Here is a 133926-nt window from a genome sequence, read left to right as displayed (position 1 = left end):
AAATACATGAATTAAAGGAAAGATCTGTAGTACCCAGGCTAGCAACAAAGAGGAGAGTCCACCACCTCAGACCTGAAGGGCAGCTTCAATGGGAGAAATAGACCCCTTTCAGAAACTGTGACCTTGGGAAGGGGACGCTGTGACCTGGCAGGGAGGTGCTGGGTGATATATAGTTCCTTGTGCTCTCTAGTGCTTCCCACTGGCTGAATCCAGGCCCAAGTTGGAGCTAAGGAAGCTGGACTGAAATTGTCTACAACCAGTTTCTGCTGTGGAGAGGAGGGTGGGTGATGGTGGTGTGTCAGGGCGCTGGGGCCAGCCGCAAGAATGTGTCCCGCAGCCGCTCTCAGGAGTAAATAAAATGTGCTACACGAGATGTGTTTCGTTCTGTGAGCGGTAGGTAGATGCAGCGTGGGTGGACCTCTGTGTCCTCAGGCAGCCTTGTGATGGATGGGCGGGACTGGGCTGAACTTTCTTCCCTATAAGAGACATCTTCTAAGTCACAAAGTGAGAAACCAGACGGAGGATGCAGCCGGGCGGTGGTGGCGCACGCCTTTAATCCCAGCACTCGGGAGGCAGAGGCAGGCGGATCTCTGCAAGTTCGAGCCAGCCTGGTCTACAGAGCAAGATCCAGGACAGCCTCCAAAGCTACAGGAAACCCTGTCTGGAAAAAAATAAAAATACATAAATAAGAGGATGGAGGATGGTGTTTAGGTAGACACCTGCCCTCCTAGAGGTGCCTGTTTTGTTAGGCACTTTCATATCTCTGTAGTGGGCTCAGGGCAACAGAGGGCCCTTAAGTCTCAGGGACTTGGATTCTGCTTATGGGGTTCTTTTCAAGGCCTGCCTTGCCAATCAGTACACACTGCACTTCACCTAGATGACTCTGAGGCCTGGAGCATTTATTAATTCGCCAAAGCTTTCAGGAGAAGTCTTCTATACACGATAGACTCAGTCCTGGGGAAGGAAAAAGGGCACAGTCCAGGCTTGGAGAAGTTTATGGTTCACTGCATGGCCATAGTCAAGTTCAGATGAAGGGATGCAGCCCCGGGAGGTCCAGAAAGCCCTCTCGCAGAATGAGGACAAGGGAAGGACGGATTTGGTGCTTGAGAGAGCTTTGAAAGACAATTCGGTGTTGGATAGTGGAGAAGGGATGACCCCAGGTGTCCCAAGAACGTGGTATCTGGTAGATGTGGTTGTGTGCCGTGGGCCTCTGACACACGGAAGTCAGGGGACACGGGCAGTAATCCCCTTCCATATGGTGGTACTAACAGGATTACTGGGTGGCTGCAAGGAGGATGTGCTGTGTGCAGTCCAGTGTTGCAATCGGCAATTACAGGCGCAGTGTGCATGCATAAGCTGTCGGTAGAGGCACGGGCTGCAGTCGGGAGGTCTTCGTGGCGTGTGAACTGAGCTAAGATAGCTTTCTTTTTCTTCCACATGCTGCTGGCCTCACCTGTCCCCAGTTGCTGTCCTATAGGCCTATAGTGCAACAGGCCGGCCCTCAGAGTCCTCAGCCTGTCTCCCCTCCCCCAGGCAGCCTTCCCGTGAGCAGGGGCAGCAGATACAGGACTGCTCTGTTTGCCAGCCCCAATTCTGCTGCTAAAAACTGCTGCTTGTGGGTCTGGAACCAACAGTGTTTGGTTCAGATCCAGCTGCTCCGAGCCCTAGGGCAGCCAGAGAATGAAACTTTGGGGGTGACATGGGCAGTCCCCTGGCAATGGTGCTGGGGTGCAGGTGCACCATCAGACCAGCCTTTGTGTGTGCTGTCTCCTTCCGTGTTTAGAGCATTTGGCTTCCGCTGGAGACTCTGGGCTCTATACCGCTATGCCCAGGTTGGGCTACTGTTCTCCAGGCATCCCCGGACCGTCTTCCCTACGGTCTCATCAGGAGGTGATGTCTGCTCTTCCTGGAACGCTGAGGTTGTGGGCACCAGATCAAAAGATCTGCCTCATAGTAAATTTAGGAATAATGGAGCGGTGGTGGCGCACGCCTTTAATCCCAGCACTCGGGACGCAGTGGCAGGCGGAGCTCTGTGAGTCTGAGGCCAGCCTGGTCTACAAGAGTTAGTTCCAGGACAGGCTCCAAAAACCTGTCTTGAAAAACAAAAAAATGAGGGCTGGAGGATGGCTCAGTGGTTAAGAGCATTGCCTGCTCTTCCAAAGGTCCTGAGTTCAATTCCCAGCAACCACATGGTGGCTCACAACCATCTGTAAAAGAGGTCTGGCGCCCTCTTCTGGCCTGCAAGCATACATGTAGACAGTATATTGTATACATAATAAATAAATAAAATTAAAAAAAAAAAAGAAAGAAAGTGTCTAGTCTGGGTCTGTGGTTGTTGCTGTGGCCCCTGGGGCTTTCTCTGTAGGGCTGGTCGTCTGTCCTACATGTACCGGGACGACAGTGTGTTCGCTGACTTCTAAGTGGATCCCGTGTCACTCAGGGCAGGGCGGTAGCTCTCCAGGAGTCTCTCACCCCTGCCAAACAGTCTCCCTGAAGAGAACTGGGAAGTGTGTGTGGGGGTCAATATTCCACTCTTTCCCCATATCTGAAACCAGAGTCAGATGCCCATGCCGGGCTGGGGCTGGGGCTGCTGCAGGAAGGCTTTGGTATCAACATGAACAGGGCAGCGCGGGAGGCTGCAAGGGGAGGTGGGCAGGGCTCTGGGTCTGTGGCCTGGGAGCTGAGGACAAATGGCGATGCCTTCTTGTGCCCAGACCTGTGGATGCTGGGGACACTGTACTGGACACCCAGGCAGGAGCTCTGCCATCATCTGGATGACAGTCCCGGGAAGGCAGCAGCCAAATAAACCCGCAATAATTACATAATTGCAGACTGGGGTGAGTGTTCCATGCTGTTAGAAGGCCTGACCCAGCAAGGACATCAAACTGTAGGAGATTGTGGCTCAGGGAGTCTAAGGGTCCCTCAGGGCTGCAGGGACCCTTAAAGGGCATCCCGGCAGAACGGGGTTGGGGGTCTTGTCCCAGAGAATTGAAGAGTGGAGTCATGGATGAGGAAGGGGGTAGGGGTTTTGTGATTGGAAAACCCTGAGATGCGGTGTGTGTCTGCTGCTCTCAAATATGGCTTCCTTCTCATAATAAAAAGGATGCTAACACGCCAGCCTTCCATCTACAGTCCAACCAGCAGGAAGAGAGAAAAGGCACAGCTCCATGTTTAAGATGCTCGTCACTACATGTTAGCCATCTTGGTCAAAACTCAGCTTCACACAGGGCATGGTGGTGCACACCTTTAATCCCAGCACTCGGGAGGCAGAGGCAGGCAGATCTGTGAGTTCAAGGCAAAGCGAGTTCCAGAACAACCAGGACTCTGTTACGGAGAAACCCTGTCTAAGAAAAACAAAACAAAGCAAAAAACCCCACTCAGTTCAACAGCTACATATAGCTGTAGAAAAAGATGGGAGATGTAGTTTTTACTCCGGAGGAAAAGGGGAGGGTGATGTTGGGGCTCTTCCTGGTTGAGAATGCTGACGTTTGAAAGCAGGAGATGGACAGCTGCCGCTGACTCTCTATAGCCATAGGCAGGACACAGCCATGTCTGCGTTGAGGCCGTCTGGCCAGTACCAGCCCTATCACAGACAACAAAATTAGCTCCCAGGGAACTGATTAGCCTGCCCAATCCAGCTGGGGACAGCCTGAAGCGAGTCCTGCTAAGAAGGCTCCAGAACTATGGACCACGAGGGGCTCCCTCCCTCTCTCTGTCTAACTGTGGAATGCTTTGTGAATGTGTACGTCATCTGTGTGCAAGGGACCTGCTCATCTCTGTATCACTCCAGTTTTAGTGTCTGTGCCACCGAAGTGGGCACAGGACCAGTCTCCTTCCTCACATTCTCCTTCTCTTTGGTGTCCTTGAGAAGTCGGTGAGACTTTGTTGTTGTTTGTTGGATTTGAGACAAGGTTCCGCTATATAGCCCTGGCTGTCCTGGAACTCACTCGGTAGACCAGGCTGGCTCACACTCACAGAGATCCTCCTGCCTCTGCTTCCTGAGTGCTGGGATTAAAGGTGTGCGCCCCCACTGCCTGTGTTGTCCTCTTTTTAGGTGAGCAGCTAGGAAGTTGCACACAGGCATCTTATTCCTCCTCCTTTTCCTTTCTTTCCTTGTCTCCCTCCTCTCTCTCTTCCCTGCCCCACACCCCTCCTCCTCCTTCTTTATTTATTAGTTAGTTAAAAAAATTTTAAGACAGGGTTTCTTTATGTAGTCCTAGCTGTGCTGGAACTCTCTCTGTAGACCAGGTTAGCTTTGAATTCACAGAAATCCACCTGCCTCTGCCTCCAGAGTGGTGGGATTAAAGGCGTGCGCCACCACCGCCCGGCTATGCTTTTTTTTTTTTTTCTTTTGAGACAGGGTTTTATAGTAACCTTGGTTTGGAATTTATTTTGTATCAGTCTGGTGTAACTTACAGGGACCTACGTGCCTCTGCTTCTCAAGTGCTGGCATTATTAATGTTGTATCCCTCCGTGCCGGCCTGAGCCTTAATCCTGGCCACAGTTATGATAGTTACCATGGCCACCCCATGGTCCAAGGCAAGCAGTGTTCTTCTTTCTTGGTACTGGGGCCTCACAAGGATTCTCTGTTTAATCTGAAGCTGCTTCAGGATATGAAAGAAAATGCATGTGGCCCCAGCCAAGAAACTACAAGTCAAGGTGACCTCCTTTCTTGAGGCGCCCCCGTTCTGAGTTTCCACGTGTGATGGGAGGGCCATGCCCTGGCGGAAGGACCAATCCTTTCCCCTGGGGTCAGCTCCTGTACCCTGTTCTGTCAGAGTTGCAGAGGTCCCTCATCACATCGGGACATCGCAGAGGAACAGTTTTGAGGTTCCCTGTTTAGAAGCAGGCCAGTGTGCTAGCCCGCATCCTATCCTCCATCTCCCTGGGGCCATGGTTCAGGGGTCTTGCTGAGGAGCCAGCTGGTGTTTTGCTGTAGATGGCAAGGCTCTGACACAGATTGGAGGCTGAGCCCTGGACACTGGTGTGGCCAGAAAAACCCCAACTTGTCACAGGATTTTGTACCACCAGATCACAACAGGAGGCTTAATATTAGTTGTGAATGCCTGGCCTTAGCCTAGCGTGTTTCCAACTGGTTCTTATAACTTAACCCATTTCTGTTTATCTTTGTGCTATCGTGTGGCTTGTGGTTTTTACCTCTCCTTCTGCGTGTCCTGCTTCCTCTGTGTCTGACTGGAGACTCTGCCTTTCTTCTTCCCCCACGACTTCTCTGTCCCCAGAAGTCCTGCCTAATCTTTTCTTGCCTAGCTATTGGTCATTCAGTCCTTTATTAAGCCAATCACAGTGACACATTTTCACAAGATGTAGGTCCCACGCCAGGCCACCAGGGCCCTGGGTACCCAGGTAGTGGTGAGGACAGGCCATGACTCAGTTCCTTGTGGGACTGTTCTCACACTCTGTTGCTGTGGGGATGGATGGGGGAGCTCTACAGAGAGCGTGGTCTGTCCGGGTCAGACAGTGTCCACTATGGCAAGAACAGGTTACTGCCTGCGCCATGATGGAAGCGCCCACAGAAGCCGGGCACTGCCAAGTAGTGTGGCATTGCATTTGGATCGGAAGTGTGAAGATTTTGTTTTATTTTTTTTCTCTTGTAGGCCAAGCTACCCTCATACTCTCTCTGTGGCCAAACTACTCTTGAATCCCAATCCTCCTGTCTCTACCTCCCAAGTCCTAGGATTACAGGCATATAGCTACCAAGCTGTGTTCTTTTCACGTGCCGGTGAGAATCCAGGGCCACTGTGCACATCACAGAGACTCATGATGAGGTAGTCTGTGCCCACAGCCCATCAAGCAGTCTTGGGCTGGTTGGAAGGTCATGTGCCCTCTTCATTTCTCCACGTGTGCCTTCAGTGACTTGCACAGTCTTCCACTTTCTATGCCACGAACATCCTTTAGCCTCAGATGCAGAGACAATCGCCCCATGATTCTTGTCAACTCTTGGAGGTTTGCTTTGTTTTGTTTTTGTGTGTTTTCCTGCATAGAATGCTATGCGGGCTCAGTTGTCTGCTTGAGGCGGGGCTGCCACCCTACAAATGTTTGCAAAGCTAGGCAGCCACATTTTTGGCTAGCAGGCCCTTCTCACTTGGGGTGAGGGAGGCCCAGCACAACCTCTTTTGTTTACATCCTTTCTGCCCCGTGCTGGACAGCTGGGAGCACCTGTTTATGGCAAAGGGGGTTGGGGAATACCCAGTTTGAATTGGACAGCTGGATTTCACAGTTGCTAGACTTAACCAACAAAACACAAATTATTAGGTTAAATTCATTTTTTTGTTTTTTGTTTTTTTGTTTTGCTTTTCGAGACAGGGTTTCTCTGTGGTTTTGGAGCCTGTCTTGGAACTAGCTCTTGTAGACCAGGCTAGTCTTGAACTCACAGAGATCCGCCTGCCTCGCCTCCCAAGTGCTGGGATTAAAGGCGTGCGCCACCACTGCCCGGCATAAATTCAAACTTCAGATAAAGAGTGAGTCATTTTTAGCATAAGCATATACCAAATATTTCATGCAAAATTTATGCTACAAAAATTTCCTCCTTCTCTAAATTCAAATTAAATCCAAAGTTCTGAAATTTATTCAGCAACTTATTTTACAGTCATGTTTCTGCTAGAGTGACCACAGAGGGTTTATAAGGTCCCTTCATGACCATTCCCAAGAAGCGCTAAGCGTGTTCTCTAGGAGAAAGCCCTGATTGGCTTGTCCTGGGTCAGATGCTCACCCTGAAGCCAATCACCACGACTGGGGGAGGTGGGAGTGCTGTAATTGGCCTATGCTGAGTCATGTGACTAGAGAGGCACATGGCAGTCTGCAGAACCAACGGAGAACAGGGAAGACTTCCCTGGAGTCTGTAGACATTGAGTAGGCTCCCCTCGCCCGGCAGGGCCTCTTCCACACCCACCTCCAGTTCTCTGCATTGGCTCTTTTGCGTGGGTTGTCCAGCTCTAGTCTTGCAGGCACCCCTAAATGGGAGACACTTCAGGCCTTTGGGGTGCTTTAGGCCCAAGTGCTTAGGGTCAGAGAGGGCAGCTGGGGACCTGGAAGGGGAAATGTTATTACCCAGCAATGTGGAGTCTCCTCACTTCCCTGTTCACCTCAGCCCCAAGACTGCTTCTCCTAAATGGAGACAGATTTCCTGACAAGGGGCAAGATCATAAACTCCTTTGGAGGCTCCCAAATAAAAGTGGCTGTTTTAACTTTCCCTCCGCAGCAAACCAATTGTGAGGAGGATCTCTAGGCCATGTCACAACTGAGGGGGGCGGGAGGGCTGCTTGAAAACGTGGGCTCCAAATGAGCCTAGGGAGGTTGGAAAGACAGACAGCTCAGAAGGAAACAGGCTGTGTTACACAGGTCTGGATCACAGCCCACAGGTAGAGGAGGAGCCTTGTGCTTGGAGCCCTCTCTGATGGCCCAGGACACCATCACAGGACTCTTTTGGTAGTATGGCTAGTCCTGAAATGTCGGAGCAGGCTGGAGGCGCAGACCACTTCTGGTTGCCATTGGGGCTGTGAATCCGCTAAGGGACTGAGTCGGAGGGCGGTGGTAAGGTGATTTCTCACGTTTACAATCTGTGGATGTGTGCTGCCTGCCTTGGGGTGCCCCAGCGAGCAGACAGGGGACACTACAGCCGGAATGGCATGCATGGAGGATCCCTGCTCACTCACAGGAGGCCACTTACAATAGGGCACGGGACCCACAGGGCGGCTTTCCCCTTCCTGCACCCTGCAAACCCTCCTTGGACTTGGCAGCGGCTGGGGTCTGCAGTTCCTCCAGCTTCAGGAAGGCCCTCCCCCAAGCCCTCAGGACTCCAGTGGCTTGTATGGAGGTCAAACGTGTCTGGAATGCAGAAACGACACAGTGTCCAGGGGATGATCCTTTAATACTGCCCCAAACACAGCGCTAGGATGGAGGCAAGACCCATTCCTCTGTCTGCACGGACTGGGTGCTCCTAGGATTCCTTTGGGTGGGGATGGGGGTCAGAGCCCCTGCAGAGGGACTGGGATCTGCAGAAAGCACTGTTCACACCCAGGGCAAAGCCCCTCCCCACAGCCCTGCCTGTAGCAGGAAGGCTTCCAGCGGCTTGATCCACTTCTCTATCTGAATCCCAAGCTGCGAGTCACCAATCTGGCTTCTGTTGTCATTGGAGTTGGTCCAGGCTCCTGGTGAAGGGGGCGTGGGTTCTCCAGAGCTGTCCAAGGGGACACAGCACCCCTCCATCCCTTCAGGGGTGTGGCCCTCAGGTAAATCTGTTGGATACTCTCCTGACACTAGGCTTGTGGGGCTAAGGAGATGCAGGTTGAATGACCCGGTTGGGACCCTCCTCACTCCTGGATGCCTCTCCCCGCTGTCAACAGCTCCTGCATGCCTCTGCCTCAGCCTGCCTGGCTGTGCGGCCCTCCATGCTCCTGCCAAGTTTTTCTATGGGATTCCCTACAAGTGCAGAGAGAGGCCCAGCTCAGATCTATCGGGGTGGGTACGGCAGGTGGACGGCACCTTTACATTCAGTACTGCTCTCTGAGCAAATGACTAGATATGGCGCCCTTGTGCCCTGCAGGAGCAACACAGGGTGACACCCCAAGATAACCCACTGCCCCCTGGTCCCCAAGGAGCTGCTGGGGAGAGAAAGGCTGGGATCACGTCTCTTGACAGCAGGTGGAAACCTATTTTGCCTGCGTTGTTGTCTGAGGACTTGTTAAGTCTCTGTGTCCGAGTCCCAGGAGGTGTTGAAGCTGGACCTGGGAGTGTGTTTTTCCTACACTGGAGCTGAGTTCTTGGGGAACCGCCCACATGCTGGTTCCAAGCCCCCCCTTTTTTTCTTTTTTGGTTTTACAAGACAGGGTTTCTCTAGCTTTGAAGCCTGTCCTGGAACTAGCTCTTGTAGACCAGGATAGCCTCAAACTCACAGAGATCCACCTGCCTCTGCCTCCTGAGTGCTGGGATTACAGGTGTGTGCCACCACCACGTGGCTCCCGCGACCCTCACCCTAGTCTGTGGAAACGGTGAAGATTCTTAGGCGATACAAGAGTGAAACCAGACAACAGATGCTGCAGGTCCTGGGCTCCCATCTCACTTGCTGGCCCTTTGCCTTGTCTGCCGCTCCCCAGAGGAGGCTGGAGGGCTGGGTTACAGCCTCTTGGTCCAGTCAGCCATAGCCTGGTGCTCGGGGGACAGAGGACTGGATGTATCTGCCTTGAGGGAAGTTCGTCGCTGCTTATGCTATTTTGAGCACGTGGCCTGTGGAGACCCAAGGGGTGTGTCCAGGAGTGGCTCAGAAAGTGCAAGGCTGGGTCTCAGGGAGGTGAGGGGACAGCAAAGAGGAGAGGCTAAGATCCTCCATGGGGTCCTGGTACAAGCTGGTTACTGCAGGAGCTTCCTTAGCCCACACGAGAGCCATGGCTGCCCCTCCTTACCTGTCACTTGCCCCTTGATGCTTCAGACACAGCTCAGGGCTGTGACCCCACGGACTCCGAGCACCTCTCAAAGTTCAGCGCTGGTGAGGGCTCCCCTTCGCCTGGCCTAAGTGGTTTCAATGCTCCACCAGCCCCCGGCAACCTTGCCAGGGCTGAGGCCCAGCAATTAAAGCCCCCTCGTCTCCAATCGGTTCGTAGTATTAAAAACGAATTGCGATCGGCCAGGTTGTCATTTCTACCTGATAAAACATCACTTTTATTGATCTCACCCACCCAGTGCCATCATTTATCTTGCTTCAGCATCTCACATAATGGCTCGTTTGTCTTGATCAAAGTGTGGTCGTGCATGTTTAACCCTCGGGGCGCCGCAGCCCGTGTCCTTCCCCTGTCCATCCTGCCCTTGCACTGGGCCCTGGCACTGGGCCCTTGCACTGGGCCCTGTTCTGAGAGCAGCAGGTTCTGGAAGGCCAGGACCACAATGTTTGAGGCAAGGTCGGAGGAGGGAGGAGAAGGGAGCAGAGAGAGCCCGGAGATGTAAAGCCACACTGGGAGCCTGCTCTGGCGCGCCCACGTCCCATCGTGTCGCCCATGTCCCTCTTGGAGCTCCTACGGGGAGGTCCTGAAACTGGGCACTGACTCAGTTATGACGCGGTCAGTAGCAGTCCGCCTGAAGCGTACCCCGCTTGTCATGGTTTGCGAGCAGCATGCCTTAGTCCTGCCTTGAGCTCCCCCACACTAGGGCCTTTGTCTTGGTGCAGAATTGCTCTTGGAGCCTGGACCAGCCTGGCCCCTTTAACCCTGACCCAAGGCCGCCAACGGAGACATGTCTGTGGACTCCCGGTGCCTTGCTTACCAGCAGGTCATTACAAGTTCCATCCTGCCATCCTCCTGCTCCAGGGCCCCACTTTCTGGCCACTGTCTTTCTTCCACTTGCTCAGCCCTACTTGGGACCCCCTTCTCCAGGAAGCTGCCTATATCAACTCAGGGACAACCAGAGGGTCTTGCTTCACCGGCCTTGACTATCCACATCGAGAGCTTTGTGCAAGCCCCGGCACTGTTCTGGGCTGGAAAGGACAGAACCCACCCTGTGGTGCTGTGAGCGAGTTAGCTTGGCCACCTGGCCCCAGTGCAGTTGTTGGGCAGCTGTCCCCAGTCTCTCCCGCCTGCCTGTCTGGGGTTCTGGAGACATGGTGTCTTGGTGGCTGGCTGCTCAGCTGCTCCATGCCATGCTTACTTACTGCTTAGCACTGCTGGCTGCAGTGAGCTGGCCAGAGGAGAGAGGCCCAAGGTCTGCTGGCGGGGGCTCTTGCAAGGCTTCATGGCAGATGTCACCGACACCCTCCAAGTTCTGGTCCCACCTATTTTCCTGCATCAGGGCTTCTGAGCAAAGCAAGCTTTTTATGCCCCTCCCCCAGCTTCTCTGGGGTCTGTGTGTTACTGGGATTAAACCCAAGGCCTTGCACATACCATGCAAACATCCTACCACCGAGCTACATTCCCTGTAAAATAGGCTCGAATGGGCAGAGGATGACATTGTTAAAATTTCTGTTGCTGGGACTCCGGGAGCCATGCCGAGGTCCAGCCCCGCTGTGCCCAGCAAGAAGTCAAGTTTCTGCAGCTGGACATCTCAACTCCACAGAGGGTTCCTGAGCCTGGAGCCCAGTGCAGTGCTCCTGCACCCCAGATTCCAACTTTCGCTTCGTCTCAGATTCCCCGTGGGTACTAGGCAGTGCCGGCTGAGCAGCTGGGAATGACAGGATACCTGTCCTAAAGGTGATGACCTCGGATAATCTCAGGGCTGAGTCTACAGCCCCACACACAGCTGACGGGTCTGCCAGCCCCGGGCACCTAGCTCTATGGCCTTTACCTACCAGCTCTGGGTGGGACTTGGAATGAGCTGAAGGGGAATCTGGTGGCACACAGCAGGTACCTGCTGACGCACACAGGCTTCCGTGAGAGGAGGGCCTCTAAGCAAAGTAGTTCAGTGGTGGGCAGGAAGGTGATAGCAGAGAGAGAGATTCATCGGTCAGGCAGGGCTGTGTGTGTGTATGTTTGCACAACCAAGCTCTTATACATAGAGGTGCAAAGCTAAGGACCCAGCCCCACTTCCAGAACCAACCTTGCTGTTTCTCATCTGCCTTGCCCTGAGGTCCCATCTCAGGGTGTCCATAGTGAGTTACCAACCAGGGCCATCTCGTCTTGCCAGTGTTGGGCTTTCTTTGGGTCTGCAGCTCCCTGATTAGGGGGTACCTGGTCCTCTCTCCTCCCACTCAATCAACCTTCTGCTTAACAACTAGAACTTTTACTCCCTCCCTGCCAAGAGACAGGGTCTTGCTACATAATCCTGGCTGGCTTGGAACTTGCTATGGAGGACCGAGCAGCCTTCACACTCAGAGGCCCATCTGCCTCTGCCTCCCGAGCACTGAGATTTAACGGTGTACAGTGTCAGGCCCATCAGGATCTTTATTTATTATTCTCTGCGTAGCTGTCTGGGAGAGATACTTTGGCAGAACAAATCCATAATCCATTCTGACCCTCGCTAAGGCAGGGTTCACAGTATGGAGCTGTGTTTGCAGCCACCCTTCCCCGTTGCCTTGTGTTTGTGGGCTCCACCATGGCTATCTGATCTGGTTCAAGTTGGACAGGTGACCAACCCGTCACTCATTCACACCCGACTAACAAGTCCAGGCCCAGGATCAAGGGCCTATGACTTGGGGTGGTGTAGGGTGGTGTCTCTAAGCCTAAGGTTCCCTAAACCCATTCTAGTCCCTCAGTCTTCTCCCAGCCCAGACAGGAATGACCACGTGACGCACATACAGGAGGCAGGCACAGTCACAATCTGGACTATCGAGCACCTGTACAATAGTTCATATATTTATTCTTAAGCAAGTTATCAATAAAAAATTTAATACTAAAATGCCTTTACATAGAGTTTGCTGTTCATAAAACCTTTGTGTTTTTTGTTTGTTTTGTATTTAGTGTTTACATTGAAAACAAAAATCCAACCAGTCTCTTAGTTTACACATTTACAAGAATCGTGCTTCCGTCACGGTTAGCCACGGTTGGGGAGGAGGGGGGGTCACGCCATTAGCGTGTACACGCAGAAAGGAAGGGGGGGATAAAGACAGAGAAGACAGCTCAGCAGAGGGAGAAAGAAACATCCAGAAGGCGGCCCACAGATCAGCCTTTCTGCGTGCTCTTGTGCCCCGGGTATGGGGTTCTGAGCAATGCCTTCCGAGTGCCAGCCCTGGTGTCTGTTTCTTCGCTCGCCGTCTTTCTGATTCCCTAACCGTGAGTAGGACCTTAGTGGCCATCTCTTCCGACGACCGCCAGGAATGAAATATTGCACTCATGTGGAGAACAGAAAGCCTCAGGGTGGTGGGACAGCTGGGAATAGGGTCCCCCGAGAGGGCCCTTTGAGCGACGACTGAGAGAAATGAAGTCCCTGGAACTGGGACAGACACCTGGTGGGGCCTGAGCAAAGGAAGGGAGGCTGAAGGGTCCCAGTTAGGGCAGGCACCCCTCAATACTCCTTGCTTCCTAGGAAGCATTGGCCTGGCGGGGCATTGGGAAACAGGTGTGCCACAAGGCATTTCTGAGGACAAAGGCCTTCGGTCCATAGGTCTAGCCTGCTCTTCCCATAAAGGGATAAGAAGGGCTGCTGGGGCCAGGGTGTGGGCACAAGGGGCCAGAAGGGACTCTTGAGAGATACTCCATGCATGTGTCTGCTATGCCGTCTGCCCTACTGAGTGACTATAGAAAAGGTGGAGGGGGGTAGACAGAGGGGCCCCAGGACCAGGGTCTGGGTTAGGAGAAAGGGAACCGGATGAACCTCTTCCCCTTGGGTGAGCAGCACCTGCCGATATACTGTTCCTTTTTACGCCATCACCTCTGGCCCGGCCTCACCACCATCCACACTTGAGGTTAGCCAGAAATGGGAGGGGGGGCAGGGAAAGTTCGGTGGGAAAAGGGGAGTCCCATTGGTGAAGAGGTACTCGAGAAAAACTGTGAACCAGCCCCAGGTGGGCCCCAAGTTCGGGCCCAGAAGGGACCTGGTCCAGCTGCACCATTGTGGAAGCCCTGCTGCTCTTGGGAGGAGGAGGCAATTGGGGCCCTGAAGGCTAAGGAAGGGGCTGAAAAGTGATAGGGGTGGAGGGGGGCGAGGGGCCAACTACACCCTGCTTGAGTGAGGCCAGGCTTCTCTCCCTGCAACATACTGGCTGTGGAAACGGAAACCAGAGATAACTTGGAATATTCAGGAAAGGAAGCCTAAACATCCATTTTTCTTATTGATACTTCAAAATATTTGTTCTTTTGTTTTGTTTCAAACAGAGGTAAGATATATATGGCTGCTGCCATACTCCTGGGCCGCAGAGCGGGGCAGGCCGATCCTGACTGTTTCCATCCTGTGGCTGAAACCCCTTTCCTTCCTGGGGACCACTATCACCACCCCACTCCAATACTTCTATGTATGGGATATACTGGAAGGAAATAACCGGAGTGTAATTTCCTTCACACAGTTGGCCCCCATGTCGAGAGACAAGGGAGTATGACTGGGTCTTGTGTGACCATCCCATGGCCTTTGGCCTTGCCCCATTCCAGCAGCCTCTGCAGTCACAGATGCCCCTGTTGGAATTCAACTAGGCTGAGAACAGTGCATTTCCAAAGAAAACCCCAGGACAAAACCCTACACACACACACACACACACACACACACACACACACACACACACGCACGCGCACACACACACGTACACACCCTGCATGCACCCTACGTGCACACACACACATACACCCTGCACGCCTGCGCACACACACACGCACACGTGTGCATGTGCACACACACACACATCCTTGTCACGCTCCCCACCCTTGTCACTAAGGTGGGAAAAAAATCCTTTTCCATTTTTCCCCCATAAAACTTCCCCACAGAAATACAATATTTACATAGAGAAATAAATAGACAACACACCTGATTTCTGCTTTCCCTGGTGGGAGACAGTCGGAGGTACTAGGGAAATATGGCTTGGATTCTAATCTCTCGAGAACTGCGGTGCAAGGGCAGCCAGCCCCGTGGGACCAGCCAGCCCTCCCTCTGGAGCAGCTAGGATGGGACCGGGGTCCAGCCTAGGAGCTTTCTCCAGAGAACCGCGAGGAGAAGCCTGATCCCGCCTTGGAGGATTGCATATTTGCTCAGACCAGCTCCTGGATAGCTGACCTCTTGGCCGCAGCCATGGATGAGGGTGGGCGGAGGCAGAGGCAGCTCAGCACAGGATGGGCACGCCGTCGGCTGTCACCAGGCGTCCAGTGGTAGGATCGTAGGTGCCCGCCAAGTAATAGAGGTCCTGCTGGTCCTGGTACTTGCGGCCCCGCATCATCTGCTCATACTGCTCCCGCCCGACCACCTGGCACTTGTGGGAGATGGTCTGTACATCGTTCTCATCCTCATGACAGGACTGGTACAGGGCGTTCTGCCGGGCAAGGGCACAGGGTTAGGGACGGTCCTAGAGGACACATCCCCACACCTGGGAAAGACTGTGAGCGTGGGGCGGTCACCAGGACGAGGCGATGCTGGCTGCTGATCTCACCGCTAACCCCCCTCTCTCCCAGAGGTCCTGTACAGGGGCTGGGCCCCAGTGCGCCTGCCCGCACCTCACCTTCCCATCGCACTGCCGCTTCCCCAGCTTGGTCTCCTCGGGATGGTAGAACCATTTGACCTTCACCACCATGTTGCTGCCCCACGACTCCCACAAGCTCTCGATGCGGCCGATATAGGGCAGGTTGGGTCGTCCAGCCGACAGGAAGACCGCACAGTCCCCGATGCGCAGCGTCTCCTTGCCTCTGACGATGGCCTTGTAGAAGAGTTTCCTGGCCTTCCCCTTCATGCCTCGCCTCTGCAGGGCAGACCAGCAGATGCACAGTGGTGAGGAGGGACCCTCAAGGGAAGGTGGTGGCCAGGGAAACTGAGAGCAAGCGGGAGGGACAGATGGTGTGTCTTTATCTGTGCTGGCAAGGGCAGAAAACAGCCACACAGTGGGTAGAAAAGGGACACTGCCATATAGTCCTTATGAGGAGGCTATGCTTGGATTCTCTTTGCATATTGGTCATGACAGAAAGACTAACAGACTCCAAAGACACACGGGATCTGAGGGCAGAGACACATATGAGATGCTCAATGTAGTTTGGTTTACAAGTGTAAAACAACAGCAGCAACGACCCATAGACAGCCGAGCAAGCTGATACACGGTGCCTTTAACTCCAGCACTCAGGAGGTGGAAGCAGGCGGATCTCTGAGAGTTCCAGGCCAGCCAGGGGGCTACCCCGAGAGACTCTGCCACAAACACACAACACTAACAGAAAGCCTACAACCAGCACAGCTCCACAGACAGACACTGGTAAAGAAAGCTGTCTGTGTGTCTGGGCGGTGGTGCGTTGCAGCCTTTCAAAGCTGGTTGTCTGAGCAGCAGCAAAGGCTCCTCAGGCAGCGCTGCCAAGTGGCAGAGAGCGCAGAGAGCAAGCATGCGGTACGCTCCGGCATCTGCGTCACCACACGGGCAAGGCGATGGCTCTACCATGCAAATCACGGCACTGGCTAGCGGGTTCATTGGGCTACCGGTGGGTTTTTGTTGTTGCCTGGGGGTTTCCAAATGGTTTGAGATTTAAAAAAGTATGTTTATGTATGGATCCCTCTGTGACTGGAGTTATGGGCAGTTGTGAGATGCCCCACGAGGATGCTGGGAACTGAACCCAGGTCCTCAGCAAGAGCAGTTTGTGCTCTTGGCCACTGAGTCACGCCTGGCCCCTGAATGGTTTATCTGAAAGGGAAAAATACCTATAGAAGAAGCATTTGGGGTCTGAGGGAGCAAGAGGAGCCCACTTCTCTGTTGACATCATACTCTCTGCCTCAGGGAGAAAGGCCACCTACCTGTGTGGGGTTCCCTGACCACTTCCAGAGCTGCCGGGCAGGCAGGAAGGCCGAGATCTTTGGCCGGTTTTCCACGGAGGGCAGCCGTTGCCTCCGAGAAAGCTCTTTGGCTTTGGAGAAGCTCAGGGCCTCCTTGCGCTTAAACTTGGATTTGACACCACTGGGGCCAGCGCCAGCGCCTGCACCAGTCACGCCGGCCCTGGACAGGAAGCAGCGCTGGGCATGGGCGTGGGGGCTGCTACCCTTGGAACGCAGGGCTTCAGGTGGGGCCAGCAGGGCAGGGACAGGGCGGGTGAGACAGGTCTGTAGCAGCAGGGCAGGGTCCTCATCGTCTGAGCTGTAGGAGGAGTCCTCGTTATCCGAGGAGCAGAGGCTAGAGGTGGACATGGAGCCTGAGGAGGAGGATGTGGATGATCCCGACGACGAGGAGGACATGGAGAGGCGGGTGAGGAAGCGGGAGGGCACACCGGTGGCCAGCCCCGGCCCATCCTCATCCTCATCCGAGTAGGAGCTGGGGCAGTCACTGTCACAGGGCAGCGGGTACTTGCGCAGAGCTAGTCCCATGGGCAGCGGGTGCACAGGCGCCCGCCCCTTCTTGTCCTTGCCCATGAGGGCTGGGTGTGCGTAACTGGGGCTGGCTAGCGGCCTCCCCAGCTTGGGGCCAAAGTCCTTGTCGCCCATGAGCAGAGCCTTGCAGTTTTTGTTCTTGGGAGAGGTCACACCCTCATGGTCCAGCTTAACCAGGAACTCACTGCCTGTCCGCCGTCTCCCTGTCTTATCTGCTTCTGCCCGCTCAGTCTTCTTAGCCCGAAGGAGCTTGTGGGCTCCCCCTGGCAGGCCTGCCGCAGCCCCCCCGACAAAGGGTGTGTAGGAATTGGCCAGGCTGCTGAAGGAGTCGGCGCGGAAGCTGTTACCAAACACGGGTGTTGCCATACTGTGCACGGGAAACAGCGTCTCCCGGGCGCGCAGCTTCTTGGTGCTTCCGTTGAGCTGGAAGAGGTTCTGCAGCACCCCCGGCCCTTTGCCACCTGCGGCTGCTGCGGCCACTGCTTTCCGCTTGGTCTGGGCCACTGCTGACCAGCTCAGCAGGGGGCTGCCCCTGCGGCCCAGGAAGTGATCTGAGGCCCCCGTGGGGGACTTGGCACCTGAGGTTAGGAGGTCAACTTTGCCTGGGTGGGAAGGGAAATGCCAGGTAGAGTCAGAGGTACCTCCTGGGCCCACCCCGCTGTCTCCACTCAGCCCTCCCTGACTGCCTCCCAGTGACCACACCCCCAGGGTCCCTCCCTTCCCAGCTCTGCAAATACCGGCTTTGTCTTTGCTGATGGATTTCTTCCCTGGGGTCTTGGAAGTTTCGGGGCCATCCTGCACTTTGGGGGACAGGCTGGGAGAAGGAGCTTCGCTGGGTTGGGGGGCCTCACTTGATGCTTTTTTGGTCCTCCGGCAGCTGCTGGACACCAGCAGGGCTGGAGAGGGTTCTGTACCTGTGGAGAGGACAGAGGGGCTTATCACAGGCCTGCTGTGGGTGACTGCCACCCTGTGTGGAACATCGGGAACTGTTCCTGAGGCAGGCAGGGAGAGCCCCGCTCTTGGGTAGATGCTCACACTGGATCTTGAAGTCTGGCGGCAACAACCTGATGTTAGAGACAGCTATGTGGCCTCTGTCTCCGTCGTCAAACTCTACCACTACCGAGTCCAGATCCTCCTCTTCGTCACTAGAAGCACCTGCAATAGCGCACGCCCTAAGCATGTGGCCAGCCTGTCTAGCCAGAAGGCAGGGGCCAACAAAGATGTCGGGATGCCTCTGCAACCCGACTACCCCGGCCATCTGATAAACCAGCACCATCCCGCTGGCCACCTGGCATCAGAGCCACTGATCCCACCCCAGGCACACACAGCCTGCTGACACACAGACATCTCTCTGTAAATCCTCCCAGGAGCATCCAGTGGACTCTTGCCCATTTGCAAATTCCCCTTTAGACCATGAGTCTTCCTGCCCTGAGTGCCCTACATGCCCTGTTTGCCCAGGTGTGATGGGAGATTTGGTGACCCAGGTCCTGGAATCCTGGGCCTGCTGGGCCTGCTCTGCTTAGCTGGACGTGGGAGTCCTCCCCCAGCCCTCACCTTCTCACGTTCTCAAGGCTACCGGTAAACTGGTGTCGGTGTGCACTTAGAACAGACCCACGTCTGCCTTGCTCCAACCCCCAGGAGAAGCCGGACTGTGTGTGTGTGTGTGGGGGGGGGGCTCTAAAGTTCTCAGAGGGGCCCTGGCCCTAGTCCTGGCCTCAGCTGTGCTTACCTCTAACCACGTTGCCCGGATACAGGCACCGAGACTTCTGACTCCAGTAGGCACAGACCCGGGTACCAGGCGGAAGGTACCGACTGGACTGTGGCCGGACATCGAGGACCTGCAGGGAGCCGAGGAACAGTAGTCTGTGAACAGTGGGCTCTTGCATAGGGCTCACTCTAAGGCCAGTCCAAGGTCCTCCTGGTGGCAGGAAAAGCCACCGGGCTTGATTCCCTGGCAGGGGCCGTCCTTACCGCCTCCTGCAGCAGCTGCTCCAGTGAGTAGATACGCTGCCGGTTGCCTCTCTCACCCTCGATGACGATGCTGTAGCTGCGGGCACAGCAGGGGCATGTGAGACCCTGCAGGAGTCTCCCTGCCCTAACAGGTCAGACCCAGCATGCATTCCTCCCACCCAGGCCCCGGCCTCACATATCGGGGGGCTGCAGAGTCCTGACGCTGCCCGCGTACAGCAGACTGTCCTCCTTAGGGATCAGTACAGGGAGTCCGTCCTGCAGGTCCTCCTTGTGGATGGTGCAAGACCGTGCTGCATGGGAGGACACCAGTGCTGGGCGTGGGGCCACCCACCACCCCTTCCCCAGGCACCCAGCACCTCGTTAGCCTGCTTACCAAGGGCGGCACTCTGCTCTGCACTTAGCTGGACCCCGGCCTCCTCCTCCTCCTCCTCCTCTTCCTCATCCGAGAAGCTGCTGTCATCGTCAAACTCGAAATCATCCTCCACAGCGAAGCTCTCCAGCAGTCTGCTCACCGCTCGGCCCTGGCCCTAGGTGGGACCACAGGGGTCAGGGGAGGAGGCTGGGAGGGGCTGAGCCCCCATTGTGCCCCCCCCCCGGGCCTGGGAGGGCTGCTACCTGCTTGCCGACCGTCTCTCTCTTCACCTTGGTCAGCTTCCTGCTCTTCCCCAGGATGGCCTTGGCATTGCGGGCTGACAGGGCAAGGGACAAGGCCCCATTCTTCCGCTGCTCAAGAAGGGTGGGCAGAGGGACAGCCGTGAGGATTTGGAATAGCTTCTCCAGGCAGCATGGGCTGGGACTCAGGGTTCAGGGTTGAGTGGGGAAGCGGGGAGGCTGCATTCACGTCCTCTGGATGCCCACTGACCGCCCTGATGTCTACTTGGCCCCACAGGCCTACCCTCAGTACTGGCTGCAACATGGCGCTCTTGCGTGTAGCTCTCTTGAGACGCTCACTGGCAAGTTTGCTGCCTTCCTCTCGGCAAGCAAAGGTCCGCGTGGGGCTGAAGAGGGCATCCCTGCTGGTGGCCGCCCCAGGCTCGGCACAAAGGCCACCTTTTGCCTTGCCCTTGGCTTTCTTCTTGCCAGGTGCACCTGGGGGCTGCCGACCTGGTGCCCGCTCCAGCTTGGGGCCCACCTTGCTTTTCACTGTCCGTCTCTTGATCTTGACCTCACTCTCGGGGCTGGATAGGCGGCAGGCCCCTGCGGGAGGGAGGGAAGTGGTCATTGGAACCCTAGAATATAGGACCCCATTTCCCATTCTGCTCTGGTTTCTTGGTTACCTAGCAAACCCTGCCTCTCCTTTTTCTTCTTGGCCTTTTGGTTGGCTTCCATCTTGACCACGGAGGAAGGTGAGGGCCCCAGCACTGCCACACTGGCCCCTGGGTGCAGCACCAACCCGGGCTCCCTGGGAGCCGCCTCTGTCCCCAGGAGTGCCTGGCAGTCCTCACTGTCATAGCCGCTGCCTGGGGGACAGCAGAGAGGTCTTGGTGACTGGGTGTGGAATTTGGCTATTTGGGGTGGACCTAGGGAGTATGGCAAACGAAGACACTATCATCCTCTGGGCTGCTCAGGGGTGGGGACAGGAACCTGGGGTACTGACCCCACCCTGGGAGTGTCTAGCAGGGCAAGGGAACAGGATTTTCTTTCTTGCAGCCCCACCTTGCAGAACTGGACTCCCCTCTGGGGAGTCCCCCTCTTTTTGTATCTGCTGGCCCAGCTGGCCCCTCGCTTCCTGCCCCCAAAGCGGTAGTATATTTCCCTTTGCCCTCCCTCAGTCTCCGACCCTGGAGGAGGAGCTGGGAGGGAGGAAGTGTCTATTTTTCCAGGCTGTTTCTGGACTTGTCTGCCGGGGAAGGAAGAGATACCCCACCACTCGCCGGATGCTGAGGGCAGAGGTGGTAAGGCTATTTTTAACGTGTTTCCAGGGCGTGTCCAGAGTTTCTTGCTGCCCTGAGCAGAGAATTTACGTCTTGGCCTGGAGACAAAGCCTCCTTCCTTCCCCAGCCTTTTCCAACAAGAAGTGGTCCCTGTGGTAGCCATGACCCCTGGGCACCCCGCCTTCAGCCCCCGGGTGACCGTGGCCCAGGCTTCTGTCACTCACAAGTCAACTTGCCTGTCTCCTGTGCCACAGCCACTGCTGGCTGGGCTGGGAACTTGGGCATCCCCCTGCCACTGTCCCCACCGGGGTGTGGATGCTGCGCTGTCCCTGACCCTTGGACACTCTTGGCTCTAGAGAGCTTCTTCCGGATGCGCCCACCTGGGGCAGCCTCTTTGCGCTGGAAAGCACCGAGGCCCGCGGGCAGCCCCTTGCTCTTGACCCGTGGCTTCAGCTGGGCCACCCTGTGGGCCACGGAGGACGACAGCTGGGCCTGGCCACCGCTCCTCTTGCACTGCACCTTCTCCTGTGGAGGGGAGGAGAAGGCTGTACGCTCAGGCAGGGTCCCAGCCACAGCCCCTGGCCTGCGGCTTCCTCTGTCATCTGGACATCTGGCCTGGGAAGTAGGGCTGCTTACCGGAGCAAACACCATACCCATCTACCAACCCTCCTCCCATTCTACTTTGAGTGGTAGAACAGGGGAGGCTGAGAGCCAGAAAATTCCTGTCTGTCATGGTATACGCTGTTTGCTTTCGTGAAAAGGAAGGATAGAAGAATTCCTTAGGCAGAATGGCCAGGCAGCATCCTGCCCATGCCTACAGCACTTAGGAGGCCGAGACCGGAATATAGTTACAAGTGAGGACAGCCTGATCTACAGAGCAAGTTCTATATAATCAAGTACGGAGACTAAAACCGCCATCGCCACCACCAAACCAAGCAAGCAAACAAAAATGAAAACAGCCTTCCGATGTGGGAAGTGACAGACGAGGTAACACTGGGCCTAGGACCTTGGAGGGAGAGAAAAGTAGAAGGACCCAGGATTCCACCCGCCACGGTAGACACTCTTGCTGTGGATTTCCATCCTCACTACACTCCTATATACTTTTCCTCTACTGGAGTTGGGGGTGGTGGCAGTGGTGGTTCAGGGAACCAGTGACAAGCCACAGTGGCAAAGTTGTCACCAGTGTGGTGGGGGCAATAGCCCCCGGTTACGACATCTGCGTATCCCTTTAATCAAGGATTCCGAAACTCGCCGAGCCCCGGCTGGTTCACCAGGGCTCATCACCCAACTTCTCACGCACGGTGCCCACCCGGGGTGAGGGTGGAGCCGGGAGACTCACGGAGGAGGCCGTCTGCAGGCCTGTGTAGGCCCTCTTTTCTAGTTTGCTTCGCTTCCTTGTTGGCTCGTCGCCTCGTAGCTCAGCACACAGCAGACTCAGGCTAGCGCGGACGGCTCTAGGGGACAGCAGTGGTGGGCACAGGGTGAGTCCAGCAGCAGGACCTGGGCATCAGCACCTCCATGCAGTCCCTGTGGTGTGTCCTGATCCCCCTGGCCAGTCCCTTCTGCCTGCTGACCACCAACTCCTGGAGGTGGGAATAGGGCATCTTTCCCGTCCCCCACTCATCTCCCTGCTGGGTTGGGATGCCCTTGCAGTGGCAATCATAAGCTGGTGACCCAAGGCCCAGGCAGAGGAATCTGGGGACTGGCAAAGTCACTGGGTTCCTGGGATCTGCCCCAGTTCTTGTGAGCCAGGGCTGTGTCACTATCTAACCTTGGTGTTTCAGGTCTGTGGAGCTGGGGCAGGGGATGGCTCAAGTCTGGGTCGGGCCCTCGGGATACGGCTAACTGCTGGTACACACCGATAATCCTGGCACTTAGGAGGCCGAAGCGAGATTGTTAGAGGCCAGCCAGGAATACCTTAGGCAGAACTTGTCTTTGAAAAGAGGTGGGGGAGGGAGAAAAGGATGTGGGGACACAAACAGGGTCCACTCCCATCAGGGGCAGGGTAAGGACAAGAGGCAGAGAAAGGTGGGCTTCCTACTCCTGACCCTCAGCGGCCTTTGCTGGGGAGCCAGGTCCCTGATTCAGGACCCTATGAAGGAAGCTTGTCATCTCATTTTCCAGATGGGACCAGGGGAATTGGCTCGACTTTTGGGGGGTGTCAGTTAGTGCTAAGCTGCTGAGTCAGTCCCTTCCGTGTGCGGAAGTTCCTGGTGGTCCTTGGTGCCCCTCCCAACTTATCTAGCTTTAATCTTCCCACGTCCCATGGTGAGCTATCTCCTCTAGGCTGGTAGGTCGCTCAGGGGCCACTATGGTCACCCAGCTACTGAGGAAAACAGCAAGAGAGGTCGATCTGGCCTGCTCTCTCCACACCCTTCTATCCTCAGTCACGTGGGCAGGCTTCTGTTTCCCCCACTTCCCAGTGTGCTCAGCGTGTGATTTCATTCCCTTCCTAGTACCCCCTTCCTATGAGGAAACCAGCTTGTCTGCCCGTGGCTGGGCAGGGGCTGGGGCTCGGCCTCCCCCACCTGTCAGCCCCTCAGCCCTCACAGCACAGAGGGAAACCGGTGGCAGATGGGGACTAGGGGCGCGGCCCGGCCCTGACCTCGCATGGCCAGACGCTGCTCTCCACCTTCCTGTCCGGCAAGGAGGTTGGACTTCTGAAGGCAGGGGAGGCCAGGCAGGAAGCCCCTGCAGCTCTGGGAGCCTCCTTGACCCCCAGCTTCCTGCCACCTTGCTTGGCCTCACACTTCCTGCATGGACGAGGCCTACCCTGGGGCCCAAGGCCTGCTACCCAACTGGATTCTGGGACACGGCTTTAGAGTCCAGACAGGAGCTGGAGGTGGAGAGACCGCCAGGAAACCCACTCTTTGGAAAGAGAGGGACCTGGCTACGGAGCCTTCTCAGCCTAAGGCTTCTGGAGTCTCTGGGTCATAGGAGAACTTGGTTGCAAGGTGGTCACAGGTTAAACCCACTTGCTGGATCTTAGGACAGAGTCCAGCATGGGCAATGTAGCCAGAGTGGGTTAGGGCCAGAGAGGACAAGTTTGGGGGTACATCACTGTCCTTCAGCAGTGGACAATGTCATCCACTGAACCTCAACCTCCAGTGGCCCTATCCTGACCAGCAGCCCCCAGGCGGTAGACTGATTCTCAAAGGAAGGCCCTCCAGGTCCCTGCCGGGTGACACCTGGGTAGGCCAACGGGAAATCTCAGCGAGGCCCCCAGCCATATGGTGAATCCTCTCCCACGCCTGCAGCCCACACAAACTCCCCCGCCCCATAACCTTCTCCGCATTTGCTAATGTTTTGTGACATAAAGCCCTGAGATTAATTTTTTGCCTCTGTCTTAATTGAAGGAACCATTTAGTGCCGATTTAACTATTATTACCAAATCATCAGGATTGATGCAGAGCACACGCGCGCCCGCCAATCGTGTTTGGAGGAGCTTGGAGGATTTATGCAAATGGGCCTGCCGGGAGAGGCAATTTGTAGCCGAGAAGGACAATTATACCCGGCCCGGGAGTGCGCCAACGACTGCACCGGGCGGGTAATGGATAATAACATCGCGCGGCAGCCGTGAGCAGCAGCGCAGCGTGACCAACGACTTTATACAGTGCAGATAAAGAGCCTTTTACGCAACGCCGCCTCGCACGCAAGGGGCCAGGGCTGGCTGGTGGCTTTGGTGGGGTGATGCCACAGCCTTAGCCACGGCCAGGTCCCCAAAGTTGGTGCAGCCAAGTCTAGGCTGTGGCTTCCCAGGAGGGGGCGCTGATGCCTACGGCCATGCCGGAAAGAGGATGTCTGTGCTGGACGGTGCCAGTGCCCAGCAGAGTTCTCTATCTCTTGGACATTTGTCAGGGCCTCAGGTTTTGGGGGGTGGGGCATACTAGGCCTTCAGACATTGAGTACAGGGAGCCAGCAATTCCTGCATCGTGACCCTCCATGGTGCCCAGGCTTGCCCCACGTACTCCCGGCCCATCCTCCATACTCACTTGGCTTTCTTGCCTTCGCTCCTGGCAAGCTGACCCCCAGGACGCAGAGTGGGCAGTGAGCTTGAATGTTTGCGTTTCCTTGGCCGGCCAGGCCCCCGTCGTGCAGGGCTCCGGGAGCTCTCCTCTCTCCTGGGGGGGTCACAGAGGGTAATGTTAGAGACTTCCAAACACTCCACCCCCAGGCCTATTGGAGGGCACTGCCCCGCAGAGGAATGTTGGGGGCGACAGTACTCTCCGTGTGGGTTTAAGGCAAGGCTCAACAGGGTCCCTGCTGCTCAGAACCTGCGTAAGTAGACAGCACGCTCTCCTGCTCGACTCTGGGATCTAACTGCCTTGTGCACGTTGGTCAGGAGGTTCTCACTGCCCCTCATGCAGCTGAGCATGACCTACTCCAGCTCTGGAGTCGGCCCCAGCTACCCCCCCCTTCCTAGTCTTCCCTCACACCCAGTCACTTTAGCCACCATGGCCCTTGCGCTGCCATCTTGTGGTTAAGCCTCTCTATGCTGCCCTCCGCTGAACAACTGGTTCTTCCCCCCTCTGCCAGGCTGCTTAGGTCTCAGGGGCACCATGCAGACTGCAGTCTCCAGGATGTCTCAGCTGGGCCACTGCCCACAAGGTGGTCAACAAGGCCAGAACTGGCCTGCAGGGACTCCCCACATGCTGCGCTAGGGATCAAGGGTCCCATCCCTGCCTGAGCGTCTTACTCCTGGTCATGCCTGCGCTGCAGGCGCGCCAGCTCCCGCTGCTTCTCCTTGTAGCGCCTCTGCAGCTCTGCCAGTTGCATGCGCACCTCTACTTCCTGTGTATCCAGCCGGTCGATGGCAGCCTTCAGGGGACATACCTGTGTGCAAGCGTTCACGAACCTCAGTGTGGGGTGGGAGGCAGCCTAGGCATGCAGAGGAATTCCCACCTGTCGCAGCACTGGGCAGTGCGTGTCAGCGTTCTCACTTACGGGCTTGGTTTTAGGGGTCCAGGTGTCCTTGCGTTGTAGGATCTGCATTCTAGGGGTGAGCCTGGGGCCTCTGTCTTGGTCAGCAGCTGGGGCCTGCAGTGAAGTGACCGAGCTGTCCAGACTAGCAGCCTCCACTAGGGACCACACTGTGGCCAGGGTGGCGAGGTACTGCAGGTTGAAGGCCAGTACATCCTCATCTGAAGGGAGAGGGGCGGGTCACACACTGTTCCTCAGGAGTCAAACCACAGGGAATGGTCAGCCTGCCAGGCTACAGCTGGGGAGATCCACCCTAGGCCACGGCGCAGGGCAAGCAGGTTCACACAGGCCTGCAAGTGTCTACGAGCCTGCAAGTGTGCCCCTACTCTTTTGGACACTAGGAACTGAGCAAACCGAGGATGCAGAGGGTTCTACCATAAACCAAGCACAAAATCAGGCAGACCAAAGGTTCTTGAATCCCATGCAGCTGAGCTGTGTTCTAGAGCCCGCATGGCAGTCACAAGTAGCTACCCACTACTACAGGTTCATCCTACGGTCCATCCACCTCCTACCAGCATGTACACTGGGCAGCAGTGGTGGCTAACCACAGGAGGGTTGGCTCGGTACTGGGTCGGTCAAGGGCTAAGCCAGCAGAGGGTAGCATGGATTCAGGGAAGACACTTGAGACACAGATGCCATGAAGGACTGGGGATGACTGAGCCGATTCTACAAGGACATCTATGAAGGGTCGGAGAAACAATCCAGAAGGAGCCCAGTGGGGCCTGAGTGGAAGACATGGAAACCTAGACACCCGGAAGAGCAACACCCCAGCCACCAGCCCCGTGGTAGCAGCATCCTGTTACTATGGTGACAACTGAGGCTGGATGACTTCAGGTTGACTCTGAAAGTAGGGAAGTGGTTTTCTTTCTTTCTTTTTTTTTTTTTTTTTTTGGATTTTCGAGACAGGATGTCTTCGTAGCTTTTGGTTCCTGTCCTGGAACTAGCTCTTGTAGACCAGGCTGGCCTCGAACTCACAGAGATCCGCCTGCCTCTGCCTCCCGAGTGCTGGGATTAAAGGCGTGTGCCACCACCGCCCGACGGGAAGTGTTTCAAGAGTGACAGGGGAATGTCAGATACACACAGGGCTGGCCCAATGGCTCCACCATCCAAATCAAAGCAATCTGGCCACCAGAATAGTGACTGCAATGGGCCACTGTAGCTGGAGAGACTTTACACCAGGGAAGGGTACTGAGGTCAGAATATCAGTGCAGGGTGGAGGTGTGCAGAGAGGAAGCTTCATGGGGCTTCTGTACCAAGGTTCGGAACAACTGAGGGGCAGGAGAGAGGGCTGTGAACCATTTACACCAAGGGGAACACAGATGACCAATGACAACACACAGCTTGGTGAGGCGCCCTATCAAAAACACCCTGCTGGGATCTAGTCGGCAGAAAAATCAGTAAAGCCTAGCCGAGGTGCCCCAGAGAGTGATGGGTGGGTGCATCAGGTACATGCACCACACAGGGCAGGACCAGAAGACCAAGGAATAGCCTCCCTGAAAGGCTGCCTCTGGCTGGGCGGTGGTGGCGCATATCTTTACGCCCAGCACTCAGGAGGAAGAGGCAGGCGGATCTCTGTGAGTTCAAGGACAGCCAGGACTACACAAACAAAAAGGGTGTGTTTCTGTGATGCCAGGGGGGACCCGGAGGGGCAACTGGCAAATGCTCAAATCTTTGGGCATAATTTTCTTTCTGGCCCACATCTCTACCACAGGGTTTCCTCCCAGCCTACAGATAGGCTGTAGGTCCCTAGCAACAAGAGGGAAGAAGCAGGGCTGGCTTTCTCTTTAGGAAGAGGGCAGATTCCATCACCACCTGCACGGCCTAGGTCAGATATGAACCCTACACTCCTTCCTTTCCTCTGGGTGCCCTTGAGGCCAGGGCTTGGCACTCCCTTTTATCCTAGTGATGGCAGCCTGGCTCAGCACCTGCATTCCTCATTTGTCTCTTCTCAGACTGTTTGATGGAGGAAGCTGATCTGATTGATTCCCACCACAGCAGCTACCATACTCTGTAAGGCTCCTGTTGCAGCAATGGCTTAGGATCTGGCCATTACAGGGCCGGGAGAAAGGGAGGGTACGGCGGTCTAGGAGGACCAGGTGGGCATGGGATCAGACCCTGCATGGCATAGCTGGGCAGTTTCTAGGACTCTGTTTCTTGGGATCACATCCGGGGACTACCAGCATACTTTGGCAGCTACAACACTAGATGTACACACACACACACACACACACACACACACACACACACACACACACACACGCCAATGAGCTCTAAAGGTATTTATTTACTCAATGGGCAGACTCCAGTCTCGTCAGCATTCACAGGCCGTGTGACAAGGTCCCCCTCACACTATGGTACAACCTTCATATGGGAGGCCCTGGCAGCCTGGCCTTGACACAGGGCCTCAGCAGGGGTCCCGTCAGGGTTCCCGCTACACCGTCCAGTAGGAGTTTCTCCAGGGCCTATACTTCCTGGAACTGCCCATCCCCACTCTTGCTAGGGTAGGTCTGAGTTTAGGCTGCCCTGTAGCGCGCGCGGACGCACACATGCACACACGCACACACACACACACACACACACACACACACACACACACACGCACGCAGGCACCCCAGTGAGAGCAGGGCCTTCAGGGAAATCGGTTTTACAAGAACATCCAGTCTGCCTCCTCAGAGCGCAAAGGCACAGGGGCCTTGGGAGGGGATTTATGTATCAGGGAGCCGAGGCTGAACCCGAAGACTCTACATTCTGCTGTAAATACCATGTTGCATGATGGCTGGTAGGGTGCCCCTTAGTGAGGGGCTTCCCTTGCAGCCCCAAGGCAAGGTGCTGTTTCTCTGGCCCTGAGGAGGGGGCTTCAAGTACAGGGGCGGCTGGGGCTTGTGTGATGGCTCTCTGCTGAGGAGAGGCCGTGCAGGCTCCAGGTCTCATCCTATTGTACTTATTTGAGGATCTTTAAGTGATTGGCTGGATAAGCATAGGAGCCCCTCGTCCCAGCCTGAAGCAGGAAACCCTGCAGCCTCAGTCCTGGGATGTACTGAGATTTAGAAATTCAGCAATCCCAGTCTGGGGCCACCTGCCCTGACAAAGCAGCAGACTGAGCATCCTGGTCCCTCTCCTGCTCCCAGGCCTGCATCTAAAACTCTGCCTTAGGTCTCAACATCTTTTGCTTGAGCCTGCCAAAGGGGTGGTCCTGATTCCAAAGGTCCCGCCCAGAGCCAGTTGGCTCCTCCAGGCTAGAACGGATCCTGTGGCGGCTAGCACACCTACATCTGACTTCCATGCAGGAGGACCCATGGGCGCAGGAAGATCCCCTCCCTGGGGTCTTCCTTTCTCCAGGGACGACTGCACCAGGCCAAAGGCTACTATCTATCTGTCTGACCCTGAGGGCCGAGCTCCCAGGTTGTCAGGGAAAGATGCTGCAGCTGGGGCTCACCTTGTAGGGCCAGCTCACTCTTCTGCCGCTGGATCTCCAGGTCAGCCAGCTCACTGAGCAGGGCAATCCCATGAATCCCTGAGGTGTGGGGCAGAGGGGCCGTGCTGAGGGGCACCGAGGCTGCTGGGGTCTGAGGATCTGGCAGGCTGATGTCAAGCAGGTCCCCTAAGTCCACAGTGGCAGCCACCAAGGCATCCAAGCCCGGTAGCGCTTTGGGTGGTTGGCCGTGGCTGGGAGTCCCCCAGTCCACCTCTGAGTCCCCCTCATTCTCCTCCAGCTGGGCTTCCTCCTCCTGCAGCTGGGTCGCATCAGGGACCGTCTGTGAACCTTCTTCTTTGTCCAGGGCAACTGGGCTCCCTGTTATCTGTTCCAGTGCTTGAGGGGAAGCCCCCAAAGGGGGCCGTGGTACCCCCTGATCCACAGTCCTCTCATTTTGCAACCCTCCCTGAGAAGAATTATTCTGGCCAGTAGCCTCAGTGCCCCCTCCCTCAAGGAGGTCTCCAAATCTCAGTGCTTGCAACCCCTCAAGAGGACTGGGGTCCTCTGTCTTTCCTGGTGGGAGTCCCTGCTCGACAGGGTGGGGTATGATGGCAAGGTCCTGGGTGGCTTCCCTGGCCCTTGAGAGCAGCCCAGGCTCCTCCAGGCTCCTGGGACTGCAGGGGGGTGGCTCCCCAGGCAGGAACGTCCTTGTGGGCTCGGGGCGAGTTCCTGGGGTAGTGGTTTGCATAGTTTTGGGGTCTGGGAGGTCAGAGGAGTGCATTTCTGCAGGGAGGGAGAAGTCCACAGCAGCTGTGGGGTTCAGTCCCGGAGGCAGGTCTGTAAGAGAAGGCGCACATGAGGGGCCCGTGGGAACAGCAGGAGCAGCATGGTCCCATTCCAAGAGGGGCAGAAAGGCTTCCTGGCCTGAAGGATGGAAGACCCACAAGCGGGGCCGTGCTATTCTGAGAGAGCAACAAGAAGTGAGACTTCAGCACCAACACCAACCAGGGACCCACAGGGATGGACCCTCAGGAGCATCTCTGGTGTGGCTGTCCGGAAAAGAGGGCTAGACCAGGCTGGCCTTAAATTCAGAGATCCGCTTGCCTCTGCCTCCCGAGTACTAGGCTTAGAGGCATGCGCCACCACTGCCCAGCTGGAAAAGAGGATTTTTTTTTCTTTTTTTCTTTTTTTTCGAGACAGGGTTTCTCTGTGGCTTTGGAGCCTGTCCTGGAACTCGCTCTGGTAGAGCAGGCTGGCCTTGAACTCACAGAGATCCACCTACCTCTGCCTCCCGAGTGCTGGGATTAAAGGCGTGCGCCACCACTGCCCGGCTTGGAAAAGAGGATTTTTAAGCCATGGTATCTGAATTGGGGTTTTCTCTGAACTAGATCAAGCTGGCGGTATGTGAGAGGCATTATGCCCTATTAATTTAATGCAAAACAACAAAATACTCAAACGGAAAACCTCTGCTAGTTTGGTCTCCTTACTGTGGAATCGGGACAGGCTTTATGTTCATCAGATGGAGTTCTCAGTGCTCAGCCTGATTCAGAGAAAATCACAGGCTACTAGGAAGCTGGGGGGTGGCAGGCACAAGAGACCCTATATAGTCACTTCTCCATGCCTCCAGCAGGGCAGGTTGTATTTCTGGCCCCAGATGGTGACACTGTCCCTTTGCTCAGCTTTGTTTAAAAAAGAATCTCGGTTCACCGGCTGGGGGACAGGTCCTGAGTCTGATGCCACCACCTTTGGCAAGCCAGGCACGTCACCACTCACAGGCTCCCGACATTGGCCAGAAGAAGGAGTGGATCTTGTTCTTATTTTGCCCCCCCTCTTCTCAGAGTAAGGGGACCTAGATCTGGGCCATGAGACTAACCCACAGCTTATAGGCGGACCGTCAAGAGGCAAGAGAAAGGAGATGAAGGACTTCGTGGCCTCAGTACAGTGATACCTAACCCACCCACCCAGCAGGGGTAGGACTTGTCCTGCCCTCACCTGGTTCCAGTGTGGTGAGGTCGGTTCCAGCCCGCTGGCCCTCCCCACTCTTGTCCTTGGTGCCAAGCATCTTGGAGCCAGGCCCTGGGCTGCCAGTAGGGCAGACGGATAAAGTGCAGGGGGCGCTGGGCCGAGGTGGTGGTGAGGTGGCGCAGCCAGTGGGGGTCTTCAGAGTGGGTGAGTGGCAGCAGGGCGAGAGCTTGACCGGGCCTGTAGTGGCAGATGAGGGGGTGCCCTTGGCCATGGGGGTTAAGGCAACTGGCTTGTGGGTGGACTTTGGGGCCTTCTCCTGGGCAGGTTCCTCCAGTTCCATGTGGCGATCCTCAGGCTTGCGCTGTTGGGGGAGGGGGGAAAAGGCTCAGACGGCCACACCCTCAGTACCCCCGTGGCCTACTGCTTGGTGGGAAACATGCAAGCATGCAAGAGTGTCTGTCCTGGGGCCATCTGCATGGGGCCTGGACGGGTAGAACTGTCTTGGGTCTCAGGTTGGGTGGCTGTTGGGAGCATGGTACCTGGAACTGGGCAGCTCGCTGTAGCTCCAGAGCCTGGGTGGCCCTCTGCTGCTGCTGCTGCTGCTGCTGCTGCTGTTGTTGCTGCTGTTGTTGTTGTTGTTGCTGCTGCTGCTGCTGCTGTTGCTGCTGCAGTGCATACAGCTCTTGCTGCCGAAGCAGCTGGGACCGAGAGTACACTGGGAGCTGGCCAGGGTGTTGCATGTGTGAGGCAGGGCCCCGGGCCCCATACATGGGGGGCCACAGTGAAGCCTGATCCATAACTTCCGCTGTGGCACAGGACCAGAGAGAGGACTATCAGTAAGCTCCAGCCAGAGGTGAAGGGCCCAGGTGCTTCCTAGTTCTCTCCTGAGTCCCGTCTAGGCACCCCCCCCCAACACTGCTGTCCTCAGATCCACTGCCCACAGCCCCCATGCAGACAGTCAGGGTCCTTACCAAGTGTGTGAGGGGTAGTGTGGGCTGTGGGTTCTGAGGGCAAGATGACCAGCTGCGTGGGTGCATCTTGGGGAAGAGGGAACACTGAGGGCATGGATCCGGGCACAGAAGCTGGGAAGCCAGGGGGTAGGTTCTGGTGCAGGGCAGGGTGTCCGAGGCCTGAGGAGCAACAGTGTAGCAGTGTTCAGGCCAGAGAGTCCATAGGGAAGGGACGCTCAGGCTTCCCATTCCCCAGTGGCCAGGAGAAGATGACCTGGAACCCCAAGACAGCCTCCCAGTGCTCTGGGAACACTGACCATAAGAATGTCCCCCCATCCACAAGGAGGGACTTCGGGTGCGGGGCAGCCAGTGCGGGTGGGCGGGGTGGGGGTGGGGGGCTGGGTCCCCGCCCAGCTGGCCGCCTTGCATCATGAGGTGGGGGGGCAGGTCTCCAGGGCAGCTGCTTGACGGGTGGATCCGGGCAAATTCCACGAGGTCTTTGTTGTCTCTGTAAGATCATTAGAGTCAGCTTGCCCCCCCCCCACCCCATCCAACCCCAACCCCTCAACAGACTGTCAATCTGCCAAGGGGAAATGGAGGCGGAGGCTCCTAGGAGACCCCAATTCTGGGCCTTGGTTCCCAGCAGTGTTGCGGCTGGCAGAGGGTAAGTGAGCAGAGCCCTCCGGGAATGCTGGAATGCAGTGTATGCCGGGCACATGACAGGAGAGTGCCTGGTGTCGTGCTTGTGACACTTCCCTTCCTCCCACGAGGACTCCGAGGACTCCGAGAGGGCGAACCCACCAAGGGCCTCCACTCGGCTCTTACTGTAAGAGCAGTTCACGGCCAGGCAGCCCCAGGCGCTCGTCACACATCCTGGTCCTTTCCTCCTCACCCTCTAGGTCTAGCGCGTGGTTAGCACGGGATCCTGCAGCAGCTTGACAGGGTGAAGACAGAAGAAAGATCAGGCTGGGAACCCAGAGAATCGGAAGCATGCCTAGAGTTGGGGGCTCATGCACTGAGGCGGGGTCCCTGACCCCGGGGGCTTTGAAGATCTCCTAGGGGCAGACTATGGGGTCCATGGGGTTCACAGGCAGGAAAGGAACACTGTGGATGCTATCCGCCTTGCTTCCCTGACCAAGAACATCCTACCTTTGAAGGTGGGGGCGGCCCTGCCCTGCCGCCCACTGTTGCTACTGTAGGCTGAATCGGGTCTGCTGACTGTGTCCTTCTGCCGGGCCAAGGCCACCGCAATGCCCACAGGTGGCTGCCGCACTTCCCCATCTCCATGCGGAGCCTCGTGTTCCCGGCTGCGGGCACAGTCGGGTCTCTCCACTGGGCCTGGGCCCTTAGTGGCTGGGAACTTGGCTTCCTGCTGGACACAGCTGGCTTTGAGGCCACCCAGACCCACAAAGGGAGCCTTCTGGCCCACAACCAAGGCTTGGTTGCTGTACTTGAGCAGATTCTTCATGGCTGAGACCTCGTCTGGTGGAGTGGGGAGTTCCTGGGAAAGGAGGGCTGCCTGTTGCAGGCCACTGCCAAAGGGGTCAAGGTAGGCAGTGCCCTTTCGCTCCTCGCTGACAGCCATGGAGGTGCTGTGGCCTGCCTGAACCCCCCACGGAGGCATATGGGGCCCACCATAACCCAGAGATGCCAGCTCCATGGACTTGCGTTTAGCCTCAGCTCCACTGCCTCCTGATTCTACCTCAGGAGCCACCAAGTGTTGCTGATGCCGTATCCGGGCCACCTTCTGGGTCGCCGAAGGGCCAGTGGGGACCTCTTTGCTGGCCATTTTGTCTAAAGTGCAGCAGGCCTGGGCGGCCTTCCCACTCAGCGAGTCTTGGTGATTGGGCCGGGCACAGTCCTGTGAAGGAGCGGGCAACTCGAAGTAGCCACTTTTGTCCAGACCACCTTTGGGAAGTCCAGGGAAAGGGGCCTCAGGGCCTGCACTGAGATACTCCAGGCCCTTTAGCCGGGGGTGGAGGGCTGCCTCAAAGCCCCCAGCTCGCCGTTCGCCCTTGCCCTCGGCCTTCAGGTGGGCATAGGAGACTCCATAGGATGCACCATGGTCGGGGGCCACGGTCCCCTCCAGGTGCCGGTCCTTGCCATCGCCGGCCACGGCACAGGCCTCTGCTACTTGGAAAGGGCGGCTCTTATCAGCCAGGTGTCCCACAGAAGGCACAAAGGTGGGCCCACTGGCCTTTAGGTCCCGGGAGACTTTGTCCTGCAGGGGGCAGAGCCCATCTGGACCTGCATGCAGTTGCAGACAGGGGAAAGAGCCTGCAGGGCCTGTGCTGAGGGGAGGGGGCGGCCCGGAAGGCAGGCCAGAGGGCACGGTGTAGGACACAGCATGGTGCAGCATCTGCCTCCGCTCCAGGCACTCGCTGAAGGCTGGCCCAGGCTCCACAGGGCCCACCACCTCCTTGGTACAGCGTTCAGGCGCCGCGACGCCAGTGCCAGGCCGGCCTAGCATGCCCCCTGCACAACTGGCCAGCGCAGCCTTGCCCATGTCACCGTTGAGTACCTTGGTGTTGAGTAGGCAGGAGGTGAGATGTTTGGGGCGGCCCTCACAGGATCCTCGGGGTGCCGGACCCCCCTCCTTGCAGGGCCCCTCGGTGGGCATGGGCGGCACCAGCTTTTGCCGGTCTTTGCTGCTGTCTTCCTCGGCCACTGGGCGTTCTCTGCCCTCTGCTACCTTGCTGGCTTTCTCTTTGCCCAGTTCTTTACCCATCAAGAAGCGGTCAAACTCCTTAGGACCCTTCTGCAGTGGGGCAGCCTCAATGCGGTCCCGGCTGCAGGATCCAATGGGATGAGCAGGAGTGGTTCGGGGCACCCCGGGGAAATTGTGGTTGGCAGGTAGGATTGTGGGCTGCGGGGGCAGGTTTCGCAGGTAGAAATTATCTGTGAGCCAAAAAAAAAAAAAAAAAAAAGCCAAGGTCAGCAGGAAGTGGAGATCAGCCAGCTTGAGCCTGGACTAGTGTCCCCAACTCTAGCAAGGCTTTTGTCTTGTTTGCATTCTTGTTTGTTTTCAAATGAAAGAGGGGGCCAGCGAGATGGCTCAGCAGTTAAGAGCACTCCGTGGTTAAGTGGTTAGCAGCACTTGCTGTTCTTGCAGAGGACCCAGGTTCGGCTCCCAGCACCCACAAGACAACTCACAGTCATCCCTCCAGCTTCAGTGACCTGTGTGGGCACCAGGCACACACCCTGTGCATGTACATACATGCAGGCAAAACACTCAGGCACGCAACATAAAAATTTAAAAAAAAATTCTAAAAAATATTTTTGAAATCATGGGCACGTATAACGCCATATAAAACAACCACATTCTGCTGTTCAGTTCGGGGCACCGAGCAGATCAACAGTGTGGTTTGAGCATCACCGACATCCACCGCCAGGATTTGATCAACTTTCTAAACAAGCTTCCCTTTCTAAACACTGGCAGAGCCTTGACCCGGTCTTTTCCTATAGCCAGCTCGGCGTCTCAGATTTTCAGTGTGGAGGTGGGGAGAGACAGCTCTACAAAACTCTGGCATTGTGGAGCCTAGACTGGGTGCTGTGGGCAGCCAAGTGCCTAGCAGTGCAGGGGGCAGGGATGCCTGCAGCTCCTACCCCTCTCCTACACCAAGCGCTGTGGCTGCCATGGTAACAGTGAGTCCAGGGTGTCTGAAGATGGGACAGTGCGGGAGACCTACCTCTGGGACACTCTGAGGAGCCCCCCACCCAAACATCATTTCTAACTATCTCTGATTAACAAAATTGGGCAAGTGGGGGGGACCCAAAGTACGGAGGAGGAGGAGAAGCGGTCTCTGGTGACCTTGCATCTCAACCCCGGCTGCTCTGGGTCACCCAGCTTGTGGATGGTAGCTCCTCCCCTTGAAGTCCAGTCATGATTGGGTCAAACCCTTCCTGCCCAGGTAGGGTCAGCGCCAGATTGTGATCAGTAAGCCCCGGGGATACCCACTCTTGGCCCGCCAAGCTAGAGCCACATCAAGTCTTTGGAAGACCCTAGGGGCAGCCCTGCCTTCCCCTAGTCGGGAGGGTGGGCAGCAGGGTGGGCAGCAGGGCCAGGCCCTGCTAAGGGAGAGCATGAAGCCGGGGAAACAAAAGAAAAAACGTTTGCAACTTGTAAAACTGTCTTCAGTCATGTAAATTCCTTGTCAATTTCCTCTAATTAGAAACAAGGGGAAGGGGAGAAGGGAAGGGGTAGCCCAGGAGAAACCTAATTAGCTCAATTTCCAAAACCAAATAATGTTCTTGGATGAAGCTCCACCACAATATTGTGAAAGCGGAGAGGCCTGGCCAGCAGCCGCCAAGACACCAGTCGGCCCCACTGCCCAGAGGGAGTCCCTGGGCCCAGGTTCACCAGTCTGGTTTCTAGGGCTTAGCCTAGCCACCTGCCCACCCCTGACAGACGCTGTCAAAACAGCTGCAGGCATGGGGGTGGTGTGTGTGACTAAGGGCTCGGTGCATCCAGCCCACAAGCACTCAAGCCTGGTTCCCGGGAGCATGTGGCAGGGCTGTCTAGGATGAAATCAGACCCCCAGTGGGGCTGGGGTACGCTTCCTGGCCACACTCCAGGCAGGGCAGCCTGCGCCGTTCACTGCTAAGCCCAGTCTCTGCAAGGCCAAGGCTATTCTGAGCTTCAGAGACTCTTAAGACTCTTCCATGTTCAAATGTGCAAAGCCACTCCAAGGATCCAGATACGCCAGACACTCTGAGGTCATTGGTTCACTTTCCTGGCCCAGGAGGGCCGCCTAAAGGCACTGTGCACTCTGTCCGTATCTCAGTTCCTACTGGCTACCGGCAAAGAGAGGGCATTGTCCTCCACCCCAAGTGGGGTTCCCTAGGGATGTGTGGAAACTGCCCAGCCTCACTCTCTCTCCACCTTCTGCGCTCCAGCGCCTTGTTACATGGGGACTTCCTATGTCCAGCACCCCTGGAAGGACCCTAGCCCCCATCTCCAAGCTGGGCTTACCTACCCAAACAGTACTTACTTAAAGGGCCCCTCCCTCAGCCTGGGCTGCAAACTAAGGTCAATAGGAATACACTTCTCGTCTCCTGACATCACTAACTCTACCCTTACAGGACTCTATGTCTGGGTTTGTGTCTTATCTCACCATGAGGCCACCTGAAACAGAAGTGTGGCCACTAACCCAATGACAGCCCCGGGTTTAGCCACATCATAGAAAAATGTCCCCAAGCCGGGCGGTGGTGGCGCACGCCTTTAATCCCAGCACTTGGGAGGCAGAGGCAGGTGGATCCCTGTGAGTTCGAGACCAGCCTGGTCTACAAGAGCTAGTTCCAGGACAGGCTCCAAAACCACAGAGAAACCCTGTTTCGAAAAACTTAAAAAAAAAAAAAAAAAAAAAAAAGAAAAATGTCCCCAAAATACAAACATCCCCTCAAAAACAAAAGACCTCCATTTAGTGACAGGGACTGAAATCTCTGGCTTCCCCCCCCCACACACACACAGCACCTCTAGCCAGGTGGGAGCTAAATCACTGCTCCAACGATGTCTGCCTGAGGAGCTGTCTCATGGGACAGGGCTAGGGTAGGGGCTCCTGGCAGTCTAGAACTGAGAGTAAGTCAGGACCCTCTCCAGAACGCTTCCTGTCCTGATCCTCGGTCCTAAGGACAAGCGATGAGAGCATGTAGGTCAGCATGGTCCAGAGTCCCCTCCTTGAGTGCCATACCCGGCCGTGGTGCCAGGCCATCCTCCTCTGGGCCCCACCGAGCCCGGGGAGGAGAGCTCACCCAGTTTGCTGCTTTCGCTGGTACCCCTTAAGCTCACCCTCAGCATGCACTGCACCCCACAGCACTTGCCTTTTTGGGTTCCATAGAAACGATGTTGCCCATAGAGAACATTGCTGTTTCCATGGTGATCCAAGTGGCTCACGGGTAGGAAGGTAGATGCCAGACTCCCTGAAAATCTGGGGTACGCAGGAGCTAGGGAAGCAAAGCACTGGTTGCAGAGAAGACTCTCAGCTCCCTGGCCCTCACCACCCTGACCCTAAAGAGGCAAGAGGCAGGCAGGCAGCCCAGGAGCAACACCCCATGGAGTCTGCTCACAGCCCGCCGGTGGGAAATCAACCCATCAATACATCATATTAACTCTGACTCGACTAATACCATCCCTCCGGTGCAGCACAAATTGAATTGCTGATGGGCTAGGGGCTAGAGAGAGGGGAGGCTGCCTCTGATTCCGTCCCAGTAGTACTTGGTGTGGCAGGAGCTTCCAGGCCAGGCAACAAAGGGGCAATATGGACTCTCCGTGAGTTCTCAGTCAAGGGAGAGGCCAAACCAGACAGGGTCTCCAGCCTGCACCCTCTGCAGGCACCCAGGGAAGCAGATGGTCTTGGAAGAGCTGTGCTGTGCCACAGCTGGTCTGGGTGACTCACACTGTTAGGTAGCTGACTAGGATGTGGCTAGTTCCCACTTGTGGGAAGCCAAGAATTTCTCCCCTCAACTGGCCTCTCTATGGGAACCCAGCATCTTAGGCTCCTGTCGGCAAGGTCCCTGGCATGCTACACAGTGTGCAAGGCCTTAGCCCCAACTCCTACCTGGCAACCAAGCAGTACTAAGTAGGCCCCTTGTCTGTACCTCAGAGGCAGCCCAAGTTCTGAAGGGCTGTACGTACCTGGCACAGTAATGCTAACCACAGCCTAGAGACAATCCCACCCTGTTGACCTTGGGCCTACAGTGGCCCTTGGCACCTGGAACAATGTTCCTTTCCCCTGACCCACGAGGTCCTAGCTTGCAAGAAAGATGTCTAGGCCCTGAGAGCAAGCCTTGGGAAGGAGCACAAAAGCTATATCAAGGGGACCTGGAAAGACGCCTCAGTGCTTAAGGACACTGGTTGTTCTTGCAGAGGACCGGAGTTCAAGTCCCAGTACCCACAGAGCAGTTCACAACCTCCCATAACTCCATTATCAGGGAACCCGACATCTGATCTCAGTGGGTACCAATCACACATATGCAAGCAAAATACATGCAAGCATACAGACATACATGCAAGCAAAATACACACGTAAAATAAAATAAACCAGCACATCTGAAACATTTTTAAAAAGGAAAAAGCTGCAGCACTGCACAGGCTCCTCTTAGGAGGTTCATAGCTGAGACTCAGTGTCACCAAGCCCCGAGGATCACAGCTTCTTGCCTGGTCCCCTCCCATCAAGCCTGGCAGGAGCCTGGGGACCTGGCCCTCCATCAAACCCACCAAAAGGAGTCTTGGCTGCTAGCAGCTACAGACCCTGCCCACTGCTGTCACCAAGACAGCTGCTAAGATGTGGGGAGGGGAACTTACCGTCTCCCCCAGCCTGGCTGCTGGCTCAGGCAGCTGGCTTTCTCTGTTAAGCGGGGTGACTGGATCAGACTGAAGCTATCCCTACAAGGGACTGCAGGAACTCAGCGCCAAGGCCGGTCGACTCAGGATGAATCTAAAGGCGTTGGGGCGCCCTGGGGTCTGTTGTGAGCATTAGGCAGAGGCCACCCAGGCTGAACTGGGAGACCTGGAGGATCAACTCAGAGATGCTTTGCCGGGCAGGCAGGCATTTCCCCACACTGCAGAACAAACTGCAACAGAAGCAGCCAGGTGTGTGCTGCTCTGGAGATGTGCGTGGCCAGGCACCAGGACTCTCTCAGACTCACGCGAGGTCACAGACAAGTGCCGCAGCCCAACTTCACTCAGCCTTGCTACAGTTGGACACCCTGACTCTCTCACCACAGAAATCCCAGGCTGTGGAGGCCAAACCCGCCAGGGCTGCGGGGTTGGGAGAATGAGGTGAAACCCTTTAGAAGCAGAGCCACATCTACATGAGTGCTACCTGGACACGTCTGTCCTGTCCCACGTCTCCGAAAGCTGATCTGCCTGGATACTGAAGTAGGGTCTCTGTGGCATGGGGCCAGGCATCTCTGCTCAGGCCAAGGACTCAGAGCTGGTAAACAGCACACACACAAGTCCCGGGCAGAGACCACACATTACACCCTACTCCCGTGGGGTCACCACTCAGAAGCCTGACCAATGACACTGTGGGACAATCTCTAGTCGGGTGGTAGCTCTTGGGTGCTCCATGTAGGAAGAGATCTATCTGGTCCGTCTGACCGTGCAGACTTCCATCTGAGTCACAAGGCAGCGGGGACGTGTGAAGACTCAGATTTCTGTGACGCGGAAACCTGCCTGCAGGTGTAGCGCCATCTCTCCGATGAGAGCGTCCCCTCAGACCACACGGAAGGACTCTGAGACGGTGCCCACGGCCAGGCCTGCTCCCCTCTTGCTGAAGAGCAGGCTGGGACTGCAAGACCTGCCCCGCTGGCCTGGTGTGTGTGGACACATCTGCAGCAGATGTTAGCCAGATTACACCCAGCTCCTGGAAGACTTGACAAAAGCTAAGAGGCCTCGGTGGGAGCAGCTGGGCAGGGGGGCTGGGGCCTGGGGGGAAGGGGGGAACCACTGCAGCTGTCCCCTGTAATTGGCTGCTGTTAAATGTTTTACGGGCCTTGGGTTTTTTTTTTTTTTTTTTTTTTTTTTTGGTAAACAGAAGTCTGTAAAATTCCTCCTTCCCAGACAATGTTTCCAAGCTCAGACACACCCCCCTACCCCCCTCCTCCACCCCGCACTCCCTGAGGAGGCCTGGGCCTCTTCCTGCTCTCTGGGGGCAATGGACACTTGGCTGAGTAAGAGGACTCCCTTCCCACCCACGGCACTTTGGGCGCTGCAAAAAGGGTGGCCAGTCCAGGGAGCGGGGCTGAAATCTACCAGCCATTCCAACACACAGAGGTTCTTCGTCTCCCAGGCCTCAAATGGGGAACTGAGGAGAGAAAGAATAGTGGGGGGCAAGAGAGGGGCAAAGGGGGGTCCTCTTAGGCAGCAATCTAAAGGCCTCTTTATTCTCCCTAGCACGGTACTCCCTAAAGAGGAAAAGAGAAAACGACTTCCGAATCAGAGCTACTGGGACCGGAAGCCAAGGCTGGGAGACAGGCATCCTAAAAGGACCAAGGAGACCAGGCCTGGGATGGGAAGATCTAGGGGGTACCCTGGTAGGGGTGGCCTGCAGCATCGGGGAGAAGAAGACCCTGGGGCGGAGAGAACTCACACTTCTGACCACTAGGTCTGCTCGGCCCAGTCTTCTGCCAAAAGGTCCAGACCCAGGGCCTCCCTTTTCCCACGGCCTCTGCCCATGAAAGTGGAACAGCTGTGATTGCTCCAGTGATCATGTGACCTGATCACATGGCACATCTGAGACCACCTGCTTCCTCGGAACTCCTAGCTGACTTGGGGAAGGAACCCTGGATGCCATGACCACAGCTACCAAAGGCCCTGGTGAAGGTGAAGGTGGGGAGGATAACTGATCAACAGGCAGAAGAAGAAAAGGTGGCTGCCAGTAAGGTCATCCAGAACCGGCATTCAAAAGACACAAAAGACGGCAGGACGGGCAGGTAAAGGGGCAGCTATGAGGTGGGGGCTCTTCCTGCCCATCCAGAGATACAGGCACCTAGAAGGTCCTCAGACTGGCTGCAAGCCTCCACCTTCCCAGTAGGAGACATGGGACCTGGCGGTGTTTGCTGTTCCTTAGGATGCTGTCATACTCAACAGGATCCTGGAGCTAGCCCTTTCCTGTCTACTGACAGCCAGCGATTTCCACTGCTGTCTATTCATATAGCGCAGAGTGCTGGGCTCTACAGCTAGATTCTCATGCCGCTTAATTGACTAGTAATGTCTGCCCTGGGAACAGGCAGGATGTGGCAGCCAGTTCACAGGATGCTTGCCATCTCTGCTGAAGGGAGTAGCCTAGCAACAAGCCAGGTTCTCCCTGCCAAATGCCCCCGCTTCAGGGTCTCTTCACGCTAGCTGGTCGGACTCCTAGTCACCGAGGCCAGGATTTCAGAGTGCAGCTCCCAGGACTGACCACCCAAGTGGCTGGAGGTTAGAACGGCAGCCTTCAGCAAAGCCTCCTCCCTACGGCCTGCAGAGTGCTGACCCATAACTGCAGGGAACAAGGCCCTGCAGTCTCCATGTCGCCGGGCTGAGAGGAATAATTATGAGCCCAAGGAGCCAGGCTCCCATGGGCAGTCTGCCCTGGACCCAAGGACAGTCCTCCACATCCCAAGGAGGAGCTTGGCACTGGCCAGCGGGCAGAATTACAGGGCCGGTTCCGGAAGTCAACCGATGATGGGAAAAGCCTGAAGCCGGAGTTTCCTGGATGTGGCCCCAACACCTTTCTGGCATGTAGGATGATAGTTCTGTCCCTCACACCTTCTGAAGCACTCCCAGGGGTCCACTGTGTCTGGGACTCCAGTGAGCAGGTGCACTTGGATGGCAATGGTTTTTGCCTAGGTCAGACCCAAAGACCACAGCCCCTGCCCACCCCGCTGCCCCCAGTGTCTCTGAGAAAGGGTGCAGAAGCTGCTCTCTGAGGTACTGATCCTGAGTCGTTCTGTGTCCAAGCAGCTGTGTTACCCAGCGTGGTTTACAGATGAAGAAACAGGCTCGGAGCCTCTAAACCGAGTGTCTAAACCTAAGGCTGATGCAGCTCTTGAGGCTGTGACATCCCGAGGTGAACCCCTGAGACCCTGACAGCAATGAGGCGGCTGGAGGTAGCCTAACCCGTGGGACACTCTGATCCCCACGGCAGAGTCCACGATGTCCCTCAAATCTTAGGGTGGCCAGATTTTCCCAACTAGCTCAGCAACTCGTGTGGACATGGACTATGAGATTTGGGGGACCGAGGGTGAGGCAGAGGACCAGAGAGGAAGGGCCGAGGTGCGGGGGTATTTCACGTATAGAGGCAGCAGGTGTAGGGAGGGTTTATAGTTGGCAGCGGCTAAGCGTGTGGACGGCTCCTGGGGAGGAACCAAGTTCTGATTCCAGGACCCACCTCTGGCAGTTCACAAGGACCCACAGCCTAGCTCCAGGAGACCCAGTGCCCTCTTCTGGACTCACGAGTAGCTACACTCACGTGTGTGCATGCCCACACACAGAAACACGCTTACACATGCCATTAAAAATTCAAAATAATCTTAAAACTTTTTCAAAGGGAGGAAGGGGAGGTTGCAGGGTGCAGTGATTCATGCCTACAGATCAGCAATGAAGGGAGATGACAAAGGGATCACTACAGTTACTAGACCAGACAAATGGTTCTAGGTTCACAGAAAGTTCTAGGCCAGCCAGAGCTACACGGTGAGTCTGTTCAAGAAAACCAAATGAAAACGAAAAAGGGAGAGAGAGCACCCAGGGTCTGAAGAGAAAGGGTTAGGGTAGCCACCAGGGGGCAGTTCCAGGGGATGGAGTCTGCTGGCCATGGAAGCCTTTGGCCCACCCATGTGGGTGGGGACCGGATAGGACCTGTCTTCCTGCTGGACATGTTCCAGCCCCTGCTCACCCCTGTGCTAAGTCTTGAGGGAGACAGAGGCAGCCAGAGAAATGTGGGTGTGTGTGGTCTGGGCAGCAGGACACGCTTGGTGGTGGCTCCTGTGTGTGGAATCCAGCCAGGCATGGATGGAGAAGTGGCCACCAGGGTGGGTGTGGCTTTGACAGAAGTTGGCTAGGCAGCCAGCCAGCCAGGGCTGGCACGTGTGCCCATGGCTCCCCCTCCAGGTGGCATAAGAGACCACGACTAGCCAGGCCGAGTGAGTTTGGAGCTCCTGCACCCCTCGCCAACCCCCTAGCAACTGCATCCCCTTTCATTGCCCTGTGGGTGGTCTTAAGTAGGCAGCTGGTGGGGGGGGTGCGGGCTCACTGACAATAGGGCCAGCTGTGCCGCACCACACCCCAGCCCCATGTACCCAGGCCAGGTTGGCAGTTAGCCACTCACCTCTGCCCCAGGCTAGTTCTACTGTCCACCCTACCCCAAGGCTCTGAAGGCCCATCATCTTGTGTGAGCCAAGGGGCCCAGAAGGCCCGGGGCGCAGCAAGAAAGCCCTGCTCCACGCCAGATGTTCCTAGGCGGCTCCTTCAACACCAGGGTGCATCCCTTGAACCCCCAGCTGTTCCAGGGACACAGGAAGCCTGGGCCTCCACTCTAGCAGCTGCCTTGCAGATGGCGAGGGGGGTGGTGTTCTAGCTGTCTGAGAGTCCCCGTCAAGAGTAGGAGGGCACCTATGGCTAACTCACGGGAAGAGCTACTTGTCAGCCCTATCCTGGCCTACCTGCCCTAGACATAAGAAGGCGCAGGGCATGGAGGGGGCAGGGAGCAGGCCAGGCAGAGTCCCTGGATTTCCACATTCAGGGGTGGTTGAAGGAAGCAGGACAAGGGTAAGCTGGGCCTCCTGGCCTACTGCCCAGGAAGCCCCCACTGTGGATGGCCCCCATTCTTTGGCCGTGTCGCGTGGCCCCTGCCTGCCTTGCCCCCCGCCCTCCTGTACACACATGGCCGAGAAACAGGCCCTAGCACGTGGAGCCAGCTGGCACCCCGTCAGACTAGCAGCCAGGCACACTGCCAGGGCATCCAGCCAGCCTGCCACTCGCTCCCACCCCGCCCGCCCTGGCCTCTACCGCACAGAGCAGGCTGCACCATGTGACCTGTCTGTCAGGGAGCGAGGCTAGAGACGTAGAAGACAGGGGATCCCCCGTGGGGGGAGGGGGGGAGGGGAGGGGGTAACCTGAGGCACGGGCGTGAGAAGGACGGGTTGTCACAGGACTCCCAAACAGATGCGGACTTGCTGCCACTCGGGGAACTCGGAAGGTTGCAAGCGTGCACAGTCCACTCCAGGACAGCTGCCTCCCCACACACCTGTCTCCAGCCCCCAGTGGGCCCTGGGCTCTGCTGTGTGGAGCCCTGAACATCCCACTTCTTGTACCGCATGCGCCTGTGCTCGCCCTCCCCTACCTGACTCTGGGAACTTCAACTCACACCTGCCACAGTGTGTGCCCCGCAGTGGGCAAAGACTCCCGTTGTCCTTGGAGCTGGTCTCAGAGACAAAAGCTTTCTCCTTGGGACACAGCCAGGCCCCTATTCCTGCCCTGAATGCAGGATGTGGGGCAGAGTATGAGCGAGTGGTAGGGTCGCAGCCCAGAAGGAAGCCAAGAGCTAGGCTCTATCTCCGCAGCGCACTGCCTGAGCACCGGCTTTCACCAGACAAGGGGGCATCCTTGGGGCTCTGAGGTTTGGGGGTTCCTAGGGAGGGTCATAAGCAACTCTACCAGACAACCATTGGTCTACATGGCTGTGGGTGCCCTCAGCAGCCTCCACCCACCCTCTTGGGTGAGTGGCCCAATAAGGAGCAGGATTGGACTCTAGGGCAGGTGGTACCACCCACAAACCACCCTTCTTGCTGGTGGTATCTCCTGGCGAGGGATGGAGAGGAAGCAGGCACATGTGTCTCTACTGAGTGGGCCGAAATTCCTGGGTGCTGATGGGACAATGTTGGCCACAAGGACAGAAATCGAGGCAGGTGGCCCAGGTCGAGGGGCACACCTGTGGTCAGTCCAGGGCTACAGCCCTGTCTTGAGTGGCCTCCATTGCTTGCTCCTCCTGCTCGGCCACCCCCATCCTTCCTGCAAACATCCTGGGAGCCAGATGCTGTGGCCAGCTGGGAGATGCCAGCAGACACAAAGACAGAGTTGGAGAACAGGGAGCGAGTGTTTCCTGCAGGGCCCGGGGCCACCCACAGCTGGCCAGGGAGTCTCTTACCAGGGTCCAGCTCTGTCCTCCACCCAGGACTCTGATGGGAGGGCAGGGGTAGGTCTGAGCTGAAGAACCCACTCTGCCTATTTGGTCCTCAGGACCTGGTCCACCCAGGAGATCACGGCTTCTTATCGCCTGGCCATCCATGTGTACTCTGGGCAGAGCCCAAAGCCCAGATTACTCTGACAACTGTCCCTCCCTTGTCACCTGTCCTGTTTGGAAAACAGCCCCTTCTTGTTGCACAAAGAGAGGTTTCTCAGGCTTCCAGCAGTGCCGGGCGCTAATCTCTCCGCCTAGAACGACGACGGGCGGGCAGGCTGTGCGCCGTGTGTGGGTCCACTGCGCTCTGTAAACAGGACGCCTGAGCACAGCAGTCATTGAGTTACGGCAGTGCCTGGTGCCAGGAGCGAGAGCTCTGTGTGCCCGCTGCCAACTGCAATTACCTCCCGCGTGCCAGCCAGGGAGGGGGAGTTAACCCTTCCTGTGCCACGAGGGACGTACAATCAAAGTGAGCGCGAGCAATGGCCAGGCCAGGGATGCTGGGGACCCAGGGCCACCTTTCAAGTTACAAAACCAAAGTGCAAGGCAAACCTCAGACACCTGGACAAGGTACAGCCTAGACTGAGAGAGGCCAGGAGAGATTCTAGAAGCCATCCTGTTCCATGATGCTTAAGAGTAACAGGTACTTGTGCGGCACCAAAGTGTGCCAAGCGCAAGGGTGGTGGCCTGGGAGGAGCTCTGCCATGGGCAGGACTGGCATGGGGGTGGGAGCAACGATGGTCTCTGCCTGCTGACAGCACTCCCTGTCTCCCCCTCCTGGCTGACACATCTGGAACCCATGCCTGCTTGAGTCTGGGGAGGTGGGGGGCAGCCCACGGTGGAGGGCACAGCCCCGTCCGGCTGGCCCAGCTGTATTCCATATTTCCTTAGTTCCCCGGAATCCTCCCTGCCCAACATCTGGAGCACACATCTGGCCAGAACCAGTGCCTACTGGGGCCACCCGATTTCCAACCAATTACCACCTCCCTTGAGAGACTTCCTCAGTAGGGAGGCAGCCCTCCTGCCCCTAGCACTCAAGGCAGAGCCTGCCAGCAAGACTTTCGCCAGTTGGTCCACCACCCCTGGAGTATAGTCAGCAACCCGGGACCTGACTTACCTTCGTGGGAGTGGGAGAACCAGATCTGGGAGGTGGCGGGGTGGGATCCTCGGTAGGCTGGCTCAGAGGGAGAGGATGCAGGGCCACTGGGGTGTGCAGAAGCTGCGGATCCCAGGCTGCTGGTGAGGAAGCTGCCCATGAAAGAGGAGGCTGGGGGATTTCCCATCAGACGGCTGCTGGCTGTGGACACAGGACAAGGGTGAGTCTGCAGTACCTCCATGGCTCCGCATAAGCAGTGCCCACGCCCCAAAGCCCTCCTCCAGGGTGCCTCGCAGGTACCTAGCTCCCATAGAGCCCCACGGCAGGTGGAGCTGCCCACAAGTACTTGAAATCACACCCAGTGTCTGGAGCCTCCGGTGTCTTAGGAATAAAACCTCCTACTTCCAAACCTCATTACCACCCCATCTGCACCACTACCATCCACACCATCAACCCCACCATCAATCACACCATCACCAATCACACCACCACCACTGACCACATCACCACCATCAACCACACCATCACCAACACCACTGACCACATCACCACCGCCATCAACCCCACCACCATCATCCACACCACCATCATCCACACCATCAACCCCACCACCATCATCCACACCATCACCACCCACACTACCATCACTGACCACACCATCACCACTGACCACACCACCACCACTGACCACACCACCACCACTGACCACACCACCATCATCCACACCATCACCACTGACCACACTAACAACAACAACCCCACCATCAACCCCACCACCATCCACACCACCACTAAGCACACCACCACTAACCACACAACCACTAAGCACACCACCACCACCCACACCATCACCACCACCACACCACTCCTACCATCCACACCATCACCACCATTCATATTATCCCTCATTAACAACACCAAAATCCACACCGCCATCAACAACCACCACCCGCATCACCCCCTACACCACTACCGCCATCCCTATCCTCACCATCATTACTGTCCACATAATTTGGTGACCATCATGTCCTTAGCACCAGCACCACCTGCATCACCTAAACAGATCACGACCATCATCACCTTCCCTATCACCACTAACAACTGTATCACCAACTAGGAACACCTGCATTACCACCATCATTGCTACCAACAGCTGTATCACCTAGTCATGGCCTCCGTGACAACCACATCACCAACTAGGAACACCTGCATTACCACCACCATTGCCACCAACAGCTGTATCACCTAGTCACCGTCACCGTGACAACCGTATCACCAACTAGTAACAGCTGCATTATCTCCACCATTGCCACCAACAGCTTTATCACCTAGTCACCGCCACCGTGACAACCATATCACCACCAGTTAATTACATTACTGTCACTGCCACCGTGACAACCATCTCACCCTCTACAAACACTAGGTCCTCAGTATAATGCCAAAAGCACATTTAGGACCCACAGTGGACAAGTTCCCCACGGGCCTTCTCATTAGCACAGCTCCAGGCAATGGCAGTGCCACCTGGGGGCTCTCTGATGCCAATGGACCTGTCAGCAAGCTGTGCCCATGCCTCACAGGAGGGGGCACCCAGGTGATGCACCTATAACCAACACGGCCCCAGCCAGAGACTGTGGGCTGCTGCTGTAGGGGCAGAGGTCCTGGCCTCTCTGGGCGGTGTGGGAGAAATGGGCCAGGACGGGGGTGGGGGGACAGGGCCAGATGAGGAAGGAAGACAGACATGTCAGACAAGAAAGAGACACAGAACTACGCGAAGCAGCTCTTTAGGTCCTCTGGGTTGCTGGGGATCAGGCCCTGATGTAGCTGCCATTGAGCAGAAGACAGTCAATCATTCGAGGCTCAGACACTGAGAGTCCCAGGTTCCGTGGCCTGGGACTACAGTAGATGTTGAGCTGCCTCTGGCCCCAGCCAGCCTCCGTGGCCTGTGTACCCTCTTCTCCTGCCCACCAGCCTGTGACACCCTCCACTGGTGGCTGTCACGGTCTCTGAACCCTCTCTGCCAGAGTCCAGCAGTCAGGGCCAGGCCAAGTAAGTCTCCCTGGTTGTCATGGCTACCAGCTCTTGTCTGCACACAACATACGTGCACAGAAAGTCTGCACACAGGGCTGCTCAGTGGGTGATCTGGGATGCACTGCTGGCCCTTTACCCCAGCATGGTGCCCTGGTACCTTGCCACCTCTGTCTCTGGGCAGGAAGCCTAGGCCATGGTCATACCAGGGTGGAGAGGAGAGCGGTTAGGTGGAGCCTGGCCGGCCCAAGGTTAGTCACAGAAGTAGCTTCCCGCCCAGGAGGCAAGGGAATTTTGGTGAATTGGTGATACCTCATCTCGCCTGGCTTGGCCCTGGGAACTTCCCAAACACAGGGTGACTCAGCAGAGAAGCAGTCAGGCTAGAGGAGGGGACTGCCCCTGTGGGACCCTGGCATCAATACCGAGTTCTACTAGCTTCCGGCCCTAGTGGTTGGAAAGCGGCTTCTTCTTCGCTTCCTGGTGGGAAGAGACCATGCACGGTGGCGGGGACGTGACCAGAGGAAGGGTCTGTGATCTAAAAGGGGTCCTCGGCTTTAGCCAAGCCCACGAAAAACATGTCAAAAGTGCCCAAGAGCCAGGGACTTCCCGGACAAGACCACATGGCTGGGATTGCCAGGGGACCCAGTCCAGACCACAGACGTGTCCACGCCAGGGGAGGGGACTCCAGGCTGGGAAGGGAAGTGCTGGCCTCCTTGCCCTGCTCCAGGGACTGTGGGGGGCCATGCTTGTGGGCTGAGTGTGGCTGTTCCAGCTGCAACTCTCTGCCCCGCCTAGCCTGGCCCCAAGTCCCCCAGGCCTTTCTACTCCTCCCATCCCATCCTCCTGGGGAAGCACCGCCCACCCTTTCCTTCCTAGGACATGGGAAGCGATGGCCTCCAAAAGCTGGGTCTGCAAAAGCAATTTCTCCGGGATCTTGGGAATGGTGCACCTTGAGTTCTCTCCCACCACAGTGGACAAGGTGGTACTGACCCTCAGTTCAGTGTCCCTCAGGGCCCATGGCAACAGCTCCCTCGGTCTCCTGGCAGGCAGAGAGAGACCAGTCCTGAGTCTAGACACCTAGGTAAATGGCTCACAGCCTAGCGGGGTGTCTGAGCACTGGGCCCCCAAGTCAGGTCATCATGCTTCAACCTAGGAGATCGATTCTGACTCTGAGAGGGTCTACAGTTGACACTCGGCTCCAATACTGTCCCAGAAGAGGGTCCTTCTGACTGGAGGCCTGACGGACAGTGGACAGTCCCCTACCCTAGCTACATAAGGGCAGGGGCTGCCCCGGTGAGAGGCTGGCAGTCCTATGCCAAGTTCTTCCAGACTGGGGCCCTCGTCACCCCACACTGGCCTGTTTTCTGACGTGGGGGCCTTTTAGGGGGTGCTCCTTTATAGCTTCTTCTGCTAAGCCCGTTAGAGCAGGGGCTGCTGCCTGCAGGGCCTGTGAGATTGGGGGGTTGGGGCAGGTCATGGCCCTTCCCCTCTGGACCCTCTGACAGGTCACCTCCGGTGGGTTTCAAGCTGTTTCAAGGGGGGGTTCCCTCCCTCCCATGTTGAGAAGTAAAGGGCCGAGTACAGACAGCGTCCTCACCACCCGGGCCACATCTCCTGTCCAAACAGTAAAGGCAGCAGAGATTCCTGGCCCTGAGGTCACAGCCATGAGTGTTTCTATGGAGTAGCCAACTTCCTGGAACACTGACGGGCTCGGGGACTTTATTCCCTTCCATAGTTCGGGATGGTTCAGGCAGACCCAACATGGGCCACGCATGATAGTGACGGTGACTCTGACTTTGAAAGAGTGGGTTTCTCTCGCCATGCTGGCCCTGGTGGGGAGCCTGCAAGAGATCCAGTAGGCCTTGCCAGGTGGACAGCCTCACAGTGGGCAGCAACTGTTGGCAGGTAGAGAGGCATCGCTGCTCCTTGAGGTTTTTCTCAGCCTACCAGGCTTCTAGGGGATCCGAAAAAGACCCCTCAGCACCAGGGATCTGTGTCCCTATTGTCCCCTATACCTTTGAGAACCGGGGTGGTGGCACTGAGCCAGGCAAGCAGAGCCCTGGGCAGACCTGGCAATCACCTTCTAAGCTCTGCCTGCTGACCAGAAGCCAATCCCAGACAGGGCTGGTGCAGTGGCTGCCTGGGAGCCCAGTTCAGCTTGGGCCCTGGCCAGGGCCGCTGCCTCAGGCCAAGTCCAGCCGGGAACTAGGCTGAAGGCCCTTTCCTCTTGGCAAAGTTCCTTGTCTATGGGTGCTGTGGTTACCAGCCTAGGGAGGACATGGGGGAGAGCCTGGTACAGTGGGGAGACCCAGAGGGGCTCCTGACAGCCACTGTGGGGCTTCTTTAACGAGGCTTAGGTCTTCACACCAATCACACTGGTCCCAGGTCTTACAAAACAGAACACGCTCTACCCCACATTGTCAGTCCCAGATCACAGCCCCAAGGACCACAGCCCGAACAGGTCTGCAGAACAATGCCACCGACCGTCCACTTCTCCCATCTGAGATACAAGACAAGCCTGCTGCTGAGCATGTTCCCAGAAAAGATGGGGATGTGTGAGGTGGCAGTGGCTCTTCCGCGCTGTGTGCTCCAGACCCTACCAGCTGCTCTACTGGCCTGCAGCTCTGGACGTGAGGCAGGTCGTGGTCTCAGCTCCAGGGACACCTCAGCTCTGCCCAGGACACCACGAAGGCCTGGCCTGAATGCCTGGCTGACTGGCTGAGAAAAACATTCTGGAAGCCAGCGTGTCAGAGGGCTGACTTGACACACCTCAGGCAATGAACACAGAAGGCCTGGCCCCGTCCGTGGGAGGCTAGTCTGTCCCTGTGCCAAAGCTGGTGATCTGCCATGGAAGCATGGGCCACACCTGGACGGTGGCTACTCTGGGGCTAGCGGCAGGAAGGCTGGGGAAGCGGCTAGGCAGAGCATAGAGAAAATGGTCTGCCGGGACCTTTCTGGGAAGACGCTCTACTCTCTGTGATGAGCAAAAGAGAGTGGGAATGGCTGGGCTTGGCGGGGCTCCTTGGAGGGCTGACCACTGGAAGCAGCAAAGCCCCTTTAACCTGGCACTTGGGGCTGCAGAAGCTGCAGTCCAGGGACACCCTGGTCAGCCTCAGCTGTCAACTATCTGAGAGAAGCCCTCAGTGTGGAACTGTCTAGATCAGGTTGGCCTGTGGGTATGTCTATGGAGATTTAGCTTATCAGTTGATGTAGGAGGGGCCAGCAGTCTGGGTAGCATCATTTATTGGGCACATGGTCGTGTGTGTGTGTGTGTGTGTGTGGTGCTGCTAACCATGAGCCACTAAGAGAGTCAGAGAATGAACTAGTAAACAGCTTCCTTCCGTGGTATCTTCACCAAGCTGTTGCCTGAGTTCCTAGTCTAACTCTCCTCAAATATGGACCATGATCTGGAAGGATAAGACAAATAAGCCAAACGGTAAGGTTGTTTTGGGCCAGATTGCTTAATTACAGCAACAGAATAAAACCAGAGTACCTGGAGATCTCTGTGACCACTGAGGCCACTATGTGGTCCACAGGGGGTAGCAACAAGCTGCACTGCCTGGGAGGCGAATGTGACCTACATGACTGGACACAACTCATGGCAGATGAAGTGCACACCTATGTATGCAATGTGGCCAAGACAGTCCACAGACGTGATGTCATCGGACAACCCAGGAGTGCGGACAGCCTGAATACAGCCTGGAAAAGGTGTCAGCTAAGAGGCCTGGAGAACAAACCCTTGTGGGTCTGACTGGCTGCCTGACTCTGTGCCAAAGATCCCCGAGGGTGTGGCCCACCAGAGCCCAGTCCTGGGTGGCTGGAGGGCCAGGTGCTAGCTAGCCATTGCTTGTGCACCCGGCTCTCTGGCCAAGCCATCCCATCCTGAGCCAGGGGGACAGGCGGAGCAGAGCTTTGGGGAACGAGCGTTTGTTTTGAGTTAAGCATACCACTGAGACAGAGTCCCCTACTTCTGGAAACTGTGAAATGGGTTGTAAAAAACAAAACCACAGCTCACTGAGACGGCGCGGCAGCTCCAGAGAAGCAAGTCCCTTCCCAGGCTCTCGGCACTCCTGTTGCTTCCGGAAGCCCAGCTGACTGGCTGCTGGCATGGGCCTCCCTGGCTCTGTGTCTGGCGGCTGCACCCACAGCCTGTGCCAAGATCCCACCCTCCTGCTCACACCCATTCAGACTCCCCTCTACCCTCAGCTTCTTGTTCTGCCTCCCTGGGTCCCCTGTAGAGCTAACCAGGCAATGAAGACATCGGGTCCACCAACTAGTCTTTGGTCTCCCTGGGAGACACCAAAAGTGGCAGAGACTGGAAAGATGAGCATCCTGGGGCAGCTGATGGGAAGTGAGGCTCTCCTCTCACACTGAGCCTGCCCCAGAGGGAGCTGCGGAGGAAGAGACAGCCCTCCGGCCCCACCCCACATTCCTCTCATTCCAGAAACCCTAGGAAGAACAGACCTTCCACACAGGGTTTTCCGCATAGACAGAGGATCAGAAGAAAGGGCTCCAGTCTAGCCTGCCTGGAAGCTGAATGATATCTATCTATCATCTATCTATCCGTCCACGGCCCCGTGGAGGGGGAGGGGCTAAGAGTGGGGATGCCAAGCTCTGGTAGAGAAGGAATTCTGAGACTCCTCCCCAAGGCAAGGTGTAGAGGCGTCCTCGGTGTGCACTGGTCTGTGGGTACGGAGACCCGTGGCATTTCCATCCGCTCCAGCACCTGAAGATGTGGGGAGCCACATACATGACGAAGGTGGGATGGGACCTTATGCAAGCTCTCGCAGGGCGTGTCTCATGTCTCCTGGTGTGTGACAAGCACCGGCTGTGCATGCACATCTACAGTGTGGGGCTGTGAGCATGCACCTGTGGCTGCATAGGAGCCTTTAGGGCACACAGACTATGCACATTCTCCAAAAAGCTATTTCCCAAGTGTCGGGTCTTTACCAGACTCATGCTGACTGGCCTGGGTGGACCCTGCTGAGTCTGCCCACTGCCTCCCCTGGTGTGGAGCCACAGCCAAGCTGGCTGTAGGAGGAAGTCAGCCCCAGATGACCACTCTAAGACCTCTGACATAGGAATGCAGCCTTCCAGATGTGTCTCTTCAGGCAGGAAAATCCCAGACCTGAAAGTGGCTCGGGAATTAGGAGTACTTTGGCAGGCTATCCCCACAGCAACTCGGGGAGCAAGATCCAGCTTTTTCTCAGACCCCCTTGCTAGCAGGCACCATCGTAAGCTCGGGCAAAAGTTTCCTAAATCTCTAGGGCTGCTGATAGCAGGTGTCGGCCCGTGACTCAGCATCCTCTCCTTCTGCCCCCAAAGCCCTGGTAGGGGCTGAGGACACCTGGTCTCCACAGAGCCCACAAAAGCCAGCTCCATGAAGGTGGCTAGCAGAGGAGAGGCTAAGACAGGCCCCAGAGAGGAGAACAAAGAAAAGAGGAGGAAGGAGGCCTGGTGGAAGGTCCTGGAACCACAGCCCTGGGCGGGGGCTAACAGGGAGGCCAAGAATGCTGAGCAGTGGGCGTTGGGCTTGGCCCATCCTGGGGACATGGGATGGCCTGGGAATAATCACCTCACCCGGGAAGCCCCTCAGTCAGTCAGAGAGAACCTTCCGGAAGTCCCAAAGGAAGCCACTCTCAGGCCATAATAGGAAAGCGCTGTGGTTGCTGAGCCACTCAACTGGGCAACCATGGAAAAGGCCGGGAGGCAATGATGACAAGGACAGGCCCAGCCGACAGCCCAGAACTAATAAAAGAAAAGGAAAATCGGATATAAGTCTGGTTCTTATTAAAAGAGTAAATTTAGCCCTTTGGCTAGGACAGGAGGCGGGGTGGCCAAGGCTCCCCACTGGGGGGAGGGGGCTGGACTTCTTCCCAGAGTGATTCAGTGTCCCAGGACAGGCAGGCAGGGGTGGGGCTGCAGGAGGGGGAAGGGGCACACCTTCCCTTGTCTCCCCTCCCTCCCTGGGTAGCTAGGGATCCAGGACCTCTCCCAGATGCCCAGGACTCTCCTCAGGGTGCAGAGATGAGCCGTATGGGTGTGAGGAGGTGACCAGGACTGCTCAGCACCACTCCGGCGAGCCACACACCCCAGCTTGGACAGCTTCAGCCACCAAAGCGGGCACTTCCCTTCCCACTGCCTTGAAATAGGCTAGCCACATAAAGGAAGGCCACCCCAGTGTAGTTTACAGAACCTCACACCCATGCATGCTCACATATAAAGCTATACATACACACGCAGCCATGTTCACAGCGTACATTCACACAAACACATTCACACAGAGACTCTTAAGGACCTACAAATACATACGCACGCTTGGGTCTCTTCTCGGCGAAGCAGTGGTCCCACCAAGACCGGAAGCTCCGATCCAGCTATGGGCACCCACCCTGTTCTCCAGTACCTAGGCTCTCACCCACGTCCATAACCCTGGAGGATGAAGACGTTGTTGAACATAGCCTGTTTCAACCGTCGTCAGGCAGAGGACAAAGGACTCTCCCCAGTCATGCGACCGGCAGGATGAACTTCCATGAAGAGAATGCTCACGTTTTCTAGGTGACTGACTTCACCGGGCTGGCTGGGCTTCCCCTCCTGACGAGTGGACCCCTGTATGTGACCCCTCTGTCCCATCCAACACCCACAGGGATGACGTGGACTGCATGGAGCTGATATTCCAGGGACAGGACAGCCTGAGAGGCTAAGGATGTGGGGGAAGGTGGAGATTACAGCTGCTAGAGACAGCTTCCTATCCTTCCATGTGACCCCACTCTCGTGGCTCCATCCATCCTCACCCATATCATCTGGTTGCCTGGAGGTGCGAGCCCTCAATCCTTGTGGTCGGGGCCTAGCACTCTGTGGATAGCCACAACCCCAGATGCACCGCACTGCAGGGACAAAGGGCCACTGGAAGTTCCCGGGGCCAGTGCTCTGTATTTCTCCCGCACCGACCGTCTCACGCGCCCAGAGGCTACCCCATTAGACATCTACCCAGGCCTGGCCCTGAGCAGCAGACATCCATGCTGAGGCTCTCTCAGCCTGGGCCTCTTTGCTGCACAGGGCGCTCAGAATTGGACAGACTGACTTCTTGCTTGAGCTCAAACTCCCACGCCTCCTTCACACAGAAATGATTTGCAGGATTCCTTGCCTGGCCGACACTGGTGGTCTGGGAATTGGGAAGTACCACATCTGCTAGAGGGGAGAAAGGGCCAGTCATGTCCCTCAGGCAGCTTCCCATGGTGCCCCGAGGCGAGCTATAAGGTTGAGAGCCTGGGCTAGCTTGTACTTCCTAGAGGACCCGAGGACCTCTGCTGTAACACCTAGCAAGACTCAGGCGCATGGGGAGGACACCTCTGGGTACCTCACACGTAGGCAGGGCAGACACTGGCCTGTACTGTATCAAAGGGCTTAAGTAGGCAGGACAGCAGACATATACATGGTGGCCATTGCCTCTGGCCCTGGGTCAGCTGCCACACTGGGCTAGGAGAATTCCAGCTGGCCACAGGAACCAGCTGCCCTGATATTTGGGAAGGACGGCACCCAGGGCATGGATCCCAGCATGGCTTGGCATAGCCGTAGTAACCTGGCGGCCCAAGGGACACTGTATTCTCTGCAAGGATGCTATCTATGGGGGCATGGGCATCCTTGGTCCCTGATACCAGAGACAGAAGATTGTCGTTTCCCAGACAACCGTCTCAGGTATGACAGACTCCAGCCACTCTGAGACTCACCCCGTGTTCTCTTTCAGAGGGAACTAATGGTGGCCCTCCCAAACTCAAATTCTCAGGGCTGAAGATCCCCAGGGACCACTTCCCAGAGAAGGTTCCTCCCTGGAATTCCTCAGCCCGGCAGGGGACCCTCTGCTGCAGGTCCAAGGGGCTGAGTTGGCACCTGTCTCTTGTGACACTTGATCCCGTGCCAGGCATCACACCTGGGCTAACCTGGGGCAGAGATCTCCAGTCTTAGACTAAGAAAGGAAGAGGAAGCTGGGCGGTGGTGGCACGCACCTTTATTCCTAGCATTCAGGAAGCAGAGGCAGGCGGATCTCTGTGAGTTCGAGGTCAGTCTGGTTTATAGAGCAAGTTCCAGGACAGGCTCCAAAACTACACAGAGAAACCCTGTCTCGAAACAAAACAAACAAACAAAAAAGAGAAAAGAAAAGGTCTGGGAAAGACGCACACAACACGCTAGCTGCCTTACACTCTGGAGAGCAGGAATTCTGGGCAGGGAAAACAGGGAAGTAACTGCCCGACTCAACCTTGGTGCTCTCTCCTAGAGGTAGGTCCTGGCTGCAGGGAAGACCTCCCAGCCTCAGGTACTTCCACACCTTACAGGGTGGGAGAGGGAAGGACGGAGAGCCCAGAAAGCATTGAGTGGCAGGAGAGAGACCGGGCTGAGCAACCGAAAGCCCTGAAGGCTTCTGGGTCTCGACAGGTTCAGAGTGCCACAGAGGGGTCTGGAAACCCAATCAGAGCGCAATGAGGGCCACTTTTTCAGCAAGACTGCTTCACTGTGCCAGCTGCTGAGCGGAGGTGGGGACTCCTCAGCCCCCAGGACACTGAGTCTCCTCTGCAAGTCCATACCCCTTTAAGAGGCACAGAGGTATCCAGTAATGGCTTCTATGTGGAAACACAGAGATCAGGATGCCCAAGGCCACACGGTGATGCTAAGGACCGCAGGACTCAGGCTGTGCCCTGTTTCCACCTTTCCCGCCGCAGGAGAAGGGCATATCCTCACCCGTTCTCCCTCTCTGCTGCGTGTTTCCCCAGCAGTGCGGCTGCGGCAGGCCATGCCCGCTCCCTTCAGCATGGAACGGAGACGCAGCTTTAGTCCTAAGGACACTCATTGTGAGCAAAAAGCAAACTTCAACCCCAAGGCAGAAATAGGGTGACCTCTTAGGATTCTGGTGAGACGAGTGAAGGAGTTTCTGGGACAGAAAAAGTCATACCCACTGCACAGAGTGGCTCAGAATGGAACCTGTTACCCGTGGGGGCCAGCCTAAGGGGGACTCTACGGACCCCATTTTAGAAGATCCAGTAGAAAGGTTGGTCGTTTACGTACACTTTCATCATTGGACGCCAGGTCTCACCCTTTACTCACTAAAGCAGACTGGGCCACAGGTCACACAAGTCATGGGGTCAGAGGTCACAGCAGGAGGAACTCCCTCCTTGGTGCATATGTGGCGGGAAAGGGAATGACCTCACTGAAGTCCCCACTATGCTGGGCGGTAGTAAGGCACCAACTGATTTTTACCCTGTCTGCTTAGAGTTTGAAGGCACAGACGCCTTTGGCATGGTTCTTGAAGGTGTTCCCCAACAGCCTTGGAGGACGAGCTTGACCATGATTGACACGCAGATGCACAGTGATGCTCAGATTAGCTTGTTCTAGCACCAGACACAGGATCAGCTGCCTACTATAGGGAGGTGAGGGCCTGGACTAAGGTAGGGTCTGGTTAGGGCCTTCGCTGGAGCCTGGATGGGTAAGCACCAAGGTGGTCCCAGCACACTGACCCCACCTGGTGCCAGCCGGCAAACAGAAGGCTGGGGCAAACACTGTCCAGGTCAGAGGACACAAACTGCTGCTATCCAGGCCACAGAAGGAGGCCTGTGCAGAGAAAGAAATTCTACCCCGGCTCATTCATTAGAGCTCTCATGCTCATTCAGGGGAGCCTGTGTGGCTCCAGGGTCATCTCCCCTCACCTTAGCCCAGCCTGCAATCTGAGGAAGCCATGAACAGCCCCCGCGCCCTGACCCACAGCTCTGGCCCTCTCTTACACAAACCCACAGGAACCCCTAGGGAAGGAGCAGGCTTCCCTCAGGGCTCAGGCTGCTGGGTCTGTGGTAGACAGCAACGTTCTGACTGGGAAAGGGGATGGTTTACACATTCCAGGGGGCTCTGCAGAGCGGGTACAGCTCACAGTAGAGTCTACAGCCATGATGGGGGCATCTGAAAGAGAAGCCGGGACAGAGAAGCGGGGCAAGGCATGGTGGAGTCAGCTTTTGGATACCAAGGGGCTGAGCTAGACACAGACAAGAACAAGACTGAGAGGCAGAAAGACTCCAGTGGGGATGAGGCTTGGATCTGAAGGAATCAAGCCCTAGTCAGTATCCAGAGACCAGGGAGGGCTGGGTGCAGGGGGCCTGTTACAGCTGTGGGGGTTACCAGGATAGCCTCCAGCGCTCTGACACGTACCCTTTGGAGTAGGCCTAGAACGCCATAGAAGCTAGAGGCCATCACCTCCGAGGGAGCATGCAGAGACTGTGGGCTCCACCCCACTTGCCCTTTCCTCTCCTTTGCTCTGAGTAAAGCTGCTGCCAGGCTAAAGGATGCCTGCTGGCCCCAGGGACAAGAACTGGTGAGGTGCCTGCAGTTCAGTCCACCCCATGCCCCAGATTCCTGACCCGCGGAACCCAAAATAATAAACATTGGCTGTCTGAAGCGGCGGACGCTGAGGATAATTTGATGTGTTTGTTAACTATCCTGCAAGAACTAATGGATATATAGGGGGCGTTCACGGCAAGGCGGGAGTGCACAGGGAATCTCCAAGAAGGCAGAGGGAGGAGGCACTGCAGGGTGGGCCAGGACAGGGGTCAGACCCGCTCTGCAGAAGACAGACTCTGGCCAGGGAGGGGCCCGCGGGCCCCCACCATCCTTGCAGCCCCTGCCTTTCTGGTGAAGGGCGCGGGTCAAAGAATCCCAGGCTAACTCCAATATATACCAATTACACATATTTTTTATTATAAGGAGCAAACTCAAGCACAGAGAGAGCATGAAGGAACCCTGGGCGGGCCAGCGGTTTTCTCCGGGTACCCAAAAGGTCACACCTAACCTGGTCTGACCTCTTAAAGATCACTGGCTGACAGAGGTTCCTCATCACCTCCCCCTTTTGTCTAAATAAGGGAGTTCCAAACCCAATACAAACTATATACACTAGGAACAGATATCAAGTATAAAATTAGGATTGCAACCTGCATAAACAATATTAAGCAAGGAACACATGCTAAATGACTTAATAAACATTCTATCCTAAGGAGTCTAAATCTTGCATGGCAATGGCTTGGCTAGATCATAAGACTTCCCACTCTGTATCTGAAGCCGCATTCCCTGACCATCTTCTATTGAAGGGCCCCCTGGACTTGGCCATGCTGGGTTTTTACTTTTTACCACAAATCTGAAATGTGTTATAAAGGTCAAACCATACTGTGTACAGTTTTTTTTCTGTTTACTTTATATTCAGAAATGATAAAGGCTTTTTCCGGGTTAGCCTAAGATATATTGTAATTTAATTTAGTTTTAATTTTAGGGTTACTTTAAAGAAATAAAAAGTTTATTTTTAGGATACCTGAAGGGTTGTAAAAAGTCTCAAAAAGGGGACTGATTTCCAGGCAAGTTTCCCACAAGGGACCTGATGGCCTAGGGTGATACAGTGCATAGTAGCACTGGTTGGTCAGAGTAGCTAGTCCCTGCACAGAACTGGCTGGGCCTGGGGGGCAGTGGCACAGGACAAGAAGGACGGATCCTCTAGGGGCCAGCTCACCATAGGGACAGAGCAGTTTGCATGGAGAGGGCGGACTGAGTGTGAGTCCTTCCTGTACCAGGTACAGCCAAGCACAGAGACAATGAGGGCTAACAGGGAAGAGGAGAGAAACCGGGGCCTGGAGGGGCACGGAGCAGGGAAGACCTTGTTGACAAGGACTTTGCTGAGACTGTTTGGGTAGAGGCATCACCTGAGAGAGGGACAGCAGAGCTAAGCCGGGGGGGGGGGGGGGGGCTTCAAACATGGGGTAGGTAGACGACTATGCTGGGGGAATGGGCCAGGGGTCTGACGCAGGGAAACAGGCTCACTCAACACGGGAACACCTCTCTGAGAGGAGTGAAGAGGGAAAGGCCAGGTCCAGGGAGAACCCAGAGAGGGTTCCATGGCACAGGGTACAAGGGTCCCACAGCACTCGCTCGCTTAGACGAGGTCTTGGGTGGTGCCACAGAGGGTCATGGTGTTCAGAGCTCCGCTCCCTCAGTAAGTGGCAGGGTTCAAAGGATGGAGCAGGAGATACAGGACGTCCTGGAGGAAGAGGACCAGCACAAAAGTGAGCATGGATCCAGGCTGGGAGACCTGCCCCCAAGTGTGAGAACGGTGAGCAGGTGTGAACCGGCACACGTACACATGGTGGGTCACGTGTGCTTCACCCACTGGCTGCTGGCTGGGCCAAGGGCAATGGCAGCTAGAAAGCTGTGCCCAGGTGTGTAGTTCGGGCTTTTGCTTCAGGGAGAGGACATACCTGCCAGGTCTCAAGGGGCACCTACCCTAAAGAGCAGTTCCTTCACCATGGTGTCCCTTCCCCCTAGTTTAGACTCTTTAGGTTTCCTACCCTGGTAGCCGCGTGTGTTCCCCTCAGCCCACCCCTCTCCCGCACAGGGCAGTCCTCCTCACCCTGCCCTGCTCTGCTTCCAGAGGGACCCAGTCTGGCTCTAGGAATGCGTGTCCATGGCTCCTCCTCTGGAGCTACTTGCAGAAGACAGGGAAAGTGGGAGCCCCCCATTCTACCACAGGACCAACAGGCGTGGGGTAAAGCCCAACAGAGCTCCGTTCTTACATGACAACCTAGCCAAGCTGGTTCATTTCTCACTCAGTAGAGTTGATTCTTCTCCTTGGGCAGGGCACCCCAGAAAGCACAGCCCCCCTGAGGCTACACTTTGCCTTGCAGACCCCCACCTGTTGTTCAGACGCCTTGATGGGAGGCAAACCCATCCTCCTCTCCAGCCCTCCAGTCCCTACCCCAGGGTAGGAGTGGACTGCTCGCTTGCTTCTCCTTTCCAGTTCCAGGCACATAGCAGTCAGCCTACTGATAACCCAGAAGGAGCAGTGCCCCAAGCCAGCCGAAAAGCCTTCCCGACCAGACACTGGACTCTTTGTTGGCTTGGCGGTGGCGGGGGGAGGGCAGGAGCTGACCCACCTGTTCGCTCCCCCAGGTCAGAATCAAAGAGATGCTTTCTGGCCCACGGAATCTGGAACCTAACCATGAAGACAGCTGCAGCCGCCACCTACAAACACCAGCTTGATGACTAGAAGCGTGGACATTAGACACCCCTCCACCAGCCTGAGGTCTGCTGTGAGCCCAGAGCTGATCTCGTAACCAGGGCCCAGGCGCCCCCTCATTCGGCACCCATCCACCCCTCCCCTGAGCCCACACCCCACGCCTGTGGTGGCAGCTGCTCACAGGGCCACAGGAGGCAGTGATATTATATATTACGACAAACAGGGGCAGCCCACTGACAAATAGGCCTGCGTGATCTAAACGGTATATTATCCCATAAAAACGTCAGCGGGCAGGGCGTTGGAGCCAAGGAGGAGCGTCGTCCGTGCCGGAGGCCCTTCGAGGCCTTGCTCCTGCCCAGCACAGCAGGGCTGCGAGGTGATTTTCTAGGCGCTGCACAATGCTTGAGACTCTGTTTCTTGCTTGTTACACCATGTCTGTTGGGGAGGGGAATGAGGTCCCAGAGGTTAATGGGGACCAGGAACCCCAGGGGAGACGTTCCCTGGCAGGCAAAGGGGTTGGGCATGGGACAGAGCGAGTTCCCTAATTTGCCAAAGAGGCAGAGCGCATGCTCTGACTTCTGAAGCTGATTCACGGCTCGCTCTCTGCAGACTAAGGAGATACACACACCCAACCTGGCCCTGGCGGCCTCCTGCCTCCTGGGCAAGCCACCTCCCCTGCAGGAGCAGGGACTTGAGAACCTCTGGACAGAGCTCCAGGGGCCAACCTGCCAAAGCGCCCGAGGCAGCTGTGTCCTGGGTTTCTTTTGGGAAAGCTCCAGAATCATTCTGGTCCATAATGCAGAAAGGCATTTCCTCAAGGAGTGCCTAGGCAGAGACCTCCCAGCCATGCCAGGACCTGGTCAGGGCCACCAGGCCCCTCCGATGTAACTCTGAAGGAGGATGCAGGCTGAGCTGGGGCAGGGGTGAGGAGGTAGGGAAGAACATCCCTGGGACTTTGACCTCTACAATCAAGGTGGCTGCACGGGATCCAGGGGATAGGGCAGCATACCCACTGTGGGACTTGTATTCAGAGCACAGCAGCATTCCAGGGGCCCCAGAGGAAGAAGGGCAAGGAGGCACTGGGGTGACCACCATTGCTCCCTTCCGCTGCCCTGCCAGAAAGTTGTGATTCCCAGTGGTGCTGCTTGAACTTTATCGGCTGTGCTTGGGAATTCCCAGTACAGGAACCCTGAGGGTCCCAAGCTCTGAGTTGGAAGCAAAACCAAAGCATTCTGGGAAATGTAGTCCTTGGGGAGCTAGGAGGGTCAGCAAGATGGGGAGTTAGGGAAGAAAAGAGAGCCAAGCTGCCACCCTGACCCTAACTTCAGAGTGGAAGTTTGAAATGCCAGGGAAACAGATTCCCTAAAAATTCACGCCTAACTCCACATGCTTTTTCTTGAACAAGAAACCCTGGTCCTTTTATTTTGGCAGGGGAGACCTCCTCAAAGAGGAGGATCCCAACTGAATCTCACAAGTAGGAAGAAGCCTTCATTTCCCACACCCCTTTCCTCCTCTGGCTAGGGCCTCCAGACCCAGGGCGGGGGTCGGGGGGTTGAGGGGTTGGGGTGCGACCTGCTGCCTCCCAGAGCCCATGAGCATCCTGAAGCTCCCACGTTATTTATGTTCACAGCCTGCCCTGATGACATATGTAAGTTGACAGCGAACATCCTATCAACTTGCTGGAGTGTATCTTGATTGTTAAAACACACTCTTAAAGGTGTACAATCATTTATCAAATTAAAATAGCCAAGCTTTGCTTGTTCCTTCTCTGCCTTCCTGGAAGAAACAACCCCAAGCAGCCTCCCGCCTCCTCGGGCCTACTGTATTAGCACTGGGTTCTGCTCTCCAGAGCCCCCGTGCCTGGGACCCTGGCCTCGGCACACCCTCCCCCTGCCCCAGGCCAGGGCAAGCCCACTAATCGCCAAGAAGTGACAAACGCCAGAAGCCCCACCAATTAAATTTAAACTCACGCGAAGCTCAGTGGCTAGTAAATTATTATTTTTATTAGCTTGAACCAAGTTCCCGTAAGAGAGAAAGTCAACTTGCTCCCATGAATGGCTCTTGTATAATTTATTTAACTCTGTGCTCTTTGCCAAAGCCTGGAATATTTTTAGCTCGTTCTGTTGTTGGATTTGGCTTTTTTATGTGTGTTTCTGAGGGGTATTTTTAGCTTCATCCATGTTATTCTAACAACCTCCTATGCGTTTTTGTCCTGTCTGTGCAGGCTGTTGAACCCTGTCTCACAGGGAGCTGAGGGAGATTTCTAAGAATAACTGGGGAGTGTTTGGGGGTGCAGTGTTTTCCGGGGGAGATGTGCTCTCTGTGCCACTCCTGCCTCGGCCACCAATTCGCCTTACTGCTCACGTGACCTGGATATTCCAAAGGCGCACTCAGCGTCCCCCATAGGAATAATCAGACTCGGTGGCCGCACGGGCCCCACGAGGAAAAACCCACTTTCCAAACACAGCTTTGGTGGAGCGGGCGCGGCTGCCACAGCCACCCCAGTCTACGCAGCCGCCAGATTCCCGGATCCCTGTGGCTCCGTTGGGCGCGGCGGCAGCTTTGATGTCTAGCTCTGTCACTACGGAGCGGGATGGGTAGAAGCTCGGAAAGTAACTCTTTCACACCTACTTAATGTTGGTAACTGCTGCAGAGACACTGTCGCACGGTGCAGTTAATGAGGTATTTACGAAAATGTATTTTTTTTCTTACACACACACACACACAAAAAAAAAAAACCCACGTGATGGGAGGGACACTCTCGATGGGGTCTTTTCTCACCAGAATATGTATATATTTTTTTAATCTATAGGGTAGGTGGAGTTTGGGTGATTATTTCATTATTTTACATTAGAGACGACTGGTCATCCAAAGTGCCTTTAACAGGAAGTAGGTTGGCATCTTACTCCAGAAACGGCCTGCCCCGATCCCCCGCCACCCCCAAGCCGCAGCCAAGACACATGGCTGCACAGGCCAAGTTAAATCACGTCCCAAAGCCAAAAGGGGTGGAGAAGAGTCCAAAAGGAGATTCACACCAACAAGTGAACCAGCCCCTTGGTGGAGACCCAACCTTAGGGGGGGGACTCTAGGAGCACAGGACAGGAGCAGACCCAGCCGGAAGGGGGGGAGGGGCGGGCGAGCACACAGCTCCCAAGTTTCTCCCTGGGGCAGCTACCTCCTGATTAAACCGGTTCCTGGGGAGAGGAGAGATCCCCCAAGCAACTCCAGGCAGTAAGACAGAGGAGAAAACCTAGGTTAGTTCGTGTTGATTTTCCTTTTCTGTGTGTTCCCCCATCCCGAGATTTCACAGTTTTGCCTCCGGACCATCTGTATTAAAATCTAACACTGAAAATAATGGTTCCAAACATTTTAATTGTGCCTCTCCGTGACAAGGTTAAGGGAACAGCACTTTACCATAAACCCTACCGCTCGGACAGAAAGCTACCCGCACTTTCATTTTTGGGAAACAATGGGAGAGGCCTGGGAGCCCAGCACCCCCCCTTTAGGGTCCCGCAAGCGGACACCGTGAAAGCACCAGGTGGGAATGAAGCAGGGCAGCAGTGGAGGGACCCTCAGCCCAGTCTGAGCCGTGGTCTGACCAGGCAGGTGGGGCGAGCACACCACACAAGGAGGCTGTTCCCGGGGAGCTGGGGGCTGCAGCCTGGATGTCTGCATCCTACGCAGACACGGGGAAGATCTTCCCCAGCAATTTTGCTTTCAGCTCGGCAGCTGGGGCAGGGAGGGGCAGGCTGGACTACTGCAGCCTTGGCCCCTGGGCCAAGGCCATCCATCCACAGAGAGGGGAGACTACAAGAAGGTGGCCATTTGGGAATCTGCACACAGGATCCACACACAAGATCCAAAGACAAATTCTTTAACTTCTTCACCCCATCTTTTTCTCTCTAAATGAGGACCCATAAACTAAAGTACAGGGATCTCAAGAATAACTCCCGTCTTAAAAATACATGCAGTGAGATTCTAAAAACAAATACGAAATCCTGCTATCCTGGATCTTAGCAATTGCAAAAGGCTTCCAGCCCCACACAACCAAGTCCAGGATCTCCAAACACAATAGGTTCCTCTGGTCCCCAAGGGGATGGAAACTGGGCCCTCCAGCACGAAAAGAGGGAGCCCTCTAGGGCCCCCAGTGTATGAGGAAGCAGGAAGGGTGTGGGGTCACAGACTAGAACCTGGTGCAGTTTCTCACAGCTCAGTGGCCTGCAGTCCAAGAACCACGTGGTCCAAGTTAGCATGAGCAAGACAAAGGTCCAGGCCACTTCGCCACATTCTCACCTGACTGGGTACTACCTAGATCTGGAAACAGGGGCAAGAAGAAGGAGATGGCCGCTGACCAAGAGCTGGCTGGGCGAGCAGGGTCAGGAGGCAGCAGTGACCTGAACTGATGGGGAACTGGGCTTGGCCTGGCTGCCCCAGGGGGCACAGTCCCAGCCAGCCTGGGCACTACTGTGGAAACCTGCTCTCTGCAGCACTGTGGCCTACCAACCTGGAGGGCAATGCACACTGGGGAAGAAGGCAGAGGCATCCCCTCTCTTCTCCAATCCTGCTGACTGGTCTGCCCAGTCAGGAGCTGAGGCTGGAAGGGAAGCTGGGCACTGGTCCCCGCTGCAGCTACCACGTCAAAGCCCTCCCTCCGTTCCCCAGTGGCCATGAGAAGAGTGGGCAGCGTCTCAGGGCAGTGGCAGGAACACACAATGAACACAGGGCTATCGGCAAAAGGCGAAAAATATTTTAAAATCACCAATTGCTCAGTCAAATACTCTCCTTTCTCTTCCCAGTTATAAATCTAGAAGAGTAAAAAAAACGGAGAGAGGGGAGAAAGAAAGTGGTCTAGAGAGGGAGCACAGCCTCCCTGAGCTCCCGCAGTAAAGGGGAGCAGGCGGTGTGCGGCTAACGCCGCAGGAGGCTGGCCACTCTAGCCCAGGGCTGCTCACTCAGAACAACTGCGTGCTGTAAAAGCAGGAGGCCCTCTAGTAATTAAGCAATTTCAAGTTTGTTTCAGTTTTTTTTTTTTGAGGAAATGCATTTTTTTTCTTTTTGACTGCCTTTCCTTCCAACATTTTCCCTTCTAGCCCCGTTCTTGCCATCCGTTTTAATCCACACACTAATTGTAATCCCATTAAAGCAGATATAATTTTATTAGTATTCATGGTTCATCAAGCTAATAATAATAACTGCTACTGCCAAACTGAAAAATAAAAGCAGCAAATAATATTTCTGATGTTTAGAATAAACTGTTAACAAAAGCAAGCCGATCTGCCAGGGTGACCAAACAGGTCCACTAGCGGTTCCTCGGGCTCCCCCAACTCCACCCACGCTGGTCAGTGACTACCCCGCCAGCTACGGCTTCGCTCCAAGAGACTGGGTCAGCGCTACCAAAAACAGACCCTGGGGAGGGGAACACAAGGGGACTGCAACGCGGGTGCGCCGGGGCTGGTCGGGACAACTCAGGGTCTCTCCTCTTGAAGCCAAAGCGCGCAGACTCGCCTGCACCGAAATCCAGAGCGAGGCGCCTCTCAGAGTTCCGCGGTGCGGGATGCGCGGTCCGCACTCAGGCCAAGCTTAGTCCGGCGTTAGCAGGATACCAGAGGCACTTGTTAAAGCGCATGCATCCCCTGCAAACCCATTCTCGCCCTGACACTTCAAGGCTTTATATAGAAACAGGATTTTCTCGTCTTACACTAGCAGTTCCCATTAGCGCTCCCGGGGCGCACACCACTCTAATCCGCGGGCCGGGCGCGCCCTGGCCCCCTCCCCCAGCCACACAGTCGTTCTGTCCCCCGCAGAAAGCGCCACGGTGTCTCAGACGCAGAACGTCTTAACGAGGTGAATGCAGAATGCAGAAAAGAGGCTTCCGCAAGAATTTACTTCTGCAGGAAGGGGTGGGGGAGGGTGGCTAGGAGTAGAAGGCTTGTGCTTACTGCCTGCTCTCGGGCTGCCCTGCGAGACCCAGAGTAGTCGGGGAAAGGCTGCTGGAAATAGCGCAAGCCCGTGGGCTGGCAGGATGCATTGCCCGCCAGGCGCTGCGAAGGGAAATGAAACCAAAGCTCCGAGAACTGCTCCGAGGAGCGGAGGGGCCGGCGCTCCATGCACTGGCCACCGTTGCCAGCTGCGGCGGGGCCTGTGCACCGCACCCGCCCCGACTGGGCACTGACCTGTGTGCGAAGCCATCGGCAGCGGCGACGGGAAGTACTTTCCGGGCTGGAAATGCGCGGCCGGCTGCGCTGCGGGGCCGGCGGGGGCGAGGCGCGCGGCGGCGGCGGCGCTGCGGTGGCCCAGGCTCCCGCGCTCCGACAGCAGATGCGGCGGCGGCGCGAAGTCTCGGCCATCCATGCCGGGCCCCGGCCCCGGCCCGCCGCCGCCTCCAGCAAGCAGCGCGGCCGGGGCCTGGGGGCGGCTCGGAGTGCAGGCGGAGCGCGGGTGGCGCGCAGGAGGCGGCGTCTGGGGTCACCGGCGGCACAGGCAGCGGAGCCGTTCAGCACACCGGCGGACTCGGTTTCTCGGCGGGCGGCCGCGCTCCGAGCCGGCGACCGCCGTGCAGGTCCATGGTCTGCGGAGGCAAGCAGAAGAGATCGGTGACTCGGGGGTTCCTCTCTTCCGGGGGTCCCCGCCCCTCCCGCCACCAGCCCCCTCCTTGCGCGCCAACCGGAGAGGCATCCTGACCGGACAGCGGGGCCGGGAGTGCTCGGAGGACTCCCTACTGCACACGCTAACGCGCCGGGTCACTGGAGCCGCCCTGCACGCGAGTCCGTGAGCACACACGCACCGTCCGAGCCACGCTTGGCCTGCAAGAGCCAGAGGCAACCCGACCGCGCTGCGCGCAGCTTCCCTTTCTGGTCCCTGAGAGTCCCTGCGGCGAAGGCGCCGTTGCGAAGAGGCTGCTGGCTCCGCTGGGTGATAAAAACCCAAATCTGCGAAGCCATCACGCACACTCGCACGCGCGCGCACACACACACATTCACACACACCCTCTCCCCTCCCCCGCTGCCCAAAGGTGTCTCGGAGGAAAAAGCCCGGGGTCCACGCTCCCCCCCACACCCCGGTCTTTCTGAGGTCCAGCTTTTACTGCATTCCGCTTAACCGAATAACCATGCTAATTAAGCGAGTAATTTTATTGATTGTAACTCAAGAGTTTTTTTTTAAATAACCTTCCTTTTCTCCTCTCTCCCATCCCCCCCCATGCGTCTTTCAGTCCATTCTTTTGACTGTCGTCCCCCACTCAGCCCCAGCGGGACCGGCCCCCACCCTTCAGCATTGTGCCACAACCCCAGACTGGCGTCCCGGAGACCCGGGCGCCCCTCGACCGCCACTGGCATCACCTGGGCCGCTACGCCGCAGTGCCTGGCCTGCTGTCCCCGAGCTTGGAGCTTCCTGGTGAGGCTGGAACAATCACCCCGCCCCCCAATCAAATTCGCCCAGGATCTTCCTCTGCGGATTGGGGCTTTTGGGGGAGGGGGCTCAGAGAGTCAGAAATTGTTTTCTCTCGGCCTCCCAAATCGGCCACGACGTTTCTCCATTCAGCGCCTGCCCTGGATCACCTAACCAAGGCTGGTCTCCGCACGGCACCCTGGTCGACCCTGCGTGGAAGGAGCAGAGACCAAGCAAGGCGCAGCCTTCTCCTGGGTCTGGGTCCCAGCAGACCCTGGTCCTCTGTCTTCCCTCCCCACCTCTGGCAAGGCCGACTTAAAATGATCCTCCTCTCCCTTTTCTTCTACCCCTCCCATTGTGAAATGTCTACTCCCGGGCGAAATCGCAGGCAATTTCAAACTCTTGAGAGGAGCAACCGAGCAAACGGTATAAACTGTACACCACCATGCACGTGCGACCAAAGTCCCTCGGCCCTCCTCCATTTCGAAGACTTCTTTCCTTATTTATGAAATACGCATTGTTTTAATGCTTGACCTCAGCTCCAGCAGAAGGGAGGTATTCGTAATTGTGAACTTTACAGAAAATCAAAATCTTTTTTTAAGCCATCCCACCGTGACAACAAAGCGATTAAGATGTTTTGTATTTCGTAAATACCATTTAAATTGCTATATTTTATGCTGTGGGTTCCACACTCTCTTATTTGCACACTATTTTGTGTCTGATTTAATCTATAACCGAAAACATAATGTATTAAGTGAATACATATTTGCTCAGGTGATAAGCTTTTTTTTTAATATTTATTCGGAGAATTTTGCATTGTAAATAAACGAGACTACACAAAGACTTCCCTTTGTGCTCAAACTGCATACAAAGGGGTTTGGGGCTCTCTTCCCTCTGGGGAGTTTCACTCTCCCCGGGTCCAACAAATAAACTCGCCTCTCCACCGCGCCGGCCTGCTCAGCGATCGCCAGAGTGCGGAAGGCGCAGGCAAGGCCGAGGCTCTAAGCCGGCGCCGGGGTCAGGGGAGGGGCTGCCCAGGGCCGGTGAGGGACTTGCGCGCCCCTACCCAGGCCGGCGCCTCTCGAACCCGGGAGGGCGCTGAGGAGGACAAAGGGAAAGAAGGAAGGGGAGGGAGGTCAGGAACCTGCCGCTTCAAAGGCGCCGAGGGCCGGAGTGGGGTCGGAGGCTGCGCGCGCGGTACAAGGCTTCGCGACGGCCTCCGGGGAGTCGTGTGTGCTGGGCTTTTGTTCTGGGCCCCCACCCCCAGTAAGACATTTCAAAGTAGGAGCGAAAAGTGGGGGCTGCAAGCGATTCTCGGGACGCGGGCTTTGAGCTCACGCCGGAGCGGCTTTACTCTCCACCCCCTGCGGGCCGATCGCTGGCTCGTTTGTGCCTTTCCCACCAGCCCGCTAGACTTCCTGCGCCAACAAGGGCTGGATTACGTCGCCAGGACCCGCCGCTGCGCTTCTGGCCGGACTGGAGGGGACTTTTCTTTGTGTTCTGTCCTGCTCGAGAACTGCCGCGCCGCCCTGGCTGCTCGCGCCCTGGGCCTGGGAAAGCCGGCTCGGTAACGGGACGAGGAGGGGCAGCCACCGGGGCCACAGTGCGAGGGCCGAGGACCGGAGCTGCGATGGAGCAGTCCGCGAGTCCCGAGGCTCCGAGGCCTCCACGCGCCCAGTCTCAGGACGGGACACGGCAATGGACCCCGGGCAAGGTTGGATAAGAGGAAACAGAAAGTGGCCGAGAGCCCCGCGCGGTCGGAGAGTCGCCGAGAAGAATACGTCTAAAGAACCCGAACCCCAGCAAAACCTCCCCCGGGTGGCTGGGCGTGACCCCCCAGAGCCGCGGTTCCTCCAGAGGCTTGGCCAGCACTGGTACCCCCCGGCTTCTCGAGGTTTGCTTTGTTTTCAAATTTTGCATCTAAAAGCCGGGTCTGAGCCGCCTTTGTCCTCCCGTGGAGGCCAAGCTCTGGGATCCGTGAGCTACCTCCTGCCGAGTCTCCCGCGCGGGTGGGCTCAAAGGGGCCTGCGAGGCCAGCCCGCAGCCAGGAGCGCACCGGACGCGAGTGGCTCCAGCGTCGCTGCACAACCCGCTCCCTGCGAAAGCCCCCCCCCAATCCCGGAGAGGAAAGAGAACTGGGTGGTGCGAGACCCCGGCTCTGGGAGATGGACCCGTGCCCGGACCACGCCACTCGGGTCGTGGCCTTGAGCCCGCGTGCTGCCCAGGACGCTCCGCATGAAAACGCCCCACTACCGGCCCCCCTCCTCCACCCCCACTCCTCCAGAAAAAAAAAAAAAGATAAAAAAAGAATTAAGTCTGTGGGGAGCGAAACCTGAAAACCTGCTAGTACCCCCTCCAATCCCCTGTCCCTTCACGAGGCCCAGAAGAAGCGGCCGTGGCCAGCCAGAACCGACCGTTCCCCGCGCCGGGGAGCGACCGGGCGGGGCCCATTCAAGACTGCTGGGGGAGGGGAGTAGGATGGGGGAGCAAATAATTGGGGTTCGCTCATGGTTTCTCCAGAGCTAGGCTCTGACTGCCCACTCGGGGCTACCCGCGGGGCTTTTGCTGAACGAAGCGTGGCGGTCTCTGTCCTGTCTCGATAATTTATTTTTAATGCAGGGTGTCGATCGAGACAACAAGCGCTCAGAGCAAAGCAAGGACGCATTACGGGGGGAATTTTAAGCCGATCGATAAAATTTTTCAGAGAAAAAAAAATATCGTACTCACATATATAGTACATCTTTTTTTTAAAAAAAAGCCTTTCAACATCATAACGGATTTTAAAAGGGAAGATCTATTATTTCTTAACGCCACAATCCTGAATTTCTTTTGCTTAAAAAAATGTAAATCCCCAAAAGCCAAAATAAAATAATAAAATAACAAAAATACAAAAAAAATTTAAAATGAAAGCAATTTCAGTTACTTACTGGAGGCTGTTTCCTGGATACAATTGAATGCAATACAATTAAATCAGTAAATGTGACTTTGGTTTGTATTCCTATTGGTATTTTCAATGTGCTGACTGTTGCACTGTGAATGCACGGCTTCCACAACAACGACTCTAGCGAGCCCATCCAGAGCGGCTCTCAAACCTGCAGCCCGGCGCGGCGAGCCACGGGCCCTGCATACTAATAAGCTCGTGCCACTCAACCCGGAGCAGTCCGCGCGCTGATTGGCCGCGCGGCCCTCCACGGCCCAGAGCTCGTGCCACTCATTCGGCGTAAACAGGCCTCCCAATAGGCTGGCGCCGGGCCAGGGAGCTGCCAATCAGGGAGCAGCAGGGCTACTACCGAGCCTGATGGCGCCTAATTCAAGCCCAGCGACTGCGCAGCTCCTCTGCGCAGATCGTTGCTGCTGAATGGGAATGCGGTGGCGCAGGGCGGGAGAGGAGCACCGGCGTGTGAGAGCGCGTGTCCACGTCCGGGGGAGACCTGGGGGTTTGTTTTTCCTTAATTTGTCAGGCCTAAAGTGTGGGGGTTTGTTTGTTTGTTTGTTTGTCTTCGCGCTGAATAAAAAGAAACAGCCTCGCGCCGGCCAGATGCCCTGTCCACTCCTGGCGTCCGTCTGGCAGGTGGCGGAACCTGGGCTCAAGAAGGCCCAACTTCCAAGCGCAGAGGCCGGATTGTCTTGCTGTCCCTCCACCCGCAGGCCGCCACTCACTCGGACCCGAGCCGGAGAAAGCACTTGGGTCTGAGGCGTGGCCACACTGACTCCTTAAATGCTCGCCTGGTCCTTCCTCCCTCTCCCCGAGAGGCAGCGAGATGAACCTTTCTATCTGTCCGCTCTCGGTTTTATCTCCCTCTGCCACACTCTCTGCAGCGCAGCAACAATCGAAATGAAAATCGAGGCTCCGTTGCTAAGATAAGGATTTACTTTTTTCATCAGCTCCTAGATTTTAAAAATATCTTCACTTGGTAATTTTAGGGGTGGTTGTCATGGTGTGAAAACCGTGCTTAGCATTTCTTACCTCCTGTCCTTGCATTTTCGCACTACAAAGGAAAACAGCCTCCAAACAATTCTCTTTATCATAATCTGAACCAAACCACCTTTTTAAATATTCTGCAAGCAAATATTCCGGTTAGAATTTGGTTGCCTACCCAAATGTTATTTATTTTCAGGAAGCAGAGGTGATGTCTTAAGTGGCGATGAATACATAATTCTGCTCCTCTTTTTCCGTGTGTGTTGGGGGGGAGGGTATTTAAGTAGATGCCAAACGACACAGCCAGACTCCTTTTAATTTCTCCAGTCTCTTTCCGGCGCGGGCACAAAGGAGTTAAACCTGAGCGCTGTGGTCGCCACTCTTTCCCCGCCTCCCTCGCTTCTGTGGAACCGCCACGATTGGTTGGCACCGCGCCAGCGGGCTGTCCATCACCAAGTGTAAACAAGGCGCTGATTGGCTGTTATCCAGTCCGCACAGGGCCTCCTGAAAAAAGCAATTACTGGCTCCGCGGTTTCAAGGCTGCCCAAGGCCGCTTGATGAAAGGAGATAAACCGAGGACCGTTTCCAGGATCCCCGCGGGCCGACCCAGGCGGCTCCGGAGCCGAGGTGCGACGGAGAGCCCCGGGATCAAAGGCAGCAGAAGAGAAAGGGGAAGCGGGCGCACCGCCGGGCCGGCCTGGCCCCCTGCGGGCCGCGCTGACCTGGGGTGGGGGCGGCGGGCGGGGACTCCGGGATTTCCCGCCCGTTCGGGACGGGGGCTCGGCCGGCGCCCGCCCGCTCCAGGTAAGCCCGGGTCTCCGCGGGCTGCGCCGGGGCGCCGGACGGAGCGCGCGAGGCTGGCTGCGGGATTGGCCAGCGCGGTGGCCGTGCGGCGCGCCGGGGAGCACGAGCTGCGGGGAGGCGCAGCTCCTGGAGATCCGGTTCGTGCGCGGCTGTGCACGGTGCGATTGAATCGGGCCGGCCTGTATGGGATGGGTGCGGACGCCAGATCGCGGTGGCGCGGTGGTGACCCGACGGCGAGCACAGGTTTGGCCGGGCTTGAGGTGAGCTTCGTTGCTCCAGCGAAGCGGGAAGCCGTTTCCCGCTTCGCACGCAGGCGGAGCAGCTTCCCGGTTCGGGAGAAACCGTTGCGGCCACCCCTGTTCCCTACCGGACGGTGCGGGTCTCCTTTACCCAAGCCTTAGATTATCTGCGAGGTTTGGAATCCCGAGTTCCTCATTTTCCTTACCTCATCTTGTTTTCTGATCCAGGAGTCTTTATATCTATCTAACTCTATCCCCCTATTGAAAGTAGTCTCCCTCACCCCATTCCCCCAAAGAAGAAAAGTCTTAAGAAAAGTGGTTGGATCCTGTAGCGATAACCGCGTGGCGAGCCTCCGGGCCGCTGCCAGCTCGGGGGGGGGGGGGGAGCGGGTACCCGGAAGGCCGGCGTGGGGGAGGGGCGCGCCCGGCTAGCTCCGCACCCCACCCTCCCACTACGCACAGCCGGGGTCGCCCAGGCCGGACCGGAAAGATCCCTGAGCCTCGGATCTACCCCCCTTCCTTGGCGGGTGGAGACTGGCAGATGGGCACGCCGGTAATCCAGCCGTATTCCAGAAATGCTAGACATGGAAACGTGTGGCTTCTTTTCCTCCGCAAGCCGCTTTAGAATCTTGGGGACCCCTAATCCACGGATCCCTAAAAGTCAGGCATGAGGATTTGTCTCCAGCACCCTCACGTGCCCCCCCCCCCCTTCTGTGTGGCTTCCTTGAGAGCCTCCCCGGGTGTGAAAGGCCTCGGCTCCTAGCTGTCTCGCTCCCACCTCTGTGTCCTTTCTAACCCCAGCGTTCACTTAAGTGTAGTGGCCCTTTTTCCTCCTCCTCTCAACACTGTTTCAAAATAATTGTTACAGCGAATAGCTGCGGATGCGCCTCTGGATGCCGCCAGCAGCTGGCAGCTGCCCAGCGCGGGCGCACAGCCCCCGGCAGTTCCACAAGACCAAAATAAGCTCCCGTGTTCCTCTCGCAGGGCTCGGCCTCCCGGGCGGGCCCGGGCATGTTTGGCTGGGTTCGCTATCTGCTCAGAGCAAACCATCCTGGTTTTCCTACTTGACTTCCTGCTGTCCGAAACTAACAAGTATTTTTAATTTTAGAAGAACATGGCGTGAGGATCGGGGTCCATCTAGAGCAGTGGTTCTCAACCTTCCTAATGCTGCTGTCCTATAATACACAACTCATGTATAACGATAAAATGATAAATCTACTTCGTCACTGTAGTTTTGCTACTTTCATGACTCGTAATGTAAATGTTTTTGGAGTTAGAGGTTTGCCAAAGGGGTCATGACCCACGGGTTGAGGACGCTGTGCTAGAGGCAGAGGAATAGGGAGGGTTAGAAAGAGAGGCGGGATTACAACCCAGAGATCTCTGCACTGAGGGCTACGAATCTGTGCAATCACCTGAAGTTTTAAAAAATTGTGGGTTATTAACGCTGTAGCCACAGATGCCCGGTCACCAGCCCAGGACACAATAGCCTCTGAATGCCTGGGTCACCTCCAGAGCCTGGCCGATACCCGCCATGGTTTCCTCAAGGCTAGGGTACCCTACATAGCCAGCCGTGTCCTGGTACTGGGCACAGCCACTCACACACCACACATCAAGCAATAGTGCACTTTTGAATGTGTGCTCAGTCTACATGCACATTCTGTGGGCTCCCATCCATGTCTAGATGTACCACAGAGTGGGCCCTGGCACCCATGTGAGTCTCGCACCACGCTAACTACATTTGTGTGCACACAGAAAAGCAAGCTGGCAGGGTGGCTGAGCAAGCTAAGGCACTAGCCAAGTCTGACCACCTGAGTTAGATCCGAGGGTTGCCCAATACCCCGTGGTAGAAAGAGAGAGTTGACTCCTGCAGGGGTTTTTTTTTGGTTTTGTTTTTGTTTTTGTTTTTGCTGACCTCATGCTCACACCGTGGGTGCAAGCAGGCCAGCAGCATGCAGACACACACACAAATAAGTGTAATGTAATGTAAAAGGACAGTGTGGTTCTCATAGCACACTGACACGCATCACACGTGTGCATGCTCTCCGTGTTACAACCAACCGGACTGTGCAACCCGGTACCCACAAACCCTGGTACCTCCTCCAGCGTGTGTGTTGTCGTCGGTCCCCCCCACACACACAAGGCTGGAGCCTGGAAGCAGGCTTGGCCTCCCAGCTCCCAAATGACCCAGAGCCTACCTACTGTGTGAACTCATTGAATAAATAATCACTTTTTAATACAAGGGGGTGGGGGTTTATCTCGAGTTACATAAAATTGCGAATTAGTCGCTGCTCCAAATAAATGCGTCCTTGGGCCGGAGAGCAGCAGAGCTGCATGCAGGGTAATTGTGTGTTGGGTGTCTCTCCATTGTTCCCTGGGCCATTAGTCAAAGGGCAAATTAGAAACAATTTCTTGACGACAAAAAAATTGACTCTTAATTCTTCCCACAGAAGTGGATGGGACAGTTCCCAAGGCCTAAGGCTGAGGCCTGGTCTGGAGGGTCAGGGGGCCCAGAGGGAGAGGGAACCTGCAGCTGGGTTTTGGAATAGCATGCAGGTTGGACCAGGCCGGAGAAGGATGGAAAGATGGGGGGGATGGGGGGGGGTGTTCCTAGCATCTGTTTCTCCCTCAGTGAGATGACAGTCAAACTCCATCCATCTAGAATCAGGGCTAGAAAGGATAGCTGGGAACATGGGGGTTTTACACTCTTCTCAAGGGGGTCAAATTCAATAGCTTCCTGAGGTACTGGCCTGGTTGGATGAAGTGGTCCTGGATCCATGAAGATCCTTAACCATGGCAGGGTCTGACTAGAAGGAATATGGCGGAGGAAGGTCTGAGTGTGGCCAAGTACGTTCCTAACCTCGAATCCTACCTGGGTCACCCAAAGGTACCCGCTGGTGCTCTTTGCCTGGGACGATGGGTGGTCTCTTGTTTGCTAGGTCTTCTGTCTTTGAGGCATACGGTTTGTGCACAGACTTAACTGGAAGGAGAGAAGTGAGTTGGGGTGTCCCGATCCCAAGATGAACGTTCTTCCCCAAAGAATACTTCAAACAACCCATTTATTTAGCTGGGCACAGAGGTGAGGGAGCAAAAGGTGTTGCCCGGCTGGGGGGGGGGGGTATTCCAGCCCCGCCCCCCAAGCTCCTGTCCCCTCCCAGCTGGAGAAGGAACAAAACAGAGAAGCCGAAAAGGAAGAATTGCAGGATCCTGTCGCTGAGTGTCCCTGTTCTCACACACCTCTGGAAGCCTGGCTGTGCCCCCAGATAACATCAACCCTGAGGCATTTCCCTGACACCGCTCCAAGCCCAGCCAGGAACTTTGCTAAATTGAAGCTGGCTCAAGCCGGAAAGACCCCTGTGGGAGGCACAGGTTTTCCCTTCAAGGCCATAGATAGATCTTAAGACCTGCTCCTAAGTTTTAAAAAGCACGGAGAGAGAAGCCCCAGACCACGCTGAAGTCAGATAAACAGCTTCTCCAGCCTCTGCAGCTTCCTCCCAGGGAGGTTTAAATTCTGTTGTTGCTGATTTCCTCCAACCGGGTCAGGAGGCTGCCCAGCCCCCTCCCTGCGCAGGAAAGGTGCTTGTTAAACACAGTCGTAATTTGTGGCTAAATATAACCCAGTGTGTTCACACGGAAAGCATAATTCAGAGGGCTCATTGCGTGAGGTTATCAGTGAGGAGACCCATCTGGGTTAAATTAAAGTGATTTTCATAAGGAGCAGAAGCATCTATTGCTTCTCTGGTCCCTTTCACTGGTGATAGTGTAATATCTGTAGTGAAGGGACCGGAGGAAGGTGGGCGGACGCCCCGCACCCCAGGCCTGAACCCTGGGCCTCCCGTTATACGTCTCTTCATCTAAGGCCGGCTGTGGCTCCTGCTAAGCCTGGGAAGGTTCTGGAGGAACAGGGCAGGCTTTGGGGCATGGGAGGAGATCTTTGGGTGTCTGGTAAATAAGAAGTGATTGATTTTCCTGTTGGGTTGACCCAAGTGCCTGATCACTCAGTCTCCGTGTTCCTTCCAGGTCTATCCCCCAAAGTGAAGCGGGCTTCAGGCTCTCAGACCGACACCTGCTTCCTCTGCTGGCTGCGCCAGGCCTGGCTTTGAAGGAGGTACGGTGGCTACAGGATTACAGGCTTCAGCTGTGTGCAGATGTGTTCACGCAGGTCAAACGGCAGAGTATGTCTGGAGCACCTCTCTGGAGCTAGATTTCCGCTGCCTGGTCTCACAGTGGCAGGGAAACCAGAGGAGGCTCTGGCCTCTTCTAGGCCCTAGGAAACACATGCAGGCCAAGTGCCGGGGACTCCGCGGACCCAGGGTTTGCCGGAGTCTCGGCCCCCAGGCCCTCCTACCACCTCAGGCCCTTCAACAGGCTATCTACTCGCTTCCTTTCAAGTTCCCATACTGTGAAAAGCCCAGCTTTAACGGGGACTTCCCCACTGCCATTTCTGCCCCACAGAGGGGACCCGTTGGGAGAACCCACAGCCATGAGGCTCTGCCGTTGTTCTAGCGCTCTACCCCCGGTTGTCTGGTGGTAATTCCCCCTTTGGGCCTGCGACTTGACACCTGGCAGAAGACCAGAAGACCCCCCCCCCACGCCAGTACTATAAGATACACACTGCGCACCTTCTCCCTGATTTCTGGGGAGATTTGAGCCCTTGGCCTGGTTACCTAAATATTTATAAGCCAAATAAAAATTTCCCTCCAAGTTACCTCTGAGCATCAGGACCTGTCTCAAGCCTGGAGGCAGCTGGACCCCCTAACTGCTGGCTCCTGGCTGGAGTGTAGCATGGCCACCGCCTCTTTTGTTAACAGGACAGTTGATCCATTAAATTAAAACTCAGTCAATAGATCCATTTTTTCCTAACGTGTGCAAAAACACACTCCACCCTAATTCTGAGACATTAATGCCAGTGGAGGCAGGAGACTACCATGGGACGTTACCACAAGTGGCCCACAAAGTAAAGTACCCGGATAACCTCTTCACCAGAGTCCAGGTTGACCTGAGGAACCCGCCTCGGGGCCATCGCTGAGCGCCCCGGTTCCCCCATGCACTTTCTAGCGTATTCCACTTGGGCAGACGCTGAAATGCGGGGTTCAGAGGTCTGTGTCACCCCCAGTGTGGTTGGTACTGGGAATCCAACATGAGGCCCCTTGCTGCTTCCCTGCACACTAGAAGCACAGACAAAATTTGTGGGGGTGGGAGGTGGCAGGGTTGTTGCAAGCAAGCAAAAAGCCTCCTGAGGTGGTTGGTAAAAATTCAAAGCCTCTACATCCGAGACCGAAACAAAAGCTCTTTGAAAGTGCCGCCGCGGAGATGGAGCTCATCTCGGATCTCGTGGAGCCATCCGCCCGGGACCCGCATCCGGAGAAGGAGTGGGCAGGCGCGGGTGTCCCCACCTGCTCACCGCTCAGCCCTGTCCCCGAGAGGAGGAAAGCGGCCAGAGGCACCATAACCACAAATTTATGGCCTGGGTGACGTGCTTCCCTCTCCCACAATGGGGCCTGGTGACATTAAACAGAAAATTGATGGGAAGGAAGCGAAATCTAATCTTTCTCTTCCACGTCGGCTCTTCGCGCTTTTCGGCGAGGGGGTTGGGGCGGGAGGAAGACAGTGGTTGCCTGGAGTTTACAGCTCTGGGCCAGAGGCTTCTTTCTATCTGGTTTCTCAACACGGGTAGGCTGGGGGGCCGCGACACTTCACGGCTTGCCCACTCGCAGTTGCATTTCGAGTGGGATGCCCTCGGAGGTCCCGGGCCCGTGGAACATCTCCGATGCTCTCCCAAGCCCCGGCTCCCAGGAACACCCCATCCAGAGCAGAGCACCCTGCCCCCACCTTGGCCACTAGCGCCCACTCCCCTCCACTGACTGCCGGCACTGTTCCCGGGGCGCACCGGGTGCCTCCTGGCACTGAGCTGCTGCGCTGAGTCCTTAAAGGAGCCGCTCTTCAATCAGCCTTTGTCAGAGCGTCTAGGGGAAGGTCACTCCTAGTGGATGCCAGGACAATGCCCTTGGGGCTCAGCGGGGAAACGTGGGCCCAGCTGCCCCGGGGCACACATTACCTCGCCGGTCCAGGCTTGTGTTGCACCTGGGTTGTGCTGGCACATCTGGCTGAGGTTTGAGCTTTTAGTGAGAGTGCCCCTGGGCTCCATGGGATGAGGCCTTGCTTGCCTCTGTCTCTGCCAGATTCCACCTCTCTGAACACCTCGATACTTCTCAGGAACCACCCAGGGAGGGGATGATTCCCATTTTTACAGTCGCTAAATTAAGGCAGTTTGACAAGTAACTTGTCCTCACCCAGTATCTGAATATGTAGACCCTGGGTCCTGACGCTCGCGCGGTGAAAGCCAGGAACAGAAATACGTAGATCTAGAGACCAGCATTGGGTGTTTTTGGACCACCATACCCAAGAAGAATATTCCAGAAGACCATTTTCCCAGGTCACCCCTTCTGAAGGTTACACTCAGCACCCTATCTGAGAACCTGGGATAAAGCCCAGCAGGGCAGGTCTCCCTCTCAGAGCCTGGAAGAATAGCTAATGTTCAGTGGGAATCTGGAAGCCAGTCTCCAAAGGGTCAGGTTGGCCTGAAACCAGCAAGGTTACATTTAACAGGCTGGAAGTGAACCTCTACTCTTAGGTTCAAAAATGGGTTGTAAAAATGCAGGCAGTTTCCTGCTGTGGACAGGAGGAGCCAACCGCAGCTGCTGTGCCATTCAGACTGGGGACGACACACACACACTCATGCACGCCCATTCCCAGCCAGCCCCCTTGGTGAATCTCCGCGAGTGCCTGCAGCTAAGGGTGGGGGCTCCCAGGATGTCTGACCCAGAACTTCTGATGTCAGGCCCTCTGGGGGAGGGGACGCAGCTGGGGACAGCAGAGAATGGGGTCCTTGTGCCTCTGTCATCGGGCCCAGGGCTTCGATGAACACGGCTTTGTCCGAACCCACACCCCGTGGTGACCACGGGACCAGAGATCAGTGGGCCTCAGAACAAGAACTGCCTGCTTTTTGGCTTTTTGGCCTTGGTTAACTCTTAAACAGATAATGGCTGCACAGTCTCCCCAGCCATGTGCCTGGGAGCAGGCAGGAGAGATGAAAATTCAGTTCGAAGTCCAAAGTCTGAAACAACTTTGTCAAAAGTCAAGTTTTCTGTTAAAATGACTGTCGCCAAAGGCGGAGGTAAAAGGTAACCAGGAGAAGTCATCTGACTTACTCGGCCTCCCTTCAGAGTTCAAGGGCGGCTGGCAGCAGAAGCCTACTGACAAGTCCCAGGCTGGCCTGGCCTTGGTGTGGAGCACACCTCCTGAGAATTCTTGGATATCCTGAGAAAGGGCAGAGGGCCTCACGGTGACTCCCGAGCAGGTGGGTTGTGGATCAGTCCCCGAGGGCTTCTTGGAGGGTGAGTGGGGAGAGGCTTTCCAGAGGCCTGGTGATGAATGTGGGGTCCTCCCCGGATTGCCTGTGAAGGGGTAGGGCAGTGATGACACGGACCCTGGGAACTTGGACCGCAGAGAGTGGCCCCTCCTGGGTCAACAACCCAAGGACCCTAGAACCAGGGCAGTGGAAAGATAGGGGAGTTTTAGTCTATTTATAATTTTCCCTATTTCTCAAATTTCTCTTGAAATGGATTTAGTTTGCAATCAGAAGCAACCACTCAACACTGCCCCAGAAAATATGCAGTGAAAGTGGCTTGCTCAAGGTGGACCCTGTGCCTGAGCTGTAGGACCCTGTGCCCCCATCCTCATCTCTGCCCGAAAAGCTCCCAGAATATATAGAAGGTTTGCAGGGAAATTACAAAGCACCCCCTTCCACCCTCCCCCATGGTATAGCTAATGTCAGAGTTGTTTTGGGAACACACATAGAGAGGCACCTCAGTCAAGTTAGATTGAGGTTCCTGACCATGAGAAGCCCCATGGCCCTGGGGAGGAAAACCAATAACATACAAATGTGCATGTTGAGACCAAAGAGGTCCCAGGTACCCACTACATCAGGGTCTTTTTTTTGTTGTTGTTTTTTTGTTTTGTTTTGTTTTGCTTTTTCGAGGCAGGGTTTCTCTGTAGCTTTGGAGCCTGTCCTGGAACTCCCTTTGTAGATCAGGCTGACCTCGAACTCACAGAGATCCGCCTGCCTCTGCCTCCCGAGTGCTGGGATTAAAGGCATGCACCACCACCGCCCTGCTACATCAGGGTCTTGTAGGTCCTGGTCTTCAGGCTAGGGCTGGCCTCCATTAGAACTCCAGAGATGAGGAGCAGTCCCGGCAATCCAGAGCCCTGTCCTTGAAGTTTGGACTAGTGAGCCATGCCATGTTCGGAGCTATGGAGGTGAGCAGCTGCTAGGTGTGGGACTCGGCAAGGCTGGGGTCCCTTCACAGCCCTTCGCAGGCCCCTGCTTAATTATGGTCATGCCCAGGTCTGCCCTCCCCCCATCTCATGTCTGTCTCTCTGTGACTGGTGATAGTTTGGCTCCAACCATTCCCCAGTGTGGGTCCTGTAGGAAATTTGTCAGGAAGTGGTGGACGGTGAGCTCCAGCGATCACCGACTATGCACAGGACCTAGATGTGGCTTGACATGTAAGCAGTATAGTCCAGGAAGGGTTGGGAAGTTTGGAATCTAAGGAGCCAGCAAGGGAAGGGGGTAAGATATTACAACAGGGCCCACTGCCACTCTCCACTGGCGAACAGGAAGTGCCAGACATGGCAAGGTCCCACCCCTCCTAGTAACTGCTTCTAATGGACCACGGGAGGTCTAGCGCATAAGAAGGAGGGAGTCAGTGCTCATTCCCACACATCCTAGGGAGGACCTGGATGGACATGAAACCAGGTCATACAAGCCAAGCCCTAAGAACCCTGTGCATGAGGTTCAGGCTGTAGCTGTGAGGTCCAGAAGGACCTAGTGACTACTGGCTCAGGATACTAATACAGACTCAGGGAGCCCCAAGTAGCCCAGAGGAGAGCACTGGGATTCCTTCCTATGCTCCTTCACACCCCAAAGCAGACCCCAAAATGCAAGGAAGGGCCTGCAAGGGTTCTTCATGCCACCCGCTGTTAACCACCTCCCTGTTGGGCTAAATGGGGTGCTGGGAAGGAGTCAAGGCCTAGGAGTCTAGGAGAAATTGTCAGAGTTGGGTGGGGCTATCCCCCAGAGGAGGAGGAGGAAGATAAGTGTCTTGCCCTGGTGATTCGGGCATTTTCCTCCTATCAGGAAATTCACATTATTAATAAATCACAGGTCCAAAGTTCAAAGGTTGGGGTGGGAAATTGGAAGCAGAAAAGTGAATGTCTTGTAGTAAAGGAGGTAGCCTTGCCCTACACGGAGGGTTGGGGACAGAGGGACCCGAGTATAGTGGAGAGCAGTTCTGCCCCGCCATGTCTTGAACGACCATGACCACCACCCTCACCTGTGACTTTATCCCTCCTCAGATCAGGCCACAGCAGAGATCGTAGACTTATGGGCCACCTTGTCCCAGAAGCAAGGGTTCTACAGAGGACACCCCCCCTCTTCCCTAATCCACATGACACTCTTTCCCACTTCTCAAACCCCACGGTTGATCTGGCTGTCCTGGAAGAGGTCCTTTGCTGTCTCCCATCACACAGAGTGACTAGGCTGTGGCTTGCATGTGCACTCAACAGGCAGAGTTGAAAAACCCAAGTCTGCAAAGAATTGCCTAGGAGAACAGGGTCTCTCCCTCGCCCTCCCTGTCCAGGTCAGTACAGGGAAGAACTCCATAGGGATTAAAGGAACTCGGTAGATGGGCAGCCTTCAGGAGCAGTGGGAATCTCTGCTGCCTGACCAGATCAGATGCTCTCTCTTGCCATTTTTTTTTCTCTTGGTAAAAACAACTGTCCTGCCGGGCGATGGTGGTGCACACTTTTAATCCCAGCACTCAAGAAGCAGAGGTAGGCAGATCTCTGAGTTCAAGGCCATCCTGGTCTATGTAGCAAGTTCCAGGACAGCCAGGGCTACATAAAGACACAAAGAGAACCTGTCTCAAAAAACAAAACAAAAAATCCTCTTTCTGTCTGGGGCACACCTCCCACATGGTCAGGTCCTCGCCTTCTGTCCTGATTCTCAGTCCTTGCTCAGGCTTGTCCCTCTGACTGCTGGTGACTTGGTTACCTCTTGGTGGTAACCTTGCCGTAGTAGAAACACTTGGGTCTGCTTTTCTTTCTGGTAGGTATGTGGTGGTGGGGATACACATGTCAGTGACCCCTGCCCAGAGACAAGAGAAAGGTGGTGATGAGGATAGCTAATTTGAGGCAGACTCTCACACCATAACCCAGACCAGCCTTGAATCTAGGCAACTCTCCTGCCTCTGCCAAATGCTTAGGAAGCTAATTCCATGCTACATATGTATATATATGATATCAAGATTGACTGGCCATCTCAAGTTGGGAGGATTTCAGGTAGGTTGGGAAACCCTGGAGGTTGGGGCAAGAACTGATACACAAACTGACCAGCTGGGCGTGTACCCACGTGCTGGAATCACAGGCAATGCCTTGGGAGTCCCGTTGTACGGAGTTAGGTGGTGCTGCTCCTCCCTGGAAAGGAAGGCAAAGTTCACTTGGACCTGTGCCTGATTCTAACTGCTAAGATGGTCTTTGCGTACATACTGAAATTAATAAGGATCTGGTGATGAGGTCGTTGTGGACTTGGGAAGATGTTAGAGCGAAACAGAGGGAGATTTGATGTCTTGAAGGCCTGCTGTGGGGGCTGGGAGAGACAGAGAGAGAAGAGATATGGCTTCAGGTTAAGGAGTCTGAGCCACCAGCAGCTGGAGGCAGCAGGGTCTTCCTGGAGGAGGTGGTGTAGGGGATTGTTCATGTTTTCTCATCTGCTTAGGGTTGTGGCCCCCCAGGACTGCGAGAGCATAAACTTTGGGTTAAGATGCCTGGCTTGTAGATCTTTGTTATAAACCATGAGGCATTTTGTCTGTCCTTGCACAAAAGGTGTGGATGTGTTTCCATGAAAAGATCCAGAGAGACGGGCCTGTGACCAGGGTGCGGGGAGTCACCCTGTGCAGGGCCTGGTGAGCAACTGGTTAGGAATTGATAGAGGTCTCCAGACCTCCACCAGGTAGGGAGGGTGGGATTCAGTCGGGCAAGGTCTGAATGTGTAGGTTTCTAAATTGGAACGTGAGCAGTTCAAACTGGTCTCTCTCCCTAGAGAGGGTAGCAGAAGGGGCCCCTGGGTACAGGGAGCTGCCTCCTTCCACACATTCCTACAAATCAGCCTTTGGTTCCTTGGGTGACCGCTGCCTGTTCCATGGAAAACCGTCCTGAAGATACTTGGGGAAGCTTCGGTGTTCAGTGGCTTCCCCAGGTACCCCCTATCTCGAGGCACCTGTTAGGCAGGGGATTGTTTTTTCTAGGGTGCAAAGAAGGCAGCTGAGGCTCAGCTATAGAAGGCAGAGGGGACTGGCCATATTTGACTCGGCCTGGGCCTGTGTGGTCCCTGCTCTTGAGTTACCCCACCTTTCAGACAGGCATGATCCCAGCACTTGGGAGGCTGAGACAGGAGGACCACCGAGATTCAAGGCCAGCCTGGGCTACAGTGTGAGATTGCCTCCAACAAAATGAAGCCCACCCCCCACCCCCGCCCACCTTTCTCTTGCCTGGCTGCTTCTGGGGTAAGACCGAGCGGGCAACTTTGCTTTTCCTTCTGGAGAGACGTCTAGAGGCCTGGAGCGCTTCCGGTGGCTGGTGATCGGGACAACCTTTTAAGGTCCTGGCTGGGAAGGCCTGAGCCCCTTCCTTCAGCAGGAGAAAAGTCCTCGCAATGTCCTGACTGTACGCCAGACCCCAGAGACAACGAAAGGTTTCACTCAGATCTGTCACCTGGCATAGTCTCAGGGTGTAGAGAAACTGTCTTCTGTGAACATGTGGAAGACAATGGGGTGCAGAAAGGAAGAGCGGCTTGCTCCAAGTCACACAGCCTGTGGGGGACAGCCAGGCTTTGGTCTTGTCTCTCCCATCTAGTCAGAGCTGTTCCTTGGGCTGGAGGCCCAGCCAAGTGGTGTACTGTCTGGCCTCAAGCCTTGAAAACCTGGATGACTCTGGGATAAGGCTAACACTGCATTTATTTAATTAATTGATATTTACTCATTTATATTGATTTTGTGCTTTGACAATTATATATATGTATATTATTATGCATATATAATATATACAAATGTGTATATTCTGATACACTATCCCTCTTTTATATACCTATCTATCCTTCCCTCATCCCTGCCAACCCAGAGTAATGACTTTTGGTTTTGTTTTCTGTTTAGTTAAGTAACTTATTTTTTGGAAATAGGGTTTCATGATATAGGGCAGTCTGACCTTAAACTTACAGAGATCCCCCCTGTCTCCCCCTCTGCCTTTGGGATGCTGAGGTTAAAGGTATGTACCACCAAACCTGCTCTATTTAATTTTTTCTGTTTGTTTTTCACAACAGGGTTTCTCTGTGTAACAATCCTAGCTGTCCTGGAACTAGCTCGGAAACTAGGCTGGCTTTGAACTCACAGAGATCTGCCTCTACCTCTGCCTCCCAAGTGCTGGTATTAAATGCATGCACCACCACTACCCCGGCCCTATCTCATTTTTTTTTTTTTTTTTTTTTTTTTTTTTGGTTTTTCGAGACAGGGTTTCTCTGTGGTTTTGGAGCCTGTCCTGGAACTAACTCTTTTTTTTTTTTTTTTTTTTTTTGGTTTTTTTTTTTGGTTTTTTCGAGACAGGGTTTCTCTGTGGTTTTGGAGCCTGTCCTGGAACTAGCTCTTGTAGACCAGGCTGGTCTCGAACTCACAGAGATCCGCCTGTCTCTGCCTCCCGAGTGCTGGGATTAAAGGCGTGCGCCACCACCGCCCGGCTTGGAACTAACTCTTATAGACCAGGCTGGTCTCGAACTCACAGAGATCCGCCTGCCTCTGCCTCCCGAGTGCTGGGATTAAAGGCGTGCGCCACCACTGCCCGGCTCCTATTTCATTTTTGAAGAAGGTTTTCATGTACTACAGACTGGCCTCAAACTCACTACATAACTGAGAATGGCCTTGAACTTCTGATCCTCCTGCATCCTCATCCCTCACGCCAAGCTTACAAGCCTGTGCACAGACATTGTTTCTGTGGTGCTCAGGGCTAAACCTAGGGATTCAGGTGCGCGTAGGCCATCACTCTTGCCATTTCATCAGTTCCCTTAAATAATTAAAAACAGGGAGAACATGAGCAAGGAAGTCAGGACCACGAGGGGTGCGTCTACCCACGGAGACGATGGGACTGATCTAATGGGAGCTCACCAAGGTCTGCAGGACTGGGTCTGAATGAGCATGTGATCAAACTGAACTCTCTGAATGTGGCTGACAATGAGGGCGGACTGAGAAGGCAATGATAATGACACTGGATTTTGATTCTACTGCATGTACTGGCTTTTTGGGAGCCTAGTCTGTTTGGATGCACAATTACCTAGACCTGGATGGAGGGGGGAGCCTTGGACTTCACACAGGGCAAGGCACCCCGACTTCTCTTAGGACTGGAGAGTGGGGGGGGAAGTGGTAGGGAAATGGGAGGAGGTGGAATTTTTTAATAAATAAATAAATAAAAGCAAAAAATAATTAAAAACAATCTACTTACTTTTTTGTTTTGTTTTGTTTTGTTTTTAAGACAGGGTTTCTCTGTGTAGCCCTGGTTGTCCAGGAACTCACTCTGTAGACCAGGCTGGCCTTGAACTTACAGAGGTCTGTCTGCCTCTGCCTCCTGAGTGCTAGGGTTAAAGGTGTGAGCCATCACCACCACCACTTGGCATTTTTTACTTTTTATACTTTGGGTCTCTCTACATGGTTTAGGCTGACCTGAAATTCACCATAGAGCCCAGGCTGGTGTAGAATTAGCTGTGATCCTCCTGCCTCTGTCTCCCTCGTGCTGAGATTGCTGGTGTGATCTACCGTATCCAGTTACTAGCACTATATGATGTGTCTTTGTGGCCAGGATCTGGCAGGAGCGTGGCTCCCCGCTACACTTCCCCTGGTCTCTGGAGGGAGTTTGAGGGGTTGTCAGCCTCTGATAGAGGAAGGGGGAGTGCTGTGGACAGAGAAATAGGGCCCAGAGGCCTGGCAAAGCAAACATGTGAGCAAGAGGCAGCCCAGCTCGGAGGGAGAAGACTGAAGGGAGGAAGAAAAGCCCCTCGATGTGGGGCAGGGGTGGGAGTAGCCTCCTAACACCACAGACAGGAGGCAACGTGAAAGAATCTCCCGCAGGGCTTCCAGGAGGACCCAGCCCTCACCACAGATGGACTTGAGGCTCGCAGCCTCCAGAACCCTGAGGCGGTGAATGTGTTCTGTGGGACGAGGCTGGTAAGCACACTCACGCCTGTTTGTCTTAAGGATTATCTTGGGTTCTCCGGACAGACATGGACTACATGAGATCTGCTGACACCTATGTTGATGTCCACGTAAAGAGGCCTCTTAGCCCTTAGCGTGCGAGCATGGCGCTGATAAGTCCAGCGGTGCAGGGCAACAGATGGCCTCGTTTGTTCTCTGCTCACTCAGACTGGAAGGAAGCCCTTCTTGCTCTAGGAAGGATCAGCATTTTTGTTCCATTTGGTTCTTCCTTCAGCTGATTGGATGAGGCCCACCCCCATCAGGAAGGGCCGACCTCTGTGCCCAGTCTCCATGCACCCCATCAAAGGGTGACCTTGTTTGGATGTACCCTCAAGGACACACCCAGAGTCCATGTCTGGGCATCTCCCGGCCCACTCAAGTTGACACAGAAAATGAGCAATTGCCTGTTCACTACAGCTAGGAGTGGGACACCATCAGGCATCAGAATGTGTAAAAGTGACCTATCACACAAATTCTAGCTGGTCTTAATAACAAAAACCCGGAGTCAGATATTAGGGGGTGAAAGCTGAAAGATCAGAGAAGCAGAGCAGCCAGTCACTAGTTCTTACCTCTCCAAATGCTCAGACCAAAGTGGGCACCATCCTGTCTCTACGAAACCTCAGACTGAATCCTGAGCTCCTGTCTCCTCCAGCCCTTTCTTTATTTCTCTCTCCACCCAGCCATATCACTTCTGTCTCCACCTCTCTAGTGCTAGGATTAAAGGTGTGAGCTATGTTTCTCTTTTAGACTGATTCAATCTTGTGTAGCCCAGGGAAACCTTGAACTCACAGAGATCTGTTTGCCTCTGTCTTCCGAGTGCTGGGATTAAAGGTGTGTGCCATCACTGCCTGGCTTCTATGGCTAACAAGTGTGGCTAGTTCCACACTCTGATCTTCAGGCAAGCTTTATTTGTTAAAACACAAACAAAATATCACCACGGTGACCAAATGATTCTTGGAAGCTGTCACCCTGCTGTGCACTCTCTCTCTGGACCTGAGGGAGCACCGAGCTGCTTCTCAGCCTTAGGACTCAGCATTGTCTCTCTTGTCTTAGCTGCTGTTGTAGGGACTGTGAAGTCACCTCCTCCGGGCTTAAGTCTCCCTTTCCCTAGTGACCGATAAGGCTGGCCATTTGTTTCCCTGCGACGAACCATTCTGATGCCTTTTGGGTCTACACAGTGACCGTCTGATTGTTTTACAAACTGTTTGTTTTCTTGCTGGTTTGTGGGAGTTCTTGGTATAGCATGGATGCTGGTGTGGGAAGTCCTTCTGTGTGTGTGTTGCGGTCTCCCCCAACAGGATGCACAACCTTGACCAAACATCTTTCTGTCCACCTATTGAGACACACAGAGGTGGGAAGGGATGTGTGACTCACGTTTCCACTCTCCTAATGGCTCCGCCAAGTTCAAGTTACTTCTTTTTGTTTGGTTGGTTTTAGTTTTTTGAGACGGATTTGAAGCCTGTCCTAGAACTCACTCTGTAGATCAGGCTGGCCTCAAACTCCCCTTCCGAGTGCTGGGATTAAAAGCGTGCACCATCACCACCCGGCCTCCTCCAAGTTCTTTATGTTTTCCCTGCTCTGTGGTGCCAGGTATCAAGCCTAGGGCCTTGTGCATTATTGGGTGATCATTCTACTACTCAGCTGCCACACAAAACAAACAAATAAACAACAAAAAGAGAATTATTACTGATGGTGGAGCAGCAATTAAGAGCACCGGCTGCCAGGACAGGCTCCAAAACCAGAGAAACCCTGTCTCGAAAAACCAAAAAAAAAAAAAAAAAAAAAGCACTGGCTGCTCTTCCAGAAGACCCGGGTTCAACTCCAGCACCCACAGGGCGGCTCACAACTGTCTGTAACTCCCATTCCAGAGGATCTGACTCCCTCACGGAGGCAAAGCACCAATGCACACAAAATAAATCATTAAAAATTTCATCACATTCCTTTACTCGTGTGCCTGTATGTGCATGCATGCCCAAGGTGCATGCATGGAGGCCAGAGGACGGGGGCAGCTGGCAGGAGTTGGTTCTCCTCTCCCACCATGCAGGTCCTGGGGACTGGCGGCAGGCACTTTGACCACAGAACCGGCGCAGTCAGCCCCATTTTCACATTCTTGTCTCGTGGTTTTCATGGCTGCTGCCACCGCAGCAATCTCTGCTGAACACAGTGCCCGGAAAAGCTCCCGTATTTTATTCTAGAAGATTTGGGGTCTATTTCTCGCCCTCTGGTCCATGATCCACTTTTAATTATTTTTTTATATATATATGATGTGGTGCTGCACTGAGGGCAGTTTGTCCTGTCACTGTCCAGCTGACGTGGCACCCCAGGATGAAGAGCTGCCCTGCCTGCGGCCCTGCAGTGGTCTTTGTTGGAAACCAGCAGGTGGGGGAGGGGTGGCTTCCTGGACCCGCCCTCCTGTCCACTGGCCTATTTGACTGTGCTAGTGCCAATCATCTGGGCCTTTACTGGCTACTCAGAGCCCACCCACAGACTTAGGCAGAAGGGCCTCAGGATGAGGCTATGGGCAGGCCACAAAGCTTACCAGCCGCCTGGCCCTGTGAGTCTCCTCAGGTCCCTCTCCCTGCAGAAAGGCTGTGTTCCCTCCTCTATGTGACCCTCAGGACGTGAACTGGACTGCCCGACTGCCTGCTAGAGGCCTGACCAAGATCCTGCTGCAGTTGCCAGGTAGGGCCTTCTCAGGCCTGACCCAAGCTGGACACCCTCCTGGCCTGACCCCGTCCACCCTACTCAGAACTGTCCCAATTAGGGCTACCTGAAGTCTGTCCTGAAGAGATGAGGCATTAGAGGGGACAGCAGTGGCCTTCCTGTCCCCTCTGCACAGCGAGCTCTACGGGCCTTGTAGGCCTGGCACGTGCACAGGAAGGAGGGACCCACATGGGGCCAGACGCTGGGGCTTCTGGGGAAGTGAGGACCAGACTGAGGAGGGAGCACACATGTCGGGGCTGCCTGGGGTCTGCCGGCCACAAAGTGCTGCCGTCTGAGGGCAGCTGTGAGAGGAGAGGCGCAGGTCCTGGAGATATGGGGTGCAAAGGCCGTGAGGCTTCCAGAAGAGTGAGGAGGCCAGGAGCCTTCCTGTGGGATAGGAAGGGGAGAGGGAGGAAGGATGGAGGACAGAGCGGCTGGGTTCCAGAGGTGCTTATGGGCCACCTCCACCTTTGGGACTGAAACATAAGGAACCAGATCAGGGCCTTGGCACGAGAGGACAACAATGGCCGCCCTGGAACTAGACAGGAAGGGTCAGGGCAGCAAAGAGGACTTCTGACAGTCAGGGAAAGAAGAGGCACTGGGCCTGGGAAGGACAGGGCTCGAACTGAATTCATGATGTCTAGGGGCCCCACGGGTGCAGGGGTTGGAAGGGTCTGCAGCCCTGGGCCTGACCTCTGAGGGCTGCTTCTCTAAGCTGTGGGTCAAGGTTGGAGAGCCCCTAAGAAACCTGGGCCCTCTCCCGTGGCCGTCCACCAGACTGACAGTCGGGAGCTGGGGTGTATGAAGCATGTCCTCCCTGCTGGGCACATGAACTTTCGGGCATAACGGGGACTGGAAAACAGCAGTGCAGATAGGGTCATGGCAAGGGCAGAAAGGGACAGGATGGAGCCTCAGGCAGAAGGAGGTCAGCGAGAGGACACCAGGGCAGGTCAGGAGGCGTCAGAAAGCCTGGAGAGGGAGACTTCTCTAGGAAAGGGTCACCCTGGGACCCCCGAAGAGGGCTTAGTGGTGGCCCTGACCCTCACTGACGCTCCTTGTATCCATGCCTCAAACTAAATCCCATCATGGGGAGCCGACAGCTGTGTGGCCCCTGAGCACCAGGTGAAACTCTGCCCTTCCTTCCCTGCCAGATTTTCTGGCCTCAACTTCCTGACACGTGAATACATACGTACGGGCAAAACACTCATACACGTTAAACAAACAAGCAATAAATGAATACTTTTCAGTGACCACGGGCTCTGCAGAGTAGCCGACAAGAGATAATGTCCTCCCAGTTGCCAAGGCTGCAAACCTGAAACCAAGGTGGGGAGGGTAGTACCTCTAGTGCTGAGGGCTGGGTCTGTGCCCTGCTGAGCTCCAACTTTTCCTGGCCAGCATGCAAGTCAGGTGGCCCCGCTGTCCCTGCTCCATATCCATGCGGCTTCTTGGTCTCAGATGCTGCTCTGCCTCACCCAGGTTCTCCCATATATATATGTGTGTGTGTGTGTATGTATGCACGCATGTATGTATGTATATATACATATATGGAAATATATAAACATGGCATATATAGGGGGAATATAATTATGGAAGATATATATGGGAATATATATATAAATACATATATTGTTTTTTGTTTGTTCATTTGTTTGTTTGAGACAGGGTTTCTTCATGTAGCCCTGGCTGTCCTGGACCTTACTCTGTAGACCAGGCTGGTCTCAAACTCACGGAGATCTGCCTGCCTCTGCCTCCCAGCTACTGGGATTAAAGGCATGTGCCAACAGTGCCTGGCCCTCCCATATATATTTCAAAATTTTTATTAGTTTATGTGTATGGGTGTCTGTCTGTCTGTACACCACATACGTCCTTGGTGCCTGTAGAAGCCAGAAGAGGCTGTCAGATCCCCTGGACCTGGAGTTACAGGATTCTGTGAGCCACCATATGGGTTTTGGGTATCAAACCTGGGACCTCTGAAAAAGCAGCCAGTACTCACCTGCTGGGCCACCTCTTCGGTCCCATTTTCCCATATTCTTCCTATAAATTTATGTTGTAAGATAAGACAAAATCAAGTAATGAAGTAACTGTCCTGGTTGCAAAGGCCCGTGCTGGATTCCAATCAGTCTGACTGTGTACTTAGACACTGCTAACCGCACTGGCCTCTAAGCCAGCACAAAACTTTTCTTCAATTTTGTGTGTAAGTACTCTGAGAGCTGTTGGGGTGTCATACAACCCAAGGGAAGGATTTTGTGTATGTGTGTGTGTCAACTTGACACAATCCAGCGTCATTTGGAAGGAAGGAACCTCAACTGAGAAAATGCCTCCAGAAGATCGAGCTGAAGAGCTTTTTCTTAATGAGTGATTGACAGGAAGGCCAAGCCCATTGTGGGCAGCGCCATCCCTGAGCTGGCTAAGAAAGTAGACTCAGCCAGCCACGGAGGGCAAGTCAGTGAGCAGCACCCCTTCATGGCTTCCGCATCAGTTTCTGCCTCCTGGTTCCTGCCTGTCTGAGTTTCTGCCCTGCTTCCTCAGTTAACCTGGAGGTATACATGAAATAAACCCACTCCTCCTGAAGTTGCTCTGGTCACGGTGTTTATCACAGCGGTGATAACCTAAGATAGCTATGTCCCGGTTGGTGTTAGTTGTATGTATAAGCATGTATGCACATATGTGTGGGGTGCATATGTGTGGGTGCATATGTGTGGGGTGCATATGTGTGGGGTACATATGTGGTCAGAGGTCAACACCAAGCGTGGCTCCTCAGGACCCAATATTGTATTTCTTCAGACAGTGTCTCGCCATGTAACTCTGCCTGACCTGACATTCATTATATAGACCAAACTGGCCTTAAATTTATGGTTGTCCTCCTGCCTCAGGGCTCCTAAGTATCGAGACTACAAGTGTGTGCCACCATGTCTGACTCTTTTACTCACACTTATAAACGGTGTAGACCAGGCAACAGCTCAGAAGACAGAGTGCACGTTACACACTATGAAGTCAGATGACCTGATGTTTTTTCTACAGGGTTTCACTGTGTAGCTGTGTCTGCCGGGAAATGGAACTCACTCACTCTGTAGACCAGGCTGGCCTTGAACTCACAGAGATCCACCTGCCTCTGCCTCCTGAGAGCTGGGGTTAAAGGTGTGCGCCACCACACCTGGCTGATGATCTAAATTGGAGACCCAGGGCCCACAGGGTGGAAGGAGAGAACTGACCCCAGCAGGTGGTTACCTGACTTCTACTCGCTCCATTGTACATGCCCCCTGTCAATGAATAAATAAATAAATGAAATAAAAACTGTGACTCTGTGTATATATGTAAATAAATATACACTCTAGCATTGTTTTATAATTATTTGGGGTGGGTCATGGCTAGCGAGTTGGCTCAGCAGTTAAGAACACTTGTTCTTGCCGGGCGATGGTGGCGCACGCCTTTAATCCCAGCACTTGGGAGGCAGAGGCAGGCGGATCTCTCTGTGAGTTCGAGACCAGCCTGGTCTCCTGGTCTACAGAGCTAGTTCCAGGACAGGCTCCAAAGCCACAGAGAAACCCTGTCTCGAAAAACCAAAAAAAAAAAAAAAAAGAACACTTGTTCTTGTAGATAATCCAGGTTCTCTTCCCAGCACCCACATGGTGGCTCACAACAACCTATAACTCCAGTTCCAGGGGATTCCACACCCTCTTCTGGCCTCCCAGGCACCGCATGCATGTGGGGCACGGCCATACATGCGCACAAAATACCCCCACAAAAACAATAGATATGTATTTTTGTTTTTATTTTATGTGTATAGCTGTTTTTCCTATATGTATGTGTGTACACCCCGTGCATGCAGTGCCTGAATAGGACAGAAGAGGGCGCCAGATCTCCTGGAATTGGAGTTACAGATGGTTGTGCGTGCCATATAGGTGCTGGACACCGAACCTGGGTCCTCCGCAAGAGCAACAAGTGCTCTTGACCACTGAGTCATCTCCCCAGACCCTATTCTTCTTTATGGCCAGCACCTGAGCTGAGGGTCCCCTTCTTCAGGTGTCTGCAGTAAGGACCAAGAGGCGGCTTCCCCAGGCACCCCATTGTCATGGTGGTACCCTGAGAGTGGAAGCACTGCCCACCACAGCTGGTCAAGCTCAGGGTTATCTCATTGTCTGCTCATCCTTGCTGAGGGATCTCTCGTAGAGACAAGAGCTGCCCATGAGCTAGCTGGCCCAGGGCCATTCCATTCCCTATGTCCCCACACAGTAGATCACAGCCCCCAGGACTCCAGCGCCCATCTGATGTAGACAAGGCTAGCCGTTTGCAGTAACCAAGCCTTGTGACCCTACACCCCTCCCTCGTGACCCTACACCCCTCCCAGTGGAGACATGGCAAACAGAAGGAGCCCAGCGGCCAGCAGTCCTGGGGCCTGATGCCAGGAGCCTCAGGATACCACGCTCTACCTAAGCTTGCCTTAGGCTAGTCTGGTAGAGGTGAGACTCTTCAGTGGCTTCTAAACCACCCCACCATGTCTGAGCTCCTCACAGCGCTGTGGGCGAGACCCTGTCTTCACTATGGTAGAACACCAGCAGCCATGCTCTGCATGGGACCCTGGACCGTTCCTTCCAGAAGCTGCTGCAGTCTCCAATCTACGTGTGTAGGGACCAGCATGAGCCCAGAAACCTCTGGCGTAGCCACACAATGGCAGGACAGATAGCCTACCTGTTCTTCCCCAGTTCAGGGCAAAGCAGAATCAGTCCAGATATCTTGGAAGCCACCAGGTTTGTCTGTTGAAATGTGGGCCCGTGGCTCACCCACCTGCTCCCTCTTGTCAGTGTGGAGGTGGCTTCTGTCACCCCCTCTGCTCTGTATCTATGGGTACGAAGCCTTTGTCTGTGGTTCAAGGCTCTGACAGAGCTATTAGAAACCTGACGGCAAACACTTTCCCCCTAGCCGCTGTGGTTTTTGTCTGTCAAGACTAGATTCTTCTGTGTGGTCCTGGCTGTCCTAGAACTCACTTTGTAGACCAGGCTGGCCTCGAACTCACAGAGATCTGTCTGCCTCTGCTTCCTGTGTGCTGGGATTAAAGCCGGGCACCACCACACCCAGCCCTTTCTTTCCATATATATTTTTTTAAGTGTACATATGGCTGTGCACCAGTTGGCACCTGATACCTGGGGGCCAGAAAAGTATTTTGGATCTCCTGGAACTGGAGTTAACACGTGGCTGTGAGCCACCATGTGGGTGCTGGGAATCAAACTTCGATCCTTTCTCTGCAGGAGCAGCAAGCGGTTTAATCGCTGAGCCGTATCTTCAGCCCCAATGAAGGGGAACTTAGAATCTAGGATTCTCCTGTCTCCACCTCCCAAGTGCCGGGACAACAGGCATGCACCACCGTTCCGGCCGCTTCCAATGCGCTGAGGCGCTTTCGGTGTGGCTTCTGCTGTCCTTCTTACCACGCCCTCATTTCATATTCTCTGTGCCCCTCCCCCAGCTCACCAAGGGTTCAGACCTCCAGGTACCCAAGGATCCAGGCAGTAACCTGAGTCAGTCACAGCCCTGTTGATAGGACAAAGGGTTTACAAAACAAGCACTTTTACCTGGTGAGCCATCTGACCAGGTCCCCTTTTTAATCTTTTATTCCTTCCTTTCTTTTTTTTTTATTTATTTTGCCCCTCCCCATCTCAGTGCTGGGGATGGAATGGAATCTGGGGTGTGAATTCACTCCTGTAAACTCTCTACCCCTGAGCTACATCCCAGATCTTCAGAATTTTTTTTTCTCAAAAAATTGAAGAACATGAAAGACTCTAAAGCACAAGAATCATGCAGGTGTGCACAAAAAAAATTGAAAATAAAATTTATGTCCTGGCAGTGCTGAAGCATGCATGGGCAGCCCTTACATGGCGGTTCTATTGAATTTGTCCATATTGGGTTTCATGGTCTAAGTTGATGAGGACGACTGACCAGGTCTCTTCCTCAAGAGGGCACCAGAAAGCCGGGCGGTGGTGGCGCACGCCTTTAATCCCAGCACTCGGGAGGCAGAGGCAGGCGGATCTCTCTGAGTTCGAGACCAGCCTGGTCTACAAGAGCTAGTTCCAGGACAGGCTCCAAAACCACAGAGAAACCCTGTCTCGAAAAACCAAAAAAAAAAAAGAGGGCACCAGATCTCATTACAAATGGTTGTGAGCCACTGTGTGGTTGCTGGGAATGGAACTCAGGACATTTGGAAGAGCAGGCTGTGCTCTTAACTGCTGAGCCATCTCTCCACAGGTGTGCACAACTACCTCTGAAATGTGTGTCACTATACAAATGCAGCAGCACACTTGGTTTTGGCAGTGAGAACACACACGACTCAGTGTTTGTTTGTTTTTTTTTAATATTTATTTATTATTTATTATGTATACAATGGTCTATCTGTGTGTATGCCGAAGGCCAGAAGAGGGCACCAGACCTTATTACAGATGGCTGTGAGCCACCATGTGGTTGCTGGGAATTGAACTCAGGACCTTTGGAAGAGCAGGCAATGCTCTTAACCACTGAGCCAACTCTCCAGCCCCACGGCTCAGTGTTTTGAAGATCTTTCCCCGGTTTCTGATTCTTGTGTTCTACACGATTCCCTAGCGGTCCATCCTTGATGTCACCTCTTTCATCCCACCTCACTCTAGGCTCTGTGCTGGAGTCCAGGCTAGCTGTGGTGAACGGTCTCCGTGAGCCTTCCTTCTCAGCTTCTCGTATGGCGGAATGAGACTGGAAGAGAGATCCTTAGTGGTGGAGCCGCTGGATGGAGACACTCCATGTCTGGGGTGAATGTTACCGGAGAGAGGACCCTGAGAAGTCTTGTCAGTGTGTCCCCTGCGTACAGGAGAGAACTAAGAAGGAGCTGACAAGGAAGGGCAGGCCGCTGGTCACGGCTTCCGGGATACCAGTCTGTCTGCACACGAATGCAGCCTTGGTTTCTGCCTGTGGGTTTCTCGCAGAAATCCAAGCCCGGCCTTGCTTGCCCATGGAGAAGCAATGGAACAGGGTGCCTAGGCTTCAGGAATTCTTGCCTACGGTGGTGGGAGAGCTCCGTGTACCCCCTGAGCTTGCTGATGGACATGCAATTAACTCGCCTGTGGTTATGTGGGCAACTGAACTGGAACGGAAAGTTAGTGTGGAAGCAGGGGCCTTTCAAGTTATGACAAATTCATCAAAACACGTGAACTCTGGAGCAGGGAGACTGCCATGGCTACCATTGGGAGCGGTGTCTGCTTCAGCCCAGGGGACAAAGCCCTTTCTAGCCTTTTCTCTGAGGCCAGGACCCAAGCTGACCAATTTCCTGCGGAGGGCGTTCTGGCCTAGTGCTGACCTGTCTAGTGTGTCTTCCGGTGTCGGCGTCTTTCTCTGAGCCACCTCTGAGACCAACTTAATATTGTCTGGTGTTCTTGGATTCCCAGATGCCAAAATAGGATTGAAGTGGCTGAAACCCAATCAGGAGCCTGATCAGAGAGCAAGTTCAGGAATTCACGCTTTCCAGGAGCACGGATCCCTAGCCTCCCACCTACGAGGGGGAAGTGAGCCTGATACGGCCAGGGAGGACCTGTGCTCACTGTGCCTGGGGTGTCTCGAGTTTCGTGGGAAGGACAGGTCTTGCTTTGTTTGTTTGCTTGTTTGTTTTTCCAGACAGGGTTTCTCAGTGTAGCTCTAGCTGTCCTAGAACCGACTCTGTAGACCAAGCTGGCCTCAAACTCAGAGATGTACCACTGTCTGCCTCCTGAGTGCTGAGATTAAAACCGTGCACTACCATTGCCCGGCAGGGACAGGTTTTAATATGGTCTGAGAGCCAGACAGGATGTCAGCAGCAGGATCCCAAGTTTAAGTACAGTCTGGGCTACTCAATGAGGCCCTATCTCAAAGTCAATAAATAACAAGATGGGTTGATGTCTGATAAAGTTGGAACCACAACCTCCCAGTGTGTGATCAGTACAGGAGTTTGACTAAGGTAGAGCCTCTCGTCAGACTTTGATCTCATGGGTAGGAATCTGAGTATAAAAAATCCTGCTCTTGCCGGGCGGTGGTGGCGCACGCCTTTAATCCCAGCACTTGGGAGGCAGAGGCAGGCGGATCTCTGTGAGTTCGAGACCAGCCTGGTCTACAAGAGCTAGTTCCAGGACAGGCTCCAAAACCACAGAGAAACCCTGTCTCGAAAAAACCAAAAAAAAAAAAAAAAAAAAAAAAAAAAAAAAAAAAAAATCCTGCTCTTGGTTGGGCTATGGTGGCACACACCTTTAAACCCAGCACCCAGGAAGCAGAGGAAGGTGGATCTCTGTGAGTTTGAGGCCAGCCTGGTCTACAGAGGTAGTTCCGGGACAGCCAGGGCTACACACAGACGCACAAAAAGTCCTGCTCTTGCTTGAGCCACTGACCTCTCATGGTCTAGCACAGCCTTGGAGGAGGCATTCAGTGAACCCCTCAGGGACATACATGAGCATGAGAAGTTGTTCTAACTCTGGTGCTGTCAGCCAACTGAAGTTGTCCCTCCAGGACTGAGTAGTTCTCCAAAAGGCCCAGAAAAGAAAGCAATGCATAGAGCATGCTGCTGTCTCAAGGACCACTCCCCCCTCTGCGGCTGGAGTGGAGCACTTCCCCTCTGCGGCTGGAGTGGAGCACTCCCCCTCTGCGGCTGGAGTGGAGCACTCTGCAGCTGGAGTGGAGCACTCCCCCTCTGCGGCTGGAGTGGAGCACTCCCCCTCTGCGGCTGGAGTGGAGCACTCCCCCTCTGCGGCTGGAGTGGGCAGTAGTCCTACCCTTTGGAAGGCCCCTGTCCACAGCTGTTACCATGGCCCTTTAGGTAATGGCCTCTGTCATCGGATGGATCTTGGATCTAAACCAAAATGTTCTAGAAGATCACAGTTGCAAGCCCTGGGGGGGCTCATCACAGACGAGGGGTCTTGGCCACTTTGGTTTACATCTCCCTGGGCTATGTAGCAAGTTCTAGATCAAGAAATTTAGTGAGAGGTCTCACCAAAACCAAAGAGACAGAGACATAGAGACAGAGGCAGAGAGACAGAGACAGAAACAGACAGAGAGGCAGAGACAGAATCAGAGAGAGAGACATAGAGACCCCCAAAACCTGTGACTGTGGAAACAGGGTCCTTGTATATAATCTTTACCCAAGGTAAAGATTGTTGTTAAGACTGTTGGCAACTGAACTGGGCAGCGTGATTGATGTTAGAACTGGGGTCCAGACTCAGTGACTGACTCCCTGAGAAGCTGACAGCAATTTGCCTACAGAGATGAGTTACCTCAGGAAAACAGATGGAGTTGCATACCTGCACGCCAAGGGCACCAAGATGCATCACTAGCACCCCGGAAGCTGGACAGAGCACAGGGTGAGTCCTCTCTCAGCCTTTCCTTAGAAGCCTGCCCTTAGACACCTCATTCTCAACTTCAAGATCCCAGTGAAAACCAACGTCTGTGGTTTAACTTCCAGTTTGTGGTCATTGGGTGCTCCAAGAAGGTCACATCATCCCTGCTCCTTCTCTTCTATTCCCTTTCATGGGACCCAAAAACCAGGGAATGGGTGCTTGGTGACGTGAGGAGACAGGAGGCCGTGGAGAGGTGCTCGCCTGGGCCCCTGAGCACCGGTAAGTGACTTAGGCTAACTTTGGCTAACGGTGCCCGGAGCCCCTTGGGGAGGGAGTGGGGACCCTGAAAGGAGGGCAGTGCCAGGTGCAGCTGTGGCGCTGGTGTGAACCTGGCTTTCTTATTATAGACGGATCTACAAGTAGACAGGGCAGAGTGTGTGTCTAGGTCTGGCCCGAAGGCCGCAAGTCCCGGCAGGCAGCAGTGAACAAACCCAGCTCATAGCCGCCTCCTCGATCCGGAGCTAACAGAAGTCAGGGGCTCTGGGAGGAGCCAGGCCCAGGGCTGGACACAAAAGCTGCAAGATGAACCCAGATGCCTCCACGTGCCAGAAAGCCAGGAAGTGCTCAAGGGACAATGGAACCACAGGGAAAGGCAGGAACCGGCCAGAAGGGCTTCCCTTTGACTGGACCTGGACAAACTGAACAGCACGATATAGTAATGGACTGCTATCTTTATTTACCATGTAAATAATTCATGATAAAAATAAATGATTGAATACGTGAATGGGGGAGAAAGCTGACTCCCAAACGTAGGAGGAATAATGGGACTAGAGAGGCTCCATTTGGCAGTCGGCTTATTAATAATTGATTCGGGGAGGAATCAGCAGCGGATGCTCCAACTCCTGGTGAAAGGTCAAAGGAAGCGGGCTATTTACTTAGCCTTGCCTATCTGCTCTCAGAGCACTTGCTAATTATTATTTAGTAATTAGTAAGTTCAAAATACTAATTAATTAACCGCACCATGGAGGAACCTGGCAGACATCACCTTCAGCCAAGTGGCAAACATCAGTATCACCAGAGAGGGTTGAACAGACACCCTGGGCCTCCCCACATGCTGTGGCAGAGGCATGCAACATCACTTCTGAGAGAGAGAAGGGACCAGATACGACAAAGAGACAGACAGTCTGAACGCGGGGGTATTTTACATCATCCGCCTGTGCTCCTCAGAAATGAAGCACAGAGAAGAAAAACACGGAAGTAAATTTACCAAGCTGCGCGTGGTGGCATAGCCCTGCCATACCAGCCCTCAGAGTCCAGAAGATCAAGTTTAGTCTCAGCCACATAGTGAGGCTGAGACCAGGCCAGGCTACTGAAACCCATCTTCAAGAAGGAAGGGGTTGGCCGGGCGGTGGTGGCGCACGCCTTTAATCCCAGCACTCGGGAGGCAAAGGCAGGCGGATCTCTGGGAGTTCGAGGCCAGCCTGGTCTACAAGAGCTAGTTCCGGGACGGGCGCCAAAGCTACAGAGAAACCCTGTCTCGAAAAACCAAAAAAAAAAAAAAAAAGGAAGGGGTTGCCCTGGGTGTTATCCAGGGCCATGGAGCAAGCTCCTATGGGGGTTTAGGTATTCTTGCGAAATGCTCACCCACTGAGCTACAACCATAGCTTAAAACTAACTTAACCACATTTCACTTGAGATGTTTAGAAGTGACCCTCTGGCCGGGCCGTGGTGGCACGTGCCTTTAATCCCAGCACTCAGGAGGCAAAGGCAAGCAGATCTCTGTGCGTTTGAGACCAGTCTGGTCGACAAGAGCTAGTTCCAGGACATCTAGGACTGTTACACAGAGAAACCCTGTCTCGAAAAGGCAGTGACCCTCGGCTGCCTTATGAAAGGACAGCCACCTCCAGAGGTCCAGCTCTAGGCCACAGGAACCCCACTGTGAGCAGCTGTGAGACCTGGACTAAGCTCCCTGGCTTCCGACCTTCACGTACACATCCGCTAGACACCTTCGCCAAGGCGCCAGGGGGCCTTCCTCCCTGAATTCCAGGCAACTGACCCATCTCTCAGACCAAACCCTGGAACAACATCTTCACAGGCCCACGCCTCAGAGGAAGCCTGGGTTCTAAGTTGAAGGGCACTGCAGAAATGCAGCAAAAGCCCTGGGAGACTAGGGTGTGCTCCTGACTTAGAGGAGAGTTTAGAGGGGTGGCTGGTGGAGCAGGAGCTTCGCTGTCATTCCCAGCTGCCGCTGCCTCGGTGGGGGGGCTGGCCAGGAGAGGGCAACTGTGTGCAACAAACTATCAAACGGTTCAAAAATAGAATAAGAAAGTGTGGGGAGCGGCTGACACTTCGGGAGTCAGGTGGATGGGATATAGGTGCTTTTTTGCACTAGTCTAACAACTTTTCTATAAGTTGGAAATTATTCAGAAGTAAACGCTTTTTTAAAAAAAAAGTGTTGAATCTGAGGACATGGCCTGTAATCCCAGCTACTCCAGGAGGCTGAGGCAGGAGCTTTATCAGTTTCAGGCCTTGTGGGCCTCTTAGTGAGGCCCTGTCTCAAGACCCAAAGTAGAGAAAGAGGCCTGCTGTGGGAGAATGCTCTTGTACACTATAAAGATTTGTCACTTGCCGGGCGGTGGTGGCGCACGCCTTTAATCCCAGCACTTGGGAAGCAGAGGTAGGCGGATCTCTGTGAGTTTGCGACCAGCCTGGTCTACAAGAGCTAGTTCCAGGACAGGCTCCAAAGCCACAGAGAAACCCTGTCTCGAAAAACCAAAAAAAAAAAAAAAAAAAAAAAAAAAAAAAAAAAAAAAAAGATTTGTCACTTGTATTGGTTTAATAATTGGCCAGTAAGTCAGGCAGAAAGTATAGGTGTGGCGACCAGACTAGGAGAATTCTGGGAAGAGGAAAGGTAGAGATGTAACTGCAAGCCAGACGCAGAGAAAGCAAGATGAGAATGCCTTACTGAGAAAAGGTACCAAGTTATGCAGTTAAACATAGATAATAATTATGGGTTAATTTAAGCTGTAAGAGCTAGTTAATAATAAGCCTGAGCAATAGGTCAAACAGTTTGTAATTAATATTAAGCCTCTGAGTGTTTATTTGGGAACTGGCAGGTGGAAGAGAAACCTCCCTCTACAGAGGCCTTGTGTGGTGGTGTGATGGCCAGAGCCATCATTGTCACAGGTTCTAGAGTCAATGGGAAGAGAACCACCAGCCACACCCAAGAGGGCTGTCTTGTGTAGCCTGAAAAATAAAAACCCAAAAATGGATATTGGGGTTCAACCTGAAGATCAGAAAAGCAAAGCAGCCAAGTCACTAGAGAGCTCTGGAGAGATGGCTCAGTGGTTAAGAGCACTGGCTGCTCTTCCAGAGGTCCTGAGTTCAATTCCCAGCAACCACATGATGGCTCACAACCATCTGTAATGAGATCTGGCACCCTCTTCTGATGTTTGGGCATACATGGAGGCAGAATGTTGTATACTTAATAAATAAATCTTTTTTTTTTTTTTTTTTTTTTTGGTTTTTCGAGACAGGGTTTCTCTGTGGCTTTGGAGCCTGTCCTGGAACTAGCTCTGTAGACCAGGCTGGTCTCGAACTCACAGAGATCCGCCTGCCTCTGCCTCCCGAGTGCTGGGATTAAAGGCGTGCGCCACCACCGCCCGGCTCTTTTTTAAAAAAAAAAAGAGAGAGAGAGAGAGCTCTCACCTCTCAATCTTCAGACTGAACGCGAAGGGAGTTCCTGTCTCATCCCGCCTTATATTTCTCTCTAGTGCTGGGATTAAAGGTGTGCACCGCCACCGCCGTACGGCTAACTAGTGTGGCTGCCAGGATTAAAGGTGTGTGCCACCACTGCCTGGTCTGTATGACTGACGAGTGTGGCTGTTTTGCATTCTGATCTTCAGGCAAGCTTTATTTATTAAGACACAAATGAAATATCACTACAGTCGTGACTAGGTTAGCAGAGGCAAAGCAGTAGCATACACCGTAAGGAGGCAGCGCCGTTCCCTGGGCTTGTGCATTGGGCTACTTCCTTACTGCAGGTCCTTCCCCACCATGGTGGACTGTGTCCCTAAACTGTAAGCCAAAATCAGCTCGTTCCGCTTAAGTTTCTCTGTTAGTGAACAAGTAAGATGAGTGGGGATATAATACAGTGACGGAATGCGAAGCCCTGGGTTCAGTATCCAGAACAAGAATTATATATTTATTGTTTACTTATAAATAATAAATAAACAATGTATTTATTTATGATTTATACTTATAAAATATAAATAAATATTTTATTTATTTATTTATTTAAAGGATGGGACTGGGAAGATGGCTCAGCAGTTAGGAGCACTTGCTGCTCTTCATGAAGATGTGGGTTCAGTCCCCAGCATCCTTGTCTGGTGGCTCAGGACTGGCTCTAACTACAGTTCCGGGGAGATCTGTTGTACTCTCCTGGCCTCCGTGGGCACTGCACGCGTGTGGCACACAGACATGCACAGATACACAGAAGTCAGATAAAAATAAATCACAGAAGCTGGGCGGTGGTGGTGCACGCCTTTAATCCCAGCACTCGGGAGGCAGAGGCAGGCGGATCTCTGTGAGTTCGAGACCAGCCTGGTCTACAGAGCTAGTTCCAGGACAGGCTCCAAAACCACAGAGAAACCCTGTCTCAAAAAACCAAAAAAATAAAAAGAAAAAAAAAATAAATCACAGAAACAATGGCTATAAAAAGAAAACAGTACAGAGGTGAGCCCAAGGATACAAATGACTATCTCGTTTGGGGCACCCAGATGGCAGATACGTACACACAGAGGCTTCACTTCTCCCCTTGTCAGGGAAATGCAAATTAAAGCCACCAGAAGATATCAGTATATTCCCATCAGAATGGCTAAAATGAAAGAAATGGTCACAAAAGCATATGCTGGCAAAAATGTGGAGAGACAGTTAGTCACTCATGGCTGTGGGGACATGAAGTGACACAGCTTTGGAAAACAGTGTAGCAGTTTCCTTGGAAACAAACATACTAGGGAATAACCACACAACTGCATTCATGGGAATTTATCCCAGAGAAATAAAGATTAAAGTTCACACAGCATCCTGAAGGGAGATTCACACAGCAGGAGATGGAGCGACGTCTCAGTGATCAAGAGCCCTCACACGCGTCCAGAGGACAGAGTCCCAGCACACACACCAGGCTGCTCACAACTGCCAGCTCCAGGTGCACTCCTGGGCCCGGCATCTACTTCACCATACGCACACATATGCAACAACAATTTTACCATTTGGTTTTGTGTTTCTGAGAAAGGATATCTCTGTGTCCTGAAGCTCTCTATGTAGACCAGGCTGGCTCAGACTCACAGAGCTCAGCCTGATTTTGCCTCCTGAGTGCCGGGATTAAAGACATGCGCCACCACCATGCCGTGCTGATCATTTTGGAAACAGTATCTTTACCAGGAGCAGTGGTTCACACCTTTAATGCCAGCACTTTGGAAGTAGAGGCAGGAGGATCTTTATGAATTTGAGGCCAGCCTGTTGATGCATTATATAGCTAGATCTGGGCAAACGAGGGCTATGTCTCAAATAATTCAATGTAAATAAATAAATCTTTAAAAAATAAAATGCACACAGCAGTTCTGCTCCTTGCTTTAGCTACTTGCTGCTCCTGTGAAAGAGAAAACACATGTCCAAGGAGACTTATAGAAGGAAGGGTTTATCTGGGCCTCCAGTTCCAGGATAAGAGCCCGTCACCGTCATAGATGGTGTGTGAACATGGGCCTCTATATCTCCAGGATAAAGTCCCAGGAATGAAATTGTATCTTATTTCACAGCTATTTCTGAAGAAACTGTTAGACCGTTTTCCAAAGTTGTGCCTTTTTATGCCTTTAATCCCAGCACTCGAAAGGCAGAGGCAGGCAGATCTCTGTGAGTTAGATGCCAGCCTGGTCTACATAACAAGGTCCAAGCCAACCAGGGCTATACAGAGAAACCCTGACTTAAGGGGCAGAAAAAGTTCCATGTTGTATAAGGCTGTTGATACAACAGCCTTAAAATGACAAGATTAAGCCAGGCGGTGGTGGTACACACCTTTAATCCCAGCACTCAGGAGGCAGAGGCAGGCGGATCTCTGTGAGTTCGAGGCTAGCGTGATCTACAAAGTGAGTTCTGGGATAGCCAGGGCTATACAGAGAAACCCTGTCTCTAAGCCCCCGCCAAACAAAAAAATACTTTGAAGTCCCCCAGAACCTCTCAATCGCTGGCCAAGATTCTGAAGTCCACCCATTTCCAGGTTGATTCGCAAGTGCACACCAGTCTGAGGTCCAGTAAGACCCCAACCAGGCCATGGGCTACTGTGGTCTCTCTCTCTCTGTCATAGTGGAATGGCCAAGGCAGACACTGGACCAAAGTAAGGCCCCTGCCTTTGTGCTACTCACAGACAAGAAAAGAGACATAGATGTTTCTCAAATGAGGTGCCCAGGAGCCACATCCAGGTCACTCAGAATAGCACACACTCTGAGCCCCCTGGGTCCCACCCAAGGCAAGACCCAACCTTCCTAACCATGGATCTGAATGCTAAACCCACCTGTAGGTAGCCGCACAGAATCTTTGTCCCTGGGATCAAGGCAGAGGGATGGAAAAACCATTTTCTGCCAGCAGCACTTTGAAAATGAACGTTGGTCACCCGGTTTTTGGTACTTCCCATTCCAGCCTCTTACAGTGCAAGCTTGAATGAAGCTGGCCTTGGCGGCTTGCAGAACGGATCTAGAAAAGTCCTGCAACTTTGACTCAACTGCTGGATTCAGAGGTCTTCAACCAGAGCCCAGTGAAGGCGTCCTGCTGTGAGGCAGTCCATGCCCAGGTCCACACCGATTTAGTGTCAAGGGAAAAGGGTTCTAGACGGCTCCAGCCATGAGTCACCTGCAGTAGCTGGATCATATACTGTGAGCTCAGGATTGGCTGTTATTCAGAAGATAAGAAGAACGGGGCGACCCAAACAGGATGCCCTACGCTCCTGATCTCGAGAACTCGCTGCTTTTCCTCTGACCTACAAGCCAGTCCAGTTCCCTCTCTGTGAACCACAGGAATCCTGACCACTGGACTTGGCCACAAGGCGCTGTGGATATCCAGTGGAAGTAACCAAAGGGACAGGATAGAAAGGAAAGAGGCTGTGGTTGGAATCGGCAAGTTCTCACGTTGTAGGTGTGGCTGAGAATTCAAACCCCCAAAGAACAACCATCCAGGAAGATGTTCAGAGAAGGAACAGAATGCAGTAGACAGCCATTTCAGGGGTTTGCAGAGAAAGGAAGTCACCAAACTCAGAGACAGCGAGAAACAAGCGTGTGCTGTTGAACATGTACCCAAAATTCAAGTTGCAAATTTAATTCCCAAAGGCATCTGAAGATAACATTCTGGAGGTCATTGGGGTTAGAAGAGGTCACGGAGGTGGGGTTCCCACAGTGGCATAAGATTAGAGAGACCCAGGGCGGCACTCCTGTTCTGTCTTGCCGAAAAGCACTTGCCACGCTAAGATGCCAGACTGTGCTCACAGACTTCCCAGTTCCTGTCCCAGGTGCTAAGGACACTTTATAATTACCCAGCCTGAGATGTTTCCTTACAGCAACAGAAGTCAGACTGATGGAAACAATGTCAGCGAAAAGGTTCAGAAACCCACAAGGAGTTGCTTGAGGCAGGGGAGGAGCTGAGCAGCCATAGGTCAGCTCTGGGGACTTTTCTCAGAGTGTACGAGTGTACGTAGGGATAGAAGGGGATAGAAGGGGACGTCGGCGTGTGGAGTGGGGCTGAGCTTGAAGCTGCATCCCCGGCACACACGTGGGTGGCACAGAACAGCTCTGGTGGCCCTGCGTGGCCTCAGACACACGCCCACCCAAGCCGCTGCTTCCTTGTCCGTGTCAAGATAAGTGCGGGAACTGAAAGCCAGCATTTAGCATTTTTATAGCAGTCTGACAGGACGCGCCATGCTTTTGGACCTAATAATAAAAAATTAGGGCCTGCATTTTGGATGTCTTTGGGGATTTTTTTCCCCGTTTTTTCTAGCAATACTTTTTATTTTATTTTACAAGAGTATTTGTCTGCAATGGACCGGGGGAAAAAAAAACAAAACAAAACAGAAGCCAAGCGCAGTCTATTCTTTCCAGATGCTTTCATGAGAGAGGAGCCAGAAGGCTGGGGCGTTGACCGGAGGGGTGTTTGGTGTGGAGGGAGGGGCAATGGCTTACTGCTGCTTATGGTGATGATATTTATCCTAAGGAATGGAGAAATTTAAACATGTTTATAGGATGAGAGAAAAATAGTCGGGGAAAAGAGGACAGGCAGTAGTGAAAGACATAACTGATGGTATAAAATCACCTCCTAAGCTGGGGACAGAAAAAAAAACCAAAAAAAACAACAAAAACAAACAAACAAACAAAAAGCTCAGACATGTCTATGCGCATGCGCAGTCACCCGTGCATACCTGCGTGTCCACCCTGTCTACGCTAGGAATAAAAACAGGAGATCAAAACTACAGGGCAGATTTACAAGGTTTGGGGGAGTTTGTTTTGTTTTTCAGGGCTGGGGATTGAACCCAGTACCTTGTACATGTTAGGCAAGCGTTCTACCAGTAGTGAGCTACACAGCCCCAAACTCAGACAGATGATTTGTTGCTGGTGTTATTGTTGTTTGTTTGTTTCAAGACGCGCGGTCCCAACACACAGCTCTCGCTGTCCTGGACTCGCTACGCAGACGAGGCTAGCCTTAAACGCACAGAGATCTTTCTGTCAAGAGCTGGGATTGAGAGCGTGTGCCGCTACACCGTGCTTCAGACTTATGGTTTTTAAGATAGAAGAATGAGAGACAGCCGGGCGTGCTGGCACACACCTTTTATCCCAGCTGCACCCACCCCCACACAGATACGCACAAAGAATTGTATAGATAAAGTCTGTGTTCTAGCTCCCTGTGAACACAGATACACAATCTCCGAAAGTACGCTGGGCTTCACTCTGGCTTTTGACCCCGTGTCTGCAATTACAGCTTGATTTGTCCCTTTCTGCCTTGTCTGCTTTCCAAAATGCACCTGAAACGTATTTTTAACTTCCCCTCCGGGCTCCAACACGGGTTTTGAGATTTGGAATTCTTGATGACACTTCATCTTTTTTTTTTCTTTTAAGACATTTATTTTATGTGTGTGTTGTCTACATGTACATCCACGCGCGTGCCTGGTGCCTGTGAAGTCCAGAAGTGGTCTGGTCCCTTGGAACTGTCATTACAGATGCTAATGGACCACCATTACGTTCTGAGAACAGAACACAAGTCTTGCTATGGAACCGCTAAGCCGCCACTCCAGCACGTGCGTTATTGTTTGTTTATTTATTCATAAATAACTATTATTGAGATTTTTTAGTTTTCTTTGTTTTGTGTGTATACATGTTCACATGTATGTGAGCTAGTGCATGCACACTCACATGTGTGTGCACACACATATATACACACACACTAAGGGGAGCACATGTGGAGGTCAGAGGGTAACTTGCTGCGGTCAGGTCTCCATTCCCATCTGAGGATTCTGGGTATCGCGCTCACAACGTCAGTCTTGGCAGCAAGAACCTTAACCCACTGAGCAATCCCCTGCTGGCATTGAACTCCGTTCCTCCTGCCTCCACCTCCTGAGTACTGGGATTGTGCGCATGCTCTACCACACCTGATTGGCTTTAGGTTGCATTTGCCATGGTATCTTGTTGTCTCTGTGACCCAGCTTGTCTTCTATTTCCTGTTTCTGTTAGATATGTCAAGTTTCTGCTCCATTTATTTAGAAGATTTACATCAAATTCTATTCACCTACTAGTTAATTCTTCTAAACTAATTGACCATTTTTACGGTGCTGAGGATGGAACTCAGGCACGGTATGTGATAAGCAAGTGCTCCATGCTGCACCAGCCAACCCTAGTCGTTCTGTGTGTGTGTGCGTGCGTGTGTGTGTATCTATGTGTGTATGTGTATGTCTGTATGTGTGTGTGTGTGTATGTATATGTCTGTGTGTGTGCGCGCACGTGTGTGTATGTCTGTGTGTGTGCGCGTGTATGTGTGTGTATGTGTGTGCACGTGTATGTGTGTGTGTTGTGTTCATGTGTAAGCACTCAGGCAGATACACATGACTACCCAGAGGTTGACATCAGGTGTCTTTCTCAATCTTTCTTTACCTTAAATATTTTTAAGTTCTCACTCTCCTTTTTTCTTTTTTAAAATTTTATTTGTTTATTTTTAGGAGTAGTACATGTGGAGGTCAGAGCCACTCTTGGGAATCAGTTCTGTCTTTCTACCTTCATCTGAATTCCAGGTATCGGCTTTGGGTTGCCAGGTTCATACAGCAAATACTCTTACCTGTTAAGGTGCCTCATGGGCTCTCTCTCTCTCTCTCCTGATCTCTCTCTCTCTTTTAAAACAGGGTCTCTCTATCTCTCTGTTGTGTAGCCCTGGCTGTCCTAGAACTTGCTATGTAGACACCAGGCTGGCCTCTACTCACAGATATCCACCTGCCTCTCGAGCGCTGGGTTTAAAGGTGTGTGTCCATTTGTTTGTTTCCGATGCAGCATGTCACTGAACCTGGATTTCAACTGACTGCTCATGAGAGCCCAGGGATCTTTCCATCTCCACGTCCCCAGCACTGAGGTCTCAGATGCACACCCCTGAGAACAAACATGTCTGGTTTTCACAGGTGCTTAGAAGCAAACTCATATCTGTCGCTTAGGAAGCATGCACACGACCACTATGCTATCTTCCCTAACTACTTCTTCTTCTTCTTCTTCTTCTTCTTCTTCTTCTTCTTCTTCTTCTTCTTCTTCTTCTTCTTCTTCTTCTTCTTCTTTCTTCTTCTCCTCCTCCTCCTCTTCCTCCTCCTCCTCCTTTTTCTTTTGAAAAAGGATTTGTCTGTAGCTTCTGTCCTAGAACTCACTCTGTAGGCCACCTTGGCCTCGAACTCACAGATATCCACCTGCCTCTGCCCCCCCCCCGCCCCACTCCCCCCCCCCCCGTGATGGGATTAAAGGCGTGCGCCACCACCCAGTGTAACCAGCTTCTTCCGGAGTCAGTTCCCTTCTGTTCCAGGGCACTGTCCATTCTGAGTTCTCTGAGATCCTCCCCTCAAGCCAGCACAGTCCCTGATGAAAGGGGACTCAGCTCCTGTGTCCCTGCTTGCCTATCTCTTGGATTTGTTACTTGCATATTTAGATTGAGTACACCATCTAGCAATTATTTCGGATAGTATTTGCTGGAAATAAGTTCTCTGAACACTCGGCACAACCAAAACTGGTGTTTGTTTTCCCCTGGCACTGAATGGCTCTCAGGCCAGGCATGGAACTTTAGGCTCAGCTAATTTTCCCTACGGACAGTGAAGGTGCCCTGCATGTCTTTGGATTTTGAGTTCCCAACATCAGATGTCAGCTCCTTTCTCTTTTCTGGAGGTAGCAATGCTTTCCCACGGGAACCTGCCTCTCTTCCCTGTGTTCTGAGTTATTTTCCTAGTGTCTCCACTGGCCCTGGACGGTTTTACCATTTCCCTAACTATCCCCTCTCCTTCTTTCATCCCCAGAATCTCATTTAAACAGCCTGTTCCCCGTGTTGCTAAGCCTTTTCTTCACACGTTTTGTGTGTGTGTGTGTGTGGGGGGGGGTTGGTCCTTTATCACATGTTCTAGAAAATTCTTCAGCTTGACCTCCCCGCCTCACTGATGACCCATGGACTGGCCCATCCTCTCTTTGGCTGGCTAAGAACATTTTTTTATTTCAATAGGGACATATTTTATTTCCCAAGACATCTAGCTGACTTTTGGAAAGTATCTTTTTAGGTTTATTTTTATTTTTCACATAAACATGATTTTGTTTTCTCCTGAATACATAAATAATATATTCTCATAAATTTCTGAATAATACATAAAATCGTAAAGAAGAAAGCAAAATACCACCAGAATATTCAATTCCCCAGATTATTTTATTATTTTGTTTTTTGTTTTTTTTTTTTTCTTATTTTCAGATTCTTTTTGAATCCAGGGTGGGGCCTCCCCTGTGTTGGCCACACTCTGTCATGGAGTTTCATCCCAAAACCCTAGCTTGATGATTGCTCCTTCTCATATAGTCACACGACATAGCCCAGGCTAGCCTGACATTCACTGAGTAGCCTGATGGAGGTGGATCTTGTATTAATCTGTTGTTTCCATTGGTTAATTAATAAAGAAACTGCCTAGGCCCATTTGATAGGCCAACCCTTAGGTGGGTGGAGTAAACAGAACAGAATGCTGGGAGAAAGAAGCCGAGTCAGTGAGTCGCCATAATTCTCCCACTCCAGACAGACGCAGGTTAAGATCTTTCCTGGTAAGCCAGCTCATGGTACTACACAGAATATTAGAAATGGGTTAGATCAATATGTAAGAGCTAGCCAATAAGGGGCTGGAACTAATGGGCCAGGCAGTGTTCAAAAGAATACAGTTTCCGTGTAATTATTTCGGGGCATAAGCTAGCCATGCGGGCGGCTGGGTGCCGGGGATGCAGCCCTGCCGCCCATATTACAACAGTAGCCCAGGCTGCCCTTGAATCCATGACACTACAGTCTCAGCCTCTTGGGTGCTGGGTTCATAAGTATGTGCCTCTTTATGCGGCCACATTCTTGTTACAATTTTTCTCTCTGAAAATATTACCAGTCCTGTCTTAAAATATCCTATGTGGGCTGGAGAGATGGCTCAGGAGTTAATAGCGCTGGCGTCTCTTCCAGAGGACCTGAGTTCAATTCCCAGCAACCACATGGTGGCTCACAACCATCTGTAATGAGATCTGGCGCCCACTTCTGGCCTGCAGGGATACATGCAGACAGAATGCTGTATAGATAATAAATACATCTCTAAAAATAAAGTATCCTGTGTGTTTTGGAAACTCATTTTTTCTGGTGTTAGTGCAGATTAAACCTTTGTATCCAGTAGACCCCAAACTTGGCCACCCATCACGTTGGCAACAGTTTGCTCTTTCTGGCCTACCCAAAGCAAGGGCTCTGGTGGGGGGAGCTGGTATTCCAAGTCGCCCACTGGAGTTTGAGAACTGATGGCCGTCCTGTCATTGGCCATGTGGTTTCTGGAAGTGGCTTCTGCACTCTAGTGTAGGAAAGGGACATCAGAGAAGTTAACGTGTGTCTGACACAGAACCTGTGTATCTGCCACACTGTGTGGTGCCCACAGCTGTTACAACAAAACCAGAAACTGAGCCCAGCCAGAGGATCCATGAGAAGTACACCTTTGAGTGGGAAGATAGACATTTAGTAGTCTTCCCTCTGGCCTCCAGATATCTCTGAGTGCCTCCTTCCTCTCCTGCCCTAGGGAGATGACTGAGCCTGTAGCCTGGTTTCACTAAAGTACACAGAGTCTGTCAAATCCAGGTCATCAAGCCCAGCAGCAGGAATTTGCCCGTGTAACCACCTTGCCCAGGCAAGCCTATGTGTTTCCACTAGACCAAGCTGTCTTCATCATTGGCCTCAGAACAATAACGTCTGCTCCTACAGGATTGGAGGTTAAATGGTGGCCCTTTCCACCTGTGACTCTACAGTACTGAGGTTGCATCTGACCTCACTTTCTTCAAGGGGTGGGTGACAGGTTAACATCCTGACCCTTGCTGCCCTCTGTAGTGCAATACCTACCCTATGCGTCATGCACTAAGGCACGGTTCGTGAGCTGGGCAAGGGGCTAGAGATTGAAACACATACACACACAGACACACAGACAGACAGGCACGGTCTCCTTGAATCAAGAATGCCCACTTTATTGTGTTCCAGGGCAGCTTATATAGAGTCTCCTTGACTAAATGGCCACACCCCAACTCTCGGGGTTTTTCAGCTGTAAGCCCACCAGAAACCATTCCCCTGTCTCATGCTCAGAGCAGCTACAAGCACAGGAAAACAAAGTGTTTTGCTCAGAGCAGTTGCAAGCATAACAAGTTGTTTACAGGAAATTCAGGGTCTGGGGGTCCACAGCTTGCAACATCCCCTCTCTCCATCTTACGGGTTTGCAAGCAGGGTAACAAGGACAAGGTGTCACTATTTCCGCCTCCTCACTGCCTGCCGTCCACAACCCAACCTCTAAGCTGAAACTACATGCCCTAGAACCCTCCCCCAGTGCCCCATGTGCCTGAGTCAGGACGGGGATTCTGGTCACTGGTTACCTCAAAAGTGCTGCTTGGACAGCCACAGAAAATGACTCACAGGGACAAATTCACACTCCCAGGCCCAGGTGCTGAGGTCTGCCGTCTCCTCCTGAGACCAGGTCCACCCTGTACCGTCCTCCACGAGACTCTCTTCTCACAGTGGCTTCCTGGCATTCAACAGAACAAGGCTGACCTTGCTGGCACATCTCAAACTTTACCCGCTTCACATCTGGTAACAATCCCACGTGCCAGACGGAGCCATATTGCCGGGCGGTGGTGGCGCACGCCTTTAATCCCAGCACTCGGGAGGCAGAGGCAGGCGGATCTCTGTGAGTTCGAGACCAGCCTGGTCTACAAGAGCTAGTTCCAGGACAGGCTCCAAAACCACAGAGAAACCCTGTCTCGAAAAACCAAAAAAAAAAAAAAAAAAAAAAAAAGAATCAGACGGAGCCATATTGCCAAACCCAAAGTCGGGAGGAGGGGCAGTGTTCCTCGTCGTGGTGTTAAAGAAGACATAGAATCAAGAACTAGGCTCAGATAGTTAACCTAAGGTCAATCTAAACTGGGTGAGTTCAGTTGTCTCAGTGCACAGACTGTGGGGGCAAACAGCTCAAGCAAATGCCAAGATTCCTTTAAGACGTGCGGCCAGGGCCCTCTCTTTAGCTTCAACCCCTAAGGTCACTGGTGCTCCCAGACTGGTCTTCCCTCCCACCTGAAACTTCTTGGGTCACTCTGGCAATGGCCCCTGGGTATAGCAGAGCAAGAGGCACTCTCTATTCCTTGCCTGGGGGCGGTGCTCGCATGACCACACTCTTTGTAAGGGAACTTGGGAAGTGTAGTCCAGCCCCCCACCCCTGCAGGAGGAAGGAGACAGGATGGTGGGTTGAGGCTTCAGGCTCAGCATGTCTGGGGTGTTAGTGTCTCAGGTTGAACTGCCTGGCACTTCTTTTAGGTTAGTGACTCTTTCTTTCTTTCTTTCTTTCTTTCTTTCTTTCTTTCTTTCTTTCTTTCTTTCTTTCTTTCGTCTTTCGAGACAGGGTTTCTTTGTAGCTTTGGAGCCTGTCCTGGAACTAGCTCTTGTAGACCAGGCTGGCTTTGAACTCACAGAGATCCACCTGCCTCGGCCTCCAGAGTGCTGAGATTAAAGGCCTGCACCACTACTGCCCGGCTAGTGATTCTTTTTAAAAATTTTTTTTTTTTTGGATTTTCCAGACAGGGTTTCTCCGTAGCTTTTTTGGTTCCTGTCCTGGAACTAGCTCTTGTAGACCAGGCCTGCCTCAAACTCACAGAGATCCGCCTGCCTCTGCCTCCCGAGTGCTGGGATTAAAGGCGTGTGCCACCACCGCCCAGCTCTTTTTTAATTTTTTTGATCTATTTATTTTATATGCAATGCGTGTGCTTGGTTTCTGCAGAAACAGACAAGGCCACCAGATTCCCCTGGGACTGGGGGTACAGACAGCTATGAACCACAATGTAGCCGTTGAGAAACGAACCTGGGTCCTCGGCAAGTGCAGCAAATGATCTTAACCCCTGAGCCGACTCTCCAGCCTGTGTTAGTGGTTCTAACCTCTTTGTGTGTCAGGTTAGGGGTGCCCATCTGCAGGCGGTCAGTGTCTAGACTGTGCACTGGGCCTTGTGTGCTGCTGAGAGCCCCTGGCGTCTGTTTACTTTCAGTCCACTGCGCTGAGCACAGCCAGGGAGAAAACGCCCCCACAGGCTTCCCACCCACCACCCTGACTGCTATCCCAGGATCCCACAACTCCATGAACCTGACTCTCCATCGAGCCCTCTTACTGGCCAGCAGTTTCCCCTCTGCGCCCCACGGCTTCCGCTGGTGGTGGGAGCACTGCCCTTGCCTGTCTCCCCGGGCACCGTTCTTATTCTCTGGTTGTAATGGATTTTAAATTTTTTCTATCATTTCTAGGGTGGGAAGGGAGGCTGTTAGGAATTATCTAGATCACTATCTTGATTCAATCCCTCTTGGCCTCAAAATCCAGTTTGTGTCCAGCCTGCGATGTTTAAGCCCTGGGAGATTGGAGGCCATATTGATCAGGTCCGTGGCTTGCATTGCTAGCTGGAGGAGACCCAGCTCCTGAGTGCTACGACCTGCCCTTTAGTTAGCCACAGGCCATCTCAGGATCCCTGGACTTCTGAGATGAGGACTTTCAAAACAGAGCCGTAAAGGTGGCTGAGTACTGCCTTTAGCAACGAGGAATTAGATGTTGGCTTCGGTGACAACAGCGTGGGAGATGTGGGGATTGATAGTTCTCAGGCAGAGCCCTGCGGGTCCAGGGATGCAATGCACCTCATTTACCTCCAGAGTTCAGCTTTCCATGGGCGGCAGCAGATTGCAGCCCCCACGCGAGAGGGCTGTTTCCTTTTCTGCTTGGTTTGTGACTTCACTTTGAGCCAAGGTGTAGGAAATGAGAAAAGGTTGGGAAACACCTCCAGGTCTGAGATCAGGACTAAGCAGCGGCTCCTGTTTATTACTCAAAGCCTTCCGGAGAAGACATGTACTTGCTTGTTGAGGAGATATCGGTTTGGCGCTGCATTTTTTCTGCACCTGCTGCCCCACAGGGCTTGGTGAAGAGGACGCCTGAGATCGCTGTCTCTGTCTGGAGGCAAGCCAGCAACATAGCTCTGGCTGTGGTCACTTTGGTCTGAGTCTCCTTCGTGACCCGATATTTCCCAACTCTGAAGGCAAGCTCTGCCCATTAAGGTGAGCCTGGGGCAGTGGCCCCAATCCTCTAGTCCTCCCGGGGAGGGCCTATGTACCTCTGCCCCAACTCTGGCATGCCTTTGAATCAGAACACACATTATGGACCATTCCTGACTTCCGGAGATGCTGCACCATCTCAATTTCAAAATGCAAGGCGAGGCATGACCAGGGTGCAAAGGGTTGTTTTAAATCAAGTACCCTGGGGCTTCGGGACTGAATCCGTCTAAACCACCTTCCTGCTCTCCACAGGTCGGACATCATCATCCCCTCACACTTCCTTCCCGACTTTGGGGCATCTTTCCGCATAGCGAAAAGCGATTCTAAACTCAAATTCCATGGCTGACCCAGCTCAAATCTGCAGACACATGCGGGCCCCAGAGCCCCGGTCCTGCAGCTTGTGGGTTTGCAGCTTCTTCTCCCGGTAGAGCCTCTCCTTCGGCCAAGCCTCCTAGATCACCTATTGGCCAAGCTGCGCACCGCCCACGCGATGCCATTGGTTTGCACCGGCTGCCCAGACAAAGGGAGCGGCCGCTGCGGGAGGCGATTGGGCGGAGCTAGGCGGGAGCGCAGGGGCGGGCGGGGATCCTGCCCTCGCGGAGGCGGGGCGGGGGCCTCCACGTGGGTGGGGCTGGGCGCCCCCCCGAGGGCCGTGGCCGCGGGGCGCTGGTACCCCTCCCGCCCCGGGGCTTCTGCCTGGACCGCGGCCGCAGCCTCCTCTTCCCGGAGGCCTTGGAGTTCGTCCCGGTCTCGCGGTTGGGAACGTGGACACGCAGGAGCCTGCATGCAGAAGGGCGCGGGAGCCTGGAGCTGCAGCACGAACCGCAGCCCTGCGTCTAGGCCGCGCCACTCTCTCCTGATCCGGAGGAAGGACCACGGGGAACCCTGCGCGCGGACGGCGTCCCGAGAGTTGGCGCGGGCTTTGGCGCTAGAAAATGGATCCTGCTCCCGGAAAGACTGGCCGAGTGTTTAGCTCTTTCTTCCTGGAGAATTAGCTCGGCGCTATGCGTGGCCGGGGAGGGAGGGACAGGCCTTGGGGCGACCATCCGGGCGGGGAGTGGCTTCTGGGGGGCTCCCTCGCCCACGGAGGGGCCCACGAGGTCGCCCCCGAAGCGCCGCCAGGTACGTGCATTTTCCTTCTTTCCCGCGCGCCCAGAGCCTTCTCTGGGGAGGGGCGAATAAAAACCTAGCTGCTGTGGACTAGATTTTCGCCGCAAACGTGTCTTTCTGAGGGGGTCATGGGACGGCATCGGAAACCTGGGGTAGCCCCTGCGCGGTGTTCTGGAACCTCCACCGGGCTCTCCACCGTCCGCACCGCCGGGCTTGGAGGCAGCCCCGGTGAAAACGCGCGTCGCTTTCCTCCGAGTCCCACGGAATTCACCTAGGACACGGTGGGTACCCCAGCACGATGGCTGTTTCCTGGTCGTCTTACGGTTATCCCCCTCCGCACCCGGCCGGGATTTTCGTTTTCAGATCCGGGGTGTTTTACTTTGGAGGTTTAGGGGCCTCACTTGGAGGGAACTCGCAGTAGGAAGACCCGGCTTTGGCTGCTGCTGAGCGGGTGGATGTCCAGAAACTAACCCCTCCTTGGACCCGGGAACCTCAAATTTGCGCGGTTAGGAGACACCCGCGTGAACTGTTTTTGTTTGTTTGTTTGTTTTTGGAGGTTGGGGGTTTTGGTTTTGTTTTTCTTCCCCCACCCCGGGTCAGAAGAGCCTGGTAGCGGGCCTGGAGCGACCCCTCCCCCTCCCCCATACCCACTTCAAACAAAAGAGCTCCTCGGAGAATAGTTTTTTAGGGGGCGAGTGCTGCTCGCTGTGGACGCGCGTTTCTCCCCGCCCCCGCTCCTTGGAAGGACAAGGGTTTTGTAATGTGTGTTTAAAACAAAGGGCGCGCGTAGCGGGGAAAGGGGCGCTTTTATTCCGGAGTTCCTGAAGAATTCACTTTCTTTTCTCCCCAAATTAGCCTCCGCTGAGTCAGAAGTGTCCCCAGTGTCTTACCTGATAATGGAATTTTACACGGTCTGCTAAGGGTGGCTTCAGGAGCAGACCTTTCTAGAGGAGGAAATGGGCCTCAGGCCGGTGGGGTAGAAACCCCTATGGAATGAAAAGGACGTCCAGCCGACTCCCAGCCGCTTTGCAAAAGATTGCAAAGTAAGGTGGGTTTTTGTCTTTGTGTTGTGTGTTATTTGTTTTGTTTTTTTGTTCTGTCCCCCTCCTCCCTGTAAATTAGAACAAAAGGTCAAGCGTGCAGGCCCGAATGGACGTTTGGAAGCCGCGAGTGGAATGAATCTCGTTATAAAATCTCCGGGACCCCAGGCACACGTAGTGTCTGCCCTCGTCGCGGTTTGGGTGACTCCCCTGCCCAGAGGCGGGTTGGGCACCGATTCCGCCGTGGAGAGAAGGGTCCCGGCGTTGGGAAAGGCCCCTCTTTCTGGGATAAAGTGAGCCCTAACTGTGGCCACTTTCCAAAGACCCGGGTGTTTTCACTGCGCGCGCAGGCGCGGCGCTCGGCGGGTAGTCCCGCTTCCACCAAAACTCTGGCTTCGTTTCTCTCAAAATAAAACTCAACAAGCCATAAAGCCTCCCGACGCCGATGGAGAAGGCGCCTCGGATTTATGGCCCCCCGAATTCCCCACTCTCTAATTATCCCTGTTTTTAGTTGACTTATGGGTAGTGACCAATAAAATCATTTTCCATTTCGGATTTTTTTTTTCCTCACCAACATGAAAAATTCAAGTTTCGCCCTTCCTTCATCCGCCTGTGCGGATCTTTTTTCTGGGAGGGGGCGGGGGGAAATAAAAAAAATCCTTCCTCCCTGTGCGGCCTCCACCAAGGGCTGACATTCCCCGCCCCCAACTCCCCGATTAATTGCAATTTAGGGGAAAGCTGCCCCCACCGCTTCTCGCGCAACTAGGGCATTTCTGCGGATCCTTCCCTAGAAACGCGGCGGGACTCGGGCTCCCTGCCCCTTCCGAGGACTGCAGCGCCCGCCCAGGCCCTGCGACGAGTCTCCCACTGTCCCAGCTCCTGCCCGGTCACCCTTCCTTCCTCCGCCTCCCGAAACGCTCGCAGAAGCACGAACCTTGGGCGTTCTGGGGGTTCCAACCTGATGGGAGGGATCCCCCAACCACCGCTGCCTGCCTTCCCATCCCCCATCCTCATCCCTTTGTTCGCCTCTCCGGACACTGAGTTGAAGGTGGCAGGGAAAAAAAATAATTAGATGGAAATCAAAGATTAGACGGGGTGCGCTGCCGCCGGGGCGAAGCCGGCCCAACACTCCGCCGGCGCCTCATAAATCTTTTTCGCAGGCCTGACAAAAGCCACGTCCGCCAGTTCCCTGGGAATCCAGAAACTTATCGATCTCTTCGACGTCCCCCAAACATCCCTCTTTGAGATCGAGGACGGAGAGTCCTTGGTGATCCTCCCCCCACTTCTGGCCAGCCTAGGACGCCCCAGCCCAATCCCGGAGTTAATTAATTTTCAGAAATGGAAGATGTCGTGGGGAGGGGGCAGCCTGGGCCTAACCCCCTCCCGGGAAGGGCAACAAATACCCCCCCACACCCGGTTTGTAAAAGGAATTTTAGGGTGCTACGTTTCCTTGCTCCAGCTTCTGGAAGTGTATTCTGAGAAGGGTGAGGGGCGGCTTAACCCCTCGTTGGCGACTCCTTTGTTTGGTCCGGCCGTTCCTGGAACCAGCGGGGTGCCTGGGCTGGGGTTGGGGCGCGGAAGCCGGGCTCCGAGGCACCGGTCCCAGTCCCGCAGGTGTGCAGTGCCAGCAGCTCCCCGCGCTGCCGATGCTGTGCGGTCCACCCGGGATTGCACCCCAGAGCCCTCCACCGGAGCAGGAGAGAATTTAAGGAGTCTTCGTGCGTTTAGAGTTTTTAAAAACTTGAGATAATTGGGGAAGTAGGGTGCCTCCCAACGCGAATAGAGGTGTCTTAAAAATTATATCTCCTTGTTGGAGCGGTTGTTTCCGACCTTAGGTATTAAAGAAATGTTGCCACATTTAATTTTGGTTGCCATGAGATAGAGAGGGGGAGCCCAACATTTCGAAGTAATTTGATAAGCCTTCAAGTAGCAAATCCGAAAGGGAGGCTGGCGGCCCAGGTATAGTTTCTTTATAACCTGAATTTACAATGAAAGCATTCTCCTTTATGGATATAATAGATTAGATTTCACAACTTAATTCTCCGCAATGGCTCCGTTTAAGGGAGCTCCGGCTGATTTTATTACGCCGAGCCAAATTGGATGTTTGTGGTCTTAACGAAAAGTGATTGTGACATAAAATATATAATTTTAAAGTAAAAAACCAACGGGTTCGACCCTGTCCCCTCCCCCTCCGTCTTCCTCCTAACCCCTGCTTTTATTCCACAGTTTGGGAAATAGGGAATCATTGGTGTTGGTTGATTTCTGCCTAGGAGATAGGCGACCCCGGCGGTGCCTGGGCGGCCTGGAGAGTCAGGCACACGCGGTGTAGTTGAGAATATGGACGCAGGCCGGGGAATCTCCGGGTACTCAGGACCTGAAGCCTCTGCCCACCTTGGTGACTTCACGGCTTCCCCAGGCTGGCGCAGAGCGCCGAAGAAGCACGCTCTTTAGCCGCACCACGCTCGTCGTAGGGAGTCTCCTATCGACTGTTGCGGGGTGTGGAACGTCTGTCCTCCACACCCAAGGCCACTGCCAAGGCTCTCTCTGCAGGCTGCCTGCTCAGAGCTGGCCCCAGCCGTTCTGTGTACCCCCACCTGAGCTCTCTCCAGCCCCCTCCTCTGTGCGCCCGGAGCCAGCCCTGCCAGCCGCAGCCGACAAGGACAAGGGTCTTTGGGCTCCAGCCGACATGGCCTGCCAGCGCCCGCGGCCCACTCCGCCGTCACTTCTGATTAAGGTCGGGCTGTGTTCTCCTGACAGAGCCCCTCATTTCAGTGTGCTTTGTTGGCGACTGATTTAGCCCCCCAGAAGCTCGGGGCAACAAGCAGCCGGAGTGAGGTCCGCTCACGGCCCCAGGCGACTGTGGGCCGGCCCCAGACTCCCTGCTGAGACGTCTGGAGCTTGGTCTGGTGTGCCCTACTCTCGGTGGCTGCAGAGACAGCCGGGTGCCCCCGGGTTCCCACAGGCTTCGACCCCCGCGCTCGAAGGACGCGTGCGTGCTGGTGCGTGGCCCGCAGGCCGCGGGGGCGCACCTTAAATTAAATCTTTGCAGTCCTGACCTTGTTTTTTCCTGGGGCGATAACGGCAGCAGCTGTTTTTTTCCAGAATTCCTGCTGCTGGGGGAGGGGCGTTATTATTATTATTTGGGCTTGTCACTGCCTCCTGGAAATCTTCCATGGTTTGGGAAAGTGCAACAATAGCCCAGCGGATTTCTAGAGGAAGCCCCCTCCCCTGCATACTCCAGGGACCACGAATCCTCTGACTGAAGTTGAAGCCGCCCCTACTAGGACCAGTCTTGGCTTTCAGACTCCAGTCAGGGTCCTAAGTCCACCTTGTCCCACTTATGCCTGCTGGCCACTGGTCACTCTTGGATAACGCTCTCAATGGAGAAAACGGGGTAAAGTTAGCTGTGCCCTCCAGCACCTGTGGGGGTATCCTATCCTGTGTCGGCTCCACGTGGTCCCCCCCCCTCCAGCCCTCTCTAAGAGGTCCCTTTCCAGCGCCTTTCCCAAGGGAGGTGCCTAGAACTGGGAAGAGCCGGCCCTGTTTGTTTCAGGGGTCAGGGTTAGCCCCGAAGCAGTTAAAGATTAAGAGGCCTGGGGGAGGGGAAGAGGCCTTCCAGGGACTCTGGCTCAGTTTTTGTCCCTCCTAGGCCCCTCCCTAAGAAACCTGGCCTCTGCCTACAGTCCCCTAGTGTCACTGCCCCAGCCCCACCTGAAGAACTGAGCGGTGTGGATCCCACAGTTGCTGGCCCCTTGTCGGTGGTGGGGAGCTGGCGGCCCTGGCTATTGACCACCGTCATGTACTCCTGGTAACTCCAGCGTGCCCGTCGGTGTGTGGAAAGATGCCTTGGCCCTCCTGGCTACTCCCCCACACCTGGTCCTGCCTGGGAACTTATTTACAATGTCTCACCAGGTTTGTGGCCTGATGGAGGACAGGGAAGCCAACTTTCACTAGAGATGCTGATGGCTCGGGCAGGCACTATGCTTCATTAATGGTTGTGTGGTAACAAGAAAAGATAAAATGGCCCCAATTTGCAACTTAAAAACACAGTTCCATATTTAAGTACAAGGGAGCTTGGTGACAGGGACCAGCGGTGACGTGACCAGAGTAGCAGGATGGGTCGAGGATGCTGAGGCATCCCTGCCCTGAGACAGCTCAGGAAGGGACCGTTATGGACTGCTTCTAGGAAGCAGAGAAAGGCTCTTCTGTGGCCTTGTCCTGTGGGTTGCTTTGCAGGCCTGGGGTAGCATTCCTGAGCCGACATCCGGAAGACAGCGGCCCAACAGATACTCAGGCCTTGGGCAAGGTGGCTTGCCTTTCTCACGCCATAGGCTGCTGGGCAGGTTCTTTGGTCCAGAAGTAGCTGGAGAGATCTCCCTCTCTCCCATCATCAGAGACCTCTTGGATCTGAGGGGGTGAGGAGAAAGGAATAGCTCTCAGTCGGTGCCCTGCTTTGCGATTCCATCTTGTGCAGTTGGATTGGATTGTTGGTTCTTCTAGTTTCTCAGAGAAGTCAGTCTCCTTCAGGGACTTTTGCCTGGCCAGGATGCAGCATGCATTTCTGGGGCTTAAGAGCCTCTGCAGGTGTCACATTGGTCTCCTTGACACTCTGGGCCACTCCCTGGATCCTGTTGGGAAGGGAACATTGCCCTCTGAACCCACCCCAACCATACACGGACCCTGATGAACCCTGATCGTGGCAGCAACGTTTAAACTCTGGCCATAGCGCCAAAGCAAACTGTCCCCCAGCATGCCAGAGAGGTGGGGGTCACCCGGAGAGCCTGAACCAGCGCTGGAGATGCTAAATAGTCACACAAGAACCAGAGAAAGTGGAGCTGGGGATGTAACTCAGAGTTGAGCGCTTGCTGGGCTGGGCAGGACCTGGATTCTAATCCCAGAACCAAAAAAAAAAAAAAAAAAGAAAGAAAGAAAAGGGATAAAGTGTATGAAGGGCCAGACTGATCTGGAGATTGTTGGGTAGGCCATCGTTAAGTGCCTAAAGTACCCTGGCCATGGAGGTCATAGCATCTCAACCATGGTTGGTTCCAGTATTACAGACCAGCAGTAGGCCTGTCTTCAGCAATATCCATAGAGCCGTGAGAGCCAAAGGCCCCAGCCCCCCTCCTTTTCATTTGCAGAGTATCACAGAGCCCTGGAGGATCTGGACTGGGGCAGCCTTACCCTTCCTTATCTGCTGTGGACTGGGACAACCGCCCCACCAGTGGCCTTAGCCTTGTCTGACCTTCCCTGGTCCTTAGAGTGGGTCCTTCACCTGCTGCCCCTACCCCGGGGGCTGGTCTGGGCCTCTGCCTCCTTTTCCCTCTTACTCTGGGAGTCTTGGTATGCTGAGTTAATTGGCAAACTTTCCCAGAAGTAAACTTGAGGGATGACAATTAATAATTTTCCTGGTGTTTTACCCACTGCTAATCAGGGCAGCTGGGGGGGAGGGGGCCTGCGCCTACGAGAGGACCCTGGAAAAGCCATTAACATGAACAAGAGCTTCCGGGGTTGAGGAGTCCCCCGTGCAATTTAGCCGTTCCGCAGCTCCAGTGCTGGGCACAGCAACATTGGGGGTTGGAGTGCTTTGGAATGAGTCCAGCCATCCCTGCCCCGGGTCCAGACAGCCTGTTTTCCCGGCCACATGATCTGGGTCAGCAGGTCACCTCAGGTACTTCCAGTTGGCTCTCTCCCTGACCCCAGAGAACCCCTCACCAGTGCCAGCAGACAGGAAGGAGGGGCCTTGACAAGCTGCAGGCTGGGTACGGCTGGGCCCCAGAAGAGGGGCTAAGGAGAGCCAGAAAGACACCCCCCCATACACTCAACCCTTGCCCTTCCTTCCTGAGACAGACGACCTCTTCCCTGCCCCCCAAGATAGATGCGTAAGGTGTGGCAGAACTGGCCTCCAGTCATCTGTTCTACAGGGCGTGCAGCCCCAGTGACTTGCGTCCTATCCCTGACACATCAGTGCCCACTGGGCCTCTTGGTGCAGCCAGCAGGAATGGAGTTGTGCATGAGGCTCAGGTGGCCACTTCTCCGTGCCCTTAGGAGCCACAGATGAGTTCCCAAGTTTGCTGTCGGCTGCTTTGCCCACTCCCGGCTGCACCTTTATATTCTCAGGGACAGTTTCTCGGGGACACATCTGGACGATCCAGCCTACCAGAAACAGGTGTGGACACCAAAGAACCTGGCGGTCCAGGAGCCACCCCATAAGACCTGGACTGGACTGGACACCAGCATAGGGAGGGGAAAATCACACGTACACGTTGCGTGAGAGTGAAAGGTGGATGCATGGGTGTGTGGATGCATGGGTGTGTGGATGAATTTTGTTTTGTTTTTCAAGACAGGGTTTCTCTGTAGCTTTGGAGCCTGTCCTGGAACTAGCTCTTGTAGACCAGGCTGGCCTCGAACTCACAGAGATCCGCCTGCCTCTGCCTCCCGAGTGCTGGGATTAAAGGTGTGCGCCACCACTGCCCGGCTATGGATGGATGGATTAATGGTGGAGGTCTCTGAGGCCTGAAGATGACCCCCTCCCCTGTTGACAGGCTACTCTGCTTGTTACCAACCAAGCTGACCTCCAGGCCCCAACTGGAATTCTACCAGATACAGAATCAACCTTTAGGGACTATTCCGTGTGTTTACAGGGACAGAGCACGGGCTTGTGGGTGGCCTGGATGCAGCTCCACCTGGGTAAATGTGGCCCTGCAGGAACTGGGACGTGCTCATGGAGGCGGGAGGAAAGATCAGGTCAGGTGTGATTAGAGGTTTGACCTCCACTTTCAGGCTCCAAGTGAGCACCACAGCAGGGTGGGGCATGATCTCAGTCTTGCCAGTCCACCCCAGGCAGTCCCAACCCTTCCTGGGATCTGCTGGGCTTGTAGCAGCCCAGAGCTTTCTGGAGACTGACAATCCTGTGTCCGTCAGCCACAGGGATACAAATATGAAGAAAGAGAAAGTTCTCATTGACCACTGCCTGGCTTGATATATCTATAGCAACAGAACCCCAGGGCCCCGTGGCTGTCCTGCAACAGAGACTTATCACTGCACACGAGTACGGAAAAGGTCAGTTACTTGGCCAAGGCCACACAGTAGAATTTGAAGCAAGTCTGTCTGGCTGAGAAATGCCCCCTTTTTGAATGACACAATCTTAAAGATTAATTGGGATCATTGTTGCACCTGACATATCCCTTCTTTCTAAAAGATGTATTTGTGTGTGTGTGTGTGCCCAACTGCCGCCAACTCTAGCTCCAGGGTATCTGATACCCTCTTCTGGCCTCCACAGGCTACACACCTGACATAGATGCTGGGATGCAAACCCCCGTTTCTCTGCAAGGGCAGCAATCACTTCCAACTGTCGAACCTCTTCAACCCCCCAACAAATGCTGTCACCTGTCCAGTACTGTGTGTGGCCTTGGGGCCTCCAACTTAGCTTCTAGGCTAAGACGGTCAGGAACGGCATCCCAAGGGACAAAGCTCACACCCTGCCTGTCAGCTCTGGGGCCTGAGACCCCCGGGGTAACACAGGTGCATTCTGACCTCTTCCCATGCTATGCCACCAGATCTGGAGATCCCCTGACCAGCGGCTCCTGTACTGCGCTGGCTCCAGACCACAGAGACTTTGGTCTGCCCCTCTCTCACCCACCCACTGCCCTGGGTAACTGAAGGTCTCTGTGTCTCCAGCCTCAAAAGGACACTCGCCACTGACAGGCCCTGGCAGATGCTGTAGCTCAGTCACCATTCCTGGAGGACATTAGAGCCCAGCCAGACCAGGACCCTAAGACCAGACCGGCCCTCTTCCACGCTGGGGCCTCCCTGTCCTTATCTAGCCTCTGGCTTTGCCCCTTGAGGTCACTTCTCAGCCTGGTCTCTTGTGCCTCAAGGAGTCAGTGCCCCACTTGGCCTGGCTTCCCTCAAACCGCTCTATAGCACTGGTCTTCGGTCCTGTCTGGTTTTACTGACCCTCCCTAGGCGCAGGGAGGTCTTTCCCATGTGAAAGCACAGGGCAGCAGTGCTGGCCTGGCTTGTCGAGGAGTCTCAGGAACTGAGTGGACAGAGGAGACAGGCTCAGGTCATCCCCTCCCACCCTGTCAATGCTGGCGGGCCTGAGCCAGTCAGTGTGGCTGGAGCCCTGGGCGCTGCGGAGGCAGCAGTGGATCTTAGGGCTTGGGAAACTGGAGCTACAGTTGTGAGCTACCGTGTGGGTGCTGGAAATTGAACTGGGGTCCTTGGCAAGCCTCCCCTCTAGTCTCCAGGATTAGACCTCTTAGCAAAAGTCAGAAAAAGGTCAATATTCAAAGAACAGCTTTTGAATGTACCCCACTTTCACATCATCAAGAAGATAAAAATCCTCCCTCCTTCCTTCCTCTCTCTCTCTCTCTCTCTCTCTTTCTTTTTCTCTTTCTTTCCTCAAGGCGGGGTTTCCTCTGTGAAACAGTCCTAGCTGTCCTGAAACTAGCTCCGTAGACCAGGCAGGCCTTAAACTAGAGATCTGCCTGCCCCTGCCCCTGCCTCCTGAGTTAAAGGCACCTTTTTCTTTTTTAAGGGGCCAGAATAGGGCATTAGATCCCCTGTACCCAGAGTTATCCATGGTTGTGAGTCACCATATGGGTTCCAGGACTAGAACCTGGATTCTCTGGAAGACCAATCAGTGCTCCTGACCACTGAGCCACCTCCCTCTCCAGCCCCAAGATGAAAATGTTTAAGTCAAACCATCATGAGTCTGGTGCCATATGTTTGTTACAGTTATTCCCAATTCAAAGACTAGAAAGTTCTCCAGGCAGTGGTAGCACATGCCATTAATCCCAGCATTTAGGAGGCAGCAGCAGTCGGATCTCTGTGAGTTCAAGGCCAGCCTGGTCTGCTGAGCAATTCCAAGATGACAGAGATAAACCCTGTCTGGGAGAAAACAAAACAAAAAAGCCAAAACAAAGATCAGAAAATTCAAGTGTCCAGATTCATGATACAGTGCCCAAGGATCCCAGCAGGGAGGTAGGGGCTGAGTCCTGTGTGGTCAGCACCCCAGAGCCTGCCTGCTTATTCTAAAGAGGGTCAGCCTCTGGGGTGTGCTTTCTCCCCAGTGCGCTCAACCACCTCTGTTCAGTCACTGCCAGGTTTAGGCTGGGGCCTTCAGCTCCGTCAGCTCACAGTGAGCGTGGAGAAGCCCCTAGCCCTCCGCAGGGCCTGGTTATGCCAGGATTGCCTTTGATATTTGTCTGATCCATGATGAGGCAGAAAGACGTGTATGGTAGGTCCAGGTCTAGCCTCCAAGCCTGACACCTTCAGTGTTCTCTGCAGGCTTCCCTGAGGCCAACAGTTTCGGGCAGGTGTATGACACCCTTTCTCTGGGTTAGTCCTGTGGCATGTGGGGTGTCCTTCTTCAGGACCACTCTGCTTGCTAAGGCCACACCAGCGGCTGACCACCTGGCCTCACCCCTCCCAGTCTCTTCCTAGTCCACCTCTGGTAATGCTACTGAGGATCTCAAGCCCTGGTCAGTGCCCTAAACAAGTAGGTATTGTTTCATGTGTGTGTCCCCTGGCAGCACCTAGCAGGCTCAGGAGAAAGCTTACATTCCTATTATTATGTGTGCATGCAAGGTGTATGGTATGTGCATGCAAGGGTGCATGGTTGTATATGCAAGGGTACATGGTGTGTGCATGCAAGAGTGCATGTGTGTGCACGCAAGGGTGTATGGTGTGTGCATGAGAGGGTGCATGTGTGTGCATGTGAGGGTGCATGTGTGTGCATGCGAGGGTGCATGGTGTGTGCATGCAAGGGTCCATGCATGAGATGAACAAAGGTTAATTCCAGATATCTTCCCTTATCCCTCTCCACCTTATTTATAGTGTGTGTGTGTGTGTGTGTGAGAGAGAGAGAGAGAGAGAGAGAGAGAGAGAGAGAGAGAGAGAGAGATTCCCTGGAGCTGTGAGCTGCCTGATGTAGGTGCTGAGACCTGAATCCTCAGGAAAAGCAGCAAGTGCTTTTAGCTGCTGAGTCATCTCTCCAGCCCCCACTCCATCCTTTCTTCTTAAACATTTATTGATATCAAAATCCCTTTCTCCCGTTTTATATAATGATTAACCTTTGTTTTACCTAATTTTTTTGAGGCAGGATCTCTCATTGAATCTGGACTGGGGCTCACCATTTCACCCAGACTGACTGGCCAGCGAGCTCCTGAGAACATACCATCACCCTGCCCCCTCTGCCTGACTCCCCACAGATCACAGATATTCTGCCATGCCCGGACTTCACATGAATGCTAAGGACCCGATCACGGGTCTCCATGCTTGCTCGGCAAGGACCTCACCTACTGGCGTCGTCTCCCCAGGCAGGAGTGTGTGTTCTCTGAGTGGCAGCCAGGCTGGAACCCAGGAATACAGTAGCTACCCTGAAGTCATGGGATGCTTTCTGTACTGGTGATGGTAGGGAGGCGGGGGCAGAACACAAACCTAAACCCATCTTGCAGTCTGAGTCCTGCCTCTCTCCTCACCAGGACTTAGGACACCCTATCACTGCCCTAAAAATATTAGATTAAACCTGAGAGAGGGAGATGATGGGCATGGGCCAAGCCAGCCTGTAGGCACTGAGTACTGTTGGTCCCCAACTTGATCCCTGCAGCAGGCCGTATCTGGGCTGGGAGAGCCTGTGCTTTTCCTCTGTGGAAATGCGTTCTTTGTCCTGCTCTCCTTTTGAAGGCTCCAGCTCCCTGGAACCTGGTGGTCCTAACACTGCAGGGTTGTGGGGTGCAGTATCCTGGGGTGCTCTGCCACTTGTCATCCCACAGTTTGGACACCGTTCCTGACCCCTCCACCTGGCACTGGCTTGGTTTCCTGACCCAGAACACCTGCCCTCATGATCCAGGTAAGGAAGGTGCCTGATTTCTGGGTTTGGGGGTAGGAGGAAGGAGCTCTGGGTCTTAGGGACCCACAGGTGATCATGAAACCAATGAACCACCCAGAGGTAAGACACTGAGGCCCAGAGAAGGGGCACAAGCTGTCCAAAACCACAGGGCTCTCAGGTGAAAGGCCGCTCTCGTCCCAGGTCACGGCCAGAAGTCAAGACAGGTGGTCCCAGGAGAGGTAGAGCCTGTGATGAGTGCCCGAGACCCACCCAGACTTCTCTTCCAGGCCTGGGGAGAGGCAGCTGGCGTTTCAGAGCTTGGGAGACAGGCTAGCTGGCCCCAGACACTGGCCCGAGGCCTGTGTGGGTGTGGGAGGGAGACTGCAGCCAGCCACACCTGTCCTGCCTCAGGCTCATCTGCTTCTCACTTCACCTGGGGAAGGGGGCACCCAGCTAGCTGTGAGTCATCCATCCGCTAGCCTGACAAACAGGCAAAACCAGTGGGAAGGGTCTGCAACCTTTCTGGGGGCTGGGCGGTGGGGCGGGAAGCTCCCGCGGGGCAAGTACCCTCCTCCCACCCCATCCAGGCACCTGCATCCATGGGAAAGGTGCCTAGCTGGAGGGGAGCCTCCCACATCTACGGATACCCAGGCCTTGTGGCCTGCAGGCACAGGCAAGGCCTCGTGGCACATGCCTATAATCCCAGTCTGGGCTACACAGAGAGGTGGTTTCCATTTTTGCTTTTTATTTTTTTAAGTAGATTTATTTATTTTATTTTATGTGTGTAAGTATGCTGCTTACATGTATATAGGGCACCATGCGGGTCCTGGGAACTGAACCCTGATCTCCTGCAAGTGATTTTAACCGCTGAGCCAATCTGTAGCCCTACATAGAGAATTGGGACTACACAGTAAGTCTGAGGCTAACGTAGTGAGACCCTAATTCAAATAACCAAGATATAAAATGGAGCAAATATGAGGCAGCATCCCTGTGGCCTGATTTCCCTGCCCCGGGCTGCCATGCACAGGGTTTCACTAACTCTGTGCCTGTGCTGGCCTTACCTGCCCCATGCTGTTCTGCTCCCAACTGACAGAGAGCTGAGGAAACCGAGGCACAGTGGTGGAGCTACCAGCTCAGGCAACTACAGAGGAGATGCCCATAGTCTGCCCTACAGACCCACCATACTCCCTGAGCATCCCTGCTACCTATCGGTCCTGAGCCCGAGGCCTGTGTGGATGTAGGAGGGAGGCTGCACACCTCAGAGACCCCGCTGGACCCGGAGAAGGAAAGGGGAAGGAAGGAGTTCATACACAGCTTATAGTGAGGGTAGACATAGCTCCAGCTCACGGGTCCTGGGTTCCACCCCAGCGCTGCAAAGGATGGAACCTAACAATAAAGAGAAAAACCAAAATCTGGGTTGACAAAAGGAGAGAGGTTTGGTGTCACCTAAGAAATTCAACCTAGAATGACCACAACTTCACAAATGCTGCCTGCGTGTAGCCGCCCAGACCTCACTGTCCTCTGCAGAGCTCCTCATTCACAAGAGCTAAAAGACAGAAACAACCTACGTGCCCACCCACGGAAGAGAAGATGACAAATGTGGTGGTTCAGACAAGGCAGTCAGGACTGGAGAGATGGTTCAGGGTTAGAAGTGCGACCGCTTTTGCAGAGGACCTGAGTTTGGCCCCCTGCACTCTCCTGTGGGGATTGCCTAGTTTGAAGCTGATGTGCCTGTGCCTGCTTGTGATCCCAGAATTTGGGAGGTAGAAGCAAGAAGGTTAAAAGTTCTAGGCTAGCCGGGCGGTGGTGGCGCACGCCTTTAATCCCAGCACTTGGGAGGTAGAGGCAGGCGGATCTCTGTGAGTTCGGGACCAGCCTGGTCTACAAGAGCTAGTTCCAGGACAGGCTTCAAAACCACAGAGAAACCCTGTCTCGAAAAACCAAAAAAAAAAAAAAAAAAAAAAAAGTTCGAGGCTATCCTCAGCTATATTGGGAGTTTGAGGCTAGCCATGACTACGAGAGCCTGTCTCAGAAAGGAAAGCAAAGGCCCATGAGAAGCACGGGTGCTGCCTGAGGCTTTTGCCTGGGTTCCCTCTAAGGGCTGGGAGTCCAGAGCCTCCTCCTAGCCCACCCCAGCTTTTATCTCTGCTTCAACAGGAGATCAAAGCAGCCCTGCCTGCTTTGGTTTGTGTCCAGAGACTGGAAGCAAAGGGGAGTTTGCCAGTAGCACAAATGGGGGTCTGGGGCCTCTGTGATTCCTCATGCGGTGTCCACTGCTGGGGCTCTATGTCTTTGCTGCCACCCCAAGCAGCTTCCAGGACACTGGTCATGGACCAGGCTGGCCTCGAACTCACAGAGATCCCCCTGCCTCTGCCTCCCGAGTGCTGCGATTCAAGGCGTGCACCACCACCGCCCGACTGCATCTCTTCTCTGTACGACCCACATCTCACTGTTACCCACTTGCAAGGCAACCTCTTTGAGGAGGCGCTCAGCTCCATCCATTTGAGAGTTGCCTGTGGTGATCCTGAAGGCTTGTCCTGGCCCGTGACTTTGGGAGGCGGTATCCAGAGTGTGAGCTGCATCAGTGCCTCCTCTGTCTCTGCCCACTGTGTGATGCTGAGTCGTGTTACAGCCCTTCTGGGCTGCCTAGTCTGCACAGAGCTGTTCGGATGAATAACTACCTCCAGGTACAGACCGAGACACACAGACTCACGGTGGCACCTGGAGACATTGTTCTCCTCTTTGCCAAGCACCCATGCCCATATTTCCGGCACCTGGAGGCATCAAGCTTCTATTGGTACTTTTCAGACTTTATCCTACAGCAAAGCACAAACCTCGAAATCAGCTGCTTCATAGCTGTGCTGGTTCCAGGTGGATCGCTTAGCATCTCTGAGTCTCACATAAGGATTAAAACCAAAAACAAGCAAAACAAACAAACAAAAAACCCCAACACTATCCTATTTTACACACATGTATGTGCACCCATGCACACGCAGGTGTGTCAGATCTCCTAGAGCTGGAGTGTTTGTGAGTTTTCTGACATGGGTTCTGGGAACTGCACTCTGGTTCTCTGTAAAAGCAGCAAGCACTCTGAACTGCAGAACCGTCTTTCTAGTCTCTCGCTTAGGGATCTTGAGATGAGGTCTTGCTGGGTCAGAGTGGTCCTTAAATCCAGCAGTACATGTTCTAATAAGGGGAGAGACGGAGAGAAGGGCCACAGCAGGAAAGAAGGCTGTGTAAAGTCTGGGGCCAGGGCCAGAGTGCCCGTGACAGGACCCAGGGTACTGGAGACTCAGTGAGATTCTCCAGATGCTGGAATAGACAAGAACAGGTCTTCCTGGAGCTCCCCAGGGACCGGCGTTATCATAGCACCCTGATGCAGGACTTCTGCTCCATGCTCCTTAGAGGACAAATCTGTGTAAGCCCTCTGGGTTCCACATCCAGCCCTCCTTCTCAGCACAGTCCCCCAGCTC

The 133926-nt window shown here is 54.4% G+C and overlaps 1 protein-coding gene and 1 non-coding gene across 7 annotated transcripts; both read right to left on the bottom strand.

Annotated features, from left to right (window-relative positions):
• Positions 1 to 3716: 3716 nt before the first annotated feature.
• Positions 3717 to 3820, bottom strand: LOC130878847 (U6 spliceosomal RNA). The gene has a single exon (XR_009057468.1). It is a non-coding gene; the product is annotated as a U6 spliceosomal RNA (small nuclear RNA).
• Positions 3821 to 12280: 8460 nt separating this feature from the next.
• On the bottom strand, positions 12281 to 72318 carry Bahcc1 (BAH domain and coiled-coil containing 1). 6 transcript variants are annotated; one of them, XM_057773767.1, is made up of 28 exons: positions 72195 to 72318; positions 68055 to 68449; positions 46845 to 47024; positions 37887 to 38009; positions 33216 to 34964; positions 32892 to 33000; positions 32384 to 32574; positions 32088 to 32246; positions 31656 to 31921; positions 31144 to 31477; positions 29173 to 29988; positions 25701 to 25897; positions 25453 to 25589; positions 24749 to 24877; positions 22096 to 22210; positions 20989 to 21281; positions 20160 to 20338; positions 19778 to 20079; positions 19498 to 19605; positions 19256 to 19409; positions 19058 to 19172; positions 18883 to 18958; positions 18641 to 18749; positions 17947 to 18066; positions 17649 to 17825; positions 16345 to 17513; positions 15077 to 15313; positions 12281 to 14890 (listed from the first exon to the last, which is right to left on the bottom strand). In XM_057773767.1, exons 2-28 carry the CDS (start codon positions 68230 to 68232, stop codon positions 14684 to 14686), a joined length of 7929 nt encoding a protein of 2642 aa, XP_057629750.1. In that variant the 5' UTR covers positions 68233 to 68449; positions 72195 to 72318; the 3' UTR covers positions 12281 to 14683. The 6 variants fall into 6 exon arrangements, with proteins under 6 accessions (XP_057629750.1, XP_057629754.1, XP_057629752.1 ...); XM_057773771.1 differs by having other exon boundaries at positions 20160 to 20342; positions 21137 to 21281; XM_057773769.1 differs by lacking the exon at positions 72195 to 72318 and adding an exon at positions 69219 to 69273.
• Between the last annotated feature and the right edge of the window lie 61608 nt (positions 72319 to 133926).

Source organism: Chionomys nivalis, chromosome 7 (genome assembly GCF_950005125.1).
Source record: "Chionomys nivalis chromosome 7, mChiNiv1.1, whole genome shotgun sequence".
Classification (NCBI taxonomy): domain Eukaryota; kingdom Metazoa; phylum Chordata; class Mammalia; order Rodentia; family Cricetidae; genus Chionomys; species Chionomys nivalis.
The sequence above is the reverse complement of the archived record's forward strand: the minus strand, read 5'-3'. Positions and strand labels throughout refer to the sequence as shown.

Coding starts and splice junctions, on each gene's coding strand:
- Bahcc1 (XM_057773767.1), bottom strand. CDS start 68,232: ATGGATGGCCGAGACTTCGCGCCGCCGCCGCATCTGCTGTCGGAGCGC. Junction 32,247..32,383: donor GATGGGGGGACATTCTTATG/GTCAGTGTTCCC, acceptor GTTGCTCCTCAG/GCCTCGGACACCCTGCCCTG. Junction 21,282..22,095: donor GCCTGCAGACGGCCTCCTCC/GTGAGTCTCCCG, acceptor TCCCCTCCACAG/GAGAAGGTGCAGTGCAAGAG.